The 134,941-nt window shown below is 39.3% G+C and overlaps 1 protein-coding gene and 1 long non-coding RNA gene across 4 annotated transcripts; both read left to right on the forward strand.

Moving 5' to 3' along the window:
- The first annotated feature begins 37,249 nt into the window (after window positions 1-37,249).
- LOC308343171 lies at window positions 37,250-42,153 on the forward strand. The gene is made up of 4 exons (XR_013966865.1): window positions 37,250-37,749; window positions 38,085-38,268; window positions 38,949-39,043; window positions 42,021-42,153. It is a non-coding gene; the product is annotated as an uncharacterized lncRNA (long non-coding RNA).
- A 15,043-nt stretch (window positions 42,154-57,196) lies between these two features.
- On the forward strand, window positions 57,197-112,731 carry IL6ST (interleukin 6 cytokine family signal transducer). 3 transcript variants are annotated; one of them, XM_080804168.1, is made up of 17 exons: window positions 57,197-57,408; window positions 76,132-76,215; window positions 81,826-81,904; window positions 86,281-86,586; window positions 87,476-87,596; window positions 93,842-94,008; window positions 94,543-94,697; window positions 96,411-96,570; window positions 98,462-98,544; window positions 99,185-99,395; window positions 100,112-100,294; window positions 101,948-102,049; window positions 102,225-102,371; window positions 102,684-102,824; window positions 106,011-106,107; window positions 108,408-108,489; window positions 109,192-112,731. In XM_080804168.1, exons 3-17 carry the CDS (start codon window positions 81,841-81,843, stop codon window positions 109,927-109,929), a joined length of 2,757 nt encoding a protein of 918 aa, XP_080660294.1. In that variant the 5' UTR covers window positions 57,197-57,408; window positions 76,132-76,215; window positions 81,826-81,840; the 3' UTR covers window positions 109,930-112,731. The 3 variants fall into 3 exon arrangements, 2 of the variants coding, with proteins under 2 accessions (XP_080660294.1, XP_080660295.1); XR_013966864.1 differs by lacking the exon at window positions 98,462-98,544 and having other exon boundaries at window positions 109,192-109,317; XM_080804169.1 differs by lacking the exons at window positions 57,197-57,408; window positions 76,132-76,215; window positions 81,826-81,904; ... (1 more) ...; window positions 87,476-87,596; window positions 98,462-98,544 and having other exon boundaries at window positions 93,848-94,008.
- The last annotated feature ends 22,210 nt before the right edge of the window (window positions 112,732-134,941 follow it).

Here is a 134,941-nt window from a genome sequence, read left to right on the forward strand (position 1 = left end):
TTATTTCTTGTTACTTAGTTGCTTTTGTAATAGAGTCTCAGAAAGCTGAAGCTGCCTCAGACCCCCAGTCCCCACTTCCCAGTGTAGCTTTATGAGGGAAGGGTCTGTCCACCCCACACAGCTGATGAGAAAAGACTTCAGATACCCCTGTATGCACGGGTGCCCCAGACCCCACCCCGGAGTGTGCATCAGGAGGGCCCTCACCTAAAAGCAGTTTTCAAGGTTCTGCTTTGCTTTGACATTCTCAGCAAACTGCTTTCCAAATCAACGACATAATAAAGTGGCGGTAGTGAGCCACCATTATTTGCCAAAATGGCCGGGCCTCCCACTGGATCTCGAGGAGGAAGCAGAGAAGCTTTTCCCATTTCCATGCTCTGCCCCTACTCTGGGGATGAGGTGTTTCTATACCAGGGGGAGGGGTCCTTGAGAGGCCATCTGCTCTGTCACCAGCACCAGGCCCTCCCCCAAGACACATGGGCTCCCTCAACTGTCACAAAAGAAGAAAGACTCAGACCTTTCCTTGGTAAAACCTCTAGTTAAAAAGATTTCATAAATTTCTGCAGTGACTATTTCAAAACCAAATAACGTTCTGATTTTGCCAGCCTCTGAAATGAAAGTAGAGAAAGAGACTGGAGGGTGGTGGGGCACAGAGGGGCAAGGAGGGGAGTACCACTGCCAAATGGGAAAACAGGAAACAGAATATAGAGGGAGAACCAAACAATAAAAAAGGTTTAACTGACCCCTAAATGAAGAATTTTGTATGAAAGTATAGTGCTGTCTCTTTTCTCTCGTTTATTACCTATCAACTATGTTTGGGAAGAATGAAATGGGACCTATTGCAGCACTAGAAATGTAGCTTTTGGAGAGCTGTCTCCTTGTTGAAACACACAGACAGACAGACAGACACACACACACTACACAAACAGAAATCTGATGAGCCAAAGTCAACAGATATTCATATCAGACTGGAGTAGACCATCCCCTCAGGATTTCCAGCTCACACCCACTGCTCTCATGACTACTTCTCCACTTCTCTCTTTGCCTAGAGAGGGGTCAACACTTTTAGGAATCCTCTCTGCGCCTGCAATTTTCATGTTTCTGTTTCTGACTGCCCTTGTCCCAAAACTTCCCACCAACTCCCTTCTCTCCCTGCTCCAAGCTGCCCACCTCTTCCTCTCCGTCTGAAATGAAAAAGAGATTCTGCTTTTCCTGGCTGATTTGCTGGAGTGGCTCAGCCAGGACAATTCCCTGTAGACATTACGGCAGGGAGGATGGCCAAAATCCCTCCTATTTCTTAGTCAAATCAATGGAAATGTCTTTTTTCTTGTACTTCTTTCCACACCTCCTACCTTCCACCTCCCCCCCCCCCCCAAACAGGAGCTGCGCTGTGAACCTTTTACTGCCTTGGGATAGACCATCTGCCTGGGACAAGTGGGTGGGGAGTGGTATGTTGGACTTTATATCACTTAGGAAACAGAGATGAATTTGAGATGCCATTGAGTTTATGGACGTTAGGAGGAGAGAGTTTTAATTTCATTCAAAAATGGTGGCCAGTGGGTGCTGCTACCCAAATGAAGCCTCCGAGCCCCAAGGTCAAAGACTTTCCTCAGCATATTTTATGGGCTCTGGGGCTTCATGTGGCTGTGCCGGCAGCTATAGGGAGAGCCGTGCAGGTTCCCTGCTTTACTGAAAGTGTCAGACCATCCGGGGGTGTGCCCACACTAAGGCTGGAGCGCCAGGAGAGCAGTGGTGGGCAAAATCACCCACTGGTCAGTCGCCCTTTTCCTGCTCTCATTTTTCCCTAGTGCACATAGAGTTGATTTTCAGAAGTTAAGTATGCTGATGACATAATTCCAGAGGTTTGAAGAGCTGGATTTTCATTAGTCCAGTTTCTTGTTCTACTTTGTAAAGTCTCACTGGGATTTCTACAACTGCTCACGTGGCACTAAAACTTTTTTTAAAAATAATAAACCAATTGCTTATTGCACACTTAATGTTCGCCAAGCATTTCCTAAATATCATGATCCAGCATTAAAAATAGAATCTTTGCACTCTGAGAGTGACAGCAAAGTTGGAAGAGAAGAATCTAGAATGCTGAATTGCCTGAGAACAAGAGAGAATGACTTGCAAGCTGATGCCATCTTGGTTTGTGACAGGAAGGGCTAAGGCTGTCCCCAGAGGAGTGAAGTCACTGCAGGCTGGGGGTCTGGGAGGACTTTGCGGTGCCAGTGTGTCTTAGCTGCGAGGCAAGGGCCTCAGATGAGGCTGTCCTGGTTGAGTGTTGCCTCTGGCACTTACTAGCTGTGGGGCTTTCGAAGTCTCAGTTTCACTTCTGTTAATGAGGACCATAATAGTACATACCTTGTACCTCGCAGAACGTTGTGAAGATTAAAGATCGAGTATACGAGAGCCTGGCCCACAGTAAGCACTCAGGAACTGCTAGTAGGATTATTCTGAGCAGGGGGCCCTGGAGGATAGGTGGGATTTGGACAAGCAGATGGGGGAGAAGGTAGAGCCCAGGCTTTGAGGCCATCTGGAGTGAGGATAATGGGAAGGAAGTGCAGCCGTGATAAAGCGGATGTGAGTTCTGATCCCAGTTCTCCTATTTTCTTGTGATCTGGGGCAAGTACACCCTGTGCCGTAGCTTCCTCATCTGTTAACAATAATAGTAGTTGCCTTGTAGTGTTGTATTGAGGACTAAATGTGGTAATGTATCCTAAATGCTCAGCACACTCTCTTGGAAGGCAAACAGTGGGGGCTCATGAGCTGACATGACTCTGGGCAGAATGTTTAGGGAAAAAGAATGGAAGACTTACTCTATGAACATCTCACTCTGTGTACTTCAGTTTCTTTTAAATGTTTTAGTGTGTGGAGATTATTAATTCACACACACAAAAAAGTCCCAAAAAGCATATGCAGAAAGAGATCAGTACAGAGCCTGGTATGGAATAAATACAAAATTGGAACCAGCGTTACGTGATGATTGCTGCGATATACTAACATGTTCCGCACGGAAGGAGACCACATTCTTTATCACCAGCAAAAAAGAGAGTGCAGAATAAGCTCAAGAGACAGACTCCATCAGAGCAGTATTATGCAAAACAAATGCTGAAATTACATTCAGTCTTCTGAAGGAAACAAACCGTGTTCAAGTACTTAAAGTAATTTTAGCATCTGTTTTATAACACTTAATTGACCCAATTATACTACCCCCTCCCGCCACCATCCACGAGCATTTAAACACCCCCAGGAGGTTTTCTACTTGCTTCCTCAGCTCTTTAACTATTAAGGAATATGCCTTAAAATAATAAATTTACATTTACTTTAAAAATTAACATATAGTTTATGTTTTTATGCACCTCAGATCCCTTTGACACTCTTCTGAGTTACTGAAAGTTCACTGTAGTCAAATGCTTCAGAGCCGTCAGTGTTCCTTCTCCATACTTTAGGCTTGAACTGACATTTACTTTCCTTTCCTGCCTTTTTTTCCTTCTGCATCATCTCCCATTCCTTTCCTACACGCTGTGATCCTGTGGGTCAGCTTGGTAGGGTCTCATTGGCAGCTCTACAGCCTTCTAAGCAAGGGCGTCAATTCTAAAAGGCTTCCCTGATTTCTCCAGAGACCCCTGGTTTAGAAGGTTGAATAATGAGCTCTGAGAAGCCCTGGCTTTGCTTTCCAGGCGTGGCTTAGAGCCTGGCCTCTCCTTGTGCACTGACGCTCACCCAGTTCCCCATCACACACCACCTTCCAGGGACCTGGAGGGAATCACTGATGTTCAGCCACTGCCAGTGGCTCAGTGACTCCGAGGCACTGTTGCAGGCACGTAAGGGAATCTTCATGTGTTAAACCATTAGTTGAGTTCTTAAAAATATGACCACTTTATTTATTTAAAAAAATTTTTTTAATTTTTAATTTTTTATTAACATATATTGTATTATTAGCCCCTGGGGTACAGGTCTGTGAATCGCCAGGTTTACACACTTCACAGCACTCACCATAGCACATACCCTCCCCAGTGTCCATAACCCCACCACCCTCTCCCTATCCCCCCCACAACCCTCAGTTTGTTTTGTGAGATTAAGAGTCTCTTATGGTTTGTCTCCCTCCTGATCCCATCTTGTTTCATTTTTTCCTTCCCTACCCCCCAGTCCCCCCACATTGCCTCTCAAATTCCTCATATCAGGGAGATCATGTGATAATTGTCTTTCTCTGATTGATTTATTTTGCTCAGCATAATACCCTCTAGTTCCATCACGTTGTTGCAAATGGCAAGATTTCATTTCTTTTGATGGCTGCATAGTATTCCATTGTATATATATACCACATCTTCTTTACCCATTCATCTGTTGATGGACATCTAGGTTCTTTCCATAGTTTGGCTATTGTGGACATTGCTGCTATAAACATTAGGGTGCACATGCCCCTTTGGATCACTACATTTTTATCTTTAGGATAAATACCCAGTAATCTGACCACTTTGTGTTTTGTGTTAATCATTAGAGGGCCTTGCTTCCCTTCAGTTAAACTCAACCTATGACTGTCCTCTCACCACGGGAAGTCTATTGTGTAGTGAATATGCTAACACAGCTTAAATTCCAGAGTAAAAGTACCAGAAGCAAAGAGAAAACAATCTCAGCAAAACCTGTGTCCTTGAGGTTTCATTTTTAAATTCTAATTTTTCTGAGTCATTGGCAATATTTTTCTAGAAGTAGATTTTACTTTTTTAGATTGGCGATTGTTTTCCCATCTGTCTTTCCCACTTTGAAATTCATCAGGAACAAAGCTGAAGTCAAAATTTTCACAGCTCTTTGGTGGCAGCTTGATTACCACTCTTCATCCAAGAAATACAAGTAAAATTGATTTGAATAGAGGACAAGATGTACAGAAAATACACTCAGAAACATCAGACTTTCCCAACTTCCTGCTGTTTGCCTCACAGAGGAGAACAGATCCCACATTCCTCCTCGTTGGCCCCAAACACTTCTCTGGAAATTCTCTTGCATGAGAGCCATATTTAGAACCTGACATGTGAATAAGGGCAAATGATCACTTTAAAAAGAGCAAGAAGACAAGGAGCTATTATTTCTTCCAGATGGATAGGGAGTCATTTTCAAAGAAATAAAGACATTGATTTCTCTGGGGTCTTGTCAATAATAGTTCAAAGTTTGCATTATCAGAGGAAGAGAGAAGCTTCCTCTTCTAGGAAAAGCTGGTAGACTTAGTGACGGGAACTCAGAAGGTTTCTTTATAAAGCCATGAATTAATGAAGGTTAAGCTGCAGGGCCCCTCACTTGCCCAGGCCCCTGTCAGTGCTGGGAGCTCATCACTGATGGGAAGGGGAGGGCAGGTTGTAATCAGGAAGATTTTCTTTGTAAGCATTTCTGATGAAATAGAAGGAAGGAAAGGACTCAAATCTCCATAGCACCAATAATTTGTTGTGACTTATTTTCTTTTTATGTATATTTATTTTATACAATTTTTATATTCATAGTTTTGTATTATTTTCCTTAAAGAGAGTGCCCCAAATTGTATAAGCTCCAGGACCCACAAAATCTGGTTTACTATTATATAAGAATGAATCATTTCTCACTATAATTTATTGCCTGGTTTCCTTAATTGGTGGCTTCTTTTTAATTTTAAAAACAGTTATTATAGTATATTCTTTCCTTCATTCAGCCAAACCGTGGAATGCGAACTTAGAGAAGAGTGTGTGTGCTTGTGTGTGTGTGTGTGTGTGTGTGTGTGTTTGTGTGTTGGAGTGGCAGGGAAGCAGTGATATGAGGGCTTCTGAAGACAGGACTTCATTTTTCTTCCAGAAGATGGACCCTTAGGTTTTTGGTTTTTTTTTTTTTTCTCACTGAAACATTGAAACGTCTTAAATTGGCAGTATGTTTCTGGCTTTCCAAAGTTATGAACACACACTGACATTTCAAAGAAACCACAGCCCACCCACCATTGCCCTGAGTAGAATTTGCTATAATGAAAGTTGCGATTAGATAGAGTTTATCATTGGATCTCCTGTAAAGATACAGTTGACCATGTTGTTCAGCATTTCACACTGTCCGGTTACAGGGGACTCTCTAAAGCATCTGTCTGGTCTAAGTACCAAGAATGATTTACTTATTTTAGGCCACTGGAGTGTTTATCTTATCAGCTACGTGAACTGTATAATCAGGGGCACTCACCATTTTGAGTTGGCTGCCAGTAAGCCCAGAGTTGGGTTTGCAGCTGAATCATGCCTAGTGCTTATGGTGTGCTTTTGTAGTCATGTTCCTGGCTCTGCTTTATGTTATAATTTTCCCCTTTATTTCTAATAATTATTCATGCTATGCAGCTGGATTTTATATCTCCTTTCTCAAGAGAATAGGGATATGAATTAATAAAACATTCTTTAAAAAGCATTCTGGGTATAGTTTTATTATAGGTGTATGGATTTGAAGCAAAAATTCTTTACTAATCAAACCAAAAACTAAAAGGATTTTGAAGGGAAAGTAATTGAGCTATGAAGCATCCTTCTTGTTAATTCCCACTTCCCCCCTTAGCATTCGTACTTCCACTGGCTCATCAAGAGTATTAGGTGTGCCTTTAGCATCATCCCAGTGTTATTTATTTAACATCAGGGGGCAGTAATGGTAGCACTTCTAACTCCTCCTTGCCATACTCAGAATTTATCCCTCCCCCCACCCCGTACCCCCATTCCTGAAAGGTCCCTGGTGCTCTGAGAGTAGTTATCAAGATCCATATGGTACTCAGGATAACAATCAAATGCACTCAGGGCAGATGGATGCAAAAGAAATTTCAGAGAAGGTTCTCAAAAGTCTGAAAAAGGCTTTGAGAACCTTCTGGCCCTAGGAAGACCATCACAGATAATTCAGACAGAAAAGAGGTCTGACTGTGGGAGTGGCAGGCCCAATGTCCCACAACCCTCTGCAAGACTCTAGCTATTATTGTGGGGACAATGGACCTCTTGTAAGAAGCAAGCAAAGAGTGATAAGCCCCGGGGGTTAACTCTGCTAGGGTTAACTCTGGCTGGGACAGTCTTCCTCTGGACTAGTCTGAGAAATTTAATAGCCTTCATCTTTTTTTTTTTTTTTTTTCCTTTTGGAGAGAGAGCGAGCAAGAGGGCACACATGTATAAGCAGGTGAGGAGGGACAGTGGGAGAGTCTTAAACAGGCTCCATGCCCAGTCCAGAGACTGACATGGGGCTCTATCTCACGACCCATGACCCTGAGATCATGACCTGTGTTAAAATCAAGAGTCAGACGGTTAACCAATTGAGTCACCCAGGCGCCCCCAGTAGTTTCCATCTTAAACTTCTAATCACTTAGGATTTCAGATTCAGGTCAGAGTGACAACTTAATCTAAGGCAGAGGCATTACCATTACTCCACATTTCTAGTTCTGATGCCCTTTGCCCCAGATGCCTCTCCCATGTCTGTATTCAGCTCCCAGACTGCCCTCCTATAGCATCCCCACCCCTCTGACTTCACTGTCCTAGAAGCCTTCTCATTGATAATACTGACCTCTTTCCTCTATTTCAATCAAAGATACCTTTCTCAGACTTTTCCTCCTATTCCTAAAAAGAGGGGGTGGGATGGCTCTGGGTAAATTTGAAATTCTATGTGAATCAGGATGATGTAAATGTTTTATTTCCACCCACAAGTTGAGATGACTACTACTGAGTTATGTCATCTAAGAAAGGAAAGTCAGCATTCAAAAGTACATTAAGACTCAGATGGAGAGCAATACTGAATGGCGTCTTAGTCAATTTGGGCTTCTATAACAAAGTCCCATAGACGTGGTAACTTACAAACAACAGAACTTCATTTCTCATAGTTCTGGAGGCTAGGAAGTCCAGATCAAGATGTTGGCAGATTTGGTGTCTGGTGAAAGCCCACAGACACCCAAACTGTGACTGTGACAGACATACTTGTTGCCTCCCAGTATTTATTCCCCTATATTTTCATAGTAAAGTCCCATTTGGTTCACATATTAGGTGACCATGTGCTTCGGAAACACAGGGCTTTTCCCTATTCCAAGGATGAATCCTGGTTAGTGTAGGCTGGTCATGGTATTCTCTTCTTATCAAGGCTAGCATAAGATTATGAAGCAACTGAGGAAGGGAGTCTGTCAGGGAACTTCTGCAAGAGTTTACATTACCATTACAGTGGCACATGTGGAAGGGACATGCCTCTTCCCCTCTTCCAACTTTAGGATGCAGTGAGCTATGGCAGCTGTGTTGAGAACATGAGGGGGTGTACCTGAGAATAAACTGAGGACGGCAGAACAGAAAAGTGGAAAGAACCTGGCTCCTTGATTACATTTTTGAGCCTTTGAACTAGTCAACTCTGGAGTCCCCTTGTTTCTCACATTTTAATGAAAGGTAATACAATTTTCCTATTATTTAAAGTACATTTGGTTCTCTTTTCTGTTTCTTAAATCAAAAGCATATTCGTTAGTATAATAACCAAAAATATAAGAACAAAAAAAAAAGGAAAAAAACCCCAACACTCAACTCACCCTAGTGAGAAGAGCTAAGAGTATGTGTGTTGGGAACAACTAAGATTCCCAGCAAGGCCACATAGCACCAACTTAACTTTTTATAAATATCATCCTTGACAATTTATCATTTTCCTATGATTCATTTGCTTATGGTTATACATGTTATTCAGTAGTTTCCCCAAGTTATTTTATTCTCGCTGCTTTTATTTAAAGGCAGGGACAGCTAGTTACACTCTAGAACAGGAGTCAATAAACTTTTTCTGTAAAGGGCTAGGTAGTAAATATTTTATGCTTTGTAGGCCATATGTCTGTGTCGCAATTTTTTCTTAATTTTGCCAGGATGGCTACAAGAGTAGACATAGACATTACGTGAGTGTGGCTATGTTCCAATCAGACATTTTTATGGAAGATGAAATTTGAATTTCATGTACTTTCACCTGTCATACAATATTATTCTTTTTATTATTTTCAGACATTTAAAAAATGTAAAAACTGCATAAATGACTACATGTAAAACTGGGGAGATCTGAACAATATCAATGGATTATATCAATGACAACTTCCTGGTTGGTTATATAATGTGTAGTTTTTAAGATGTCACCACTAGGGGAAACTGGCGCATACATGGGATTTCTCTGTATTCCTTTTTTTTTTTTTATCTTGGTAACATATTCATAACATAAAATGTATCATTTTAACCATTTTTAAGTTTATAATTTAGTGGCATTACAGTGTTGTACAATTCTCGCCACTACCCATCTCCAGAACATAATTATTCCAAAACAAAATAGCATGCACTTAAAAAAAATTCCTCATTCTTCCCTTCCCGCAGCTCATTTTTAGTTTTTATGAATTTGACTGTTCTTGATACCCTAGAATAAGTGAAACCATGCAGTATTTGTCCTTTAGTGTCTGGTTTATTTTGCTTAGCCTAATGTTTTCTAGGTTTACCTGTGTTCTAGCCTATATCAGAATTTCATTCCTTTTTAAAGACTTTATTTATTTGTTAGAGAGATCATGAGAAAGAGCATGGGTGGGGGGAGGGGCAGAGGCAGAGAATCCCAAGCAGAGCTCTTGCTGAGCACCAAGCTGGACACAGGGTTCAGGCTGGATCCCACGACCTTGAGATCATGACCTGAGCTGAAATAGAATCAGATGCCTAACCAACTAAGCCACCCAGGTGCCTTCTGAATCCTTTTTAAAGATGAATAATGTTCTGTGGTGTGTATATCCCACATTTTATTTATCTTTTTATCCATTGATGGACAATTGAGCTGTCTTTGCTATTGTGAATAATACTGCTGTCATCCTAAGTGTACTAATACACGGTCAAGTCCTTGCTTCTCATTCTTTTGGATATATAACTAAAAGTGCAATTGTTGGATCATATAATAACTCTATTTTAGTTTTTGGAAGAGCCCGCATAGTGTTTTCCATAGCAGCTACATTATTCTCCATTGCTATGGCCAGTGCATAAGAGTTCCAATTTCTCCACGTTCTTGCCAATACTTGCTGTTTTCTGAGTTATTTTCCCCTGATATTTCACAGCCATCCTAATGAGTGTAGGTGGTCTCTTGCTGTTTGTTTTTTTTTTTTTTCTTTTTTCTCGCTATACATTTGATTTGCATTTCTGATTACTGATGCTGGGCATCTTTTCAAGTACTTAGTAGCCATTTTTATATCTTCTTTGGAGAAATGTCCATTCAAGTCCTTGCCTTTTTTTTTTTTTCTTTTTTTTTAGGGGGAGAGAGTTGGGGAGGGCCAGAGGGAGAGAGAGAATCCCAAGCAGGCTCCACCCGCAGCATGGAGCCCAGTGAGGGGGAGGTGCTCAATCTCGAGACCCTGAAATCATAATCTGAGCTGAAATTAAAAGTCAAACGCTTAACTGACTGAGCCACCCAGACACCCCATTCCTCGCCCATTTTTTAATAGGATCGTTTGGGGATTTTTGTTGTTGAGTAGGAATATATATTTAGATATTAATCACTTACCAAGTACATACATGATTTGCAAATATTTTCCATTTCTGCGAGTTGCCTTTTCACACTTTTGACAGTCTTTTGATGCACAAAATTTTTAATTTTAATAAATCCAGTTTATCAACTTCTTTTCCATGTTCTTATAACTGTGTGACGGTTATCTCACATTTAAAAGTTGAGTCAGACAAAATGTGTAAATCATTCTTAACTCACAGATCGCACAAAAACAAGCAGCATTTGGCCCAAAAGCAGTTTGTGTGCCAATCCATGCTACACAGTAGACATTGGAGTCATTGCCGCTGTTTCTCTGAAGTCAGAAACACCATCCAACTAAGCCCTCATCCTGCTCCTAACCCCCTACTTTGGGAGCTTAAGAACTCAAAATACGTAAGCCACATGTATTGCTATGTATATAATACATGTATGCACATGGTTCCATTTTATTCCAAATATCAAGGGATTATCAAAAAAGTGGCTGCACTTTCACATTTAACTCTAAGAAGCCAACAAGGTTGGCTTTTTTTTTTCTTTTTGATAAAGGTTTTTAAATGCCTTTTGAAAGCTTTGCTCTTAATATATTTGTTCTATTCCTTGCCTTGAAATTTTTAGGATTTTTAGGATTTGAAAATTTTAGGGTTGACACCTTTGACAAGTCACTACCAGCTTTTTCCCTTCCTAGGATACCCCCCCTCCCCACCCCACATCCTTACCCAGACTACACCGTGGTCTCCTATGGCCTCCCCAGGCAGCATCTCCTATTGTGTAAAAGCTCTGATTGTTAGAAAGTCCTGGTATCACTGCATTCCAAGGAGAGTTTTGAATCCCTTTTTAAAATTCAGCAGAGTGGGATTCCTGGGTGGCTCAGTCAATTAAGTGTCTACCTTCGGCTCAGGTCATGATCTCAGGGTCCTGGGATCAAGCACCACATTGGGCTCCCAGCTCAACAGGGAGTCTGCTTCTCCCTCTCCCTCTTCTTGTATTGTTTCTCTCTCTTCCTCAAATGAATAAATAAAATAAAAATAAAGAACAAAATAAAATTGAGCACAGAGCCTTGTTTAAACGAGATTTTTATAATGGTAATGTTCTAGTCCTGAAATAAGGAGATGACTACATACTTCTCTTTATGTGCTAGAATTTATCTTAATGTTACATGAATTCTTTTTTATATATTGAGTATTTTTATAATAACAAAGCTTAAGAGGAGCAATTCATCATTCTTGTTTCTATTAGAAATACTGTTATATAAAAGGCCTCCACACAAACTGTCTCAGGGCTGTCTGGGGGTTAGAAGAGAATATCTCCAAGACTACAACCCAAACCCCAGCCCCTGGGGAGTTTTCCCTGGCAGTCCAGCAGGCTCCCCACCGTCATATGCACCCCCCACCCCAATCTCTTCTCCACAGGGCAGCCAAACTCATTTTTTTCTGAAAATCCTATCTGATTATGTCCCTCTCCTGCATAAAACATTTTAATAGTCTCTTAACAGTCTGAGTAAAGAGCAAGATGCCTACCACAGGCCACAAAGCCTGACACCAAGTAAGTCTCTCACCTTGTCTTGTTGTCTGCCCCTGCCCTCCATGTTCCGTGTCCTTAACTCCTCCCACGTGTCATGCTCTTGAAGGTGCCATTTTGTCTGCCCGAACACTGTTTCCACTGCACAAACTACTCCTTGCCAGGGGTATATGTTTTCTTTTCTCTTAGGTAAATACCTAGGAGTGAGATTGTTATGTTATATGCTAAGTGTATGTTTAACTTTATAAGAAACTGCCCAGTTGTTTTCCAAAGTAGTCATACCAGAAATGGACAGCAATATACGAAAGTTCCAGTTGTTTCAAGTCCTTGCTAGCACTTGTCATTGGTAGTCTCTGTTATATGCTATATTTTTAACAAAGCATAGAATGATACCTGATGATGAGGTTCTGTGAAAATGCATAGAGGATGAGTAACTCCTTTGAATTCATTTCAATGAGAGCACTTGGTCTCCCCCTCTAAGCCTTCATTGTAATAACCTTTTGCCAAGCTGCTGTGAAAACAAGGGGATTTAACATGCTTAACCACAGAGATTGTTTTTCAGACTGAATTGATGAAGTACAGCAGCTTCAAAGTCTTCACTTAACATTTCTATAAAGCCCTGACCACGACTTGTCTGTTGGAATCAACGTGGTGAGTGTGAAGGTCACATGTGTGGAAATGTCACAAAGGGTATAGTCACAAAGGGTGTGAAGACTTCCGGGAACGGAAATACTTTTGAAGGTTGGTTAACATATTTTCCAGATCATCTTCTGGTTTAACTCCTCAGAAGACTACCAGTGAATTCTTTTTTTTTTTTTTCCTTAGCACAAAATGTAAATGTTCGTAAACACTGTAAGATGCAGGTACCTTTGACAACTCTAGTTTGCGATGCTGAGTGTAAGTGTGGCTAATGTTATACCAATTAAAAGGCTGACATGCACATTGCTTGGGGTGTTTTATAGACAATTTGCTTTTTATGTCATCAGAATATTCCAGTGAGAATGTTTTTGACTCAGAGGTAATAGAAGCCTGGCTCTGGAGCTAGCCTTTGCTAAGGTAACATATTAATGAGTCATCAGAAGCTATAAATAGAATTCAGCATGAACTTCTGTCCACAAGTACACCACTGTTCCCACAAAAAGAGCTTTTACTAATGACAGGACATGGTCTGCTTGCCACTGTTGCTGCTGGGGGAGGGGGGGTGGACCTAGATAACCACAACCTTGTGGGAAATGTGCCTTGAGGTATGATTTGCCAAGATGTCATTATGTACTTTCTTGATCTCCCTTACAGGCAGTAAAGAAGCTCTTGTATTGTTTTCCTTAAGGATCATCACAGCATAGGCCAGCCAAGATTTTCAATCTCTCTCACATGGTAAGTCCCAGATGATAATTGCCTTAAGGCATTTATTTATCTTCCTTCTCTTTGTCTCTTCCCCCCACCCAGCATATAGTATAATAATCATATACAGAGCAATAACGTGTGCCTAGGAGGGCACCATAATTATTTATTGAATGCATAGATGGATGGGTAAGTGTGTTAGCTTTATGCCTCCATATAATACTCTGGAATTTTGACCTTTTGCATATACAAGTCAATAGTCAAGTCAGTTTCCTATGTAACACACATTATGTTCCCCCATTCAAAAATATACCTCCACGAGACTTCCTACCAAATTTTCTCACACTTCTGCCCTGCTCATTTCTTCAGGTAATAATGGGGATAGGATATAATACCACCTGCAAGTAGAGAGAGGGTGAACATGTTAAGATTCTGCCATTCACCACACCTTAAGTCCAATTTCACACCAGTTCTTAAGGGAAGATAGGATACCGGAAAAAGAAGATTGAGGAAAGAGGAGTGGTCAGAAATGATCAAGTACATAGTCTTGCTGAGGTAGACAGCCATGGAGCTCTCCACCCTGAGAGTCTAGAAAGGCACCAAGCTCTGGGGGAAGAATTCCAGGAAGGAAGTTAAAGTCTCCACCCCCCCCCCCCACCCCCAGTTGTCCCTCCTCCTCATGACTAAGTCTGTAGTAGCTGCTCCTGGGCCTACATCAGCCTGAGGAAGCAGGGGAGACAGGAAAGGCAAGGTGTATGTGGAGGGCTGTAAATCCCTTTTTGCTCATGGTCAGAGGCAGTCTAGATGGACAGGAAGTTTAGTCAGTGATCTCTTCCTTACTGGTTCTAGTCTGAACTGTAACCTCCTTGTGGTCCAATCCCCAATTCCCACACCTCTCCTTTCCCCTCCCCAACATCATACAAAATAACCTTCCTCCAGGCCTTCCTTCACCTCTACTTTATTTTAAGTACAGTCTTGTCTGCCTTTCTTGTCTTCATGTTTCAGCTCATGAAACCCAATGGGGAAAAGGCAATGATGGCCCGGCAAGTGGAGAAGACAAGTGTCAGAAATTCTGCAATATTGACACCAATTTATCTAAAGAGGCTTCCATTACAGGGAGAAAGGAAAGGTAGAGAAAATACTCCCCTGTCAGACTAGGGCAAGATCCCCTGGAGCTAGTAATAAAAAAGGTGAAGTATGTGTTTTTCAGATTCTAAGACTCAGTACTCCCACAGACGCACAGAGCTTGGAATGACACCTGCCTTTTTTTTTTTTTTTTAAGATCTTATTTATTTATTTGATAGAGATACAGTGAGAGAGGGAACACAAGCAGAGGGAGTGGGAGTGGGAGAAGCAGGCTTTCCACAGAGCAGGGAGCCTGATGCAGGGCTCAGTCCCTGGACCCTGGGATCATTACCTGAACCAAAGGCAGATGCTTAACAACTGAGCCACCCAGGTGCCCCTGACACCTGCCTTTCAGAAGGACTCCTTATAGCCCACTGGGGTGGTGGTTGAGGGAAACCCTGGGGTCTGAGCTCAACTCTGAGCTCCACTTCCCAACTACCTTCTTCTGTTGGCTTGTTCCTTCATTGACAAAGCAGCTGGGAACACCTGAATCCTGGAAGAGGTTCATGTAGGAGTATCCTCTGGTTTCAAATTGGCTAGAAATACAAGTGATACAGAAAAGACAAAAATAGAAAGCCTAAAGATATAAGGATGTCAAGGAGGGAAGCAGTCTAAAGCAGGATTTGAATAGGGAATGGAGGACAAGAGAGACCCAGAGAATCTTCTCTCTGTCTCTTCACTTCAGTGTTTACAGTGAAAGATAAATCCAGAACTAAGGTCACACATTTCATTCTCCTATGCTTTGGACATAGCACTGGCTGGTTGGTTTGGCTCATATCTGCAGGGCCAGCCATATGTTGGCAGAGTCAAGATTATGAACATAAGGTCATCTGTGGCACATCTTGTGCCAATGTAATGAGGTGTAATCTATTCAAATGTTGCAAAAAGCAGTTTTATCTCTACTGGTGAAAAGTAAAAACCCCAGAGGGGTAGGAATTGATACCCAGCCGATCCCAAGCATCCAAAATTATGCTGTAGAATGTCTTGACAGACTCTGGGGTTGGCATATCCTTGGTAGTCTTCCTTGAGAAGAATCTAGCCACACTGCTCTACTCCAGGAGAAGCTGACCTGGGCTTGATGTCGGTTCCTTAGAGCTCTGGTTAGACCATAACAGAATTGTGATGACCTAGAATTCTAGGTCCATTCAAACCAGGAACAGTCTCCAAGAGGGTGCCTAAACTACAGGTTTACCTTCTAACCACCAAGAATTATTAAGACTCCCCAAACTTTCTAAAGAAAATGCAGTTTGTTACAGATTCATGAGTTGAAGATGGGGCCCAAGTCTCAGTCTGTTATCCAGCCTCTAACAAGTAAGACATCTTGAGCATGAAATCAACCCAGATACAGCCTCCCAAGATCAAGACTTTCAAACTCAGAAACACGTGGGGAACATCCTTCTTAATTGAGGTAAAACTTACATAACATAACATTAACCATTAATTATTTTAAAGTATATAGTTCAGTGGCACTTTGTACATTCACAGTTTTGTATATCCATAATGTGTATCTCCTTCTAAGACATTTTCATCACCCTAAAGGGACACTCTGTAGCCAGTAAGAATTCATACCTGGGAAGTAATCAGAGAGGGAGACAAACCATGAGAGATTCTGGTGTCCAGGAAACACACCAAGGGTTGCAGAAGGTGGGGGAAAGTGAATGGGGTGGCAGGTATTAAGGAGGGCATGTGTTGTGATGAGCACTGGGGGTTATATACAGCTGATGAATAGTTGAACACTACATCAAAAACTAATGATGTACTATATGTGGGCTAACTGAACGTAATAAAAAAATAATAATTCATACCTGGGGAGCATTTTAAGAGTCTCATGCTTTACTGACTGAGCTAGCTGGGTGCTTCTGAGGAGCATTTTAAAAGTACATATCCCAGGACCCCACATCCAAGAGATTATAATTCAGTGAACATAGAAATATTTTCCACAATATTCCAGGTATCCCATTCCTAGATATTCTCGTCCCAGAAGAAACGAAAATGTATATTCTACCAGAGATCATATAAATTATTATAGCAGCTTTATTTACAGTCATTCAAACTTGGCAATAACGTAAATATCTCTCAGTTGGAGTTATAAAAACAAACTGTGATAAATCCCTGTAGTGGAAGGGTACTCAACAATTAAAAGGAATAAATTTTTGATACAAAAATAAGGATGAGGGCAGCCTGGGTAGCTCTGGCTGTTGATTTCGGCTCAGGTCATGTTCCCAGGGTCATGAAATCAAGCCCGGCGTTGGGCTCCAGGGAAGCATGGAGTCTGCTTAAGATTCTCTTTCTCCCTCTGCCCCTCCCCCTGCTTATGCGTGCACTCTCTCAAAAACAAACAAACAAACAAACAAAAAAACCAAACCGGAGGATGGATCTTTAGTGCATTATACAAAGTGAAGGAACCCACTGGCCAAACTATATTCCATTTATATGACATTCTGGAAAACGCAGATTAGTGGTTTTTTAGAGTCTAAGAATAGAGAGCAGGTGGTTTTGGCTAAAAAGAGACAGCACAGGGGAATTTGGGGAGGGGTAGTTAAACAGTTCTGTATCTTGACTGTGATGGTAATAACAAGTGTTTGTCCAAATGCATAGACCTTAACACCAAAAAGTGAATTTTACTGTATTTAAAGATTTTTATTCAGGGGCGCCTGGGTGGCTCAGTGGGTTAAAGCCTCTGCCTTCGGCTCAGGTCATGATCTTAGGGTCCTGGGATCCTAAGATCCAATCCCTGCATTGGGCTCTCTGCTCGGCGGGGAGCCTGCTTCCCCCTCTCTCTCTGCCTGCCTCTCTGCCTACTTGTGATCTCTCTCTCTCTCTCTCTGTCAAATAAATAAATAAATAAAATCTTTAAAAAAAATTAAAGGTTTTTATTCATTTATTTTGAGAGAGCATGCTTGTGAGCACACACAGGAGTAGGGGTGGGGGGCAGGGGCAGATAGACAGAAAATCCAAAGCAGTCTAATCTCTAGGGCAGAGCACAGAGCCCCATGTGGGGCTCAATCTCACTACCCTGAGATCAAGACCTGAGCTGAAACCAAGAGTTGGATGCTTAATCAAGTGAGCCACCAAGGCACGCCTTACTTTCTTTAATTTAAAAATAAATTAGAGGGGTGCCTATGTTGCTCAATCGGTTAAGCATCTGCCTTCAGCTCTGGTCATGATCTCAGGGTCATGGGATCCAGCCAGGTGTTGTGCTCCCTGCTCGATGGGGAGCCTGCTTCTCCCTCTGCCTGTGGCTTCCCTTGCTTGTACTCTCTCTCTGTCAAATAAATAAATTCTTTAAAAAAAAATAAATTGGGAAACATTTATGATGTGTAGCCTGTTTGGGAAATGAGTACATAGATAATGCTGGTCAACCTAGTTATTCTATAACCCAACCAAGTTGCACTTTGGACACCTGGGACCAGCCAACTTACCATTACTATTTCTCTGGTTCTCATCACAGTATTTGGACATATTGAGCAACTAGAAGTACAGGAGTATATTGCCATGCCCAAGAGTATGGAATGTATCTGAGTATTGACAAATCACAGGACATAGGCTATGTAGTGGTTTTGTTGCAGGGTTTGCCAAACTAAAATCCCCACACCAAATGTGGTTACTTTAGAACTTCCTTTAAAAATATGAGTTGTACTTTATCTCTTAGATAGTTGTAATCAGAGTAATATAGAAATCATTTCCAATAATGGAGATTAGAATGCAATCTATGAATTTTCCAAAAACATCGTGCTTAACAACTGAAACATTATACTTAACAAAACATCACATTTAACAATTTATTTTTAAAAGTAACCCAGAACAGAAACCAAAAACAAGTTTTTATATGATAAATCCCATGATCCTAACCAACTCCACTGTAGGCCATTTGGTTATTTTCCTAAAATTTGATGCCTGTTTCACATAAAGGAAAACAATGACAAGCACACCGTCACAGAGTCCTGGATCCCTTTATTTGTGAAAATATATGGAAAACAAATGAAAATCATGGGCTGATGTTTATGTAGGACACCAGCCCTGTTACTTGTGGGACTAGCCTGTGCTCAGTCTCACTTGAAAAAAAAAACACACACACACAAAACCCATATCCTGCTGTGGCTGATCATCTACTCAAACAAGGTGGCTAAAATACAAATAGAAACTCCCAGGTATAGGAAGAAAAGAAGCAAGAAGTAGGCAATGGTTAGATTTGAAGATAATGCTAATTGCAACTGGGAGACTAAAGGGGGAAAAACACCACAAAGCAAAACATGTAGTGAGGTAGATCCTATCTGGTGTTTCTATCCCCGTAGAGTATATTTTCTAATTTGCAAATCTCTTTGCCTGCCCTAATCTCAAACTATTTCTAACACTATTGCTTCCTCATCAGTTTGCAAACCCTAGCTACAGCTCTCTCAGGCATTCTGTTCACATTGCTTCTTTTTTTAGAGCTGCTTATGCCCGAGAGGGAGGAAATGGAGCTACAAGTGTTTCCTTTCCATTTAAAACTGGCACTTTCTTGTAGTGGGGGAGGTAGCTGAGGACTAGCAGCTTGCTCCCAGCAGCTTGAGATAACATAGAGTTTTCTTTCCTATAAGCCTCTCTTGAAGTCCTTGTGTTATAAATAATTTATAAATTTTATCACAACCTCCAGGAAGCAAGTTGGACCAATTTTCCTGATGCCAGATGGCTCAGCAGACTTTTCAGATGTTGCTACTCTGTTGTACATCCCAGCTTCAGTTGCTCCACACCCCAAAAGTACATCCAGCTAGAAAGCGCATGAAAAGGTCATTATTTCATGGGTTCCTCAGGCAAAACTTCCTCCATGAAAAAGTCTGACCCTTCCCCAGACGGAGAAGAGGGAGTGTTCCTTCGTTTTTGCCACTTAAGCACCTCTAAGTGGGGAGGAATAGGTACAGGTCTGGGCACCTCGCTATAGGTGGGTGTTCAATTATATATGATCCATATGTATATATGATACATAGATACATGATGCAAAATAAAAATAATGTTGGCGAGCCCCCACATTGGGCTCTCTGCTCAGCAGGAAGCCTGCTTCCCCCTCTCTCTCTGCCTGCCTCTCTGCCTACTTGTGATCTCTGTCTGTCAAATAAATAAAAAAAATATTAAAAAAAATAAAAATAAATAATATTGGGTAGTTGTACAAATCTGATGGTAAACTCCTCGGGAAAATTGCCATGTATGCTATTTAAGGCAGAATTCTTTTGGGTGTAAGTGACAGACATATGTGAACTAGGTCAGAGAGAGAAGGGCATCTATTGGCTCATATAACCAGGAAGGATGAGGAAAGGAGTGACTCAGAGGCCTGAAACCCCCAGTTCACTTTTCCTCTCTGCCTCTTGTTTCTGCTTTTCTCTTCAAGTGGAGGACAAGGCAGGATTTAGGGCCCCACAGTTCAGTTTCACCAGCAAAGAAGAAAGAAAGAATGTAACATGCATGTGTACACACACACACACACGTACACACACACTCCAATCATATTTGGAAGATTTAGACAGCATATTGGAGGAATGGGATACAAAGGAACTCTTCCCCCAAAAGAAGAGGGAGAGCACACATGGCTCTTGTGGGAATCGTTCTGAGCCAGAAATAGATTATTTTCTCTTGAGGCTCTGTATTCTCCAGAATACATAACGTCAGTTTGAGAAGCACAGACATATGTCATATGGTATCTCTGATGGCCTCAAATTTGAAGGCCCATAAAGATTTCTATGGTGAAACACTGTCTTTGTTCTCTGGTGGGACATTTTGATGGATGGCAAGAGTGTCAGGAATCTACAGGAGAAAAGAATTAAAACCCCTTTTTAGGAAAAAAAAATTAAACAGTGTTGGGTTGTGGGAAGAGAGAAAAGGATGAAAGGAGTAAAATGAGAGAGAAGTGTCAGCATGAACCTGGTCATCACATTAAAATATCCTCTGTAGTGAAAAGACCAAGGAATCCCTAAAATTAGGAGATGTAACATTAAAGTTGAAATTTTTTGTGTTTCTGTGGTATAGATGCTATGACAATGAAAGATTAGGTGTTCTACAAAATACCATTTTCTTCCTGGGCGCAAAACTAGACTACATTTCCCAGCCTCTTTTGCAGTTAGGTACAGTCATGTGACTAGTTCTAGCCAGTGGAATGTTGGCAGGAGTGATGCCGCCACCTCCAGGCCTGGCTTACACAACTACCACCCTATCTTCCACACTCTTCCCTCTCCTGCAGGCTGGCTGCAGAAGATCCAGTGGAGGGCTCCATGACCCCAGCAGATGTTAGAGCCACCAGATGAACGAGACCTCTGTCTGTGAAGGACTGTATGGATCAGACCCCTTGCCATCTCCATGGGACTATGATATGAGTAAGAGACTACCCTTTCGCTATTGTTAAGTTTTTGCAGTAGAGACTTGTTTGTTATAGCAGTTGACTTATCCTGACAAGTGCAGACTTCATCCCCTACCCTCTCAGATCTTCAAAATACATTCAAATGTCCTGTGAGAGTGGGAGTTCTGTGGCAATCATAAAGGAGGCTGAGTTTCACATGAGGGTTAGCATGGCATGGAACAGAAACCGCATTTACAGGAAGCAGTATATTCCATAATGGAAACCCATTGCAAAAGCAGGTGTTTGAGACCAGAGGTGACCGTGAGAGCATAGACTCCCTGTGAATTTGCAGAAGTGTTGGAATGGGCTTTTACTTCCGCAGAGCATGGAATGAGGGAGGCTTTAGGAAACTTACCAAGATCTGAAGGGAATAACATGTGGATTATGTTGTTATTTTTTTGTGGTACAGGGTACTAGGAGTGAAAAAAGTTTTTGATTCACATGTCAAGGATGGAAACTGGGTGGATGGATGGAAACTGGATGGATGCTTCTGACCACAAAATCCTGAAATAATACTTAAATCACTTGGATGCTTACAGAACCATTTTACCTAGTGAAATCCCTGATAGCTGAGTGGGGTCTGTTTAACTGGCTGTGAAACAGCACCCAGAATCTATACTTCCCTGGCTGTCCAGCCTAAATTAGAAACTCCCCATTTTTGTCTTCCGTGGCATGCTGTGGTTTTCCCTTAAGACATTAATTGGGTATTTATTATGGCATTAACTTTTTCTGTGTGTCTCCCCTGCTAGACTCTAAGCTGCATGAGGACAAGGACTGTGTCTCTTTCATCCCCCAATATATACCTGGTACCTGGCATAGAGCCTGGCAAACATTCATGAATATTTGTTGCAACAAAACTAAATCTATACCTGTGAGATCCTCAGATAAGCACCTGTTAGCCTCCAAGAATGCACCTTCTAACTTAGGTTTGACAGTCAGATATTTTTTAGCTAATTTGAAAATGTATTATTACCTTTATGTAAAGAAAAAATGGTATTTATCATAGATGAATATGATAAGATTTCTCATGTGAATTTTATAACAGTGATAGCTATGTAGGTTGTTATTATTATTATTGATAATATCTGCTTCTTCCTAGAAAATATGTGAATCCTTTTCCCATGGTTATAGCCTAGTCTGAGTTTCAAACTTAGAATGTCTCTTTCCCTTCAATCCTGGCAGCACATTGTTAAGTAAATAGCCTTCCTGGCTGAACCTCAGCTGACCTGCCTACTGGAACCTTTCTTATCAGAGTTCCAGGAATGATCACTTTTGTTTTTTAAGAATAAGATACTGAAAGAGCATAGTGATATCCTTTTTTTTTTTTTTCTGATGGCTTTGTATAAGTCTGGCAGTTCTTCCTCAAATAGTACAGCTTAAACTCATAATTGTGTTTTTCCTCATCATTTCCCACCTTCCCCCAGCCACTGGACTTCAAGGTCCAAACTCCTACCTTCATACCTTTTTAGCAGGTTTTAATCATTTTTGTGAAAATTTATGTTGAATATACACTTACCCCTTTTCCTTTGTTTGCTTATAAGCTTTTGGGGCAGATTTCAGCAAATACCTACCAATTTTCTTTATTCCTTCATTCTGACATTAAGTCCCCGGGGTAATTATTGTTTTTTTAGAATAGGAGAAAACAATGAAGAAGAGTATCTTAGTTTCTGACACAAAGAAGAAGATGCAGATCTGTGGCTGGAATGCTTAGGATTTAATTCCTAGGTGACACTTGATTAAAATGTTCAGCACAGTTAGCCCTCAGTAAGTAGTAGCTTCTTGTTAACTTGATGACTTTCCAGAGCCTAATAATGAGGAAGATTATAAAGTCACTTCTAAACTCAGAGGGAAAAAAATGCTGTAATCTATAATCCATATCATCGTGGGTATAAGTCAGAGAAATGGGACGTCTTACTCTGGATCTACAGTCTAATAAACTTAAGCAAGCTCAGAATAACTTACTGAGTTGGTGAAGTTCACAGTGAAGCTGAACAGAAGTGAACTTTCGATGACTTTAAACATTGGTAGAGTCTCCAAATGTCATTTACTGCCAGTAGTGGCACTGTGCAATCCTGGAGCCCCTAGCATCATGTGGCAATTTTAATTCATTAAAACTAACTGAAATTTAGGGTGCTTTGCTGGTAAGTCATAAGAGCATGAGACTCTTGATCTCAGGGTCATGAGTTTGAGCCCCACATTGGGTGTAGAAATAAATAAACTTAAAAAAAACTAAATGAAACTTAAAATACAATTCCTTACATTTTAAGAACTTGGTAGCCACGTGTGCTATTGGCTACCCTGTTGGATAGCACAGACCCAGAACATTCTCATCATCTCTGAAAGTTCTACCGGACAGTGATGCTCTCTAGGAACAAATAAGTCAGAAAATTGTGCTAATGCTTAAAGTACATAAACTTATATGTAGCCCACAGTATCAGTATTTTACAAATGTTTAATTAGTATGTACACTTTTTTTGTTTTGTTTAGTGTGCACACTTTTCAGTCCTTGAAGAAAAATGGGTTGAACTGTCCCTGTGCTAGCCACTGAATATTTAAAGCAGGCTTTGTGGTTGAAACACTATGGCTGGTTTCACTTGTTGGGGAATAAAGCACAGAAAGATGAAAATCAAAAGATTAACTGCAAGTGATAAAAAGAACTAGTGATAAAAAGAACTAGTAAGTGATAAAAAGAACTAGTCATCCTAGTTAGGGTTTTTGAGGCTGAGTAGGTATTTGGAGTTTGGGAGCTAGTTACTACCACATGAGCAACATCGCTAGCAAATATTTACCTCACAGTGAACAAACTGGAGCCATTAACCACCCTTTCTCGGTGTAATGTGTGTAGAAGTGAATGAGGCTGATAAGCAAATATTTGTTGAGCTCTTTTTGTGTGCCTAGCTATATGAAAATACTAAGAAATTTTTAAAACACTTGCGACTGTATGTCTTGCATGAATAGACTTTCATCCATATTTTAATAATTAGAAAAATTGTGTTCAGCCTATTCTGCTCACTAAGATTGAAAATAACAATAATAGCCCATAACGTTGTTCAGTACTCATTATATGCGCCTTGCTCGGTACTTGACACACATCCATTTGACCGTGGAGACAACCCTGTCAGGTATTTTTATCCTTTTATAAATAAGGCAACAGCATTCAGAGGCATTGTCTTGTCTTCTGAGATCACACAGCTGGTCAGAGGCAAGCTGGCACTTGAGTCCAGATGTGTTCAACTCCGGAACCTGGTCCTTTAGCTGTTCCTGCATGTTATCCTTCCTATCCTTAAGACAGTTTGCAGAAACTAGGTCTAAAGGCAGAAACGCTTCTAGCTAATTATCAGTTGATCAGAAAAGTAAACCAGCCCTTCCTTCCATGCAGTTTGCTCCTTGGGATTGCTTTATGTTACAGACTTACTGTCTCTTTGATCTTCTCAAAGGCTCATGTCCTTTGACCAAGCTGAGGATATGCTCCCATGTAGACTCTCTGCTTTGGTGCATATACAATATATGTAGGAATAATGAAAACAGTGTTGCCAGACTTAGAAAGAAAAAAAGATACCCAGTCACTTTTGGCTTTCAGATAAACAACAAATAGTTTTTTAGGATAAATAAATCTCATGCAGTATTTGTGTTTTATCCAGCAACCCTAACTAAAGATATATAGATAGATAGATAGATACGGATATAGATAAATATAGATAGATATAGATATAGACAGAGAGAGAGATTCTACACTAAAGGAATGAGTCACCCTATCATGTAATTTATAAGAAATTTTAACAGAAACATGCCAAATTAAAGATAGCCACAAATTCTTTGCTTTTCCTCCCATTGAGAAGACCACTTTATTCCCCTCCTTTTGAATCTAGGCTGGCCTCAGTGACTCCCTTGACAAATAGAATGTGGCAAACGTTACATTCTTTGATTTCTGAAGCTAGGTCACAAGAAGCCTTGCAGCTGCCACCTGGGTCCTTTTTTTTTTTTTTTTTAATTTAATTTAATTTTTTCACTGTTCCAAGATTCATTGTTTATGCACCATACCCAGTGCTTCATGCAATACTTGCCCTCCTTAGTACCCACCACAAAGCTCACTCATCCCCCTACCCACCTCCCCTCCAAAACCCTCAGTTTGTTTCTCAGAGTCCACAATCTCTTATGGTTCTTTCCCCCCTCCGATTTACCTCAATTCACTTTTTCTTTCCATCTCCTAATATCCTCCATGTTATTCCTTATGCTCCACAAGTAAGTGAAACCATATGATAATTGACTTTCTTTGCTTGACTTATTTCACTCAGCAGGATCTCCTCCAGTCCCATCCATGTTGATACAAAAGTTGGGTATTCATCCCTTCTGATGGCTGTGTAATATTCCATTGTATATATGGACCATATCTTCTTTATCCATTCGTCCATTGAAGGGCATCTTGGCTCTTTCCACAGTTTGGCTCTTGTGGCCATTGCTCCTATGAACATTGGGGTACATATGGCCCTTCTTTTCACTACATCTGTATCTTTGGGGTAAATACCCAGTAGTGCAATTGCAGGGTCATAGGGTACCTCTATTTTTAATTTTTTGAGGAATCTCCACACAGTTTTCCAAAATGGCTGCACCAACTTGCATTCCCATCAACAGTGTAAGAGGGTTCCCCTTTCTCCACATCCTCTCCACTTGTTGTTTCCTGTCATGTTGATTTTGGCCATTCTAACTGGTGTAAGGTGGTATCTCAATGTGGTTTTGATTTGAACTTCCCTGATGGCTAATGATGATGAACATTTTTTCATGTGTCTTAGCCTTTCTTATGTCTTCTTTGGAGAAGTGTCTGTCATGTCTTTTGCCCATTTTTTGACATGATTATCTGTTTTGTGTGTGTTGAGTTTGAGGAGTTCTTTATAGACCTTGGATATCAGCCCTTTGTCTAGAGTGTCATTTGTGAGTATCTTTTCCTATTCCATGGGTTGCCTCTTTGTTTCGTTGACTGTTTCCTTTGCTGTGCAGAAGCTTTTGATCTTGATGAAGTCCCAAAAGTTCATTTTTGCTTTTGTTTCCTTTGCCTTTGGAGACATATCTTGAAAGAAGTTGCTATGGCCAGTATCGAAGAGGTTACTGCCTATGTTCTCCTCTAGGATTTTGACAGATTCCTGCCTCACGTTGAGGTCTTTTATCTATTTCGAGTTTATCTTTCTGTATGTTGTGAGAGAATGGTCGAGTTTCTTCTTCTGTACGTAGCTGTCCAGTTTTCCCAGCACCATGTATTAAAAAGACTGTATTTTTTCCACTGGATATTTTGCCTGATTTCAAGCTTTATTACAAAGCTGTGGTCACCAAGACAGCATGGTACAGGCACAAAAACAGACACATAGACCAGTGGAACAGAGTAGAGAGCCCAGATATGGACCTTTGACTCTATGGTCAAATAATCACCTGGGTCCCTTTGAATGCTCTGTCTAGAAACCCTGAGCCACCGAGTAAGAAATCCAACCATCCTGCACCCTCCATGCTAGAGAGGACACATGTAGATTCCCTGGCTGGCAGTCCCTGCTGAGCCAAGACTTCTAGTCAACCCTGTCAAGACACCAGACACGTAAGCAAAGGCATCCTAGGCCCTCTAGACCAGCTTACCCAAGAGGTGAATAGCACCAAGTGCCTCAGTTGATACCACATAAAGTAGAAAAAGCAACTGGTCAAGTCCTGCCCAAATGCCTAGCCACAAGATCATGAACTATAGTAAAAGGGAATTGTTTTAAGCCACTAAATTTTGGGGTCCTTTGTGACATAGCAATAAGTAACCAGAACAGAAGAAAACAAAACTATTTTATCATTTAATATTTTAATAATTAAGTGTACATAATGCTATGAGTAGGGTGTTTTCTCACATTAATAAGTATGATCTCATTTAAATCAATGCCAAGACCATTCTTAATGGTAAAGCAAAAGAGATCTATCCATTACCATCAAAAATAAAAGAATGATTACTCCCCAAATTACCATGTAGGTTTTCTAGAGCTTTAGGTATATCTCAGTGAGAAGCAACACCAAAGTCATTTACTTGTTTGGGGTTCTGATACCTCTGGTGGCCCAGCCTGACATCCTCTCCACTCACCTTTTGCCCCAGCCACTGCTGAGCAGTCTGTTTGCAGGTGAAACCTGAGAGCACCTGCCTCAGCTGCTCCTCCCCACTTTAGCTCTTCTGCTCTGGACCTGGACCTTCTCACATACTCTGACACACAGCACAATGCCTGCAGCAGACTGCTTGGTCCCCAGGCTTGGTACTAAGGATATGAAGTCTTAGCCAGAAGACCTATGCTGTGGCACAGGGCCTGTGCTCAGAATGCCCCAGGCTTGGTGTAGGCTCATGTATCACTATCTTGAATTTCTTAATACTTTTCCAACAAGGATCTGTAATTTTATTTGATCCTGGGCCTCAAAATTATGTATCTGGTCCTGCACCGTACACCCATGGAAAGTGAGCCCTTGACTAGAGCTGCAAATCAGATCTGGTGGGTAGATACCCCTTTCTCTGTCCCTTGAATGGACAGTTCTGAGATTTATTCTGCATAGTTGCATAGAAGGTGTCCATCACCATGATCCCTGGTCTTGAATGGTCCCCTACAGTGGCCATATGAGAACAGTCATTAGCATCAGTGGCATTCCTCCTTCCCTGGGATCATTTCCCAAAATGCATGCAAGCCATGGGAGCAGACTCCATTTTCTAGGAAGAAATCACGCTGTTCACGTCCCTTCCATGCCACCATCCTAGATACCAGGGCTTCAAACAGAAGCACAAAATGTCCTTCCATCTTAGAGTTTACATTCCAGATGGCAAACACACAGCAGATAAGTAAAGGATAAACAAAATTAATGTAGATTGTTGTAAGTGCCATGAAGAGCACAAACAAGATGCTCCGGCTAGGGCAGGGTAGGGATTTACATATTGGATATGAGGCCTGAATAATGAGGAAGTGAACACATGCCAAGGACTGGAGCAAGAAAGTTAGGCAAAAGGAGTAGAAAGTCCAAAGGACTTGAAGCGAAATGCTCTTGGTGTGTTCTAAGGACAGAAAAAGGCAGAGTGGTGGGAGCCCAGAGAGCAAAGGAAAGAGAGGTGGTACAAGGTATTGGAGTTAGGAAGGGACCAAGCGCATGGGACCATGTTAAGGAGTGTATGTTTTATTCTAAGTGGTACAGGGAGCCACTGAAAGGTTTTAAATAAAGGAGTGCATTCTGATTTTGGTTTTTAAACTATTAGCCTGTGAGGAGAACAGATTGGCAGGGAGCCATTTAGAAGGCTATTGTAGGAATCAAAGTGGGAATTGCTGGTAGCTTCAAGGAAGGTGGGAGCAGGGAAGATGGAGGGGAGGGAGGAACTGCATTGGGGAAGATGCACTAAGGGCCATTGCACGTGATCCAGGATCCTACCTTTTGACCAAAGACCAGTAAGTTCTTACTGGAACAAGAAGCATTTTAGCAACTTCTCTCTCCACTGCAGAGGCTTTGGCAACTGCCTTGTCCTCAGGGAGGGAGGAGGGAGAGAAGGAGCAGGACTCAGGCAGAGGGAAAGGGAACAAGGAAGGTTGCAGATTACTGACCACAGTCCATCTGGAACCACTCAGGGCCAAAGAAACGGCTACCCAGAGGCCTTCTATGCTGTTCTCAGAAAAGCACCATCTCTCTCTGCGCTCCCCTCCCCTCCCCCACTCTGGTTGTTGTCAGAGTGGAGGGAACAGGGAAGGACAGATTGCTTTAGACATTGTGTCTTACACATATTTTCAGCAAGTGACAATATCCATAAAATAGAAATAGGAGATAAGTTTATTTGAAAAAAATTAAGATTATTTCCAGATGATCTGATTATGTACCCAACTAACTCAAACAGAAACCATAAACCTCTGCAATTCCTAAGAAACTTCTTCAGAGCTATCAAATACAAAGTATCCAGAAATCTGTCTATGCCCCATTTATCAGCAACAAGTTGGATCATATGGAGGGAGAAACAAGTCCATTTATAATACAAAAATATTAAAAGCTATAGAAATAATCCTAGCAAGAAACATATAGGCCTATGTGAAGATAATCACAAAAACAAAAACAGCAAACCTGTAAAATTTTAAAAATAAAATCGTAATCAATGAAGAAATATTCCATGTTCCTAAAACATAAATTAATTTATAGGTTTAATAAAAATTTAATTAAAAGGGTTTTTTATGTGTGGGAACTTGATAACATGATATTAAACTAAAAGAGTAAGCATTCAAAAACTTCTAAAAAAATTGAAAGAGAAGAGCTATCAGGTATTAAAACATAAAGCTAGAATAATTAAAACACTGTCATGTTGATGCAAAAAAATGGAATATTTAGTGAATCTCAAAACAGACCTTAGAACATGTAAAAACTCAGTTTATGAATGATAAATTATGTGTTACAAACCATTGTGGGAGGAGGGCTGGATTTCTTTTTTTTTTTTTTTTTAAAGATTTTATTTATTTATTTGTCAGAGAGAGAGAGAGGGAGAGAGAGTGAGCGAGCACAGGCAGAGGCAGAGGGAGAAGCAGGCTCCCCACCAAGCAAGGAGCCCGATGTGGGACTCGATCCCAGGACGCTGGGACCATGACCCGGGCCAAAGGCAGCTGCCCAACCAACTGAGCCACCCAGGCGTCCCGGAGGGCTGGATTTCTAAGCATAAAGCAATAGAAGAAATGTCCGAGAAAAATATCATATTTGACCACATGGAAGTTTAAGCATTTAGATCATGAAAAAAAATCATAGACAAACATTAAAAGGAACTTACAAACAGGGAATAATATTTGCAGTATACATGACATGCACGAGGTTAATATCCTTAATATACAAAGGACTCTAACAAATCTCTAACAAGAAAACACAAACAAGTAGGAATAGATAATTCACATACACACATACAAATTGGCCAATAAGCATAAAGAACTTTATCATCATCGGTAATCAAAGAATATAATTTCATGCAACAATGAAATAGTTTTTCACATATCAAATTGGAAGATAATTTTTTTTAAGATTTTTTAAAAATTTATTTGACAGAGAGGAAGATCACAAGTAGGCAGAGAGGCAGGCAGAGAGAGAGAGGGGGAAGCAGGCTCCCCGCTGAGCAGACAGCCTGATGTGGGGCTTAATCCCAGGACACTGAGATCATGACCTGAGCCAAAGGCAGAGGCTTAGGCCACTGAGCCACCCTGGTGCCCCAAAGTGGAAGATAATTTTATTTATGATAATAGACCAGCATTTATTGAGTACTTACTGTATGACAGGCACTCCTGTGTTTACTTGTAATATATAATTTAATTCTACAAAATAAGTACTACTGCTGTCCCCACTTACTAGAAGAAAAACCAAGTCACAGAGCAGCTAAGCAAGTTTTCTCAGTCCACACAGCTAGGAAGTGGTCCAGTTGGGGTTCAGTTCTAAATAGTTTGGTTTGGGAGCCTATATTCCAGTGAGAAACCATTAGGCAAAAATCACTCTTGAGTAGATGTGTGGAAGAGGCACTCTTGACACCACCAGTGGTGGAACGAACTGGCAACTCTTTGAAAAGCAATTTGACTCCAAATATCAAAAATCTTTAAAAGATTTGTGGTCTTTGGTCCAGTAACTCCACTTCCATGATTCAATTCTAGGAATATTAGAGATAGAAATAGAGAATCATGTTAAGAATATTTGTTATAGAATTCTTTTTTTTCCCCCAAACCTTTTACTATGGCATATTTATAAAACGGAAAAATTGGAAGCAAACCCAAGTGTCCAAGAGCAGAAAATCATTTAAATAAGTGGCATGGAGCCCTGGGTGTTATACGCAAACAACAAATTGTGGAACACTACATCAAAAACTAATGATGTACTGTATAGTGACTAACATAAGAAAAAATAATAAGTAAATAAATAAGTAAGTAAGTAAATGGTAGTATATCCATAAGATATGAATAAATAAGTGTGTGTGTGTATAATCTTTTAAAATTCCAAATGACATGGGAAAATGGAGTAAAATAGAATGCTAAATGAAAAAAGTAAGGTATAAAATATTGTATATATAGTATGGTCTAAGTATTTTAAATATAGGACAGACAGACTTGAGGAAACACATCAAGATGTTCACAGTGATTATCTCAGAGAGGTGAAATTACAGGTGAACTTGATTTTCTCTTTATACTTTTCTGCACCTTATAAATTTTCCACAAGGAAATCTGTAGAACTTTTTTTTATAACCAGGAAAAAGCCAGTGGACATTAAACAATGTTTTAACAGAATTATTTGGAAAATTATTTTGAGTACTTTTATTCCTTTCAGGAGATAGACTGAATACTGGTTGAGACCTCGTCTGGTCAAACCTAAGAGCATCAGCTGTTGCCCTTGATCATTTCTGTCAAAGGCAGAGCTGCAGAAGGAAAGGGACCACAACTCCACTTCTGGAAGTTAAAGTGAGAGGGCCTGGAACCACCTGGATTGCCCAAGCTTTGAACAAGGGATGCCCACACTTAGAGCCCTATTGAGACAAAACAAAATAGATTTATTTCCTAAGCGCAGCCAAGGTCCAAATAAGATAGATTCATACTCTGGCTGTTTTCTTTTTCACTCAAACTACAGAGGAATTGAAGCCAGAAGACATGAATTCAACTCTTCTTTCATCAGCTGTATGACTTTGGGCCAAGCATTTCATTAGGCTCTCTGAATCTTAAAATTGTCACTTCTCAAATAGGAATAATAAAAGTGCATGGCCAATCGACTCAAATGTTTTCCACTGTGGGGGAGTCATTTGAAATTGAAATTACCCAGATGAAGGGAGATTATAATATAATTAGACCTTTCTCTCTGCTTGGAAGGACTGTCGTTGTGGATTAGATGGTCTCTTGTCATAGGAAACACAGAAACTATAGAGAACTACAGGTGTGCCAGATACCAACACCATGTCCTTAGACTGATCTTCTGAAGTCCCACGACCCCTTCTCCCAATCCCTTGGGCCCTCAGGCATGTGAGAGAATGTGAGCACCATTACTGAGCTACAGCTTGGCCACTCTGCCCAGTTTCAAAGTGCTTCCTTCATGTGACCTGAATAGAGTTTTAATGCAAATAAACATTGTGTTTGAACCTCATAGGATTGTTTGCTGTTAGTCATATGTTTGTCTCATTGGGGTGAATAATAGTTTGTAAATATCCAAAGCCTCACCCTTGAAATGTTGTTATGCCCTTTTTCTTTAGTTAATAAGTGTGAAGAGAAACTATTTACAAGGCAGCTGTATATGTTTTTTAACCAAATGATTTTGCCCTGTCAAGCCCAGATGGAGCAGGATCTAGGCTGCAATGGGCAAGGATTCTTCAAGCATTCTCCAAAGTTGTCCTAGCAAATTCAGGAGGCCTCTGTCAGTTAATCCACAAATTGAGAAACTTAACCTAACAAATGAAGGGTATATGCCTAAGATTTTAGGGAGCCAAGGTCTCAGCAAAGAGTTATTTAAGTCTGTAGACCTCAGTTTCTCCAGCTGTAAAATGAAAGCTAGATGACCCTTAGGGTAATTTCTTTTCTTTTTTTTAAGATTTTATTTATTTATTTGCCAGAGGGAGTGAGAGAGAGAGAGTGAGCACAAGCAAGGGGAATGGGAGAGGGAAAAGCAGGCTCCCCACTGAGCAAGGAGCCTGATGTGGGACTCGGTCCCAGGACCCCGAGATCATGACCTGAGCCGAAGGCAGATGCTTAACTGACTGAGCCACCCAGGCACCCCCCTTTAGGGTAATTTCTAAAAACTATCAAGGTCCACTTAGTTTTTGGCCCAAATTCCCACACTGAATGTCTCTGTCTAGTCAAGTACAATAAAATTCAATTTCTCCACTTTTCCCTGAGCTCTTTCAGGGAAAGGTGACCATCCTTGGAGCTCAAGGGGATCCTTGCCCTAAGGATGTCTCTTTAAAGGGACTCTAGCTTTTGTCTGCTTGCCTTCCTCCACACAGGTCAAGGAGTCTGCAGGCCAGGGGGTGCACCCACCAGGAGCCCACTCCACGCTCCCTATATTAGTTTGGACTGTCATAACAAAATATCAAAGACTCAGGGGTGCTTAAATAACAGAAATTTAGTTTTCCACAGTTCTAGAGACGAGAAGTCTGAGATAAGTGGTGTCCCAGCATGGATGATTTCTGGTGAGAACTCTGTTTCTGTCTTACAGATGACTACCTTCTGTCTATGTCTTCACAGGGTCTTTCCTCTGTGCAGAGAGAGGGAGAAAACAAGCTCTGTTGTCTCATCTCAGAAGGACACTAATCCCCCAGGGCCCCAGCCCACTATCTTGTTCTACCTTACTTTCTTAGAGGCCCCACTTCTAAATAAGCCATAGTGGGAGTTAGAATTCAGTCTATGAATTTGGGAGTTGGAGGCGGGGGACACAAATACTCAGTCTGTAACACTTCCCCTCCTGAATGAGTTCCTGGTACCCAAGACAGTGGAATGTTCTGCCCAAAGAGCTCAGGCCACATTGCAGAATATCTACCTGAGACTTTCTTGAGCCAGGTGGCACACTGCCATCATCGGGATGGGTATGGAGTGGGGGTTCTGGGGTTGACCTTGGACACTGAGGTAGAAAGAAGTAGGAGAAGAGGGGAGGAGGCTGGAGGCCAGGGCCTGGGGGCCAGGGGCTGGACACTGGTGCTCTCTGTACCTCCAGGTTCTTGATTTTACTCGTTTTTATGATTTGGAGCTCTGAGAATTCTGGATTCCAACCTGAACTTCCAGGTTGTTGAGAAGGCATATTTCTCAAGATAGGAGGATAGAAAACTTTTAACAGTTTTTAGCTTGATAACTTTTAAGTATTTAAAATATGGTAGGTAGGCTGCATAGTTTTTTTCTCCCAGTGCCCTACAGATGTGAGGGGCAGAGCTGATGGCAGGTTGTCCCACTTCCTTCTGGACTCCTTTTACAACTCCAACTCTGATTAACTAGCCAGTGTTAATCAGGTAATGAAGTTAAGGAGAGTAATATTAATCTGATTCTACCTGAGATCAGGTTCTTACCTCACTACTTGTCCTGACAGGAATCCTATGTCATTACATCATACTATTAACTAATAGTTAATCCAGGCTTGCCATGTGCCAATTACCGTTCTAAGCATTTTACGTGTGTTAACTCATTTAATTCAGCAACCCGTAAAATAATATCATTACTATCTTCGTTTCATACAGAAGGATGTAGAAACACAGGGAGATTAATAAAGTTGTCTATGGATTTGAACCAGACAGTTTGGCCTTAAAATCCTGCTCTTAACCATTATGCTATAGCTTCCTCAAATAAGAGCTAATGTTTATTGAGTACTCCGTGTAGACCAAACCCTGTGCTATTGCTAATACTCTGAGGTCAGTACTGTCATTTCCCCGTTTTACAAGTGGAGAAAGTGTACTTTAGGAAGGTGAAGAAATCCTTCCAGGTATACACCCCTAACAAGCCATGTTGGTAGACTTGAACATGGGTAATCTGGTCCCAAGCACATGCTCTTAACTAGACCCATTCTGCTTATTTGATGACCTTTCCTTGAAGAACTCACAGGTAGTGAGGAAAGCCTGGACATATTACTGGGTCAAATGGTGACAGTTACCACAGAAGAAATTCATCTATGCTCAATGAAGAAATAGGCTGTTTTAAGTAATACAGCAATTTGAGGAAGTTAAATGGATTAAGATTGCAGGTCATGTTTCACATTGGGAAATATACTTGCATTTTTAGTTCCTGTGGCTTTGATATGAAATCTCAGAGTGAATCATTACCATCACATTCTGACTTTAATCATGTCTTCAGTCCTAGTAAGAGTGATTTATTTCTCAGGAATTTATGACCTATTTGAAACAGGTAGGCTCTGAAGCAACCTAACCTTTGGGTCTCTGATACAATGGCTTCTTCCACAAGAAAGAATTTTGAATCTGCATTTGAGTTTGTCAACCAGGAGGCTTTTCTTATGATACCACAGTTTTCCTATTTTGGGACATTGCTCACATCCTCATTGATGTGATTGAAAGCTGGAAATAAGATGATACGGAGAATGTTCCAAAATACATATCATCCCTCCTCGGTAGACTCATATCTAAAGATTCTCTCAAAACCACAAAGGTCATTGAGGGTCAAAACGGATGACAATACTTCACTCTTCTGCCCCAACTCTCATGACCACAGCAGTCTGGCATGACATCATTTATGTTATTGTTGTAATTGAGAACCCAGTGGATTCCCACAAGACTCCCATGAGACATCTTGGGTCAGGTGGCTTTGAGTGTTTTCCAGTCCCTTTGTCTAGTGTAGGGCCTTGTTTGTTGATCTTTATTGTCTTTGAAAACATTATTTGATTATGGGCAAGAGCCTGCCTAGAGTAGGTTAAAATATAAACTTATTGTCAATGCAAGAAGAGCGTTAGCTCAAGGTGAAAAGATGGCTGCCTGTATGATGTGATTTCCTGAGAAGGAGCCTATTTCACAAAACAAACAAAAGTACAACCTCTTCCCTCACACGCAGAGTCCTTCCTGGTTAACGTCTGACATTTCTATTGCCACACTTAACATCTTTAGCTAAACGGAGCCCTATCTATACTCAGGTTTATAACTTTCTTTATCAGAAAGGACAGGTATCTAAACAGTTATATTCAAGTTATAAGTTTAGAATGCTATAGGTTAAGTTAGGATTGCAAATTTTACTGTGCATCAGAATCACCTGGAGGGCTTTTTAAAACATCGATTCGTGGACTGTAACCTTGAGAGCATTTCTAGAGTTAGGCCTGAGAATTTGAATCTCTAATAAGTTCCTAGGTGATACTGATATGCTGCTGGTGTGTGAAACATTTTGAGAAAGACTGGACTGATGGCTCTCGTGCTTCCTTCTCCACATTAACACTCCTGGTGGAGGATGCTGGGGATGGGATGCTGTCACCTAGATCACCAGGACAGTGGTTCTGGCTGCATATTAAATGCACATGGAGATTATTTGACCGTAGAGTTGAGGGTCCATATCTGGGCTTTCTACTCTGTTCTGTCTTTGTGCCAGTACCATGCTGTCTTGGTGATCATAGCTTCGTAGTAAAGCTTGAAATCAGGCAACGTGATGCCCCTAGTTTTGTTTTTCTTTTTCAACATTTCCTTAGCAATCTGGGGTCTCTTCTGGTTCCATATAAATTTTAAGATTGTTTGTTCCAGCTCTTTGAAAAATGCTGGTGGAATTTTGTCAGGATGGCATTGAAAGTACAGATGGCTCTAGGCAATATAGACAGTTTAACAATGTCTATTCTTCCGATCCATGAGCATGGAATGCACTTCCATCTTTTTGTGTCTTCTTCGGTTTCTTTCATGACTGTTCTGTAGTTCTTTGAGTACAGATCCTTTACCTCTTTGGTTAGGTTTATTCCCAGGTATCTTATGGTCCTTGGTGCTATGGTAAATGGAATCGATTCTCTAATTTCCCTTTCTATTTTTTCATTGTTAATGTATAAGAAAGCAACGGATTTCTGTACATTGATTTTGTATCCTGCCACATTTCTGAATTGCTGTATGAGTTTTAGTAGTTTGGGGGTGGAATCTTTTGTAAAGTATCATGTCGTCTGTGAAGAGAGAGAGTTTGACTTCTTCTTTGCCAGTTTGAATATCTTATTTCTTTTTGTTGTCTGATTGCTGTTGCTAGGACTTCCAGTACTATGCTGAACAACAGTGGCGAGAGTGGACATCCTTGTCATGTTCCTAATCTCAAAGGAAAGACTGTCAGCTTTTCCCCATTGAGGATGATACTCGCTGTGGGTTTTTCATAGATTTTATGAAGTTGAGGAATAAAATATACAGTGGAAAAAAGACAGTCTTTTCAATAAATGGTGCTGGGAAAATTGGACAGCTATGTGTAAAAGAATGAAACTCGACCATTCTCTTACACCACATACAAAGATAAACTCGAAATGGATAAAAGACCTCAACGTGAGGCAGGAATCTGTCAAAATCCTAAAGGAGAACATAGGCAGTAATCTCTTCGACATTGGCCACAGCAACTTCTTTCAAGATATGTCTCCAAAGGCAAAGGAAACAAAAGCAAAAATGAACTTTTGGGACTTCATCAAGATCAAAAGCTTCTGCACAGCAAAGGAAACAGCCAACAAAACAAAGAGGCAACCCATGGAATGGGAGAAGATATTCACAAATGACACTCTAGACAAAGGGCTGATATCCAAGATCTATAAAGAACTCCTCAAACTCAACACACACAAAACAGATAATCATGTCAAAAAGTGGGCAAAAGATGTGAACAGACACTTCTCCAAAGAAGACATACAAATGGCTAACAGACACATGAAAAAATGTTCATCATCATTAGCCATTAGGAAGATTCAAATCAAAACCACATTGAGATACCACCTTACACCAGTTAGAATGGCCAAAATTAACAAGACAGTGAACAACGTGTTAGAGAGGATATGGAGAAAGGGGAACCCTCTTACACTGTTGGTGGGAATGCAAGTTGGTGCAGCCATTTTAGAAAACAGTGTGGAGATTCCTTAAGAAATTAAAAATAGAGTTACCCTGTGACCCTGCAATTGCAATTTACCCTGTAAATACTAGGTATTTATCCCAAAGATACAGATGTAGTGAAAAGAAGGGCCACCTGTACCCCAATGTTCATAGCAACAATGGCCAAAGTCGCCAAACTGTGGAAAGAATCAAGATGCCCTTCAACAGACGAATGGATAAAGAAGATATGGTCCAAATATACAATGTAGTATTATGCCTTTATCAGAAAGGATGAATACCCAACTTTTGTATCAACATGGATGGGACTGGAAGAGATTATTCTGAGTGAAATAAGTCAACCAGAGAGAGTCAATTATCATATGGTTTCACTTACTTATGGAGCATAAGGAATAACACGGAAGACATTGGGAGATGGAGAAGAGAAGTGAGTTGGGAGAAATTGGAGGGGGAGACAAACCATGAGAGACTGTGGACTCTGAGAAGCAAACTGAAGGTTTTGGAGGGAGGGTGGAGAGTGGGATGAGCCTGGTGGTGAGTGTTATGGAGGGCACATATTGCATGGAGCACTGGGTATGGTGCATAAACAATGAATTTTGGAACACTGAAAGAAAAAAATTAAAAAAAAAAAAAAAGCACATGGAGCTTTAAGGCAATACTTTAGTCAGGATTGTATCTCAGACCAAAGAACCCAGAAACCTGGAGGTGGGACGCAGGCCTGGGTAATTTTTTTTTTTTTTAAGATTTTTATTTATTTGACAGAGAGAGAGATCACAAGTAGACAGAGAGAGAGGAGGAGGAGGAAGCAGGCTCACTGCCAAGCAGAGAGCCCAATGTGTGACTCGATCCCAGGACCCTGAGATCATGACCTGAGCTGAAGGCAGAGACTTAACCTACTGAGCCACCCACATGCCCGACCTGGGTAATTTTTTTAAAAATTCCACAGGTAATTTTATTTGATTATTTTTTTAAAGATTTTATTTACTTATTACAGAGAGAGAGAGCACTAGCAGTGGGGAGGGACAGAGGCAGTGGGAGAGGGATAAGCAGATACCCTGCTGAGCGGAGAGCCCAGTGGGTCTCCTTCCTAGGACACTGAGGTCATGACCTGAGCCAAAGGCAGAAACTTAACCAACTGACCCACCCAGGTGCCCCTCTGTAGGTATTTTTAATGTGTAGCCAGGGTTAGGAATCTTTGCTCACATGAGATCCTTTGGTGAGGGCGGGTTTGCGGGGGGTTGAGTGTAGGAGGCAGAGATTCGTGTTTTAACACCCTTCCTGCACATATTTTTGGTACATTCCCATGTGGTAATACTCCTGCCCATTTTTTAACCAGGTTGAAAATCTCCAGATGAAAATGTCCCAAAGTTAAGGCCTGAACATGGCATTCCCAAAAGTGAAATGGTCAGGGTCACATATCTAGATTTCTTTTGTGATTATCATTTTCTCCTACCGCCCTCTACGCCCATAATTGTACAGGAAAAGGTCACATAGCAAGTTGCAAGTTGGGAGCTTCAGTAAGATAAAGGAGCTGAAATAAACATGGTTGATTCCTTCTGTGGCCTCTTCTCCTGCCCCCTTACCCATATCCCCTCCTTCTTCTGTACTTGCTGATACCTGGACCAGATGGAGAAACTCACTGGCAAAGACAGCCTCTAGCTCCCTGAGAACTTCTCATATCTGAGGCCTTTTGATGTCAAGGACATGAACCCCAGAAACAGGTGAGGTCTGAGTGGGTATGATAGTAAAGGCCCCCTTGGGTCCCAGGGAGGCCTGGAGACAAAGGTGTGTGACCTCTTATAGTAACTGGATCAGAGATCAGATGTTGCTAGACAATGATGCTAAAACCCAAGGTTTCCATTCCGGTATTAACACTCCCTAAGTGACTAAGGGTAAGCCATCTATCTTCCCAGAATTCCCCCATGTATATGGTTAGGAAACATGCTAATTTATCTACTAGAAAGATATTGTAAGATCAACCTACATGTTCTTACATAATCATAAAGCAAAAAAAGAAAAACGCTCATACCACAGCCATATTCTTTGGATTAGAAATACTGCCATTTTTAACTTCATGATGTTTCTAGATGTCTAATTCCACCTTTGTAAACACCCAGGAATTCTAGAGTTTATAATTCTGTAACAGTACTTGCAATACATGTACATATGATTCAAATTTCTGCATAACAAGCACTCCATAAATATTTGTTGTCTAAATGATGGGTGATTAATCAATTGATTAAATGAAGGCATTTTCAAAATCAGATGTACCACTAATAAATAAAATCACAAGCTGTTTTTCTAAATGAGTCACTCAATGAATACTTCCTTAGCTGAATTAATTACCACAGTCTACAACAACTCTACATTAGAGATATTAAATATGTAAAATACATAATAAATTTCCAAATTAATCAGTTTACTCATGCCTAGACTAAAATGGTCGCGGTCATACACCTAGAGTTGAGACAGCAGAAACTGAAAAAGCAACAGCTATGTTGGTGAGACCCAGTGATTCCTGCTATGTTGTGACCGGAAGAAGGTAGTCCCAACACCCCCTAACCTGCTCTACTTTTTCTTGTTGTTGTTTTTTTTTTTAATAGCATTTAATGCCTGCCAACATAGTATATAACTGATTTTATATTATATAAACCAACCAGTCCTTAGAGCTCACATTTGTATAGTGAAATATCAATTTTCTTTCATCTTCTACATTTTCCCATATGTTCTCATACTTGGTAATAAGAGCCTTCTGGATTACAGGGCCCAGAAAGAAGCTCATCTTAACAAAATGCAAATTTTAGGTGGCCTTAAATTTAACTGGCATACAATGGTTTCTGAAAAATCAGAACCAAAATTGTGTTACGTATGGCCCATGAAGACATGTGGAATCTAGCTCACAGAAAAAAATGTTTCAGTGTATTCTGCATTGGTCAGAATGAACTTAGAATATTCTATTCTGTTCTAGAAAACATTATTTTGATGAGACAGGCACAAGCTGGAGTGATCTCAAAATGGGCAGTCTAGACAGTGATCCAGAAATGTTCTCACTTAAAGAAAAATGGAACTCACAGTGAATTTTCATTTTAAAGACTGTGTTAGAATGTGCATGATAGTTGATAGCTTTGGTATAGAAAAGGCAAGTACATGTAGTCTTAGCCAGCTCAGGCTTCTGTAACAAAATACCATAGACTAGATGGCTTAATAGAAATTTATTTATCACAGTTATGGAAGGCAGAAGTCTAACATCAAGGTGCCAACCTATTCAGTTTCTGGGCAGTGTTCCCTCCCTGGCTTGCAGATGGCCCTCTGCTCACTGTGTGCTCACGTGGCCTTTTCTCAGCACTTGCAGAGGATAAAGACACCAGCCCTACTAAACTAGGACCCCACCCAAATAACCTCATTTAATTTTAATCACCTCCAAAAATCCCTTTGTCCAAATTCAGTTACATTGTGTGTTAGGGCTTGAACATACAAATTTGGGGAAGACACAGTTCAGTCCACAGTACAGTCTGTTGCCCTCTAAAGTAAACATTTTGGGAGGCATGTCGTAACTCACTATAAGAAAGCTTTTTAACTAAGGCTGTTCAACCTTGAAGCCAGTTGCCCACCCTCTGAAGCCGTGACCTTCCTATCACTGGAAGTCAGAATTCAGTTCAAAGAACCATTCTTGCAGTGATGTTGGGGAGGAGATTCCTGTAGTGAATGGACGTTTAGAACAGAAGACTGCTAGGGACTCTGCAATTCAAAAATTCTAATAGTTAAACTTTTAAATGTTGCTATTCTACTAGATTCACCCCAAGTTGTCCTTCTCTGGAAGGATTGAAACAATATGTGGTTATTTTGGCATAACAAGAAAAGTTCAGTAAAAGGCTTAAAACAACAAAATTCAAACAATTTTGGATTAAGTAAAGTTTCACAATTCTTGGTTTTGCAGAGAGCAACGATATGTCTATGATCCTCATCTGGATTGGGTGTGGGTTTATGATTTTGTGTGTGGTTCGGAGGAAGTGATTTAAATAAATTCTTAAACTGCATCCCAAACACTGAGAGTTACCAGTTTCTTAAGAAACTCAGATCATTAGTGGATTCCATGAATAAGCTTAGAGGTGTCTAATATGTAAGATCATTTCATACCTAGAATGGTAGCTTTTAGGCAGGAAAAGCCAAGAAAAGAAACTAGATTAAGAAAGAAAAATAAGAATATTCTTTCACTGCTTTTCTTCCAGAAATTACATGGCCTCTTACTATGACTGCCACATATAGTAAATTTTTAATAAAAACTCTCAGTTCCTGATGAGCCAAAAATACTTGGCAACCAACACTATTTATTAATTCTGAGCTCTGTTTTACTATGAGCTGCATTATGGTCAAAGTTTTAAAAATATGATATTTTACCTTAATATAAAATATATTTTGTATTTTCCTAAAAATTATGTCAATGAGCATAAGACAAATGAGTTAGTTGCTGTCAATGCCTTACTATTTAGTAAAATGAATTATACTCTTAAGAATGTTCAGCAAAACATTAAAAAAATATCCAAAAAAGGATATAAAAAGCTGTATTTATGATGAGGAGAGAATAGTTTCCATACAAATTAAGAGCAATGCTTCCAACACACATCAGTCCAGATCCAACAGCATAAAACATGGTTCATAGTGATGGTTTTTTTTTTTCTCTTTCTCTCTTTCTTTTAGGTCCTTGGACACGGGACAAAGATCTCCAAATTGGTACACATATTTTATTGATGAGTCCTAGTTCATTAGCCTGTGCTGACTTATAAAGAAGGATCTTTGACTTGAACTTGATCTCATAGCTTCCAGTAGTAAGGTAACCATGTAATTTTTATGTGAGAATGGCCAAGGCACTTTTGAAATGAAAGGGAACATAATTACAGTAGCTTAACAGGGGTAAAAAGAAAATGTGCAGGCAAACCAGAATATTTGCTAACCATATCATAGGACACATTACAGGATGATACCCCAACCTCCATTCCACCCCAAATGATACTCTAAGATAGTAGTCCTCAAAGTCTAGTCCCAGACCAGCAGCACTAGCATCACATGGCAACTTGTTAGGAATGTAACCCCAGACCTTTGGAATCAGAAACTCTGAAGTAGACAGGGCAGCAGTGTGTGGCTTTTAGGATTCCTCCCATTGATTCCAAGGAATGTTAAAGTCTGAGATCCACTGGTGTAAGCCAATCACAATATTCATTTCCTTCATCAGGGTTTAGAAACAGGAAGGTCTAAAGCTGGTTTGAGCCAATGAAATATAAAAAAAAGGCCAGCTGGAGGTTTCTGGAAAAGATAAATCAATCTATCTCTTGTTGAACAAGGAATATATTGCCTTACGGGTTGAAGACAAACGATCTGGGAACTTATAGAGGAGACATTTGAAAAGACACTGGCTCTGTTTGGCTGCTGGATCAAGTTATCCAGAAGTCTATCCAACCTCTGGGCTATGTGAAAGAATTCACTGGTTGAAGCCATTTCTGTTTCAACCAGGGGAAAGCATCCTTCCACACGAGCTCTCATTCCCGCTGGTCTTGAACTAGCCTTTGCAGGTTCTTCCCCTGCCTTTGCAGATTATCTTTTCCCACAATGCCATCCTTTCTTTCTTTTCTCCCATCTCTCCCTACCCCTTTTCTCATGTCAGACCCCACCCCTCCTTCAAAGTCCAGTTCACCGCCTCCCTCATAAAGGCTTTACCCCAACTTGTCTCTTCTTCAGAATTCAATTTCACTTGCTTTCCAAAACACTGATCTGTTTTCATCATATACTACCTCTTACTGCTTTGTCTCCTGTCAAAGCTCCTTATCATGGGCAAGGACATGGCCCCTGGCATTGGGTGTGACACTCTAGGATGCTCAGGAAATACTCAGTGTAGATGGTGATTCCTCTGGTCCATGGAGATGAGGGACTGGCACCAGTTTCTGCCTTTGTTAGCAGCTGCCATCCCCAGGTCACAGGTGTTCCTTGATTGTGACTACCACATCAGACCCTGCCTTGATTAAAACTCGATTCCTACCTTGGCCTAAAGCTAGCTTTAGACACCTTTATGACATCCATGAGTCAGAAACCCCAGGAACAAAAAGAGATAGGTTACCAGGTGAATGCTTGGCTACCCGCACAGAAGGGGACTTGAGGTCACGGAGGCAGGTCTATGCAGTGAGTAGAAAATGGAGTTGCTGGACCATCCTTAGCACTGTTCTTGGGATTTGCTCTCTTCAGAAACTGGACACCACCGCCCGAGTTGCATTGGTGGCAGGAAGCTAAGAGTGAGGACGGATGTGAGCTAGAGATTACTCTGGCTCCTAAGAAGGCAGCATAGTTTACCGTGTGAGAAGGTGGGTTTTAGAATCAGAGCACCTAGATTTGACTCTTTGTAGAGTCTGCTGTCTACATGTAATCTTGGGCAAGTTATTTGACATCTCTCTCTCTCAGTTTCCTCATCTGTAAAATGGGGATACTAATCATACATTTTCTGACACGAGAAATACACAGGATTGTGTGTCTAAAACACTTAGCCTCCCACCTGGTATACAGAAAGTGCTCAGTCCATAGTAGTTCTTAGTGAGCCAGGCTCTCCGTGGCTCAGTGCTGGCTTCCCTCCTCCCTGTGGGCTTGGGGGAGGAGGACCTGACACTTCCCTGTTCAGAGGCAGGGCCATGGGTGAAAGGTGAAGAGAGGAAACTGGAATCTTAAGGGCAGTTGGAGAGAGCAGGCTATGTGGCTTTCTGCAGCGCTGAAGCTCTGGTTTAGCATCTGAATCTAAAACTGACCCGTATTCTTCTCAGCACAACACTTTTCACCCCACCTTCCCCAGCGGCACTGGCACAGAGTCAAGAGCAAAGGGAGGAAGTGCTGGGGTTGATATTAACTCCTTGCATTACCCAGCACTTCCCAGCTTAGAAAGTTCTTTCCCATCTTTTCTCTCATTTGGCCCTCAGCCAGTCCTCATGCTGTAGCCAGGGATCTCGCTTCTTAGCCCCACTTTACCCATGAGGAATCAGAGTGATTGCATGACTTGCCAAAGGCGGCGCAGTCAGGAAGTTACAGAGCCCGGACTCAGAGATGTTCCGACTCCAATTTAGTCATCAGCCCACCCCCTGCATGGCCCATATGCCCTGCACATGCAGTCAGGTTTTCCAAAGAAAAGCATAATTCGTATGTTCTGCAGATAACATTATTTCGGCCAGATTGTCAAATAGCAAAAAGCTTCTCACATCTCTCTCCAGGATCCTTTGCATAATGTTCGAATATGTATCTGGTTCCCAAGAAAAAGAGAGGACAGGTCTGCTTTCAGTTAGTTAGTTATGCAGAAAGTATTTACTGTCATGCCTTAACCTGAAGGAGGAACCAAATCCTATTTTGCTTGAGTGTTTGCCCAGATCTCTATTTCTTATGTAAGAATTCATAATTCTTAAATAAATTCATAAATTCATGAATTTCTTATATTAATTCAAACCCAAGTGCCCATATTTGACTGTCATGATTCTTTTCTTTCCCTTCATATTTAAGGAAGGAACCTGAAGTGTTTATGAAAATTGCAAGAGGACAAAATCAGATGGAAAGGTTTAGAGATCTAGGGTCAAAACAGTGTGAATTCACTGCAACAGGGAAGGATTCTAAGCACTTGTTTGAAACAGAATCTTGGTGTGTGAATCACGTTAAGCAAGCAACTCTGGTTTGGGACAGCTGATTCTTGTGCAGCAGTCTTGTTCTCAGACTGGCTAGGAACTGAAAATGTGGCCACCAATGGAAGAACCAGTCTTAGTCTCTGAGCCATCCATACCCACTGCTGTAGGTGGCATAAAGAGCCTGGACTTCAGGAAATTACAGACCTAACTTAGAATCCTGCTTCTGAAATTTACCAGTTCTGTGGCCTTGAGTAACTTCCCTAGCTTTTCTGAGTTTTGATTTCTTTCTTTCTTTCTTTCTTTTTTTTTTAAGGACTCTATTTACTTGAGAGAGAGAAAGAGAGCAAATGAGAGCAAGAGCCCAAATGGAGGAGAGGACCAGGGGGAGAGGGAGAAGTAGATTCCCTGCTGAGCAGGGAACTGGACGTGGGGCTCAGTCCCAGGACCCCGGGATCATGACCTGAGCCAAAGGCAGATGCTTAACCAACTGAGCCACCCAGGTGCTCCTGAGCTTTGATTTCATCTGTAAAACCGGAGAATAGTACCAACCTTCCAGATTGGTGGGAGGTTTAAGTTAATCAGTTTAAGTAGAATACCTGGCACATAATGGCTGATTGATAAATGGTAGGGGTGATTTCTTAGTGTAAGCAGTTAATAAGAATTATACCATGGCAATGGTTTCTAAACCATATCCTTACAGATAATACAATTGAATGATATAAGAAAAATGACAAAAATCCATTGGTTATACTCAGCCTAAACAATAATCCCTCTCTGGCCTGATGCATTAGGCTCGGCCAGTTACTCAAGAACCTCACTTACTTGCAGACAGAAGATTCTGGGTCTTAATGTGACAAGATCACTTCAGGATTTAACATCAAATCTGGGCTGTTCCAAGTCATTCATTTCTGTCTCACATTTATTTGATGTGATCAGCTCTTGTCATCCCACTTCTGTCATTGACTATTTGTTTGAACCAAGGACTAATTGGAACTAATCAGCAAGTTCTAATTTTCTCAACTGCAAAGAAGTTTGGATATACAGTAAATTTTCTTTTTCTTTTTTTTTGTATTTTTTATTTTATTAATATATAATGTATTATTCGTTTCAGGGGTACAGGTCTGTGACTCACCAGTCTTACACAATTCACAGCACTTCCCATAGCACATACCCTCCCTAATGTCCATCACCCAGCCACCCTCTACAGTAAATTTACTGCAGTCTCTACCAGATCTTTTAAGCTGTGATTCTGAAATCTAAAGAGAGCCCTGCCTTGACTACTTGCCAAATAGGTGGCAAGAACTAGAAAGATGAAAAAAATCTCATCTTTACAAAGGGCACCTACTAAAAAAATTGCTGTGTGTATGTCTGTGTGTGTGTCTGTATCTCTATGTTTGTGTGTGTGTGTGTGTGTAAAGATCTGACATTTATGTTTTCATTGTTATTTTGAGACCTGAAACTGCAGACTCCTGCTTATCTATCATAGTTTATTTATCAGTATGTAGGCCATTCCGTGACTGAATTTAATAATAGTAATAATCATATAGCAATAATAACATATCTTCTCATTTATATTATTTTTCCACATAAAGCAACTTTTCATATATATCTTATTTAGATTTCATAATAACTTGCTGAAATAAATTGTATTCCCATATTACAGATAAGGAGGTGGTGGTTTAGATGAGACAAGTAACCCACCTTAAATTATAGAAGGAATAAATGGCAGAACCATGTGGTCTTCTATCTCCTCATCCCGGGATTCCTCCTCAACCCATCGTCTTAAACAACAAATCGTTACTGATTGTCCAGTGTGTACAAGGTGTCATGACTGCCTCTAGTTGCCTAACTGGTTGTTTCCACCAACGCCTGGCAGAACAGAAACCAGAACCAGCAGCCACCCATCCCATGATCAGTGCCGTACACCCTTGCACATAATGTGATGACTGGGAGCCTCACTTAGAGACTGACACAAAACGTGAAGTCATCGGAAGGCACAAAACAGTAATTAAGAATTCTCTCTATTGGCGTTATTCCCTTTCTTCTGGAATGTTAGCTTTACAAATGCTATCATAGATTTCCTTTAAGGCAGCTTTAATGATGTGATCCATTTCCTTATGTAAGGAAGGCTCAAGAATATTTGAACTCATTACTTGCCTTAAAGAAGAAAATATTTTGTTTGGCACAATGTCAACTGTTGACCCACAAGTTCAACCTGACTGTTCTACTTAGAAGAAGCACAAATGAGTTTAGATCTACAAATTCAGGATCTAAAATATTTTGGCCGAATGCTAAAGAAATTGGCCCCCTTACAAGTGAAAATTCCAATCAAAATGAAAAACAATTTGCATAGAGGCAACACTGTTCCTTTTTAGAGATGATTCCAGGGCCTGCTGAGGGTTTTTAAAGCTGTGCAAGGGCAGCTTTTTCTACCTGCAATCTGCCATACTTCTAATTAATTTTTCCCATCGTTCGGTCTTTTAACCCAAGGTAGCAAGTTCTTAGGTCATGAGGGAACATGTGTTGGTGTCTTAAGTTTTTCTGTAGGAGAATGTGGAGAAGGCCAAGTGGGCCACACGCTTCTGGCAAGTCTGAGCCTTCTGTCCCCTCTTCCTCTTCCTCACAAGCCAAACCCTAGAAGCCAAGCAAAGAGGGCTTGAGGCATGGCTGTAGGAGAAGCAAGAGTACTGAGGAGCAGTCTGGTATCTGACTCTTTCCAAGACCAGACCCAGGCTAATGTGAAGTTATCATACCCTCCAGCTATGTCTACTGCCACAATCTATATCTGTGGAATCTGTTGGAAGATTTCATTGAGCTAATAAAAGCATTATGAGTGTAGTCAGTAAAATGAGCTTTTAACAACGTGGGAAATTGCTTAGGCTGTAATGGTAAATGAAGAAACAATACAAAAGCGATATAGAAGTAAACAATATTCTTAGAAAATAAGATTTGAAGAGAAGACACCAAAACGTTAACATTTCTAAACTGTTAGTACTGTGGACTACTGCTGCATCCTGCCCAGGATACATTCTCCCTCCAGGAAATAATCCCCTATATTTGCTTTGGTGAACCAGCCTCCCCTCTTTCTCAGACAAGTGTCTTGGGTAAGCTGCAGAGGTGGGACCCAATGGACTAAAATTAATCATCTTATCTCATTCCCCCCACCATGGTTTGCACATGGACATGTAGCTGAATTCGAGTCAATGAGACATGAGGAGATGTTTGCTAGAATTTGGGGGAAAGGCAGACTTCACTCTTCTCTTATTAAAATGGTAAGTGATGCTGGGTTTCAAACTGTAGCAGTCATTCTGTCACCGCAGAGTGAAAGCATGGTAATAATGCTGGTGACCCCTGTGTAGAGCCCAAGGCTCCAGCCATACTGTCCAGTCTGAGGGAGGAGATGGAGAGAAGCCAGGTTTTTGGTGGCATCATTTGAGCCCATGGATCAAAGCTTGCCTGGAGCCTCTGGAGTCTCAGAAGTGGTATTGGGTTATTTTGTCACTTATAGTATAAGAAGCCCTAATTGATACTGATTGTTTTATTTTATTTTTTATTTTTTTGATACTGACAGTAATTTAAATTATAAAAGTGACTTTTCACTCTGCTTTTATAAATAGCTGTTCCTGTAGTGTTTAAGAGCACAGTCTCGGGATTCAAATCCCAGAGTCTTTAATAGCAACAATGAGACCTTGGGATAGTAGCTTTACCCACTCTGGGACTCAGTTTTCCTCTCTTTAAAAGGGGGCTGATATTTCAGCTGTGCAATTCAGTTGCACAGAATTGTGAGAATTGCTAATTAAGCTATAAAACACTTAGAAAATTGTCTAGCACGAGTTGAACACTAAGTGTTTGTTATCACTCTGATTTTCACACACAGTAATCCCCAATGGTTGGGCATGGTAGATAGAAAAGATTTTTCTTCCAAAGCTCTCTATCCCATTACATTTTGACAAGCTCAAAATATCAAACGTCATTAGAAGGTATTTGTGAAACATGTGGTGAGGTGACAGTGTGGCATAGTGAAAGAGCATGATTTTGAGAGCAGTAAAGACGAAGGTACCAGTCCCTGGAAATGAATTTCTAGCTGTGTGGCCTAGGGCAGCTGTTGAAATTCTCAGAGCTTTTGCTTCCCCATATATAAAATGGGAATGACAGCACCTTCCACACTGGTTTATTGCAAAGATTAATTGGGATATTAAGTGCCTATGATAGTGAGTTCCTGTCACACAGCTGGCACTCAAGGAAGGGCAATATTTTTTTTTTAAGATTTTATTTATTTATTTGACAGAGAGATCACAAGCAGGCGGAGAGGCAGGCAGGGAGAGAGAGGAGTAAGCAGGCTCCCTGCTGAGCAGAGAGCCCGATGCGGGGCTTGATCCCAGGACCCTGGGATCATGACCTGAGCCGAAGGCAGAGGCTTTAACCCAGTGAGCCACCCAGGCACCAAGGAAGGGCAATATTATGAGTAGTTCTTTAAGCACTGAAAGTTTGTCTCTGATCAGTTAGAGCAAACAGTGTAAATTATTCCTATCTGGAAAAAAAAATCACTTTCTCTTCTTCTTAAGATCAAAATCACAGTCAAATGATTTGGAATCATTTTCTATATATAAGGTTGGATCATTCAGTCCACTGGGAGCCAGAGACCCTAGAGGTTGAAATATAAACTGGGTTTCCCTTCTCCCACCTCCTGCCATTACCGGTAGACACATGAGACGAATTGTCCATTCTTTCATTTCTTGTTTGGTCTTCATACATGCAGAAAATGGCATGGCTGAATTCTAATAAAGCTATTTAATAAAATAGGATGCATACTGGATTTGGTCTGTAGACCCTCTGTCACACAGCTCCGCAGGCAGAACCAGAGCTGGACACACAAAGTTCAGTGCCAGGCAGCTTTTAAATTTTTTTTCCTTTATTTACCACAATCAAGAGTGTGGGCTGCCTTGAATGTGCCTGGAAATTTTCTGCATGACCTCTGAGGCTCAGTTCCCAAGTCAGTGAACCCTTGGGGAAATGCTTAGTTTTAAGCTCTGGCCCTGGGTACTTGAAAACAAGTTTTCATTGGGTTGATCTCTCCCCTCTTCTCATTCTCTACACAGCAAAAATCACATTAAGGACAGCAGACACTCTGTATTCTAATTTAGGGTTTCTTACCTATGGCTGTAATGGCAGATGTGAGAAGAGAGAGCATAGATTTGAGAGAGCTAAAAACTTCCTTCTGGTATTCAAATATTTTAGTAAAGTTCATTCCAGATTATGTTTTTTCTCTTTGCATTCCCCATCTACTAACTTTCCCCCATTGCTTCAGAAAAATGATCACAGCATTTGTAGGGAATAAAGGTGTCAAACTCTTGGCTTTCAAATTCCAAAGGCTTGGTCAGGTATAAGAAGGATTTGGGAAGAATGTTTGCTTACCAGTGTTCATTGCCCCTTCTGGTAACACCAGCCTCCCACCCATATCCACCTGCAGGCCAGATAAAGACTTCCCTAGTTGGGGAGAGCATAAGTAGATAAATGAGTGTAAGCAAGGGAAGCAGAGATAGTGAAGAAAAAAAGGACCCTCTATCGTGTCCTTTACCTTGAGGTTAGTTCTCAGGTGGGGGAAGATGATGGAGCCTCATGATGATGTTGGGGATCTGTTAACCTATGAAATCCTGGGAGGCAACAGCCTAGCAGTGTTTCTTAGCACACAGTGTTTTGACAGTAGTAAGTTAAAGATGGCCACATAGAGTGCCATTGAGTAGGGAAAGCTTAAGGTAGCCCCTCTGAATCTCCAGCAGCCCCAGAGAGGCACAGGTGAAGAGCTCAATTGCCCCTGGACCCTCAGGATGGGCACAGGATTTAGCTGACAAAGGGTGCAAGGGGTCTTATAACACTGAGTCATGAAAGTAGAAAGGGGCGTGGACTATGCACACCATGAGTCCAGGTGGGTCAAAGACAGAATCTACTGTGGTGGCCCTGATACCCAGGAACCAGAGTGGGTCTCATTGTTGGTCATCTCAACAAATGTCAGGCCTTGTCAAGACTGAGGACAGAAGCCCTTTCCTACTGCCCCAGAAGTTAGCTCACTCTGGAGAAAAGAAAGTAGAGGAGATCATCTGGAATCATTTGCATTCTTTTGCTGTGAGTTTCTCATGGCCCAGAGAAGGGAGAAGAAGTCAGATATATTTCTGGGGGTGGAGATAATTCCCAAGATGAATATTGAAAGATGGTAATCAAGTTGGGCAATGAAAGTAAAGAAGGCAATGATAGGGCAAGGGAACAGAGTAAAGCTGTCTTTTCTTGGCATAGAAGCAGGAAACAGTATATTGGAAACTGGCCCAGGAACCATTAGCAAATTGGTAATATAACAGCCTGGAGTTGGAGGTTATGATAAAGATAAGTTTGGAGAAGTAAGTAGAGGGCAGGTAATGGAGGACTTTTATGACACACAAAAGTGGCTTAGGTGATAGAAAGGCATTGAAAGAGATGTTCAGATTTTCAGCATTGTGCATGATGGGTTTGAGGGTTTCATTCTGGTTGTTTATTCCTCCCTGACAAAACTTAATGATTTAAAATAACATTACGTATTACAGTTTTGGAGGTCAGGAATTTGGGCAGGGCTCAGCTGGGCAATCCTTCTGCTCTGTGTGGCACTGATTGGCACCACAGTAGTATTCCTCTGGTGGTCGATCTGGTATGGATATTACAAGATGGCTTTATATTCATGCCTGGTAACCGGTTAGCTGGGCCCCGTTCCCTCACCATGTCATCTCAGCCTTCGCCATATGGCCTCACAAGGAAGTTGGGCTTCTTCATGGTGGCTCAGGACTTCCAGAGATCAAGATGAAAGCTTCTCTTAAAGGTCAGCCCCTGAACTGGCATAGAATCACTTTTTCTGTACTGTGTTGATCCGTGCCATACTCAAGCTTAGCTAAATCCACGAGGCAGGGAAATAGACTTCACCCCGTCCACAGAGAAGTATCAAAGAATTTCTGGCCTTTTTTAACCCACCACAGAGTGAGAGGATGTGAGACTGGGGTAGAGAGAAGTACAAGAGTTCTTAGAATCCCCAGTTCCTTAAGTATTCTTGTGTGAGCACTTCCAAATGTTCTCTTAACACCTTTCTTGTGGCGCTAGGACATGGCTGTAATTGCTGGCTTATTCACCTCTTTCTCTCATTAGGCTCTGAGATTCTCAAGACCAACACATGTTTCTTACTCAGATCCATATCTAAGTGCCTGGCACATAGTAGATGTTCAGTAATTGTTTATGGAATAAATGAACTGAATAAATTGGACCAGTTGGGGTCCTCTCAATTCCTGGGTTTTGGAACACCAAAGCAAGCTCCTATTCGATATAATCCCCTTCTCCAGATCCAGATCTTCTTATTGACTAAAGAAATGCTGGATTTGAATGTATAAAGATAGCATTCAGTATATGTACACATATGTAAATAGCTTTCAGCTTTTGCCGCCTGTGTTTTCTTTTGCGGCACAACAGATACTACAAATCTAGCATCTTAAAACAACACATTATTTTCAGTTTCTGTGGGACAAGAGTCTGAGCACAGCTTGACTGGTTCTCTGCTTTGGGTCAAACAAGTCTCCAGTTTGTTGGCTGAGGATGCTATCTTATCCGAGGCTTGATGTGGGCAGGATCTGCTTTTGTTTGCCAAATTCACTTCCTTGAGTTGTGAAGACTTCAGTTTCGTACTAGCTGTTGGCCAGAGGCCATCCTTCATTTCTTGCTACATATCTGACAGCTCACAGTATGGCAGCCTGCATCATCAAAGCCAGCAAGGAAGAAAGAGTCTCTTCCCAAGAGAAGTATTATAATTTCATACAACATAGAGGCCAGCACATGGCAATTTGATTTGTCAAAACTACAAAAGAGAGACACTAGTAAGATGGGCACAGTCATCTTACATAACATGGCCCTGTGCATCCCTTCTCTCATGGAGAAGAAATCACACAAAGAATACTGAGAAGCCAGAGGTCATAGAATTTATACTGAGTCTGTCTGTCATGCCCACTTAAAGCAAACTAAGGATTCTCATAATTTAAAACACGAGCTAGATTAGCTTTGTTCCCAGTTTCATTTGACTCTGACACTAAATTCCATTTATTATTTGTTGATCCTGGAAAATGATCAAACCTTAAAATTCTAAAGGAAAAACAGGAAGGACAATTTTCAAGAAATTCCAGCTATCTCAAGAAGTATATTTATTTAATTTTTGCCTTTTCAGTGGGTACTGCCAACTCCTCTTGAGGAGACAGACACATATTTGCCTAATCCAGTATTTAATATAATTAGTACCAAATCTCTATCCAAATTCTAGGCAAAATCCTGGGAATTCTTGGCCATACTAGTCCATAAAATAAAATATTTTTTAAAAAGTTCATGTTGATACTTTCTTATCTGGTTTATCTGGTTTTAGTATAAGTATCAGACTTGGAGCCAAGGAATCTATTTTGTAACTGAAAAGTATTCTTGCATATGAGGGTCAACAAAGGAAGAACCTTTGCTTCTCTAAAAGTTGTGTGAGAGTTAACAAAAGCAAAGTATGATGAAAATCCTCAGGATGACACTCTGAAGCTAGCCTGGGCTATTGCAAAGTTACAGTCCCAGTACCTGACTTCCTTATCCTGTGTATGTGTCTGGGAAAACTATTGCATCTCACTGCTGCTCACACTTCTGACTGGCCTTTCCTGCTCCCTGAAAGCCCAGGGCTATCTGACAGGGTTTCCCAGAGGTCTAGTGTAACAAGAAGCTAAAAGTGCTCCTCTTCAGTTTACATCTATGTTTAACCTTTATACAGAGTAGTATTTATTTCACTTCTAACTCTCTTGCTCTACTATAGTTGTCCATTACAATGAAATAAAATAAGCAAATACTGATAACATTAAGAAGTTTCTGCTTAAATTCTCAATTGTAAAATAATAGCCATAAAACTATTGTGTTAGAAATCAGAATATTGGTCACTAGCGGCTTTGCAATAACTAGAAGGAAGCAGGAGGGGCCTTTGGGAGGTGTTGGTCATGTTCTTTTTCTTGATCTAGATGCTCATTATATGGCTTTGTTTGGTTTGTGAAAAACCTCCAAGTTGTGTTCTTACAGTATGCACAGTGATTGTGTGAAATTTTTGAAGTGGGGTCACATTATTGTTTAGTTTTGTTGCTGTGAAGTGAGTTTGCCATGTTTTTGAGCTTGGAAATTTAGTTACAACTTGATTTAAGTTCATATTTCATCCCAAACTTATTAAGTAGATTACAGTGTGGCTGAAACGGCTTCATTTTGAAATTTATTTTGAATTACTTTTCATTCTGCTTGGTGAATTAGATGCTATTAGGTTATAAAGATTTTAACACATACAAAACACTGTCCCCAACTCAACATTGATTAAATATTTAATATTAAAAATTTTCTAAGGTATTTTATGCTAATAATGATAAATATAAAACTAGGGGACTGAAATTGGTAAAGAGTGGGACCAAGAATGCAGAGGTGGAAACTTTTAAAAGAATAAGGCAGTGGGAAAAGAAGAAAAAGGTATACGCTTGCCTCCTAAGTTGGAGAAAAGTGAAGATTGCTCACAAATGATGGTACTGGGTTTTTACAGGGAATACTGAAACAGAAAATCTAGAATGGATTTTGGGGTGGGACTGATAGTTCAAGGACAAGGAAAATAGTTCGGAAATAGCATTGATAAGGTAAACATGACTGAAGGTCAAGGGAATTGAAAATACTGGTGACTGCAGTTTAAAAAGTCGATAAAAGGGTTCCCACAATTTAAGGAGATAAGCAAAGGTAGGAAATAACTGATAAACTTTCCGAACAAAGATGGAGGTCACACTGAGGACAAACCATAGACTCAGTGGGAGAGAGCAAGTAAAAGAGATACAAGAGTAGGTAGCTGTGGGAAGAGAATCTCAAAAATTGAAAATGTTGCAGGTGGAGTAATTTCATCTGAGGACTGGATTCAAGGAGTGACTACATCTATGGGCTTCTGACAGAGATGAAGATGATTGGAAAAGAAAGATGAGAAATCGTGAGGTCAGGGTTCTGAGTCATTATCATGGATGCTGAAATCATTAGGCTGGGGCAGGACATGCAGATCCTTCCAAGGCTGACACAGAGTTTCAGAAACACAGGAGGGCACAGGCAAGGAAGTAAATGGCTGTCTTGGTCACTGCCAACTGTATGCAAATAGTGAGCAGGCAAAATTGGTCTTCAGCACAGATTACCTTTGTTATGTAGCATTTTTTTCCTGGCTCAGTTCACCTGCTCTGAGTAACCTTATTGTCCTCATATTGCTCTCTCACTGTACACTTCCCCACTCTCTGCTTTTGATATATGTGAAATCCAAAATGATCCTAAGGCATACATGGAAAGTTCTTGATTGATACGTCACTTTTTCTCACTGTTGCATCTTGACAGTTTTCTTATGACAATCCTTAACTGAAAAGTGGTCATTTCAATACCCTAAAGAGGTGCCTGCAAACTCATATAATTCCAGCCGAGGGGGGAAGGGCTCTTTCTGTTTTGAAAAATCTTTCTCCAATATTGATTCATCCTTTTAGCCCAGGACTTTAGCCATCCCCACAAAACGTGAGTTTCTTAGAAGTTAGGGCTGGGTTAGGCCAATACATAGATACCCACAGAAGGACTGACTCAGTCGTTTGCTCTCTTGACCAGCACACAAGGCAGACTAGTGTGCTGTGAGATATTGATTCCCTCCATCTTTATTCCCTGTACTGGTGAAATATCATCATTTTCATTATATGCTTTGATGCAAAAGGTTTGGGAAGCACTGACTTAACAGTCATCCACGAACAGCTGACATTTATTGAGCACCTACTATATACTGAGAGTCTCAAGTATTTTAACTCATTTAACCTTTGCAGCAATCCCATTAGGTTGAACCATTGTTCTCATTTTGCAGATAAAGAAACCGAGATGACCTGCTTACCATCACAGACATAGGAAGTGGCAGCACCAGGATGCAAACTCAGGTAATTTGCAACCAGAAAGTAAGTACACTTAACCGCTATACATTCCTCTAAATAAATGTTTGCTAGATCTAAATAAACAATTTAAATTTTATACGTTTGTTTTAAACATCCCTGTAAATGGCCAACCTAGAATACAATCCAGTCATACTGTAGGTTAGCTGTAGCATGACAGGGAGCACCAAGAGCCGAATACAGTGTAGCTTTGTCTGTCTTACAGCACATCCCCAGGTTTGCTTAGGACTCCTTTATCACTAGAGCCACTTTTCCATTTCTTTTCAAAAGTACTTCATCAACAACTAAGAGATCATAATTTGTCGTGTTTTCCTCTTTCTGAATCCTCAATATAATGAAAAACTTTGTAATTGTTTAATTTATGGGTATAATTTGTTGAAGTCCATTAAGCCATTATTGCCCTCCTACAGCCTGCCATTCTTCCACAGAAGGCCCTGGCCTCGGGTGTTTCTTTACACACACACAGAGTTATCTTACAAGTTTCTCATCTTGCTTTGGGGGGAAAAAACCCCACAGCGAGCCCGAAAGTCCATTTCTCAGGCAGGGGAGGTATGTAATGAAATTAGTCTTTGCTAGGTATTTTTATCACAGATTGGGAGGTACAAACCGCAAAGAAATAGTTTCTTGGCATGTCATACCACCACTGGGGTTCACTGGTCAATCGCAAACAAACTCATTTAATAACTTAAAAAATATATATTCTGGCAAGTTCATTTATGTATGCCTTGGACCGAAGCCGCCGCCACCAGGATCTGCAGGCATCTCGTGTGAAGTCAAGACCATCGAGTCCTTCACTTTCCCCGAGAAACTCCCACGCCTCCCCTGTTCCCGAGGGAGTCCTTCGGGGAAGGCCGCGAACCAAGGCCGCGGGACCTCAGCGAGAAGGGAGAGCGGCAGGCGTACAAAACACCCGGGTTCCAGTTCACGACCCCGTTATTCCACGGAAAAATGGAACATTCCGCTCCTTCCGCCTGCGGAGGAGAGGTGGGGGGAACCCTTCGATCCGGTCTAGGAAAAGCGACGCGGGCGCAGCCGCCGGAATCCCGGATGCCAAGAGCAGCGTTACGGGAATTGCAGCAGACTGGTGTCCCGCCCCTTCGCCGTCGGGTTACCGCCTGGCCAATATCCTAGCGCGCCGGGTCTCGCTGGAGCCAATCAGCATACAGTCGTAAACCCGGGGGCGGGGCGCGGCGAGGGCGCTGCGGGGCGGGGTCGGGGGCGCAACGCCCCGCTGGGGGAGGAGGGCCGCGTGCCGCGTCTGCGGGAAGGAACCGGGACCGAGCCGGAGCTGAAGCGAGGACTGGAGTGACCCGCGGGGAACGCCCGGGCGCAGCTGACCCGGGGGCCGCGACTGGGCGCCCGACGGGCCCGGCCCGGCCTGGGGCGGAGGGAGTCGTCGCTGTACAGACGCGGATGAGCGAGGCGCCGCGGCCTGAGGTGAGGAGATCCCGTGGCCGAGTGAAGGGCCGCGTAGCGGGAGGGTGAGGGCCGGGTCGGGGGTGTTGGGGCCTGGAGACCAGGCACTCGAGGGGGCCACCCTTCCCCGGAAGAGGGGCACCCCAATAATGTGCGCGTCCCAAACTTGTTAGTTCCATCCTGGAAATCCCCCACATTCCTTTTTCTTTTCCGTGTTCACACGCCTCTGAATTTGATTTCTACAAGTTTGTCACCTCTATTTCTCAACCATAAGCGCAGATGTTACTTCAGCACACGCGCGCGCGAGTACACACACCCACACACCCTTCTTTGGCCCACGGCCCCAAATCCCCACTTTTTGCCCTTTCCTATCTCCCCTTAATTTGCACTGGCCCCGCACTTGATTCTTCATTTTTTTCTACCTGGAAATCAGTATCTTTTCACCAAAGCCATCTTTTCATCGTGAAGTTAGTGTTTTAACATGGTTGAAAGTTCATTTTAATTAAAATATTTTAAACTAAATGCGTTTTTTCTATTTTTATCTCTTACCACTTTACATGTATCTCTTAAATGTATCCCGCGTAACGCTGTATTTGAGAAGCACCAAATCCATCTTTAAAAGTTCACCCTTCCCCCAGGCTTAAAGGTTATTCCAAGTGGCAAGGTTCTTCTGTTTTTCAGTAGATGAACAGCATTTTATTCATAACTCCAACTGAAAAAATATCACAGGTTAGAACTAAGACTTGCCATTTTGGTTTTTGGGGGATTTTTCCCTTCAGAAGAACACCCATTTTGGTTTAATTTGTGTAGTAGTGGCATTTTCAGCAGTTAACACTGCTAGGAAATAATTAGTGATTAGAATGCCAGGGTGACTTCTAAAAGATTGGAGTCTTTGGTTAAGTCAGTGCTGTAAACAAACCCTTTAGACTGTGTGACTGCCAGCTTCAAGTTGGAACAACTCTTAATTTGAAATTCCTGGCTCAGATCATCATCTGAGCTGTTTGCCATTATCTTAATTTCTTAGATTAATGATAATTTTCACTTGGAAGTATTTTTTTTAGCTGTAAATGGGATTATACATTTATGGAACCAACTTGATACTAAGTTGAATCATGTTTTCCAGCTGTTTCTTTTGAGGGGTTATTTTGAACACTTGTTTTTAATCACAAGTGGAAGAAGAAAATTAAAGGATGGAGAAAGTGAGAAAAAATAAGTTTTATAGTGGAATTTTTCCCTCTTCTCAAGTCTCTTTAATTGGCAATGCTATACATGTTTAAGTTTCTCAGGTAATTTGGAATATTATAAATACTGCCAGCTAAGGTAATATATTTTCTTATGTAATGAAAAACATGCGTGTTCTTTCACGTTTTATGAGTTGCAGTGATTTCAGTTTATTTAAAAATTTTTTCCAAGGGAATTTAATTTGTGCTTCAGTTAATGTTAGGTAAGTGTTGATTATTACATACACCTATGAAGTAAAAAGTTGCAATATTCTTTATAGAGAATGAAACTGAGGGCCCAGGTCCCTGTGATACCTAGATCTGTGTAATTCTAAATCCTGTAATCTCAGTTGGTCATTTTGTCATGCTGACGAAATTCTTGTAAAGGATAACACCAGTACAGTTTGGGAACTTGCGGACTTGATAACTGATCCTCAGAGAGGGTTTTTTTTTTCCCCTATAGAAAAGAGCTTTTCATTTTAACATACCAGGACTCCCTAGTCCTAATACATTTGCAGTCTGGCTCCTGGAGAAGTGTGGAATGTTCTCACAGTCTTCTCCATTTCTTTGATTGCAAAGATTGTATGATCAGAGTTGAAGTTTCTACTCTTTTCACACAACAAATACTAAGGACTTACTGCTGGCGACAGGAATTCACAAAGACATACAAGGTATTCCTAGGACGTTTATAGAGTTTACAGAAATGGGGCTGGCATATGTATGAAAAATTATGCGAGGCAGTTTTAATTAGAATGATACAGAAATGTAGAATGTAGAAATGTAGACTGATACAGAAACTGCTATAGATACTTAAGGAGTGATTATTTAAAGGTTGGAATAATCAAAGGATTGAGCAGAAGTCAAACTTAAAACCTTTGTGAGATTTGAATAGAGAAAAATGAAGGAAACTCAAGCCAAATTGAGGTCTGTGTAGAAGGTATGTTAATTAAAATAGCCAATAGCTATATAATACTTAATTTGTGCCAGTCATGGTTCTGAGCACTTTGTCCATATTCTCTCAGAAGGCAAATGCTATTATCTTCCTTTTCCAAAGAAAGAAGCCAAAACAAAGAGAGGTTAATTTGTCCAGTGCCACACAGTTAATAAGGGGTACATCTAGAATTCATGCATAGATAGCCTGGCTTCAGAATCTGAGCTCTTAACTGTGTTGCATGTGTTTTTTCTTCATACAGTGTACTTGAATGGTGGTGACTACAATAATATGGCAATTCCAGGAGGTCTTTCAAAACACTCTTAATTGTCCTCTGTGTGCTTCAAAGTATCTGTAGATTCTGAAAATATCAAGACATAGAAACAAATAATTCCAGTACAGTGTTAATCAGCCCTATTATGGAACTGTACACAAGTGTATTGGGAGCAAAGATGTTTGTGGGAACTGGGAAATTCCACAGGAGAGATGATGTTTCATCCGAGTTACACAGTTACAAAGCAGAGTCTGGGAAAAGATACTGTAGAGTCGGGATAGCATATGTAGAAGCACAAACTCTAAAATAACAAAACATGTTTACAGAAAGTCTAGTAGTTTATTGTGGCTTGAGCTTAGTCTGTAGGAGTGAGTTTAGTCTACAGGTGTAGGGAATGTTAAAAAGTAGACCAAAATGTGAAATGGCATTATGGGTTCAAGGCAAATAAAAACTTAAATATTTGCTTTGCATTTGGGAAACTGCATAAATAATTAAACTGGATTGTTTGCTATTCTCTTTAGATGTGGAGTGATGGGGTAGCTTGAGGAAACAATAGTTGAGTAGAGGGTTTTTTTAGAATAGACTTTATTGTTCACTGGTTTGTTTGAAGTGATCTCTACACCCAACATGAGGCTTGAACTCAAAACCCCAAGATCAAGGTCACTTGCTATATCAGATGAGCCAGCCAGGCCCTTCTAGAATAGATTTTATTTATTTTTTTCAAATTTTTGTTTTATTAACATGTAATGTATTACTTGTTTCAGGGGTACAGGTCTGTGAATCATCAGTCTTAGACGGTTCACAGCACTCGCTATAGCACATAACCCTCCTCAATGTCTTATCACCCAGTCACCCTATCCCTCCCCACCCAGCAGCCCTCAATTTGTTTCCTGAGATTGAGTCTCTTACGGTTTGTCTCCCTCCCAGGTCCCATCTTGTCTCATTTCTCTCACCCCCCCCCCCAAATTCCTCATATCATAGAGATCATATGATAATTGTTTTTCTGTGATTGACTTATTTTGTTTAGCATAATACTCTAGTTCCATCTGCATAGTTGTAAATGGCAAGATTATGTTTCTTTTTGATGGCTGCATAGTATTCCATTATATATACTTTTGCGTGCACGTGCGCGCGCGCACACACACACACACATATATGTAAAATAACCATTCATCTGTTGATGGACATCTAGGTTCTTTCCATAGTTTAGCTATTGTGGACATTGCTCTTACAAACGTTTGGGTGCATGTGCCCCTTCGGATCACTACATTTGTATCTTTAGGGTAAATACCCAGTAGTGCGATTGCTGGGTAGTAGGGTAGCTCTATTTTCAACTTTCTGAGGAACCTCCATACTGTGTTCCAGAGTGTCTGCACCAGCTTGCATTCCCACCAGCAATGTAGGAGGGTTCCCCTTTCTCTGTATCCTCGCCAACACCTGTCGTTTCCTGACTGATTAATTTTAGCCATTCTGACTGGTGTGACGTGATATCTCCATGTGCTTTTGATTTGTATTGCCTTGATGCCAGTGATGTTTAGCACTTTTTCATGTGTCTCTTGGCCATTTGGTTGTCTTCGCAGGAATGTCTGTTCTTGCCTTCTGCCCATTTCTTGATTGGATTATTTGTTCTTTGGGTGTTAGGTTCGATAAGTTCTTTATAGATATTGGATACTAGCCCTTTGTCTGATACATCATTTGCAAATACCTTTTCCCATTCTTCGGTTGTCTTGGTTTTGTTGACTGTTTGCTTTGCAAAAAGCTTTTTATCTTGATGAAGTCCCAATATTGCCCTTGCTTCCCTTGCCTTTGGCAATGTTTGTAGGAAGAAGTTGCCTGTGCTCTCCTCAAGGGTTTTGATAGATTCCTGTCTCATATTGACGTCTTTCATCCATTTTGAGTCTGTTTTTGTGTGTGGCGTAAGGAAATGGTAGTTTCATTCTTAGGCATGTGGATGTCCCAGTTTTCTCCCAAAATTGTTTGTTGCAGAGACTTTTTTCCATTGGACATAGAATAGATTTTAAGTACTGGAGAAGATAGGTTAGACAGGCACATGAAGCCAAATTTTTAAGTTCTAAAATAGCTAAATATTTGGCATTATTATTGACCCTTTAAAAGCTTTGAAAATGAGAGTGACAAGTTAGGTTGATCCACCTGTAATGTCAGACTGATTTGGAGGATGGAAAGAGACTGGAAGCAGTAAGGCCATTAAATAGTAAGGTGATCCATGTGCCGAAATGATGATTGTCATGGTAGAAGGTAGAAAAGAGGAGACAAATAGGAAAGACCATCAAAGATGATTAGATAAGCTAGAATAATGGATAGCTAAGAGGCAGTGATGGACCCCATTGATTTAGGTAGTTCAAAAAGGGTGATCTTAGGTGGGGAAAAAGATAATTTTTTTCTTCAAGTGAGTGCATTTATGTCTATATGTGTGAGCATGTGTGTTATTTGTGTATTGTTTTTAGACCCTTTTATTTGAGTCAGAGGCAGAATATCCAAGACAATGATACATAACTGGAATCAATGATCCCAGCCAGAATTTTTTTTAAAGATTTTATTTATTTATTTGACAGATCACAGGTAGGCAGAGAGGCAGGCAGAGAGAGAGAGAGAGGAGGAAGCAGGCTCCCTGCTGTGCAGAGAGCCTGATGCAGGGCTCAATCCCAGGACCCTGGGATCATGACCTGAGCCGAAGGCAGAGGATTTAACCCACTGAGCCATCCACGCGCCCCCCCCCACCCATAATTCTTGAAATTATTTTGTTTGAAATAGTAATAGTTGAAGTTCTGTATCTTCATATGTTAGTATTTTTAAAAAGCAGTAGATTCCAAATACTTGGGTACTTCCATAGCCAGGAGGTAAACCCTAGCAGAGAATTCAGTGAAGGAGACATAAAGTAAGATAGATGAAAGAATTCTACCACATGATACCATTATATAGAAACCAGGAGAAAAGAGAAATTCAAGAAACACACCTGGTCAACCATCTTCAGAAACACTCACGATATGTTACAATGTTTAGAGTCTTTCTCTCATTCTGTGTCTGTCTGGTATATCTTAATGAGATTTAATGAGAAATTAGTTAGCTAATTGATCATGAGTAAGAGCTGTGTGTGTTGAAATGTGGCTGTAGTATAGGTTATTATTCTAAAGCTGCATGTATACATATCCCAGAGCAGGAGCTTTACTTCTTTCAGCACAATAAATCTGTTGGCTCTATTAAAAATTTGGATGTTCTGCCTCCAAGTTTCCATGTTTCATTTACAAGGTTTCATTCTTTGCTCTGAAGTAGATTCGTTTCATCATTACTTCTGAAGAGTGCATTTCATATTGGTTGTCTCCACAGTCTGTTTTTGTTTGGATGTTCTATTGCTTGTATTCCTCACCTCCATTCCCTAACAGAAAGTAAACTCATCAGAGCTGTGTTTCAGATATCGCAGCTCTGGTTTGTACACTGGCCTGTGCTGGAATTTTGCCATTGATAATCTTCATCTGACATTTAGAGTCAAAGGTGACATATAGCTCATGTGTATGCTATGTTCTCTGTTTAGAAAGACCTTTACTTGCATTTCATTTCTGGGCCTTCCTGGGTCCTTTGTGAATTGGGCTGTTCTCTGTGCTTCTGTAGCATTCTGTGCATATTCTACCTCTCTAAACTTTAAACTTAAGAGCAAGACCTGTTTATTTGGTTCAACTGTATGAGTTATATTTCTTAAGCTGCAGTGAGAATGTAAATAGTCATCAAAATATTTTTTAACCTTTTCATATGTCTGAAACAAGTCAGTGATAATTTGTAGGGGGACTTGCCTAACTCTGAGGTCTCTATTTCTTCCAATAGTCAGAATCTAAAGATCCTTAATCTGGAGTGTACGGATGTGTAATGAAGTAGAACTCTTTATCTTTTTGCTTTTGGAGCCAGTTTTCCCAGTACTATTTTAAATGGTCCTTTATTCCCCCAGTGATAGGTGCTTTTTTTTTTTTTAATCAGATGATTAAATTCTGAAATATATATGGGTCTGTTTCTGGATTTTTTTTTGCTTTATACCATTGATCAAAATATTCAAACACAATGCCCCGTTTAATTATTACAATGTTGCATTATGCCTTAATAGATGATAGAGCAAGTTTTCTCTTCATTCTTCTCTTGAAAATTGGCTTTTGGTCATTATCTAATATTTTGTGTGACATTTTAAATTGGTTTGTGAACTTATATAATAAACGACTTCTTTGTAGTTTAGGTAAAAATTGTGTTGCATTAATACAGTAATTTGGGAAGAACCAGTGTCTGTACCATGTATATTTTGTTTTCCATTTCATGGTATTTGACTAATGAGCTTTTAGTAAGGGTTTATGGTTTTCTGTATTAGGTTATTACATAGCTCTGATTAGTTTTTTTTTTTCTTTATTACAGTTTTTGCTGCTGTTGTGACTAGGATTTTTTCTTTTAAATTCCTAATTGGTTATTCCTGGTATGTAGGAGAACTATGTTTTTCGATGATCTTTTGTTTAACTGTTAAACTCTAAATAGTTGTGGTAGTTTGTCATTTGATTCTCATTCTTTTCCTTAATAGATAATACCATCTGCAAGTTTTTCTTTTTCCATTTTTATATCATCATTTGTTCTGTTTTTGGTTAAGCCATGTAGAACAGTGTTGAGTAAGTGATGACTCCAAATATCTTGTTTGAATTCTGACTTCAATAGGACTGCTTCTAATTTTTATTTTTGATTATGTTGTTTTCTGTGGGTTTCTGATAAAAGATAGTGGCAACAGCAACAAGAGCTGCACTGATAACAGGTTACCATTTATTGAGTACATACTGTGAGTCAGGTAGATTATAAGTGCTTTATGTTTATTGACTGACTTAATCTTCACAAAAGCCCTGGGTAGTATGTGGGGTAGGAGGTAGTGGTATCCTCATTTTACAGATAAGGAGAATGAAAGGGAGGGATATTAAATAACTTAGCTAAGATGTTTTACAAAAAAAACAAAAGAGTTGGGATTTGAACATATTTGGGATTTGAACATAGGCTTGAATCCATCATCTTTGTTACAATTCATGAAGGTAAGGTTGGTCTCTTTCAGTCTTCATTTTTTGACACTTTGTTATTTTCAAATTTTAAGTGAATGGTTGTTGAACATTATCAGATAATTTTCAAGCATCTATTGGAATGATTGTATAGTTTTCTTCTCTTAATCTTAATACAGTGCGTAATATTGTTAATCTTTTGCTTAATGGACCATGCTTACATTTTTAGGTTTTTATTTTTTTTAAGATTTTAAAAAAATTACCGAGAGAGAACATGAGCAGGATGGGGGGAGAGGGAGAAGATGAGGGAGAAGCAGACTCTCCGTTGAGCAGAGAGCCTGACTCGGGGCTCCATCCCAGAATCCTGGGATTATGACTGAGCTCAAAGCAGGAGAGTAACATACTGAGCCACCCACGTGCCCCTATTTTTAGGCTTAGTACTATTGGTATTTATGGAGTTTTTCATTGTTGTTTTCATGTATGTTACGAAAATTAATTTGCAAATGCTTTGGTTAGGATTTTTCACACCAATATGCATAATAGTTTAACAATAGTTTTATAACGTAATCCCTGTTTGATTTGGTGTCCAAATGACTATGCAGCTTGCACTTAGGACCAAAAACGGGATAAAAGGAGGTAAGATTTACCCTCTTGTCTGATACAATCATAAAACAAAAAAAAAACCACATGAAACAGTGATAATCAAGACACTTGACACTGGATAATGAAAGGCAATGGTCTTGATAGATGGGAAACAAGTTAGATGAACCCTGTGATTGCCCTAGCCTACTACCTTGAGAAAGTTTCCAGTCCCTGGCACAAGTAGGGGGAATCCAGGGTAAGATCCATGGATTCTCTTTGACCTGTGGAGATGGCTAAGATTACCAAAGGAGCTAGAGTTCACAAAACAGAGTACTAGAGGGCTCTAGAAAGCTTCAGAGGTCCTGCTAAACTATTCATCTGAGTACTGACTAGTGCATGCATGTAAAGAAATAACTACAGACCAGGGAAAGAAACTCCTGGAGGGGATAAAGATAGCAGTGCTTGATGCTTCCATTGGATCAGGAAAGGTTCCTGTCCTCACCAGCCAGGTTCGGAACCATTTGACTCTTGACTCATGGGACGTTGGCTAGAGACACAGAAGGATCTTGGCTCAGTAGTAAATAAATTGGCCTGGAATAAGTGCTGCTCCAATTCCACCAAAGGTATCTTTCTTTCTTTCTTTTTTTTTTTTTAACTTTTTTGTTTAAATTCCTTTTAACATCCAATGTGAAATTTAATTTCAGGTGTACAAAATAGTGATTCGGTACTTTTATATACCCGGTGCTCTTCACAAGTGCACTCCTTAATCCCCATCACCTGTTTCATCCATCCTCCCCCCCCCCCCATACATCTCCCCTCTGGTAACCATCAGTTTGGTTTTTTATAGTTAATAGTCTGGAGGGTATTAGGGTGGCTCAGTCACTTAAGCGTCTGCCTTTGGCTCAGGTCATGATCTCAGGATCCTGGAATCAAGCCCTACGTTAGGCTCCCTGCTTAACAGAGCTTCTGCTCCCACTTCCTCTGCTGCCTCCCCCGCTGCTCACGCTTTCTCTCTCTCTCAAATTTTTTTTTTTTTAAGAGTCTGTTTCTTTGTTTTCCTTTCTTTTTTAACCTTGTTTTGTTTCTTAAATTCCATATATGAGTGAAATACATTGTCTTTCTGTGACTTATTTTACTTAGCATCATATTCTCCAGTTCCATCCACATCATTGAAAATGGCAAGATTTCATTCTTTTTGATGGCTGAGTAATAGTCCATTGTATATATGTATGTATGTAGGTTTATGTGTGTGTGTATGTATATATATACCCATACACACCCCCCCCCATCTTTATTGACTCATCAGTTCATGGACATCTGGGCTGTTTCCATGATTTGGCTATTGTAGGTACTGCTATTATAAACATCAGGGTGCATGTAACCCTTTGTATTAGTAATTTTGTATTGTTTGGGTAAATACCTACTTAAAAGGAAGACCTAAAAGAACCATATTGTGTCCAAGTACTTAACTGTGTCCTAGAATAAAGTTCAAAGGTACAGAAATAACAGGGACACCTTTGCTTGAGTGTCTGACTGGATTTTGGCTCAGGTCTTGATCTCAGAATCCTGAGATCAAGCCCCATGTCAGGCTCGTGAGGTGTCTGCTCCTCTCCCCACTGCCCTCATTCTTACATGCTCTCTCTTGCTCTCTCCAATGATAAATAAATCTTCAAAAAAAAAAAATTACAGAAATACAAAAAAAATCCACTACAGATCCAGTAGCAAAAAAGGTGAAAATCAGTGTCCACCATCCAATTAGAAATTATCAGGCATGTGTAAGAAGCATGAAAGTACAATATATAATAAGGAGAAAAATTAATTAAAAGTAATGCAGAGCTGACAAGGATGTTGAATTACCAAAGAAATTAAAAGTTACTTTTTATAACTGTGTCCTATACCTTCAAGAAGTTAGAGTTACAGAATACATGCAAAAGACCCAATTGAACTTCTAGAGATAATAAATATGTGTGAGATGAAAAATACACAAGTTAGGATTAATGTCAGATTAGACATTGCAGACGAAAAGATCAGTAAGCCTAAAGATACAGCAGTAGAAATTACCATAAAATAGAAAAAATGTACTGGACATCAGTGAGCAAGGGGAACTACTTCAAGCATCCTAATAATACATGTTAGTAGAATTCTCAAGGGTAGGAGCAGGAGGGTCAGAGATAAATTCAAAGAAACAGTGGCCTCAGTCTTCATAGATTTGATGAAAACTGTTTAAACCAGCAGATCCAAGAAGTTCAAGAAACTCTTAAGCACCAGAAACATGACAAAAACTTGACCAAGGTGCATTATAGTCAAGATTGCTCAAAATTGGTGATAAATAAGTTACAGAAAACTTACATGCATCCACAGGAGAAAAGAGACCTTTCATACAAAAGAAGAAAGATAAGGATGATAGTGGATTTCTCATGAGAAACAGTGCATGCAAGAACTTAATAGCTACATTTTTAAAACACAAAGAAAAATCTGTCAATTGAGGATCTATACCTAGTGAAAATACCTATGAAAAATAATAATGTAGTTATTTTTAGGTATGTAGAAACTTAATCCATCACCAGCAGACATGCACTACAAATAATAATCCTTCAGACAGAAGGAAAATATCAAATAGAAATGTAGACCTTAGACAAAGGATGAGAAGCTCTGGAAATGGTAGTGGATATAGGTATATACACAAGATATTTGTATTATTGAACTCTCTTTTAAAGTGATTATTTAAGGGGCGCCTGGGTGGCTCGGTGGGTAAAGCCTCTGCCTTCAGCTCAGGTCATGATCCCAGGTGCTGGGATCGAGTCCTGCATCAGGCTCACTGCTCAGTGGGGAGCCTGCTTCTCTGTCTCTCTCTGCCTGCCTCTGTGCCTACTTGTGAACTCTGTCAAATAAATTTAAAAAATCTTTAAAGTGATTATTTAAGCAAAAACGACAGTAGGGTTTACAACATGTATAAAGTACATCTGAAGTTTATAAAATATGTAAAAGAAAGTTGTATGCCAAAAATAGCATAAAGATCAAGAGGAGAGAAAGAAATGTATACTCGTATACTTCAATGTGCATGAGGTGCTGTAACATCACTTGTTATAAAGACGGGTAAGTTTAAGAAGGACACTATAAATCTTAATCACTAAGATAACAATAACTAATAGCTTAATAAGCCAAAAAGAAGACAAAATGGAAGTCCTAAGAAATGTCACTTAACACAGATGACAAAAATAGAAGAAAAGGGAGAAAAGAGATAAATAGGTAGAAAAGAAATACAAAGCTGTTAGCTTTACCTACCTATCAATAATAATAAATGTGGGTGGCCTAGATTACCAATGAAAGCAGAAATTGTCAGATTAGATAAACTATATGCTATCTACCAAAAAACAACAGCAACAAAAAACCCACAAAGCTTTAAATATGAGGAAAGAAACAGGTAAAATATAAAAGAATAGGGAAAGAGTATACCATAATAACACTAATGGAAGAGAAGATGAGATGTCTGTAATGATGTCAAAGTAGATTTCAGAGCGAAGAATATTACCATTGGTAAAAAACATCATTGCATTAATTTAAATTAAAAAAATCATTGCACAATGATACAAGAGTCACTTCATCAAGACCGTACATTTACATTCCTAATGTAGCTTCAAAATAGGGCAAAATCTGAAAGAACTGCAAGAAGAAATAAAGAAACAGTTCTATTTGGGATTATCAATACCCCCTTTTCAATAATTGATAGAGGAAATAGACAGAAAATGACTAATGATAACAGAAGATTTGAATAACACTATCAACCAGACTTGATTGACACTTATTTAACACTCCAGGAGCAACTGTGGGTTTTTTTTTTAATTTTTTAAATTTTTAATAAACATATAATATATTATTAGCCCCAGGGGTACAGGTCTGTGAATCGCCAGGTTTACACACTTCACAGCACTCACCATAGCACATACTCTCCCCAGTGTCCATAACCCCACCACCCTCTCCCTACCCCCCTCCCTCCGGCCCCCCTCAGTTTGTTTTGTGACATTGAGTCTCTTATGGTTTGTCTCACTCCCGATCCCATCTTGTTTCATCTATTCTTTCCCTCCCCCCCAAGCCCCCCACGTTGCATCTTCACTTCCTCATATCAGGGAGATCATATGATAGTTGTCTTTCTCTGATTGACTTATTTTGCTAAGCATAATACCCTCTAGTTCATCCATGTCGTCCCAAATGGCAAGATTTCATTTTTTTTTTCCTAAGATTTTATTTATTTATTTGACAGACAGAGATCACAAGCAGAGAGAGGAAGGGAAGCAGGCTCCCTGCTAAGCAGAGAGCCCTATGCGGGGCTTGATCCCAGGACCCTGGGATCATGACCTGAGCCAAAGGCAGACACTTAACCGACTGAGCCACCCAGGTGTCCCTTAGATTCAGAATTTTAAAACGAAAAATTAACAGGCACCCCAAGATTTCATTTCTTTTGATGGCTGCATAGTATTCCATTGCATATATATACCACCTCTTTTTGATCCATTCATCTGTTGATGGACGTCTAGGTTCTTCCCATAGTTTGGCTGTCGTGGGCATTGCTGCTATAAACATTGGGTGCACGTGCCCCTTCAGATCACTACGTTTGTATCTTAAGGGTAAATACCTAGTAGTGCAATTGCTGGGTGGTAAGGTAGCTCTATTTTCAACTTGTTGAGGAACCTCCATGCCATTTTCCAGAGTTGGTTGCACCAGCTTGCATTCCCACCAACAGTGTAGGAGGGTTACCCTTTCTCCGCATCCTCACCAGCATCTGTCATTTCCTGGCTTGTTAATTTTAGCCATTCTGACTGGTGTGAGGTGGTATCTCATTGTGGTTTTGATTTGTATTTCCCTGATGCGGAGTGATGTGGAGCACTTTTTCATGTGTCTGTTGGCCATCTGGATGTCGTCTTTGCAGAAATGTCTGTTCATGTCCTCTGCCCCATTTCTTGATTGGATCATTTGTTCTTTGGGTGTTGAGTTTGCTAAGCTCTTTATAGATTGTGGATACTAGCTCTTTATCTGATACGTCATTTGCAAATATCTTCTCCCATTCTGTCAGTTGTCTTTTGGTTTTGTTAAGGGTTTCCTTTGCTGTGCAAAAGCTTTTGATCTTGATGAAATCCCAATAGTTCATTTTTGCCCTTGCTTCCCTTGCCCTTGGCCGTGTTCCTAGGAAGAAGTTGCTGCCGCTGAGGTCAAAGAGGTTGCTGCCTGTGTTCTCCTCAAGGATTTTGATAGATTCCTTTCTCACATTGAGGTCCTTCATCCATTTTGAGTCTATTTTCATGTGCGGTGTAAGGAAATGGTCCAGTTTCATTTTTCTGCATGTGGCTGTCCAATTTTCCCAACACCATTTGTTGAAGAGGCTGTCTTTTATCCATTGGACATTCTTTCCTGCTTTGTCGAAGATTAGTTGACCATAGAGTTGAGGGTCTATTTCTGGGCTCTCTATTCTGTTCCATTGATCTGTGTGTCTGTTTTTGTGCCGGTACCATACTGTCTTGATGATGACAGCTTTGTAATAGAGCTTGAAGTCTGGAATTGTGATGCCACCAACTTTGGCTTTCTTTTTCAATATTCCTTTGGCTATCGAGGTCTTTCCTGGTTCCATATAAATTTTAGGATTATTCTATTTCTTTGAAAAAAATGGATGGGATTTTGATAAGGATTGCATTAAATGTGTAGATTGCTTTAGGTAGCATAGACACTTTCACAGTATTTGTTCTTCGAATCCATGAGCATGGAACATTTTTCCATTTCTTTGTGTCTTCCTCAATTTCTTTCATGAGTACTTGTTTTCTGAGTATGGGTTCTTTGCCTCTTGGGTTAGGTTTATTCCTAGGTATCTTATGGTTTTGGGTGCAATTGTAAATGGGATTTACTCTTTAGTTTCTCTTTCTTCTTATTGTTGGTGTAAAGAAATGCAACTGATTTCTGTGCATTGATTTTATATCCTGACATTTTACTGAATTCCTGTGCAAGTTCTAGCTGTTTTGGAGTGGAGTCTTCTGGGTTTTCCACATAAAGTATCATGTCATCTGCAGTAGTTTGACTTCTTCTCTGCCAATTTGGATGCCTTTAATTTCTTTTTGTTGTCTGATTGCTGAGGCTAGGACTTCTAGTACTATGTTGAACACCAGTGGTGATAACGGACATCCCTGCCGTGTTCCTGACCTTAGCGGAAAAGCTCTCAGTTTTTCTCCATTGAGAATGATATTTGCGGTGGGTTTTTCATAGATGGCTTTGCAACTGTGGTTTTTAACTACACACAGAACACTGATTTCAAGACTTAAAAGCAAATAGATCAGTAGAACAGAATAGAGCAGAAATTGGGTAGAGCTCCCAGGTGAAATTAGGGTGCCTCCTAGTTTTGTAAAGTATTGGTAGAACACAGCCACACCCATTTGTTTATGTTTTATCTATGGCTGCTTTTGTCTGCAACAGCAGATGGTGTAGTTCCAACAGAGACACTGTGGTCTGCAAAACCTAAAATATTTATTCTCTGGCCTTTTACATAAAAAGTTTGCCCAAGCGTAGAATAGAGTACATAAATAGACCCATATATACATGGACAACTGATTTTTTATGAAAGTGTAAAGGCAATTCACTTGAGAAAGGATAGTTTTTCTACAAATAGTTCAGAAACAATTGGCTATTCCTATGTAACAAAATGAACTTGAATACCTACCTTACACCATATATAAGAATTACCAAAATAGTTGATAGACCTGAATATCAAACCGAAAACTATAAAACTTCTGGCTAGAAAACATAGACCCTTGAGACTTGGCATTCAGCAAGGATTTCTTTGATACAGTACCAAAAGTAGTAGTAAATAAATTGGACTCGATAAAAATGAAAATTTCTGCTCTTTAAAAAAGCACAGTTAAAGAATGGGAAGATAAGCCACAGAGTGGGAGAAAATACTTAAAAAGGATTTTCTAATAAAGACCTTGCATCTAGAATTCTATTTTTTAAAACTTCTAAACATAATAATGAGAAAACAACACACCAATTTAAAAATGAGCAAGATATTTGAACAGACCAACATCACCAAAGAAGAACATGAATATACACCTACCATAGATACGACCTGGCTTGTCTACTAGGTATTGTCCCGAGAGAAGTGAAAGCTTATATCCATGCAGATTTGGGACTAGTTAGATTACACTATATTTATTCCACTAATATATTATGCACCTGCTTATAGCAAGAAAGTTTAGTTTATCCAACAAAGATACTGAGGTGCTCACTATGCTGGGTGTGATTCTTGATGCTAGGAATATAGAAGGGAACAAAGCAAACAAAATTTCTGCCTAATTTGCTAACATTCTATTTTAGGTACACAGATAATGTATTGACAGTGTATTAGTTTCTCAGGGCTGCTGTAACAGAGTGCCACAAACTGGGTGACTTAAAATAACAGGAGTTTATTTTAAGGTTCTGGAGGCCAGAAGTCCTTCTGAAATTCTGGATAGAATCTGTTCCTTGCCTCTTCATAGCTCATAGTGGTAGCCCTTAGTCTTGACATTTCTTATCTTACCCCTACATTACTCCAGTGCACGCCTGTGTTGTCACATGGCATTGTGCCTATGTTGTTTTTTTTTTATAACGACAACCAATCATACTGTATTAAGGGCCCACCGTACTCCTTTATGACATCTTAACTACATTAGCCAGGGCCCTATTTCCAAACGGTCACATTATGAGATACTGTGGATTAGGACATCAGTATATCTTTCGGGAAGAAAACACAGTTCAACCCATAACAGCCAATAAGATAAGTAAACTATTTTACTATGGTCTGCAGACCAAATCTAGGATGCATCCTATTTTATTAAATAGTTTTATTAGAATTCAGCCATGCCATCTGTTCACATACTGTCTCTAACAAAGTCGACTAGTTACAACAGAGACCTTAATTGCCACAAAACCTAAAATATTTATTACCTGGCCCTTTACAAGAAATGTTTGCCAAGTCATTTTAGAAATTGTGAAGTGCCATTGAGAAAAAATAGGAAGGGGAGATAAGCAGTACTGGGTGGTCAGGGAAGTCCTGTATGAGAAGGTTGAATGTGAGCAAATGCTATAAGGAATTCATCTTAATGTATTGACTTAGAAAGACGTCCAGATGGAGTAAGTGAAAAAAGCAAGTTATAGCACATTTTTGTGATCCCATTTTTGTAAAGTAAGAAAGTATATATTTATGCAGTATAATGTAATACATGAATAGAAAATTTTCAAAATTACCCACCAAATTGTTCACATTGGTTACCTTGGTGGGATTATAGGGGACTTCTACATGATGTATTTTCAACTTCAGTTCATTTGAAAATTTAAAAATTACTTCCTTTGCATTTTAATATCACTGTAAACTTAATTTTTTATATATTATTAAATTACATCAAAGGCTTAATATGTGTGAAACAGTAATGGAGGATTCAAAAGGAGTTGAACCTCCTTGCCTTTGTTTTTTTTTTTTGTTTTGTTTTTTATCTTTTTTTTTTAGTATTATGATAGTCACCATACATTATTAGTTTTTGATTAGTTCATTGATTCATTGTTTGTGTATGACACCCAGTGTTCATGCAATACGTGCCCCCCTTTAATACCCATCACTGGGCTAACCCATTCCCCTCCCCCCTTCCCCTCTAAAACCCTCAGCTTGTTTCCTGGAGTCCATTGTCTCTTCAGGTCTCCCCCTCTGATTCCCCCCTTCATTTTTCTCTTCCTTTTCCTAATATCCCCCATGCTATTCCTTATTTTTCAGAAATAAGTGAAACCCTATGATAATTGACTTCTCTGCTTGACTTATTTCACTTAGCATAATCTCCTCCAGTACCATCTATGCTGATGGAAAAGTTGGGTATTCATCCTTTCTGAAGGCCGAGTAATATTCCATTATATAACTGGACGATATCTTTATCCATTTGTCTGTTGAAAGGCATTTCAGCTCTTCCCACGGTTTGGCTGTTGTTGACATTGTTGCTGTGAACATTGGGGTGCATGTGGCCCTTCTTTTCACTACATCTGTATCTTTGTAGTAGTGCAATTGCTGGGTCATATGGTTGCTCTATTTTTAACTTTTCGAGGAACCTCCACACTGTTTTCGAAAGCAACTGTACCAATTTCCACCAACAGTGTAGGAGGGTTCCCCTTTCTCCACAATCTCTCCAGCGTTTGTTTCTTGCCTTCTTCATTTTGGCCATTCTAAGTGTTGTAAGGTGGTATCTCAGTGTGGTTTTGATTTGAATTTCCTTAATGGCTAATGATGATGAATGTTTGTTCATGTATCTGTTACCCCTTTGTATGTCTTATTTGGGGAAGTGTCTGTTTGTGTCTTCCGTCCATTTTTTGACTTGATTATCTGTTTTGTGTGTGTTTAGTTTGAGGAGTTTTTTATAGATCTTGGACATCAGCCCTTTGTCTAGAGTGGCATTTGTGAATATCTTCTCCCATTCCATAGGTTGCCTCTTTGTTTTGTTGACTGTTTCCTTTGCTCTGCAGAAGCTTTTGCTCTTGATGAAGTCACAAAAGTTCATTTTTGCCTTTGGAGACAAATGTGTGTCTGTTTTTTACGCCTGTACCATGCTGTCTTGATGATCACAGCTTTGTAATACAACCTGAAGCCAGGCATTATGATGCCTCCAGCTTTGGTTTTCTTTTCCAACATTTCCTTGGCAATTCGGGATCTTTCTGGTTCCATACAAATTTTAGGATTGTTTGTTCCAGAACTTTGAAAAATGCCGTTGGTATTTTGAGTGGGATGGTGTTGAAAGTATACATGGCTCTGGGCAGCATAGACATTTTAACTGTTTATTCTTCTGATCTATAAGCATGGAATGTTCTTCCATCTTTCTGTGTCTTCATCAGTTTCAGAACATAAGTGTTCTGTAGTTTCTTCCTTCACCTCTGGTTAGGTTCATTCCAAGGTATCTTATGGTTTTTGGTGCTATTGTAAATGGAATTGCTTCCCTCATTTCTCTTTCTGCAGGTACATTGTTAGTGTACAGGAGAGCAACTGATTTCTATGCGTTGATTTTGTATCCTGCCACATTACTGAATTGTTGTGTATGACTTCGAGTAATTTTAGGGGAAGAGTCTTTCCGGTTTTCATGTCATCTGTAAAGAAAGAGTTGGGCTTCTTTGCTGATTGGGATGCCTTTTATTTCTTTTTGTTCTCTGATCGCTGGGGCTAGGACTTCCGGTACTGTGTTGAAGTTATCCTTTACATTTCAAAGAGGAACCACCATTAATTATACTAGAATTTAACTTAGTACTGAAATTTAAGTTGAATTTATGCCTGTGTGTATAAAATAGTATGGCAGTTGAAAAGCAGTAGCCTTAACTGCTAGTGAAAGGTAAAAGGTATGATTCTCCTAAAGATTTGCTTTGATTCCTTTTGTCAAATTCAACAAAATGTCCCATTCATGTTTCTGTGACATTACATGAACATCAGGGAAGTTTGGAGTAGGCATGGAGGGGCTGATAATGTTTCTAAGTATTTTTCAAAACATCAGTGGGATGTTTAAATATTGTTATACAAGTGTTTATGGGATCATTTTATACTGAAGGTCAGAAGGTACCTAAATGAGATACTTTTCAGGAAGGCTTATAGCAGGCAAGGATTTAAGAAGAATGCAGGTAATAAATACTAGCAAAGTCAGCTTTCTGAACAAGGCTCTCCTCTCTTTATAGTGAGATCTAATGAAAAGAGCATGACTTTTGGAGGCAGAAGACTTAACAAGTCCCTGTTTCTTCACTTCCTAATTTTGTGATTTGGTAAGTAACTTAACCTGTCAGAATTTTTTTTTCTTTACTTTTTTTTTTTTTTTTTTTTTTTACCTGTCAGAATTCTTCTTTTGTGAAGTTTCAGGAATTAAATCCTTGCCATTCGAAACCTAGTGTATATATACAACACAATGAGTGGACCCTAAGGTAAACTACAGACTCAGTGGGGGTTAAAGTGTGTCAGTGTAGGTTCATCCTTGGTAAAATGTACTATCCTGGTGAGTGAGACTGCTAAATAGGAGAGGCTGTGCATGTGTGGGGGCAGAGGGTGTGTGGGAAAAATTCTCCATACCTTCCTCTCAATTTTGTTTTAAGCCTGAAGCTCTTTATTAAAATAAAGATTCCTGCCCTACCAACCTCCTTTTCTAGGATATTAGGATAATCAGGTGAAGTAATTTATATAAAAGCACTTGTGTAATGTAAAGTAGTATATAGTATACAAGTGTTACTATGACTTAATAATTAGTAATAATGGAATAGAGCAGAGTTGGATCATTTTTAAAATAATAATATAATGTAGGTATGACTGGCTCTCTTAAAATTATTCACGGTAACACTATAATGTGTATACATCCTACCATATTGGAATTTTCTTCATCCTGATCCCTGCCCACCTTATTTATTCAACAAACATTACTTTGCCTTCTTTTTGGCAATTGTAGTTCATCTACTATTCTATAATTACAAGAGCAATGTTACTATGGTAACTAAGTTTATATTGCCATTCTTCCCTCCAATGAAATCTGTACCTAAATGTATTACTCATGCCTTTTCTTTGTTTTTTTTTGTTTTTATTTTATTTATTTGACAGATCACAAGTAGGCAGAGAGGCAGACAGACAGAGAAGCATGCTCCCTGATGAGCAGAGAGCCCCCTGTGAGGCTCCATCCCAGGACCCACCCTGAGAGCATGACCTGAGCAGAAGGCAGAGGCTTAAGCCACTGAGCCACCCACGCGTCCCTACTCATGCTTTTTCATTTTGTCCTTGGGTCAAAGTAAAAAGAAAAAGACACTCAAAGATCACAATCCATAAGTAACAAAAAGAATTTATAAAGGCCAAAAGTATCAAATATTTATCAGTTATAACTCCAGTACATTTTCTCCCACTTAAGAAATCTGTGGGAATGAAAAGGAACAAGAATGATTGATTATAGGGATAATCTAGATCTGTTCTAATTTTTTAAAATCATTTGTAAACTTTATTCATTTAACAGTAATAGTGAATTAGTTCTGATGCGCACCTTTCAGCACATTACCGTGTTGAACCACCATAGTTGAGGAATTGCCACTCTAGAAGAACCACTCAGTGTGCTTGGAATAAGCCTTACCTATATCTGTGGTTAGCAGTTTCATAGAATCAGTCTATCTTTCTTTCCTTCTTTGACAGATCAGAAGTAGGAAGAGGGGGGGGGGAGCAGACTCTCTGCTGAGCATGGTTTCATAGAATCTTCTGAGATAAGATGCAAATTTCAAGAAAAATTGTATGCAATATGTGGTTGTAATATACGCATGGAAAATTCTGCCAGAGATGCAGGAGGATAATGCTAATAATGGAATTTTAAATTTAGTATGTACTGTCAACAAAATGAGAAGAACAGTACGCAGTGTACTGTCAATTCTGTCCATTTTAAAACAAGATAAGCCCCCAAATGAAGTTGACTGTATTGCGTTTAATATTCAGATAGTGCTACTGTGTTTCCATCTCTTAGGTTGGGACTATGAAACTAAGTTCCTGAATAGGTGTTTCTTCATCAAATCTCAATGACAGTCCTTTAAAAATTAGGAAACATTACTTAAAAAAAAAAAAAAAAGATTTTATTATTTGAGAGAGCACACAAGCACAGGTAGGGGCATAGGGAGACAGAGAAGTAGACTCCCCACTGAGCAGGGAGCCTGACTTGGGGCTCAATCCGAGGACCCTGAATCGTGACCTGAGCCAAGTCTAAGGCAGATGCCTAACTGACGGAGCCACTGAGAGGTGCCCCAGGAAACGTTACTTTCCAACTATTAAAATGTGAAACCTACCTTTGCCTGTTACATAACATGTTTCATGGACCTGCTTAGATAAATCTAATTGCTTTGCGGTAACTATAAATACCTTTATGGGACCTCTTGTGTCAGAGTTTTGTCATAAGAATATAGTGCATTCATAGAAAGATTGCCGGTTTCCAGGAACTATAGAGAACTATAGTTCACACTCTACAGTGTGAACAAGGTACTTCGTGTGGGTGATCAGGGTGTAATTGCATACTGCTCTCCCAACATGATCAGATAATTTTCTTCATTTTGTTTTGATGAGCAGTTGAATGATGTGTATTTTTCTAATATGGGACTATTGAAAGTTAGGAAGTAAGAAATAAAACCAGTGGAGGAAAATGGTTCCTGCAATTTCATTCTTTTATCATTTATCCTGTAACAGTTTAAATAGTTCATGAGCAGATTATTATAGAGTGACTTACGTGGTTAGGGAGTACATAAAGTCAAGTTAGTAATGAGATTTAGTAAAAGAACACTGTATCCCAAATGCAGTACTGTGAAGCCCTGTTAAGAAGTTCATGGTTTTATTTGGGAGAGAGAGTTTACACATCAAGTATTTTTTAATGCAAATTTCGTTTTTGACTAAGTACTGAAGTCACATGGTACAACATTGGAAAGGTACAGAGTATACTATAGTAGAGTGTCTCCTTCCTACTGTGGAATCTCCTCCAGTAGCAACCAGTCTTTGAATTAGTATCCTTCTTGAGGTATTTTATGCATATATAAGGAAATTAGTGTATTTTTTTTTGTTCCTCCCCACAAATAAATACACTGTTCTGTACCTTAACAGTATTTTATTTTATTTATTTATTTTTAGATGCCGTTACACATCTCTAAGTAGTAATGTAGAACTTATTTTTTTTGGAGCTACATATAGGCTGTATTTAGATATACCATAATTTAACTAGTCCTTGTGCATTAACCTTCTTTATTAAAAACAAAGCTATAGTGAATAATCTTATGTGTGTGTTGCTCTGCTCATTTCTATAGGATAAAATACTGGAAGTATTACTAGATTCAAACATACGTATTTAAGTTTTGATCGATAATGCAAAACTGGGCATATATCTTGTCTGGGTTCTTTTTTTGTTTATAATTGAGCTCTGATTTACAAAGAATTCAGTTTTAAATTCCTAGTTTTTTGGGAAGGTTATGCCATTTACACTGTAAGTGCAGCAAATGAGAATGCCTTTATGTCATGGTCTCAAAATACTGTGTTGATAATTTTTTAATTTTCATTGTATTTTTGCCAAAACTGGAAATGATACTGGGCTCGTTTTTGTTTTGTTCACTGTTTTTACTAAGTACAATTCACATGCAGTAAAGTCCACAGATCACAAGTTTATATAGCTCAGTAAATTTTTAATGACCATCTAGTTTATAGAACATGTCCAGCATCCCAGAAGTTCCCTTCTGCCCTCTTTCCCACCACCCAAAAAAGATAACAACTGTTCTCTATCACCACAGCTGACGTTTGCCTGATTTTGAACTTTTATATAAAGGGAATCAAGCATACTTTGTGTCTCATTCTCTTCTCTCTTAATAGGAAATTCAGTCATGTTGTTGTGAGTACCTGTAATTGTGATTGAGTTACTTGAATTTTTCTGTTCTACTGTTTGGTTGCTTCTACTTTTCAGTACTTAAACTTGGATGAACATTCTTGTATGTGTCTTTCAGAGGAGGGAAGCGCTCAACTTTTTTTTTTTACTATATACCTTGCCTGGGTAGATTTTGTTGGTTTTTTTTTTTTTTTTTAAAGATTTTATTTATTTATTTGACAGATCACAAGTAGGCAGAGAGGCAGGCAGAGAAGGGAGGAAGCAGGCTCCCTGCTGAGCAGAGAGCCAGATGCAGGGCTCGATCCCAGGACACCGGGATCATGACCTGAGCCGAAGGCAGCGGCTTTAACCCACTGAGCCACCCAGGCGCCCCTGTTGGTTTGTTTTTAATTGAGGTCTAATGTATAAAGAAAAAAATTCACCAATTTTTAGTGTACAGTTTTGTTGGGAAACAGTTCCCCATAGAGCTCTTAGAGGTTTGCTTACAGCCTTGGAAAATTGAGATAATGTCTCTCTCCAGAGTAAGAGGCAGGCATGCTTACTGCCATTTTAAAAGATCTGGGTTTCCTAAGCTCAGTCTTCTATCCTATAACATGACCCACTGTGTGTGTGGGTGTTACCAGTCGCTCTTGACAGTGCTCTTTTGGAATCGGGGCCCAGGCAATTGTCACAAGAAAATGCTGCTCCTGGTATGAGTAATAAGGCCCTTTGTCTCTGATGGCAGGAGTCTGTTGTCTCCTGCCAGTATTCATGGAACTAACAGGCTAACTTGTTAGCTTGCAAGTAAGGTAAAGTCTCAGTGCTTTTCACACTTCTTGACACAATTGAGTGAATTTTGACTAATACATAGAGTTTTATCACTACCACCATCAGGTCATAGAACATTCCTGTCACTCCAGAAAGTTCTTTAGTGCTTCTATACATTGATTCCCCTTTTCCACTTCAGCCCCAGCCAGCTCCCTAATCTGCTTTCTGTCACCCTGGTTGTGCCATTTGTCAACTACCCTGTATATGGAATTCAGCAGTGCATGGGCTGTTATCTGTGGCTTCCTTTATTTAGCATAATGCTTTTGAGATTCATTCATGCTACTGCATGTATCACTAATTCATTCCCTTTTATTACTGAGTGGTATTCTGTTGCATGGGTATACCATTTGTTTGGGTATTGGTTTATCCATTCTTAAGTTGCTTGACAGTTGGGTGGTTTTTAGTTTGGGACTGTTATGAATAAAGCTGCTATATGAACATTTGAGTATAAGTCTTCATGAGGACATGTATTATGTATTTTTAGTTCTCTTGGATACATTCTTAGTGAAATATGTATTATTACTATTATGTACATTTAACTTGGTAAAGAACTGCCAAATCATTTTCCAAAGTGTCTGTATCATCTTGCATTCCTTTCTGGGGTGGTTTTAATTTGTATCTCTCATTATGAGTGGGGTTGAAAGTACCATTTTTTATGTTTTAAATAATTTGTATTTTCTTTTCTATAAATTGCCTATTCAGCACACCTTGCTGGTTTTTCTACTAGGTGTTGGAATATTTTAGTGATGTGTAAGCATTCTTCATATAGCAGGGGATATTTTTTTTGGTCATGGTATTATGAATTACAAACTTTTTTTTCCATTTTGGCAAATACCTTTTGAGATTCCTTTTGATGGGTTTTGCTGTGTGTCTCTCTGAAGTACTATCTCACACAGTATTTACTAATAATTTACTGATAATATAAGTCTTCACATAATAAAGAAACAAGATTGCCCTTTTAATTGACATTAAAGTATAAATTGTGTTCCATCACTTTTTTATGTAGCCATAACTCTGGTGGGAATAAAGAAACATTCTGATAACTTAGATTTGTTTTCTGCATGCTCATAAAATTTTACTACCTTTTAGAAGAAGACACCTATCCAGTGAAAACAAGAGCTTTAGGAATTGTGTCTTTACTTACTTTGTGTAATAAGAGAAAAAATAATAAAAATAATACTATGTGTGTCTTTTACAGAAATACCTATGCAAGATGTTGACATTGCAAACTTGGATAGTGCACGCGTTGTTTATTTTCTTCACCACTGAATGTGTAGGTAAGGTTCATGAAATGCACTACCTCCCAACCTCATAAATTAGGTTTATGTATTTTTGTATAATTATATAATTAAGGTTATGCTTCATAATTATGTAATTATGTTAATGTTTTTATTCTTTCTAGGGTCATTATTGGGAGAATAATGCTGCATAACCTAAAAATGATTTTGAAATGTAAAAATATTCCTGATAAATTAGAGTTTGAGTTGAAACAGTCTCCCAGTAATCCTAAATGCTGTTTAAGTATACTAACGATAACTTTAAGGTGGAGGGGGGGTGGAATACATTGCTGGGTTTTTTGGGCATTTTTTTAATACATAGGAGAAAATCTATTAACCTTTAGCACTTCACTTTTTAATGGCCAAAGGTGTTACTGAACAGCACTGTGTTAGTGATAGGTCTGGAATCCACAGCCTCATCCTTGAACTGGTTGTTACTAGTTGACAAGAGATAAGTACAGAAATTAAGAGTAAATGTTTAGAATCTTTAAACAGTTTGATGTAGCCATGACATCCAAGCATGCCATCACTGGACTTAAAGATATGGTATAGAGCAAAAGTATTAAGTCTGTGAAAGATTGGGGGTAAAAAACCAAACTGATCTTTAACCACAGGTAGTTTGAGAAAACACTGCTATAAATCAGCCCCTTTCAAAATCCAGGAATGCAACTTCTTTTTGAACACTTAAAGTGACATAAGACTTACTGTGAAAATTACTGTTATTTAGAAAATATTTTCCTTATTCTTGAGCTCAAATTTTCCTTGTAACTTTTTCCCATTATCCCTAGTTCTGGAGTAGTTCCACTTTCTCTTCCCACTGTTCAGCTTTTAGAAAATACTGAAGGACTGCTTTCATGTGTCTCTAAGGCCTCTCTTGCCCAAACTAAACTTAACCAGTTGTCCTAGTTATTCTTCATAGGACTTGGCTTCTAACCCTGTACATGTTGATTACCCTCCTGATTCTTCTCTTGGTTGCCCATAGCACATTCCAAATACGAGACCATTACACCTCTCATACTTACCAGCTATAGGACTTAGGCCAGTTACTTGACCTGTGTCAGTTTCCTGATTTAAAAAATCACCATAATAATAAAAAAAAAATCACCATAGTAATTGTTCCTGACTCCTAGGGGTATTGTGAGAATTAAATGAGTTACTATACACAAGCCATCTGGACAGTGCTTGGCCCAGAGTAAACGTTAAGAAAAGGGTAGTAATTATGTAATTGTTACTGAGGTTTTAATGAAAACGCACTTAAGAAAAAAAGTAAGTTTAATGTACCAGAACTGGACGTGGTCTGAGTGGAGTGATTTTATTTTTACTTTGATCTGAGCATCATTCTTACTCAGCCAGCATAGTTTTTGGCCAGCTAAGATAAACTGTAGTTTCAGTTAAGTTACTTATTGGTCAGTGAAATTCTTAGGTTTTCACATGAATTACTTTTAAGCCATTTCTCTCTTACCCTATATTTAATCTCAGCCTGAATAAGAGAGATTTTGTTCTCTAGCAAATTTCATTATATTAGTTTTGGCCTCTTAGTCTAATCTTCTAAAATAATTTTAATTCTAATATTAACATCCAGTGTTAGTGATCTTTCATAGCCTAGTCCTTTGCTAATTCGGGGGGTGTATGTGTGTGTGTGTGTGTTCTGCCAGATTATTGAAAAAAATGTTCAGAATAACAGAAGTAATGTTATTGCTGCCTCACAAATTACTCTAAAACTTCATGGCTTTAAATGACAGTAATTATTACTTCTCACAGTTTGTGTGTGTCGGGAACAAAGTTGGGCACAGCTGGATTATTTCATCTTTGCTCTATGATGTCTGTGGTGGGGAGTCGCTTGGAATGTTCAAAGATTGGGGACTAGAATAATCTGAAGGCACTCTCATTTATATGTCTGGTATTGATTCTGGCTATAGGCTAAGGGCTTTGCTAGGCTTGTTGGTCAGAACACCACATGTGGTCTCCCCACGTGGCCTTGGCTTCCCTGCAACATGTGACTGAGTTCAAGGACAGATGTCCCAAGAGAAAAAGAATGCTGGTTGAAAGTTGTATTCTTCTAATGATCCTAGCTAGTCACATAGCACATTCCATTGGCTGGGGCAGACATAAGCTCCCATGCAGATTTGAGGGCAGGAGGGAATATTGACCCCATTTCTTTGCGGAAGGAGTATCAGTCACATTGTAAGAAAAACATGTGGGATGGGATAAATACATAGGTGTGACCATATTTGGAAAATACAGTCTGCTGCAAGGACTGAAAACAGGTACTTGGGCATACTCCATTGAAGACCTCTGTCTCACTGACTTCTTTTTTGTGGAAGTTTATATATATGAGTAATCAGTTAAGGATGTCTCTTTTGAACCTATGAAATTTCTGTGTGTGTAGATCAATAACAGCCAGATACCAGAAGTTCTGTGATGTTCAGCTGTTACCTGTTATGGTATATTCTAATCCATATTTCTTCATCTTGTCTACATGATCCAACTAAGTTTATCAAATGCCTTTTTAAAATTAAAACACTCTCTTTCTACAATTTAATCTCAAATAGCCTGTTAGCCCTGTTAAAATGGGATTAATTTGGCATAGGATGATTTTAATGAGTCTGTGTTTCACTTTGGAACATCTGCTCATTTCTAGTATCTCTCTCATTCTGTGTGATTAAAAATTAATACCGAGTCTGTAGTTACATCTTAGGCTTTTTAGTATTCTAAAATACATTTCATATTTACTGTACTTTATTACTTTAGCGAAAGTAAGTAAAACAGGAGTGATTTTACCAAGGAATAAAGTGAAGTCTAGGGAGTTGTTGGCAAAAGGATTCACTAGGGAAAGTTGCCTTCTGTTTCTGGGCAGTGAGGCTAGAGTCAAGCCAAGTAGTTAGGATTTTATCTTTGATGGTGTAGGCAGCCATTAAATAATTTAAAATACGGAAATAGTATGATCATTTTGAATAGTAACTCTGATAGCAGCATGTAAGATAAACTGGAAGGAGGTCAGACCATGGTATAATGGCCTGAGCTTCAGCAGGCAAAAGGGACTGGTAAGAAAGAGGTTGACAGACATATTAAGAAATAGAACCAGGGGCGCCTGGGTGGCTCAGTGGGTTGGAGCCTCTGCCTTCGGCTCAGGTCATGATCCCAGGGTCCTGGGATCGAGCCCCGCATCGGGCTCTCTGCTGAGCAGGGAGCTTGCTTTCCCCCTCTCTCTCTGCCTGCCTCTCTGCCTACTTGTGATCTCTGTCTGTCAAATAAATAAATAAAATCTTTAAAAAAAGAAAAAAAAATAGGACCAACCAGACTGAGTGCAATAGTATGAAGTTGGAAGAGGTATTGAAGGCGACTACAAGGCCTAGATGACTGGCTATAAATAGTCTGTTAGCAGAGGTAGAGAGATAAGAGTAAGTTTGAAAGGGACTGTGATACATAAAAGTTTTAGATGTGTTCGTCTTTTTTCTGTTTAAGATTTATTTGAGAGAGTGGGTAAGTAGGGGGAAGGGCAGAGGGAGAGAATCTCAAGCAGACTCCCCACTAAGTATAGAGCCTGACGTGGGGCTCGATCCTGCGACCCATGAGATGACAACCTGAGTCAAAACCAAGAGTCAGACGCTCTTACAAGTTGGGCTGCTCAGGTGCCCTTTAGATGTGTTAAAGTAATTAGGAAGGATTTCAGGTGGGATATGTCTTGCAAGTTACTGAGAACAGTAAGAAGTTAGAGCTGGAGATAGGGATTTAGCTGCCATCAGCATGGAGTTAGGTGATAGCTAAAGCATACACTTCTGGTATAGTTCTTTTTATGCAGGCTGATTTTGTTCTGTTTTTAATATGGGATTTTATCCCATTTATTGTTAAAACTAATTTATTTGGCCATCTTGTTCTATGTTCTTTATGTTCTTTGTTGTTCTGTTCTATATCCTTTGTTGTCTGAATTTTGATAAATGAACATTGTCTCCTACCTTCCCTGGCCCCATCCATACCCCTAACACCATTCGGGACTGGAGAGGAACAGAGCCTACCACTGCTTCTTTGCTGGAGGGTGTAATTTAGACAGACCCTGAGTCTGAATCAAAGAATGGGATTGGTGGTAGAGTAAGTGTGAATCATGCTGCAGGCAGTCTGTGTTTCCTAAAGCAAAGTCAGAATGTTACATAAAAAGGCTGAAGCTTACACAGGTCTCTTTTTCATCAGCCTTGTAATTTGTATATTTCTTTACAAATTGAGGCACTGAATTCTGGCCATATTATTTTTTCACTGTGTAATTCTTTTTTGCTGTCTTCAAGAGATATTTTAGTGAAGATTGAGGACTGCATTGATAAATAACATTTTATACCAGAATAATTCAGTCCATTTTTCTATTTTCCCTTGTTCCTTTTCAGGTGAACTTCTAGATCCATGTGGTTATATCAAACCGGAATCTCCAGTTGTACAGCTTGGTTCTAATTTCACTGCGGTTTGTGTGCTAAAAGAAAAATGTATGGATTATTTCCATGTAAATGCTAGTTACATTTTCTGGAAAACAAACCATCTGACTGTTCCTAAAGAACAATATACCACCATAAACAAAACAGCATCTAGTGTCACATTTACAGATATATCTTCATTGAATACTCAGCTGACTTGCAACATTCGTACATTTGGACAAATTGATCAGAATGTTTATGGAATCAGAATAATTTCAGGCTGTAAGTTTTGTTTTATTTTGTTTTTGTCTTATTTCAGACTTTGTTATGACTGTTGAATCACATTTGTAATGTCTCTTGGTCTTTATGAAATGCAGTTATTTGTTGGCTTTATTGACTTTTGGACATGCTTTTTTTTAAAAAAATAAGTTTTGAAGTGGAAGTCCATTTGCATTACTGCTGTACAAAAAGCTTGAAGAGTAACATATCCTGAAAGTCAAGTATCTCAGTTTCCTAGAAAAATGTTCGTACATGAGACCCACAAAAAACAGTTCTTGAATTGAAATTTGTCAGTGTATCCATAGTAATTTTCAGTACCCTTTAATGGGTGAGGAGATCACATACAAAGCAACTATCCGAAGGTGATGTAAATACTGGAGAACGTCCTTTTGTGTCAGAGTAAACTTAGTCTGCTCCAAGAGTAGCTTGTCAAATTTATGGATCCCCAAGACCATAATTTTGGTATTTGCTTTTCCTCAACAGAGTTTAAGAAAACAATAGGAGGAGAAATATAAGTAAATCATTTGTTTCCATTTAATTGCCTCTTACTAACATGCAGTAATACTTTATAAAATACACTTCATGGGGAAATCAGTTAATATTCTTAACTAGTTACAAATGAAAGTTGATTTTGTGTAGAAAATTAATTTGAAACATGCTAGTTAGTGACAGTTACAGAAAATTTGTATTAATCTAAAAAGTATGAGTTTAAATAGAAAAGATGAATTTTTTAGTCACTAGTCTTTCATTATGTCCATACATTTTGCTAATGTTTGGGGGTTTTTTTGTTTGTTTTTCATCTAATTTAGGTTGCAAATGTCTTGGGTAGTATATAAATTGCATGTTACTTGTGGGAGAAAGCTTTTGAAAATTGCTCATTTTTCCCTTTTAGTGCCTCCAGAAAAACCTAAAAATTTGAGTTGCATTGTGAATGAAGGAAAGAAAATGATGTGTCAGTGGGATCCTGGAAGGGAAACATACCTGGAAACGAACTTCACTTTAAAATCTGAATGGCAAGTTGTTTTTAAGTTTTTTGTACGTTGAACTTAATAATTTGTCATTGGTGCTAGAGTTTTTATTTCTTAAGGTGGAAATGCTAAATGCAAATTTTTGTCTAAGCTTTTATTTTAGAGCATCTGAAACAAAAAAGTGAAAAGAATAGTGTAATAAATTCCCATGTATTCATCATCCAGCTCATGACCAGTCTTCTGTATACCCCACCCCAAATTATCTTAAAGGAAATCTGAGACATCATATCATCTCATCCATAAATATTGTAGTTCATACTTCTGAAAGATAGGGATACTTTAAGACACGTAACTTTATACCATTATTATACCAAAATATAACTGAAGAAACTTCGATAGATTGTCCCATTTTCAGTTAGTTTCTTGTTTTCCTCAGATGTTTCATGAATATATGTGTATACATACTTTTATAATTTTTTTATTTGAGTATAGTTGACACACAATGTGAAAACAGTTTCAGCCATACAGTGTGGTGATTGAACTCTGTATCTTAGGCAGTGCTCACCACAAGCATAGCTTCTGTTATCATACGACACTTTTAAAATGGCATTGTATTCCCTATGCTGTGACACAAATATTTGTATATATTTTTACAAGTCATCAAATCACAATCTCTGTAATCTCCATGCATTACAAATTGGTTTTTTTTTTTTTAAACCACAGATTCTGCCTGGTTTTCTTTCTTTCTTCGCAATTCAGTTGTTAAAGTAACTGTTACACATTGTTTAACATAGTCCTCTATCCTTTTTTTTTTGCCCTAGAAATCTCTATTAAGTCTAGACACTTGATCAGATTCAGGTTTTTTGTTTATGTTTTGTTTTTCCAAAAGTAATTCGTAGGTGTGATATATACTTCTTAATTCTTTTTCTCCCCTTTTTCTTTTCTTTTCTTTTCTTTTCTTTTTTTTTTTTTTTTAGGTGAACATCACACCATATTTTACCTTAATTGAAAGTGGAGTAATAAGCAATTAGACAATTTATGTCTGCTGTTTTGTCAGTCATTTTTATCTTTCTCAGTTTTATTATGAAATCATTGATACACATTACTGAATAAGTTTAAGCCATATAGCATAGTGGTTTGATTTACCTAAATTGTGAAATAATTCCCACAATAGGTTTATCTAACAACTGTCTTTTTGTATAGATACAAAGAAAAAAAAGGAAAAAAATTTTCTCCTTGGGATAACTCAAAGGATTTACTCTCTTCGCATCTTTCCTATGTATCATACATAGTGTTGGTTGTAGTCATGTTGTATGTCACATCCCTAGTACTTAGTATCTTAGAATTAGAAGTTTGTACCTTTTGACCAGCTTTGTCCAGTTCCCCCTCTCCCCACCCTCTGCCTCTGGTAACCATAAGTTCTTTTTTGTGTGTGTTTGGTCATTTTGTTGGTTTGTTTTACGGTCCACAGATAAGTGAAATCATAAGTACTTGTCGTTCTCTTACTTCACTTAGCATAATCTCTTGTTGAAAATGTAGGATTTCTCCATTTTTATGGCTGTCTAATAGTCCATCATGTACGTGTATCGCACAGCTTCTTTATCCATTCATCCATTGATGGACACTTAGGATGTTCCCATGTCTTGGCTGTTGTAAATAATGTATTATGAACAAGTGGGTATAGATACTTTTTGAGGTAGTGTTTTTGATTCCTGGATCAAAAATGCCTCGATCATGTGGTAGTTTTATTTTTAGTTTTTTTAGGCTCTTCCATCTTTTTCATAATTGGCTTAAGCACTTTACAGTTTGACCAACAGTGCATAAGGGTTCCCTCTTCTCCACATGCAGACCAACATTTGTTATCTTTTAAATGATGGCCATTCTCCATAGGCATGAGGTGATATTACAGTTTTAAATAACATTCTTCACATGACAGGCGATGTTGAGTGTCTTTTCATGTACCTATTGCCTCTTCATATTACCTTCTTTAGAGAAATGCCTGTTCAGGTCTTCTACCGATTTTTTATTTTTATTTATTTATTTATTTATTTATTTATTTATTTATTAAGATTTTATTTATTCATTCGACAGAGCAAGAGAGATCACAAGCAGGCAGAGAGGCAGGCAGAGAGAGAGGAGGAAGTAGGCTCCCCGCTGCGCAGAGAGCCTGATGCAGGGCTAGATCCCAGGACCCTGAGATCATGACCTGAGCCGAAGGCAGAGGCTTAACCCACTGAGCCACCCAGGCGCCCCTCTACTGATTTTTTATTCTTTTGCTGTTGAGTTTTAGAGTTCTTTATATATTATAACTGTTAACCCCTTATCAGATCTATGGCTTCCAGGTATTTTTTCCTATTCTGTAGGTTGTCTTTTCACTTGGTTAATGGTTTCTATGCAGATTTCTATTTTTTATTATTATTTTTTAAAGATTCTACTTTTTTATTTGTCAGAATGAGCACACAAGCAGGCAGGGTGGCAGGCAGAGGCAGAGAAGTAGGCTCCCTGCTAAGCAAGGAGCCTGATGCAGGACTTGATCCCAGGATCCTGGGACCATGACCTGAGCCAAAGGCAGCGGCTTAACCGACTGAGCCACCCAGGCATCCCCAGATTTTTATCTAATTTTTTAAAAAATTTATTTGACAGAGCAAGAGAGCACATGTGGGAGCTGGGGGGGAGTAGCAAAGGGAGAAGGAGAAAGCAGGCTCTTCGCCTATTGGGGAGCCCAATATGAGGCTTGATCCCAGGTCTCTGGGATCACGACCTGAGCCAAAGGTTGATGCTTAACCGACTAAACTACCCAGGCACCCCGCATTTTTAGTTTAGCGTAGTTGTACTTGGGTGTCTCCTATTGTTGCTTGTGCTTTTGAGTGTCATACCCAAAAAATCAGTACAATGGCCCATGTCACAGAGCTTTATTCTTACATTTTCTTCTAGGAGTTTCAGGATTTAAAGTCAGAGATTTAAATCTTTATTCCATGTTGAACTCATTTTTGTGAATGATACAAGATAGGGGATAATTTCATTCTTTTGTAGGTAAATATCCAGTTATCCCAGCACTATTAGGAATTCCCCTGGGTCCCTTGTCAAATATTTGGCATAATTAATTGAATTGTGCTTGGGTTTATTTCCAGGCTTTTAGTTCTTTCCACTGGTCAGTCTATTTTTAATGCTAGTACTATACTGTTTTGATGACTAACTTCATAGTATAGACTGAAATCAGAAAGTGTGGTGTTTGCCAGCTTTATTCTTTTTTTCCCTCAGGATTTTTTTTTTTTTTTTGACTGTTCAGTCCTTTGTGTTTCCACATAAATTTTAGAGTGTTTTTCTGTACTTTTGTAAAAAATTGCCATTACAATCTTGATAAAGATTGCATTGAATCTGTAGATGGCTTTTGGTGGTATTAATGTTTTAACAATATTAATTCTTGGAATTTGTGGGCACAAGGTACCTTTCCATTTATTGTGTCTTTGACTTCTTTCATCAATGTCTTACGGTTTTCAGAATAGAGGTCTTTTACCTCCCTAGTTAAATGTATTCCTATTTTATTGTTTCTGACGCTTGATAGATTTGATTTCTTTTTTAGAAAATTCATTGTAAGTGTATAGAAGCACTACTGATTTTTGTATTTTAATTTTATATTGTGCAACGTTACTAAATGCACTCATTAGATCTAACATCTTTTGGTTGAGAGCTTTTGTTTTTCTGATACTAAGATGGAGAGGTGGTTTCAGGTACTGTTGTCAGCTTGATCCCATTCTTTATAAAGTTTCCTTTTTTCTTTTTTTTTTTTTTAAAGACAGGTTTTGTTTATTGGACTTGGCTTTGATATGACTGACACACACTGCATGCATAGTACAAATTGATCTTAAACAGTTCTTGACAGCAGTTTTCATCAAAAGCTGGAAGAACTCTGCAGTGAATGCTTATACAGATCCATCTTTAGATCCTATAATTAACATTTTACTGTGTTTGCTTTATCACATATGTGGTGTTTATGCATGCTTCTCTCCACCTATCCATCTTTTTTTTTTTTTTTTTTTTACTTATTTCAAAGTGACTTGCAGGCGTTAGTATATTTCACCCTTAAACACTCCAGCATTTACATTATTAAGTAGCTGTAATTAAATACTTAACAGGTACATTTTTGGTTTTTGGTAAAATTTATGTGCATCTTTAAATATAACTAGATACCTAAAGCGTATCAATCAGTGACCTTTGACTAGCATAGTTACATAACTTAGACCTTACCAAGGTACAAAACATTACTCATACCCCAGAAAGTTCACTTCTGCTCCTTCCCAGTCAGTCCTATCCACCACCCTATCTCACCCCGTCCCACAAAGCAACTACTGCAGTGATTTTCTTCACTGTAAATTTTTGTTTGTTCTGACTGTCATGTAGATGCAATCATACAGCATGTACTCTTCTGTGAAAGGTTATGACTCAGCAGAATAGTTTTGGGGATTTAACCATGTTGCTTCCCATTAGTTTTTCATTTAAAGGTTGGAGCCATCAGTGATCGTTCCTTGTACATGAGGTAAAAAATAGTGGTATTCTTTTTGTAAAAACCTGATAATACTTAAAACTTCTTTCATCAACTATTGGTTACCCTGAGGTACAGTTCATAGAGAGAAGCAAAATGGTATTAATGTTTTCCCTTTCTAACAGTTTTATAAAGCGTTAGTTCCCTAGCATCCTCCAAAGATGGTTTTTTTTTTCCCCCTTCATTACGAATTCATACTGAAACACATTTTATGTGTTTCAGTCCATTACTGTTATTTTTCTTGATACTTAACATTGCCCCATCTTTGGTTAGGAACCTACTCAGGTTGGCTTTTCCTTTTGACTTCACTCACTAGTCTTTGATAGCTGTTTTCGACAGCTTCCTTCCTTTTTGATATGACATGACTTTTCCAGATTCATCTTAGTATATATGTCCTTTCCCAGGCCTAGAATCAACCATTTCCTAAGTAGCCATGGTTCCATTTAATAGAAAATACTGTTTAGACTATAGTCTGGTGCTAGGGGAGCTTACTGCTGTGGGGTTGTTCTAGGGTTTTATAGCAGAAACAGCTAGGAAATGTTTTTAAGGTAAAATACATCATGCACTAATACTGATATTTCCAGTTTAAAAGCTGGACTACCTGCTTTTACTTAATTTCATCCATCTAACATCTACATCTTCTGTGCTGAAAACCTTAGTCTCTAGCAACACCAATATAATCGTTCTTTGCTTTATCTCATAGTAAGCAGCAGCTGCAAAATAGCAATGCCAATATCAGCATGAACAATATGAATACTAAAAAGAATTTTAATATTGTTTTTCTTCGCCTAAGGATATAGTTAAATGACGTTTTCAAGCTACTTAAAGGGGTGCCTGGGTGGCTCAGTCAGCTAAGCATCTGGCTTCGGCTCAGGTCATGCATGATCCCAGGGGCCTGGGATCACACTCTGAATCAGGCTCCCTGCTCAGCAAGGAGCCCACCTTTCCCTCTCCCACTACCCCTGATTCTGCTCGCTTGCTCTCAAGTAAATAAATAAAATCTTAAAAAAAAATACAAAAATTAAGACACTTAAAATAGTTTCTGTGTGTTAAAGCACGAACTCAATACAAGAGTTCATATGTTTTATTTTGCTTTTGATTTTTAGGAATTTTTTAATTGAGACATAATTGATCTACAATATCCTGTTTATTTCAGGTATACATCATAGTAATTCATAAAAGTTAACCTGTTTGATTGTGGTTTTGACTTAACCTCCTATTTAAAAAAAAATGTGTGTATATGTCTTTTTAATTGCTGCATAATTTAAAATTAAGTGAGTAAATAGTATCACTTGAACGTTTTTCATGATAAAAATCAGAAAGGGTTTGACTGGAAAGAGGCTAAGGGGATTTTCTGGGGTTGACAGAAATTCTTAACCCTGTCCTATCACCTCCTAGTATATTGTGCTTAGAATAATCATAACTGCTTGAAGGAGGACATTGCAGGTACAGTAAGGATTTTTTCAGGAATAGAAAAACAGTAGTAAGGTCACAGGAAATAGATGATTTTTAGAGATGGGTCATTGGGGATAGAGCATAGTATTCTAAATGTAATGTTCTTGGTGTAAAATTTTGAAAAAAAAAAATGTTTTAAGATGCGGATCAAACTCCATTTTAAAGGAAAGCCTGATAGTTCTTAAGAAATTTTATTTTAAGCTTAACAGTCTGGGCCTCATCAGGTAACCTTTTTCACAGTAATTTTTTTAAAACTGTTTTTAATGATCAGTTCTTCCATTTTTGTGTTTAGGGCAACAGAGAAGTTTGCTGATTGTAAAACAAAACGTGACACCCCCACTTCATGCACTGTTGATTATCCTCCTGTGTATTTTGTCAACACTGAAGTCTGGGTAGAAGCAGAGAATGCCCTTGGGAGAGTTACATCAGATCATATAAATTTTGATCCTGTAGATAAAGGTAGTTATAAGTCTGAATTTGAGAATTTATTGGGATATATACAGTGGCTTATTTAGTTTTTTAGATTCTAATTAATATAGAAAAAGCACTTACTTGTTTAATGATTTTTATAAATTTGCTTTAATAACAACATTAAAAATCTGGAAAAATCTTAATAATACAGCTATACTACAGTGGTTTTGACTTTGAATGTTACCTGCTAGTATTTATGCAATTATCAAACGTTTTACAACATAGCAATTATAGTACACGTTTTGTTTTTATTGTCTCTGTCTTTACATATATCATAAATATTTGTCTTTTGATAACTGAACCTGAAAAGATTAATAGGCATATAATAACTTGACAGAACTACAATTTCTTTAGAAACCTTTTCTCTTCATTATAATAGTATGACATTGCATTGTTTTCAAAAGTAATAGTTCATTTGGTAAGAATAAATATGAAATAAAAAAAAAAGTAGTATGTTTGAGTTTGTATAAGAAGTTGTAAAAATGAACCATGATAAATATTCGGATTTATTTTATTCTTCAGTGAAGCCCAATCCGCCACATAATTTATCCGTAAGCAACTCAGAGGAACTGTCCAGTATCTTAAAGTTGACATGGATCAACTCAAGTATCCAGGATTTTATAAGACTGAAATACAACATTCAATATAGGACCAGAGATGCCTCAGTTTGGAGCCAGGTAAATTGCAAGTTACTGTTTATGCAAATAGTCTTGCAACCCTCTAACCTAAAAGTCTGAATATCCTAAGGTTGTGGTTACATGAAATATTTTGCTTGATAATCAACTCTCCTTGATCTGTGTTTCATGCAAGGGCAAACAGGAAGACATTCAGATGGAAAATACAGTTCTGCTTAGTACAGTAGCTTTGAAGTATGGAAGTGATACCAGGTGGTAAGGAATAGTATTTTTGATGGGAGGTGAAAGGAACACAAAAAATGAGCAAATTAAGTCGGGGAGTATATAAAGAGATTATTTGGCTAAGGTAGAGCAGGGGTTGGCAAACTAAATCTGCAAGCCAATTTCAGCCAGCCATCTGTCTTTATAAATAAAGTTTCGCTGGAACACAGCCACACTTTTCTTTTTAAATACTGTCTTTGGCTATTCTGTGCTGCAGCGGACAAGTTGAGCAGTTGGAACAGAGACTGTCTGGCCCACAGCCTAAAATATTTACTATCTAGTGCTTTTTAGAAAGCATGTCAACTTCTTAGTAGAGGAAGGAGTTGTTGGGGAACTTACAAGACTGAAATTAACAGAAGAGTATACCCAAAGATGATGCTGTCACCAAAAGAAGTACTTGGAACTTTTTGACAATCACCATAGCTTGTGCTCCCCATAATATTCTTTGTTACAACTTCATTTGTCACTAACACTGCTTTTCCTTTCTCTTGTTGCAATAATGAGCTCATAAGGATTTGAGCTCATGATCTTAATACTTATGCTCTCCATTCCACTTACTGAAGGACTGGTCAAAATAAAATTAGAAAAAGCAACAAATGAAAATGGATTAATGCTTCATGTTATACAGAGAGGATACATACCTGAACTTCAAAATATTTTTTGATGTCACAGAATCTTAATTCATTAATAATAACAAAAAAATGATACCTGCTTTGTATTCACTACTGAAATATCATAGTAATGAAATACCATAGTAATAGAATTAGTTACTTATCTATATTCTCTCTTTCTGAAAACAAGTTTTGTTTTTCTTGATTGGGCTGGATATCTGCCTTTTTCCTATCCAGAGTTGCACTCTGCTCTTCCCTACTCTGCTTACTCTTGTCTTAGAATGCTGACCTGTATGGATTTCATCTGTGGGTTCACATTCTCTCTGGTTTCTTCGTGAATATGGTTAAAGGAAGCAGGGGATCTGGCAAGAGAGAAAAGTGAGATCAGCATATTTATTTTCCCTGCTTCCTCCTGCAGCTGCCCATTCTCTCAGCCTAAGGCCACTGCTCTACTAAAGTTAATCCCGTCTGACCCTCTTCTCCCAGTTGCTGTTGCCAGCCCTTTTGGCCTGGGGTAATAACAGCTCCAAGCCCCTGAATAATGACCACTATTTAAGGTTTCCCTATACTCTGCCCATACTTCCTTTTAAAACCCTTCTTGAATTCTAATTGGAGGATACTATCTCTAGCTGAAACCCTAAGTGTTATAGGCCCCATGGAAGAAAAATAAATAAATGAAGGATTATTAATAGATGTTTCCATACTTTCCAAATCTACTAACTTCACTAACTTAGCTTTTTGATTTGCATTTATATCTCTCCTGAGCTTGAGTTTAATTTATTAGTCTAGTTTCATTAAATGAATTGCCAAAATGTTAGGGCATTTAGGACAGTTACAATAAATACATGGATTTTTTTTATTAGTTGATCTGCTTTGATTTCAGATTCCTCCTGAAGATACAGCATCCACTCGATCCTCCTTCACTGTCCAGGACCTTAAACCTTTTACAGAATATGTGTTCAGGATTCGTTGTATGAAGGAAGATGGTAAAGGCTTCTGGAGTGACTGGAGTGAAGAAGCAAGTGGTATCACATATGAAGATAGTGAGTAATTAAGATACATGAGGAAATAAAGGTTTTGGAATTAGGACTATGAATTGTATCTGGTTTTAGTAATGTAGACCACCTCCTTATTTTATGACCATTTTATTCAAACTTGTATTTTACACTTCTGTTCTAACATCCAAGTTGTAAAATGTACATGATTGTATTAATCTATTTGATTCCTCATAAAGAAGATATCAGGGAATGACCATGAGAAAACCACTGAACTAACAGTTAAGTCCAGAACATTTTATAAAGGACAGTAGTTCAGAGATATCCCCAAAAGAGAACCATATCCTGACTCATTAAAGTCATACTAACAAAATACACCATAGTCCCTCACTGTCAGAAATACACGTGTACTATGACTTGTTTGTTTCTACCAGCACTTAATAAACCCCTGGAAAATAACCTGGAGTTCTGGTTTATTTTCATTTTCCTTTCCCCACCCCCATGATCAAATGGGGCATATAATACAGAATCCAAAAGTCATAAAAGGGTATATAGGATCCAAGGTAAGATTTCCTGCCCACAGCAGTTAAAATCAGTAATTTCTTTTGTAGCAGTCAAGAACTAGTCCTGTGGCATACAGATTTTTCTTTTTGAACAGTTTTATTCCATAGTTTCACCCTTCAGGTGTCAGTGGCAACAGCTCTGGCTTTAAAACCTCCTGTACCACCACTGTCCCTTCACTTCCAGCTTCACTAGAGGTTAGATAGTGAAGTGAGAGTATCAAAGGCAGAAAAGTAAACTGCCTTTTCCACTAAGATTTTCTCTTGTTCGCATAAGTGACATGAAAGAAAGTAGTTCTGCTATTGCTGATTTGAGGGTCTTCAACTGGATTTCTTTGTCTTGGCTGGGAATTCTTAAACTGGGATCCATGGGGCCTTGAAAGCTGGTGGGTCAGTTGCAGAGGGGAGGTGAGGGGAGGGTGGTTCCTGAACTCAGGCGTGGGCAAAATACTATGGCTAGTGCCTATGTGTGTGTTTTTTTTTGGGGGGGGGGGGAGGGGATGGTGGAAAATCATGAACCATTAGATTAAGCAATTCTTCAATTTAATGAGTGATTCCTCTAGGTTCTTTTTATGTTAGGAAGTCTGTTTGGACTATAACATTTTCATTATAGTTTTCTTGGTCTTTATTTTGTATACTCGTGTGTGTATCTGTACTGGCAACTTTGTCCCTAGCCCTGTCCCCAGCCTTGTGTCCTTTTCTCTGTTTTGTCCTCCATAATTACCTCTATAGTAAATCACATCATTGCTTAGATTTATTCAGATCCTTTCTTATTCTACTGAACCATAGCTTATAATTGCACTTAAAAAATTTCTGAAAAATCGGTTGATTCTATAGGAATTTTTAAAACCTAATTTATTAGCATTTCATACTTGGTTTTATAAAGTGGATTTTCATTTCTCACGGTGATTATGACAGCAACACTGCGAATTCATTTTTATTGTATCTTGTCAACAGTCCTAACATAAAGTAATAAACTTAGCCCACATTTATTCCATTTATGTTGTTTTATATTCATATATACATACATACATATACATACACACATTTAGGAATTTTAAGTATATATTTAAACATAATTTTTCAGTTTGAGTTTCAGCAGTAGGAAATGGTGATCTATCTTTGGTTATACCTTAGGATATGTTTGTAGTTTTACAATTTCAAGATTAGAAAAATAATCCAGTATAATCTAAATTACCAAGTGATCTATTACCCTGACTAAAGGAAGACCCAGGCATAGCATACTAGAGTGGGGAAAATGATAGTTTAAACAGTGACTAAAGAGCAAGAATATTAAGAACAAAGTAAGAGAATAATTTCCAAGATGATATTTTACTGTTAAAAACTTCTATTTTAAAAAGTTCATGTCATTTTTTTAGGACCATCCAAGGCACCAAGTTTCTGGTATAAGATAGAGCCATCCCATACTCATGGCTATAGATCTGTACAACTCATATGGAAGGTAAAAAAAAAAAAAAAAAAAAAATTGCATGTTTATCTTTTGTCACTTACATAATATGGCATTATGAGTGTAGTTTTTTAACTTAAATTTTTATTCATCTCAGTATCAGGAAAACATTTGACAAATAGAAACACAAATCTTTTGTATATATTACATAAACTGCAGGTTATATCTGTTAAATACTTAACGCATTTGTGAAAAGTTCTATGAGAAGGATTTTGTCTGTCATTGAACTTTCCTGAGTGCCTCATAGAAAATAATTTTTAAAGGTTTTGAGTAATGAAATGTATTGCCAATAATAATCGTTGTCAACTCTGTAAGGCTGCAAGCGTATCCATACTAAAAAAAAAAAAAAAAAAAAAATCAGAAATACAATACAATTTACAGCCAGATAGCCACAGTGCAGGTACTATACAGAACTAAAAGCTAATGAAATGGTGCTACTTTTCTTCCTAGTCAGAGTTACGGGTTTAGTCTTAACTTACTATGTAGTAGTTTTACTTAAGGTAGTGAATTGTAAATGAGGTTGCAGGTACCTTTTTTTCAGTTAAACATTTAGAGGTTTTACATAACAGCAGAATTTGTGAACACAGAGAAAACTGATTAACTTTTATTAAATTCTTAAAATATTTTATTACAGACATTGCCTCCTTTTGAAGCCAATGGAAAAATTCTGGATTATGAAGTGACTCTCACAAGATGGAAATCACGTTTACAGAATTACACAGTTAATGAAACAAAATGGACAGTAAACATCACAAATGATCGTTACATAGCAACTCTCACAGCGAGAAATCTGGTTGGCAAATCAGATGCAGCTGTTTTAACTATCCCTGCTTATGACTTTAAAGGTTTGTGTCTGTGAGATGGCGTTGACTTATGGATGGGAAAAGGTGGTTCTTAACGTAGAAGATACTCTGAGGCATAGTACATAGTTAACTTACTCTTTTTTTTTTTAATTTAATTTATTTGACAGAGATGACAAGTAGGCAGAGAGGCAGGCAGAGAGAGGAGGAAGCAGGCTCCCCGCTGAGCAGAGAGCCTGACGTGGGACTCAATCCCAGGACCCTGGGATCATGACCTGAGCTGAAGGCAGAGGTTTTAATCCACTGAGCCACCCAGGCGCCCCCATAGTTAACTTACTCTAAGTGAACAGCCAAGTAATTTGTTTTATTCTTAGGTGGCTCACTTAAACTTTGAAGTAAACTACTTAATTCATTTCAGTCTTTTCTGATTACTTACTGTTTTTTTTTTTAAATACTATTTTAAGACTCTGGGAACCATATATGAATATGACTTAAATATATTGTTCATAGTTTTCAAAGAAGGAAAAAGCCATTTACATATAGAAAACATTTGAAGGATTTTGAGAAAGGAAGCATTTTAGTTTCAAAATAAATTGTCTATATGTAAATTATAATGTGCCTTTATTCATGGAAATACATATTAATATTATATGCTACAAAAACTGATAGAAAGGCTACATGGTTATGTAGATGTAAAATATCAAAATTTCAGATTTTTAATGCTCACTTACCATATCGGTTATTCAACCTTTGTTTTAAAGCTACTCGCCCTGTAAGAGATCTTAAAGCGTTTCCCAAAGATAATATGCTTTGGGTGGAATGGACTGCTCCGAATGAATCTGTAAACAAATACATCCTTGAGTGGTGTGTATTATCAGATAAATCGCCCTGTATCCCAGACTGGCAGCAGGAAGATGGATTAGTACACCGCACCTATTTAAGAGGTATACCTGGTTAGAAAAAATTTAAGTTGATATCCTAATGTCTTACTCTTCAGACAGATTTTTCTTCTACATATTTTTTTGTGCATTACAGATGCTGTGGTCCCCTGAAAAGTTAACATCTAGTTTGCCATATGTGTGACACTCACCAAGTCACATAACCTCGTTCAGTTGCAGGGTCTTTTTATGGACAAAGTGGGGTTAATAGTATTTCTCTTTATAGTTAAGTGTTGCGATCATCAAAGGAACACTTAAACTGTAAAGAGAAATATTATATGACCTCTGCTTGTAATTAGTTGCATTCTTCCTGTACCTGATTTAACTCCCTCATCCTGCAATGAGAAAATATTTTTTCCGTAGCATCTGCATGACTTACACTCTTAAAGCTGTTGAATAGGGGAAGTGGAATTAGAACTCCGATTACCTTATGTCTTTCAACTGGAAGTTGTAATGGACAGAGAGTAATGATGTTGTAGAGCTCCAGAATGGTGGATTACCCTGCTTTTGAAGGTACAACTTATGTGTGGCTTTGAAGTGATAAAACAGCTTTAAAGAGAAAACATTCAGCTTGTATGTGCGCCCCTCCCCCAAGTACGGAAGGATAACCATTAGAATTCAGCTATGAATAATATGATTAATTAGAGAAATGCTGTAAACAAGGACATACCTGTCATAAGGTTTGTGAGTTTGATTTATAAAACAGGTTATTTGGCCTTCTTATTTAATAAACAATTTTAATTAATTTGGTTTCTTCTCAGCCTCATCAAAAGCAAGGTAGAGCTAGAGGGAATACCTACATTGGTAATAACTGGACAATAGAAATGTTTTTAAGATAGCATAGCATAATCTCCAGAGACTGCAGGTTGCATAGGGAGCCCTAATAGTTCATAGCTCTGATAACATCACTGTATTACAGCAGAACATAACACTTACTCATCATCTTGATAATACTGAGTCATCAAGAAAAAGTAAAATTACTCTGTTTAAGAAAGCAGCGGAGCATATATAACTTTTTAACTTTATAAGTAATAGTTAAGGAAATAAAAGTTCTTACTGAATGTGTAAACTTCAGTAAAATAAATACTTTATTTTCTGATGTGGACAGGTAAAATTCTGTAAAAAAGAATTTAAAAATTTTTTACTATTGTGTATCGGGAATAGATTACTTTGTTAATTTGAAGAGATCATAAAGGATTTATAAATAATAACTTCAAATTTTTTTTTTAACTTTTGGGGGGAAATAGTACTAATTCTTTTTTTCCCAGTGACCTGACAAACCAGGGCCATTTCCCTCGCTCTTACCAGTGGGTCTTCAGGTAGTTCTCAAAGAATTAGTTAAAATATACAAACATTGTCAAACTATAAGACCAGGGATAATTTGAAATCAATGTTTTATTGTAAGTCTGGATAATAACACAATACTTACTTTAACTGACACTATATTTTTTATTTTCATGATACTGGCAATAAAAGTAAGCTTTTATTTAACTTTTACTCTGTTAAGCTTGAATCCAGTACACAAAAAACCATGCTTATTTTAAAAGCTGCAGTTCTAAAAGTTTAATAACCATGAAATTATAATGTAAAAATAACTAATGGAGTTAACACTTTCTATTATGGGGAAAAAAATGCTTCCTCTTCCTCTTCTTTCTTTAGGGAACCTAGCAGAGAGCAAATGTTACTTGATAACAGTTACTCCAGTATTTGCTGATGGACCAGGAAGCCCCAAATCTATAAAAGCATACCTTAAACAAGCTCGTAAGTCCAAACTCATTTTCTTTGAAATATGTTGTTTGCTATTAACAAAGACATTCTATCTTTTTAAAATAAGTGTATGTCTTACAGTGTTCAAATAAAATAACTAAATTCTAGTGAATACTAGTAATAATACTGAATTATAATGATTTTCAGTTATCAAATACTTCTATTCTAGCACCTTCCAAAGGACCTACAGTTCGGACAAAAAAAGTGGGGAAAAATGAAGCTGTCTTAGAGTGGGACCAACTTCCTGTTGATGTTCAGAATGGATTTATCCGAAATTACACTATATTTTATAGAACCATCATTGGAAATGAAACTGGTAATAAAACTATCAGTTATTAAAAATTACTGGTTTTTTCCTTAAGCTTTTAAATATTAAGTCTCACTTTCTTAATTATACATCTTAGAGTATATTATCATCAGAAAAGAGGCACCTGAGAATTTGTCTTACGGTTGCTTTCGTGGTCCTGTTAAAGAAATACGGTGTTGTGCTTATCGGAGAAGAGTATGTCAGAGATACGAAAGTTATTTTCTGAAAAATATTTTTTGTGTTTTAATACTTTTTCAATGTCAAAAGCTAAATCAGAAACATTGATCAGTTGAATAAACCACACTTACTGATTTCTTCTAGCTGTGAATGTGGATTCTTCTCACACAGAATATACATTGTCCTCTTTGACCAGTGACACGTTGTACATGGTACGAATGGCAGCATACACAGATGAAGGTGGAAAGGATGGCCCAGAATTCACTTTTACTACACCAAAGTTTGGTAAGTAATGTTGGCTCTTTTCTTCTTTTTCTTTTTAAAGTTTAATCAGACTAAAAGCAGACTTAGATTCATAGAAAAGCATTTTTCATAAATTACGGTTTTTGTATTTATCTGACTTTGGTGGTTTCTTTAAACTATCAAAACTCATGTCTGTTACTTCATTAACTGCTTCTCACTGATTTCATCTATATACTCTCTAAAAGCTGAAAGAATTTTTGTATCTTTCTAAGTGGGTTCATATTTTCACTGGCAAAAATCGAGTGTGGTCTTCTCCTTCTCTTAATCATTTTTATAGGCAGATTGCTGGAAAGATGGCTCCACCCTTCCTGACTCTACTTCCCTTCTCCAGCTCAGTCTTTGACTTCTTGAAACCAGGCCTCCAGCCACCACTCCACTGAAATCTCCCTCACATCCCTCAGGGAAGTCTTCTTAGTTACGATCTCCCTGGCATGCTTTTTCGTCTTTTTTCTGTACTTCTCAGCATTTGAGTCTATTGGCTTCTCCATCCTTGAAACTGCCTCTTGGTCCTTCTATGGAATAGTGCCCTCCTGAGTATTCTTCCGCTCTGGTACTTCCCTTCTTGGCCTCCTTTCCACTCTTCTTTTTAAAAACGGTTTGTATTTTCCAGAGCTCTATTCTCAGCCCCATTTTATTATCTGCCTATTCACACTCCCTGTGACTTCAGCCATCCTCTCTCTCCTTCACAAATAACATTTCTCTTTCCCTGACAAAACCATCCAGGTTTTTGCCAAAGCCAGAAATTTAGATAAGGATGTAGTAAATTTTTTCCTATCTTTTTTGCTTACATAAGCCAAGTATAAAGTCCTGTTGATCATGCCTTCTAAATTACTGCTTTTGCATGCCCTTTGATAATCTCTTTCCTTGACCCTGAGCTTCTCAGGATTTTCTCCATCTTTTTCTGTCTTTTCCTAATGTGAGCTTTTCCTATGTGAGCTTCTCACCTTTTGGCTGTTCTTTAGCCTCCCTAATGCAGACTGAAGCTGCATTCATTCTTTTTCCTACTACATTTTGAATCAGTATAGAAATTACTTATTTTATTATAATTGTATTTACAATGTCCACCCCCAAGTACCACCACAGTGATTGATAAATAGAAACTTCATATTCCTGATTGATTGCTGAATGAGAAAATGAATGCATAACTACATAAAATAGATAATAAAAGATCCTGAGCTTTGCTGTGATATCCAGTAATGAACATCGTTTCTGGAATAAGATTTGTGGTGACATGTTAATAAAATATATGTAACAAGTAATAATTGAAATTGATCTTTAAAAAAAAAAAAAATACCAACTTTTAAAATACTATCCTGGTTGTGAAAGTAACATTCTGTAGAGCAGAAGAAAAATCACTCCTAATCTCTCATCTAGAATAATCTTCTAACATATTTGTATATCCTTCTAGTATTATCTGTGCATACATTTTTTCCCCAAAAATTAGAGCATAGGATTTACTTTATCACCTGCTTTTTTCACTGATCTATTTTGTGGAACTATTGTGGGTTCTTATAACATGTGCCTTGCTCCCAAAGGACCTTACAGTGTATTTGAAGAAATGCAGCATAAGCAAAGTAATTGAATGGAAAGGCATTTGGGCCATGCAGGCAGTAAATAGAGGAGGAAGTTAAAGGTAATTAGTCGGGGCGACTTTCATCATCAAACATTTTATAAAGGAGACAGTACTTGATCCTCAAGGTTAGGATGTGAACAACTAGGAAGAAGAGTGCATCTTAGGACAGAATGTGCAAAGGCCCAAGACATAAAAACATAGTAAGTTTAGCAAGAGTACAGAAGAGGTTCTGCCTGAATTTGATTTGGTATAGATATGAGTATATGAAACCTGAGCATACAAGTAACTAGTATTTGCCAGTCTACGGTTTTTTTCCTGAGCATTGATCTGACTTACTGATTTACGTTAGGCTTTGTAGAAGATAAAGTTACTTACAAAGGGATATGTGTGGTGCAAAGATTAGACTAAGTCAATAGTATGTGACTGCAGTATTATTTTTTATAAAGTCTTCCCATGAAAGACTAATTAGGTGGAGACTGGAGGATTTAACCAGAAACAACTGTAAGGTAAATCATTAAAAAGTAACTCCTATATAAACTATACAATTAGCGATTCATTTGATTAAGCCCTCTTTTAAATGCAGATTAGGGATCATCTGCTATTTAGAAATCTTATGCTTACTGATTTTTAGGTTGTAACTATTCCTACTACTGCCACTCCTTGCACTTAAGATTCTTAAAAATTCTGGGCACCGGATGACTCGGTTAAGCATCTGCCCTTGGCTCTGATCATGATCCCAGAGCCCTGTCACGTCCGGCCTGCTCTAGCTTAGGAAGGAATCTGCTTCTCTCTCCCTCTGCCTTTCCCCACTGCTCATGCTCTCTGTCTGAAATAAATAAACAAGATCTTTAAGAAAAAAAAAACACAATTCCTTAGCCATTTATCAGATATGCCTTTTGTTTTGTTTTTTAATTATTTATCTATTTGAGAGAGCACACAACCGGGGAGGAGGGCAGGGGCGCAGAGAGAGGGAGAGAGTATTTCCAGCAGACTCCTTGCTGAGTGCAGAGCCTGACTTAGGGCTCAATCCCAGTGCCCTGAGATCATGACCTGAGCCAAAAATCTAGAGTTGGACACTTAACCAACCAAACCATCCAGGTGCCCTGATGCCATCTTTTTGAAAATAGTAAATAGCTACTAAAAATTTTGCCTGAACCTTTTATTTTTATTCCTTATAGAGGAGCACATCTGTAGTTCAGTTATTAAGATTGTTTTACAACTTCTCTACTTCTCCCCAGTACTCACAGATCTCAAAGATAAGCTTTTGTAAAGATTCTGCTGAGGGCAGATCATAAATGTAATAAATGGTTAGGTTTGGGAGCTGTAACTTAACTGGGTAGATTATCTGTCCAGTAAAATAAACTTAGTCATTTTATTCCCCTAGCCAACATATAGTTGATGCTTACCCTGTGGCCAGGTTACTGTGTAAGGTATAAAGGGCTAGAAAAGCGGGGGAGAAACCAACCTTTAAGTTAAAAACGCTGCAAAAACTGGATGGTATTTCATCTGTTAACAATCCTCTGGCTGGGAAGTTGCATTATTTGTGTCAACATAGGCATTGACCATTATTTTCTACCTTACCCCTTTGTTTTTAGCTCAAGGAGAAATTGAAGCCATAGTTGTGCCTGTTTGCTTAGTGTTCCTATTGACAACCCTTTTGGGAGTACTGTTCTGCTTTAATAAGCGAGACCTGTAAGTACCCCTGTTTTTATTTTTACAGTTTTTCTGCTGGATTTATGCTCTCTTCTCTCTCTCAATCTCTGGCCCCAAGTAATACTGATTTGCTTTCTTTCTGTGACTGTAGTTCTGCCTTTTCTAGGATTCCATATAAATAGAATCAAATAATACATAATCTTTTTATATTACGTCTTGCATTTCACCTGTTCTTGAGACTTAGTGTTGGATATACTCCTTTTTCCTATTTATTGAATAATATTCTATAGTATAGGTTTATCAGAATTTGTTCAAACATCTGTTACAGAAATTCAGGCTGTTTCTTTGAATTGGGGCTATTGCGAATAATGCTGCCATGAACATTCACCTGCAGATCTTTGCGTGGGCATGTTAACCATTTATCTTTTGTAAATACCTAGTAGTGGGATTGCTGGGTCAGGTGGTGAGTGCATATTTAATTAGGTTCATGAGAAACTGTCAAACTATTTTTCAAAGTGGATATATCATCTTGTATTCTCACCAGCTCTGTGAGCCCTTCCGGTTGTTCCCTATTATCAATACTTGGTGCTGTCACAGTTTTTAATTATAGCTGTTTCATTGTGATCTTAATTTCCATTTCCCTAGTAAGTAGTAATGGGTCTTTTCATGTGCCATTGCTATATATTCTTTGGTGTGGTAAATCTTCTGAAATCTTCTGCCAGTTTTTACATTGGGTTGTTTGCCTGAATACTGAACTGTTAGAGTTCTTTACATACTCTGATTACAGAATTATTTTGAAATGTGTTTTGGAAAGTCTGGTCTTGTGGCTTTGCCTTTTCATTTTCTTCACTGTGAGTTTAGAAAAAGTTTGATTTTGATGAGTTTTATGTCCTACATAGGAAATCTTTGCCTAAGTCAGTGTCATGAATGTGTTCTCCTTTGTTTTCCTCTAGAACTTTAATCATTATAGCCAAAGGTCTATGATCTATTTTTGTGCATGGTATGAGGTCAGGGTCAGGGTTCATTTTCTTGCCCCCCATAGATTCAAGCCTTACTTACTGAAATGTACTTACTTACTTCTTGCCCCATTGTATTGCCTGGATATCTTTGCCAAAGTCAGTTATCCATGTACGTCTAGATTTATTTATGGACTCTGTTCTGTTCCACTGATCTATATGTCAATTATCCTAGTGCCATACTATCTTGTTACTGCTCTGTGGTAAGTTTTGAGAGCAGTTAGTGGAATTCTTCTAATAGTTCATTTTTCAGAATTATTTTGGCTAGAGTATTTGATAAACTGATACTAATACTGATATGAAAAGGGAATTTCCTTAGTCGGGGGGGAAAAAACCCCATTACATGTTGACTGAGATTTTACTGAATCTGTAAGTCAATTTAGAAAAAACTATAATCTGAACAGGAGTTTAAGTCTGCATAAATCACATGTCTTTCAGGGATATGTTAATCTCTCTTTAGGTTTTAATTTTCTTTTGCAGTGTGTTATTTCCAGTGGGATAGGCCTTACACATCCTACATTAAATTCATTACTAAATATCTTTTATACAGTTGTAAATGGCATTTTCAGAAATTTTTGTCTTCTAATAGTTCATTGCTAGAAATAGAAATGCAATTTTTTAAAGAATTTATTGTCCTTGTATACTCAGACCTGGATACATTTCATCTACTCTAGTACCTTTTTGGATTTCTTAGTATTTTTGCTGCTCACCAGTGAAGACAGTTATTGTGATGTTTTGTTTTCAGTTATTTTTCTTGTTACACTGGTTAAGTAAAACTTCGCATTATCACTGGTTTTAAGGGAGAAAGCGTTCAGTCTTTTAGGATTGCATATGATTTGTCAGTGCTTTTTTTGTCATCTGTTGATCATACGATTTTTGTTTAGGTTCTTTATTGCTCTTTATATTACACCCACATTTTATAGTTGTTTCCACAGGAGAGTCTGTCAGTCAGGACCTTATTACTCATCTTTATTTTTATATTTGAACTTCTTCTCAAGGTGACTCACTTCCTGTATACTTAAATACACGTAGGGATCTCTCACTTAGGGTTAGGAACTGTATTAAGGTAAATAAATACTCTGGTGAAAAATCAAGTTTTTTCTGGTAGCTAGGTAAAAATTTATTATGTGGTTTTAGTTGGAAATTGAACATTTGCTTTTGTTGTTGGGAAAGGGGTATACTGTAAGGCTTTGTGACTTGCCACAACTTTTGTTTTTTTAAATTGAATACTTAACAGTTTTTTATTATAGCTAGATTAAGCTCATGTTTAGCATATGTTTAAAACATATGGTTTTACAAACAGCACATTTCTTTTCTCTCCAGAATTAAAAGGCATATCTGGCCTAATGTTCCAGATCCTTCAAAGAGTCATATTGCCCAGTGGTCACCTCATACACCTCCTAGGGTAAGATACAGTGTCTCTGACTTGTTTTATACATGGGCATATTAGGGTACATTTCTAGAGTTAAACCAAATGATGAGCCCAAATTGAGAAATAAACGGTAATAAAGTATTACACATAAACATATTCTAATACTCCTTACTTCTATTAACCTGAAAAGTACTTGATGGAACTTTGAAAATAGAAAAGTTGATGTGTATATACTGCTCTGTGGTGACTGTTGTAAGGCAGGCATTAATTTAACAGTATACCAGTTTAATACTGCTGAAAAGATTTCTAGAAACCTAAATTCTTCTAACCACCTTAAAGCTGAAATATCTTAATTTTACTACCTTCTAATAATCGTTGAATTTTATGTTAAGATCTAGAATACATTTTACGAGATTTAAGTCATTTGAGTTTTTCTATCCTGGTAATCCTAGGCTCCATAGTCTAGTAATGAAAGTAGTCTTTGTACACCAACTTGATTAGGAATTCTGGTGAAATACATTGATTGATGCTTCTCAGAATTATTCCCACAGTACCTGCAGTTCAGCTAGTTGACAGGACCTAGTGACCCAGATTATGTCTGTACCATGGGAATTAACTGAGAAGTTTCAGAGATGCATTTCTCTGTAGTTGTAACTAGAATTTACCATATATGTTTCAGGGTTTGAGTAAACGTATATCAGAGTTACTAATACATTTTCTTTCTTTCTTTCTTAGCATAATTTTAATTCAAAAGATCAAATGTATTCAGATGGCAATTTCACTGATGTAAGTGTTGTGGAAATAGAGGCAGCAAATGACAAAAAGCCTTTTCCAGAAGATCTGAAATCATTGGACCTGTTCAAGAAGGAAAAAATTAGTACTGAAGGACACAGCAGTGGTATTGGAGGGTCTTCATGCATGTCCTCCTCTAGGCCAAGCATTTCTAGCAGCGATGAAAATGAGTCTGCACAAAACACTTCAGGCACTGTCCAGTATTCCACAGTGGTGCACAGTGGCTACAGACACCAGGTTCCATCGGTCCAAGTCTTCTCAAGATCTGAGTCCACCCAGCCTTTGTTAGATTCTGAGGAGCGGCCTGAAGATCTACAGCTGATAGATAACACAGAGAGCAGTGGTGGCAGTTTTCCCAGGCAACAGTATTTCAAACAAAACTGCAGTCAGTCTGACACCAGCCCAGACACTTCACATTTTGAAAGGTCAAAGCAAGTTTCATCAGTCAATGAAGAAGATTTTGTGAGACTCAAACAGCAGATGTCAGATATTTCACAGCCCTTTGAAGCTGGGCAAATGAAAATGTTTCAAGAAATTTCTGTAGCAGATGCTTTTGGCCCACATACTGATGGACTGGTAGAGAGTTTTGAAACAGTGGGGATGGAGGCTGCAATTGATGAAGGAATGCCTAAAAGTTACCTACCACAGACTGTCCGACGAGGTGGCTACATGCCTCAGTAAAGACTAGTCCTCTTACAACTTCAGCAGTACCTGTAAACTAAAGCTGATTTTATCTGTTATTTCAGGTAAAAATAATCTTCACTCACTGAAGATGATCATTTGCCCTTGAGGACAACAACAAACTGTCCTCCCCCCTGGGCAGTTTCCCTTCCAGAGTATCTGGGATTCTTCTTCAAGCACTACATAAACTGACTTCATCTTCTGAATAGCTGAATGATACTGTGCTGTTTCAGGATGTTTGCACTGAAGAAAAACAGAAAGCTTGTCTCAAATTTGCAAAGTAAAACTTTGTTTTGGTAGCTAGGAAACGGGTTATTTAAATAATAAACAGTGATACACTTAGTACAGCTATACTGATTTTAGTGAGAATAGGCACCAAATAAAGTGGCTGAGATAGAGTTAAGATAAAAAAAATCAGAAGAGTGAGATCTAGACTCTATTCCAATGACAGTGTAGAGAGAGCTGCAGGTGGCATAATTATATGAACCTGGCTTTTTTTGTCTGACCAAAACCAACCAAAATAGTGGGTCTAATTAGTAGACATTCTCTTCCATTGTAATGATGTTGCCTATTATGAGACAAATGGAGTTCAAGTCTGAATATTTTTGAATATTAGTATCATCATTAAGCAGTCTGACAGATTTTCAAGATCTGCTTTTTATCGTCATTCATAAATTCAACAAAGTGCCCAGGTAAGAGCTATGAATGAATGCCAAACTATGTTAGCCATTTCAAAAATTCTTTGCCATTTATTAAGACTTTAATTGTTTTTTTAAAGACCTTAATTATTTAACATTCTTCTATATATATATATATACACACAAACATTACCCTTTTTGTTAATACTATAGAACTTGGTGGATGAAGCGCTTTATACAGCGTTAAATGAAAACACATTTTAAGGTGAAGACACATACTTGTTTTTATTTTTAAGTACGCCAAGATTCGAAGGTGTTTTTTTTTTCTTCAGTGTTTGAAGCAAACTAAGAGGACATGGGCACTACTTATCAAATAAAGCATCATCCAAAAATGTACATGTTGATGTTAGTAAATGTCAGAGCATACCCAGTTATAAAGGCACTTAATGAAGGGATAGTATTTTTTTTTTTTAAGATTTTATTTATTCAACAGAGAAAGAGATCACAACTAGGCAGAGAGGGAGGGGGAAGCAGGCTCCCCGCTGAGCAGAGAGCCCAATGTGGGGCTCAATCCCAGGACTCCGGGATCATGACCTGAGCCGAAGGCAGAGGCTTAACCTACTGAGCCACCCAGGCACCCCTGAAGATCCCTTCAGGGATAGTATTTTAGTACCTGCCAGTTCTGCGATAGATGGGACTGACTTCCTTCCACATTGTGATTTAGATTTTAAACCTACTCTCCTGAAAGTTCTGTTCTTCCCAGAGAAAGGTAAGTTAGGGCTCCAGATTTTAGCACTTAACCCCACTTTCACATTTTTGCCATACCCTGCCCACCACATTTGACAAGGAGGCAGGGCTAAAGACAGGAACAAGAAGTTACGAAGAAATTTTCATAAATCATTAGTGGTAGGCTAGTGGTGTGAAGTACATTTTCAGAAGGTATGTTTTGGTTTTCTGTAAGTCACCAAAACCAGGCTGGCTTAAAATACTTAGACGTTATTCAAGAATAAAAGGCTTAAGAAGGAAAGTTGCTATACATTGACAATTGAAATCTAATTCTACTCATTATGCTCTCAGAATACTGTTCATAGTAGACCTACTGTTTATTAGACGTTATCTTTGTATTCTTGCCAGCTGTGTTTCAGAGCACTTTCACACACACGGTCTTTTTGAGACGGGGGAGAAAAGACATGAGATTGGCAGAATGACAGGATGAGAAGTACATGAGGAAGACCAGGCACAGAGAGGCCAAATAGGGACTGAGGGACCCCAAAGTCACACTAACAGGATAATGGTACCACCACCATTTAGATCTGGTCAAAGCCTGATCCCATCTAGGACTACATTTATCTTGCTAAGAATCTGTCAAATTTATATCAGTTTTATATTTCATTCCCTCCAAGTAAATAGTCCTGTTATTTGTAAAATGGTCACCTCTACCAGTTTTAAAAAGAATTCTGGGGTGATGTTTGTATTTGGGGGCACAGGGGCAATTAAAAATGTAAGCTTATAATCTAAGGGAGTAAGAATGAAGTCCTTGCAGAAAGAACACTGACTGTATAAGCAAATCTGTTGAAACCTGCATAGAATGTGGTGCCCTGAGTGCCCCCCACCCCTGCCAGATGGAAGAGCATTTTAGACATTTAGTTTAACAAATAAACCTTGAGGAAATAGCCCTAGATTTGATGACAAATATGTGATGTACATCTTTGCCCAACAAGAGAAATGCATTCATGAAACCTGTTTAAAGTACAAAATTACTTTCCTAAGTCAGGTCTTAGGATAATTGTGGGTTTTTTTCCTTTAGATAATTTGTTTTGTTTGGAGACACGTAAGTTGTATTTTACTTAGGCAGAGAGAAACAAATCTAGTTTATATGAAAACTAGTCTATATATAAGTTAATGGGTGTGATTCCCACTAAATCTTGAGTATCCAGAAATTTCCATTAAAGTAATGCTGGCAAAGTCTCTCTATGGACAAAACTAGGCACTGCTTCTGATGCTCTTGGTCTCACAAAGGAGTAAATTAAACAAGCAAGTGTGCCACAGGTGTTGTCATTGCAGTTTGACTGTTAACTGGTGTGTTAGGTCCCATACCCTCATCCCTTACAAAGGCATAATGGTGAGCAACTATGGGAAAACTCCCAAACTTAAAACGCATTAAAATCCTAACAAAAAAAATAAACTTGGATCAGTCAGAACTCAGGAACATACCCAATATGTAAGTAGAAAGAAGCAAGGGAAAAAGCAAAACCTTTCACACGGTCTGTGTTCACATCAGTTCTCTACCTAGCTGTTGAATTAATTTTAACCTTACACATTAACTTGCCTAATCTTTATAGCTCACTGTGAAGTTCAAGGTTCATGAAATAGAAATGTAAGACATTTATTTATGAAAGCTCATCCTTTAAGAAAATTTAAATAGTTTCATAAGTAGAAATCAAAATTTTTAAAATGTATTATATCTACAGAGCTAACTAGTTAAAATCAGGAGAAATAATGTAGAAGTAGGATAATTATACAGTTCTCTAAAATTTGTTAACTGGCATGTATCAACCAAGTATGAATCAGGTAGGAGAGCTCTTCCTCCATTCTGTTACATTCTACGTCATTGTCCTATGTTCAGAACTATATGTATGTTATTTTGTTGAAATGGGTAATATGTCAATGTAATAAGCTATATAAAATTTTTTAAATTGTTAAAATTGCTGGGATAGCTTTCTGTTGCAGGTCATGCTCAGTTCTGTTGCCTTAAGATTGCTTTTAAAAATTCACTGCAATTTGCTATAGAGAACAGGATGCCATCAAACGGCAAGGTGTTTAATGTAAAATTGGTCATTGTTGGGGTGCCTTGCTGGCTTAGGTGGAAGAGCATGCGACTCTTGATGTCAGAGTCACGGGCTCAAGCCCCGTGTTGGGTGGAGATAGTACTAAAAAAAAAAATTTAATAAAATTGCTCACTCATGGATTTCAAAGATGATGTAAACTAGCAACTTACAGCCTAATTCTTTCTAATGGTCTTCTGCCAGCAGAAAAAATACTCCTTTTCAGAATACTTACAAACAATTCAGATATAAGTCAGAACAAGCTTTCCAGAGCCAAATGTACTATCTCTTCGATTAATCTTTTTCTGTGTGCTACTAGCATGCATTAGTGTGATATTCTAGTATACATTGCATTAAAAAGAAAATGGGAACTTGGTGTGAGCTCTACTGTTTTTTTCTTCCTAAATTTTTAAGAGCTTTTTGTAGTCAGCAGCTCCTTCAAGTGGATTAGTTTAACTTCATTACCCATGCTTTACCATTGATCATGATGAAAATGCATTGAAGACCCCTTAAAGACAAGCTTTGTCTGAACGGTAACTACATGTTTCAAATACTGTAACATGAATGCCAAAACATGATGTCAAATGGACATTTTAAAGGCAGATATCTGAATATTCTGTAGTCTAAATAATGTTTATTGAATATACTCTGAAAGTGTGCAATTTGCTAGTACTACAATACAGTGATTTAGCATTAGGTGTGTATCCTCTGTGTATCTTTTAAGTGCAATCCTTCAAAGTTCACGTGCTGTTTTACCCCCACCTCGTCTACTTCACGTAGAAGGCTTGCGTAGAGAGGGTATTGTATTTTTACCTCTGTAGTGAATTGCATGTGCTAGTTGTTACCATGGCTATTGGTCTTTATGTTGACAACTCTAAATGTTACTGTAAACGTTCTTATGTATCAGCTCTAATCTTTCAAGTAAATTTAAGAAATAAATTCTTGTTTAAATTTTTTTCTGTGTGTGATCACTATTGTGATGTCATTATATGTAATGTTTGAGGTAACAGTATTTGTCACTACTGCTGTTGGGTCTTAGTGTAACCTAGATGCTTTCAGAGTTCAGTGGCTTTTTAAAGGTCCATTTAGCATAATGGAACGGTTTCAGAAGAAAAATATATTATCTTGGTCTTAATAACACAGAATGGACTGAGAGATTATAAATCAGAAAACTGGCTAATGAATTTTCTAAGATGAGTTCTGGAATCCCAGCACCATACCACCCGCCAGTTGATTTTTTTCTTCTTACCCCTGTTGGGGCTGCCAAGGCACCAGCCAAGTACAGAGGTACTGCACCATCTAGTGGGTGCTCTGTAGCCACAATGCTCGAGTCCCCTTAGACATGGAGCCAACTGAGCATCCATCCATCCGCTGCTACTCCGAGATTACTTAGTAGTCTATGAAACTAAGTACACAATTCCACTTCCTGAACTATTAGATTACATTGGGAATTTATCTAAAATAACGCACTGAGTCAAATCCACAAACCAAGTTAGCTTTATCCCTTCACATAACGTACTACAGGTTACAAAAATAATCTGGCTTTGGGCTCACTGGTCTTTGTTTAAAATTCTTCATTTGGCTCTGACAGACTCAGCTTGACTTCTTTGTGGTACCTCTGGTCTTTCCCTGATTGATAGTCTCCCAATACATCCTGCTTCCAGAAAGATCATACGGAGTTCCCTCAAGAGCATTGTTTCCCTAGCCCAGGGGCAGAGAAACAGTTTTAACTTTTGGTTTAAGCTTTTTTTCTCTGTAAAATTACATAAAATATCGCAGTTTCAAAATACAAAACAGTACAACAAACTGTATGTGTGTACGTGCATGCACATGAACTTATTTAAGTACACATTTAAGTTCCATGCTTTGGCATGTTCCCTTGAGTAAGCAGAAGAGCAGGAGGAGAGCAGAACCCAAGCAGACAAAAGAGTGCAGGGAAGCGGAGGGAAGCACAGCCCACCAAATCCAGGTCAGCAGTTCATGGCCCTATTGATGCCTGGTTTCTCAACAGCTTAAAATAGTTCTATTTAAAGGCAGAGAAAATCTGCCTTTAAATGCAACGTTCATTTATTTTTATAGTTATTTTCTCCCAATGGCTACAGATTAAAACCAGATGAGACAGCATAGCTTAGTTCCAGAAATCTTTGTGGTCATCCAAAACTTCAATCCTTTACTTAGATTCTTTGTCATTATGGTTATATCCCTTAACATAATAGAAAAATCTAACTAGACCTGTGTCATTCTTGAACTTTTCCAAGCAAGACTTATCTCCTACTTGAATAGTGTTTATTGATTCCTTGATGCATTTGTCTGAGTCCTTACTAGGATAACATAGTGAGGTACAAAGGGGAATCCTCAAGCACGAAAATAAGAGTGGGGTAAAGAACCCCACTTCAGATGAAGTGTATCATTCCAAGGGCCTTATCATCCAGGGGCATGTCGAAACAATCCTTCAGAGACGGAGTAGCCAGACTAGCCCAGTGATCACTAGCTTAACCCCCATAGCATTCGTTCAGATACTAAGTGAGACCCACCTTTGGACTCAGTCCAGACCCCCTTTGACAGAAGAGTCTTAATGAACATCTCCATATGCTACAACCATTAAGTGCGCATCTCCATCTCATCCCTGTAGGAAACTTTCCCGTGCAGTTTTGGCTACATCTGTGAGAAGCCTGTGGTCTAGTGACAGCTTTTACATGAATTACTATAAATTTGTCTGTGGTTGGTTCTGTAAGCTTCCAAGAAGGGGATCATGCCTTTAAATGAATGGCCTAAAAGAATACTTAAGTAAAAAGGTGCTCAAAGGCACTGAGATTCTGACAACAGAAAACCTAACTGCATGAGGACTCAAAAGACCAGAAAGGCAGCCATTCTTCACTTTCGGACAAAGTCAGTGTGGATTTGGCCCCTTGTTCAATCAAGACTTACAAACACCTGGACTTCAGCCAGCATCAGAGCCTAGCTAAGGACCCCTGAGAACGTAAAAGCTCCACGTTGAGAATTTTGACTGGGAAGTACTGGCTGCTCATGTTTGCTGGGCTGCGTGTTTGCCGTACTCCCAAGATAGTTCTCATTATTTACTGGGGGTCACAGGCTGGTGCAGGTGTATAACGGTGACCACACATATGTACCACCTATGAAATACTCATGTGGGTCCATAAATCCTTAAAAACTAAGACGTAAGCATCAGAACTACTGACAGACTCAGGTTTAACAACTTGTTCGGAGTCATATGGTAGACAAATAGCTCAGTGGGGGTTCCAACTCTAACTTGACCCCAAAGCCCATATCCTTTGCTGTGTATACCATCTGTCCCCAGCGGCGTTTAGTGAAAACCATGAAAACCATGGCCAGCATGCACAGTAACTTGTTCCTGTCTCATAGACCTTGCCAACTCTTTGGAGTTTCTCACCCCTTCCTCACCACTGCCTCCCCATCACCAGCTACTGCCCCCAAGCTTCTCTGTCCCCAGCAGTGAACTCAGAGCAGTGTTTCTTCATCAGGATCCCCTTAGGCCCTCATCTGAGTCAGCTCAGAAGACTGCCTCCCACCTCAGCTCATGCATTTGCTCTAAGCACATACAGCAACACCTAAAAGGGAGGTAGATGTACTGGAATTTAAATGAAAAGAAAAAAAAGAAACAGGAAGAAAGGGAGGAGGAAGGAAAGGTAAATATATCCCTCTTTCCTCAGCAGAATGCATTTTAACACAACTCCTACAGTCTCATCTGGCTCAAGAGAACTCCATAGTGGAATCGGGCCCACCTCAGCTCTCGACCAAAGAGTCTGGGGGCAGGACACCTCTCCTGAGTGCTCAGATCACAGACATCCCATTCCAGGCTGTTCTGCCACAGAATGCCCACATCTGCTGCCATGTGCACCAATCTATCCCGGCTTGTCAACCTCTGGGGTCTCCCTCCAGAGTGGCTTCCAGCTGCTCCCACCCATCTCCTGCTGATCCACTAGGAGGCAGCACTAGCAGCATGAAACGCCCGCTGCTGTCTACCTTCTCTGACCCCATGGCCAACATTTGCATTTCTGGATGCATCATTTTCCTGGTCCTGCAGTGCCTCTCCTTCCAGAGATACACTCACTGGTTGCTGGAACATACTATCTTCTCTTACCTCCCAGCCTATGCACATGACTTTTTCTTCTAAGATACTCTCCTAGTCCTCGTCCCAGTCCCTTGTTTAGCTAGAAAATCCTGACTTATTAATGAAAGAGAAACTCCAATGATCATCCTGGGAGAGACCTTTTATTCTTCTTCTCTTTCTCCCCAGACTTAAGGGTGGTCTGTGTCTCAAGACCAAACTGCTGGCCAGTGTTTGACTCCCTCTGACCTAGAAGCCACACGTCCTAGAGGAAGGTTCATGCTTTTAGCCCTACACACCAAGGGCTTAAAAGTTTTAAAGCAACACAGACACTCAGTAAACCAAAAAGCAAAAATTCAAAAAAAAAAAAAAAAATTACAGCCAGGATGGGTCCTTACAGATCACCTTGTTTCACAAGGACCATGAGAAGACAGACCAGTGACCGTTCCCACATCACAGGAGGGGAAAACTCCATTTGGGAGGGGTTATAGCAAAAAGACAACAGTCCTGTCCTCTAAAGCTATTCTAGAGAGAGATGAAGTTAACATGATTAGCCTCAGCCTTAAAAAAGAATGCATCAGGAGCACCTGGGTAGCTCAGTGGGTTAAAGCCTCTGCCTTCAGCTCAGGTCATGATCCTAGCATCCTGGGATCGAGCCCCGCGGGCTCCCTGCTCAGCGGGGAGCCTGCTTCCTCCCCTCTGTCTCTGCCTGCCTCTCTGCCTACTTGTGATCTCTGTCTGTCAAATAAATAAATAAAATCTTAAAAAAAAAAAAAAAAAGAATGCATCAGAAAAGACATGTTAAGTGCAGAGTAGGGAAACCAGGTTCTTGGTTATCTCGGGGCTTGAATATAAGGCAGCCACACATACAGAGTCATCTCCCAATTTTCTGGTGAGAAGATCTAAAGATTTTGAACATGAATGTATACATTTTATAAATGTTGATTAAACAGCTGCATCGTTAAACAGCACCCATCGCTGATATTTTAAATCAGACAATATCCAAAACACGAATATAAAATATTGATTTTTCACTCATACGTATGAAATAATTCTATCCAAATCTTTGCATGCTCGTGGCCAACAGCATTTTTCCTTATCATCACTAGTTCCTCTTTTAAATCATCCGCATGGTTTTCCAGGGCTTATCCCTGTCACTGCCATGCAGTCGTCGGAGACACAGCTGCTACTGCAGTCTCCCAAGTCCTGAGTATCCACTTGCATAATACGAAGTTTCTCCAACTACCTCAGAAGTGCCTGTATAACTGCTTATCCATTTTGCTTTTTAAAAGGGCTGTTAAAAAACTTGTTTAAAATGAAATCATGTCTATTTCACAGTGAGCTCAAGCCATGGGCGTCAGGATTAAATCTTTGGGTTTTTGCCTTTGGCTCCTTTTATGGCGATTCTTCTGGACATCTCCACTACAGCTCCCAAACTAAGCTTTGAGATCATTTTCATGAATGGGTCTTTCCCAAACACTCCCATATTAAAAGTAGTTGAGAAAGAGCGTGTTATGAGAGAAACTTTGCAAGGAATTTATTATTAAGACACTCCTCCTTTTCTGGGAAATGATTGTAGGGAAAATACTCATTTGATATTCAGGCAAAAATCTGTTCATCAGGAAAACTTTCCTGGAAGAAAAAAAAAAAACTTTCTATAAAACTTTGAAGTGATAGACATGGACGGGTCAGAGGAGAGAGACCAGTATGTGCACACTGTTCTCAAGTTAATGCTGCCTCACTTCTCTGGGTCAGATTCAACTATAATTCTTTTTGTAATATAAGATTTAAATTTCAAAACCGTAATATGAGATCAAAATTTCAAAGGAATTTTGTTGACCTTTCTAAAACACCCAGATATTACCTGCCCTACCTCCAGCTCACAGCCAAGAGTGTGATTTTCTCAAGCAAGCAAGGACCCTCGGGGTCCTGACACCATTACTCTCAGGCCAGCCACCATCAGACCCATCTGCAATCCACAGTCATATGCCGGTGGGGGGGGGGGGGGTGGATTATCCAGCACCTTTTCTAGTCCCAGGACAGAAATAGGAAGGTCTTCTAATCATAGATCTCTGACCTCAATTGAGGAAGGCTTAAGAGAATATCCAATTGCAACCTTTTTACTGAATTCGAGTCAACATTTGAAGGGGATTCTCTCTTCTCCAAAAGAAACATGGAAAGCAAACCAGCCGCATTTCAAAGCAACAAGGCTCTGCAAATACTTCTGCAGGTTAGAGTCTCCCCTGATCCCATGATAATCCAAGGGTCAGGATTTAATGACGTTGGACCGCTTCCCCAGGGCCTCCCATAGCACAAATGGGGTAGTCAGAAATAAAGTGAGAAAAAAAAATAATAAAATAAAATAAAATAAAACAAAATAAAAAAGAAAAGAAATAAAGTGAGCAGGACAGACAGGAGCTTGGGGACAGGCTGTGGCCTGCGGCCATCCTTACACTCAGGATACATGAGTAAGGGAGGTAGTGGGGGTATGTGCGTGGCTCTGGGGGTAAGCTGGGGCCGCCCTTGTTCCTGTCCTGCTTAGAGATGGTAGAGCTCTGGGCTTTCTGTCATCACACGAGACAGAGAGTATTCCAGACTCTCCAAATGGGCAAGTGGGGTAACCATGAGAAGGTTATTCTAGCACCTGACTGAGGAATGGACAAGAGAGGGTATACTGGGGGTGGGGGGTGGGGGGCAGTGGAGATAAACGGTTACAAAAAGTTTCGTTGAAGCTGATGAAGACTAACGTAGGCTTAGTCCTGGAAGAAAACAGGAAGGCTAAGACAGCTCACCAGACATCCCAGAAGTGCACTACCCATCAGGAAAGAGGTAAAGGAAGTATATGTGGGTACATGAGCCAATGAGGTGAGGGACAGGTTAAAGGCTTTTTGATGCTGTGGATAATGTGTCCAAGGAGAGATACCCTGCAGATAATGAATGAAGCTTAAGGATCTAGATTTGTGACACCAGGCCCTATCTCCCCTCTTCAGTACTGGCAGGTTTCTGTCTTGGGGAGGCAATTTTATTGATTTCTGGGGCTCATGTTTATGCCAGGTCTCTGGCTGTGCCCACTAGCTGGTGAGGGTGAAGCCAACAGGAAGGAAGGGTATCCTGGGTATGACTAGATAAGGAATCTCACAAGGGCTTCTCCACGTAACCACTAATGGCAAAGAGTTGAGAAAGAGTTCATTTCCTTTTTTAACACAATTGTAGTCTATATCCCTGCCCAATCAGTATCTGCCTTTACCCAACCTTCCTATGTTCCAGCATCAACTGCCTAGCCTTTGAGAACACTGTGCTGACACTACAGGCCTCACCTGAGGGTCTATTTGTGGAAAGCATCAAAAAAGACGGTAGTGATGGGGATAGGAAACTGGAACTCCTGCCCCAGCTTCTCCCCTGGTTTTCAGTGACAGCCAGGTTCACACCCCATCCAAACTTAGCCATCACCAACTACACACACCCCCCCACAGAAATGAACCAACAATGCAAATTTACCCAGCATGGACTTTGGAGGCACAATAACTTGGGACCACTTTGCTGATCCTCATTTACCTTATCTATAATAACAACAAGAAGCATACAGCAACCAACTCGATAACCTCTAAGACACGGATAAATTCCTAGGAACACAAAACTACCAAGACTGAATCATGTATAGAAAAATCTTACCGCACTGATTATTAATAAGAAGACTGTATCAATGACCTAAAACCTCCTAAAACAGAGAAGTTCAGGACCAAATGACTTCCCTAGTAAGTTCTGCCAGTCATTCAAAGAAGACATACCAGTCCTTCTGAAACTCTTTCATAAAAAAATTGAAGAGGGGTGCCTGGGTGGCTCAGAGGGTTAAAGCCTCTGCCTTCGGCTCAGGTCATGATCCCAGAGTCCTGGGATCGAGCCCCGCATCGGGCTCTCTGCTCCGTGGAGAGCCTGCTTTCTCCTCTCTCTCCACCTGCCTCTCTGCCTTGTGATCTCTCTCTGTCAAATAAATGAATAAAATCTTTAAAAAAAAAAAAAAAGTTACTTCCAAGTAAATTAAAAAAAAAAAAAATTGAAGAAGGAGCACTTCCAAACTTACTTCACTAAGGCCAGTATTACCCTGAAACCAAAACCAGATGATAACACTACAAGAAAATTAGAGGTCAATATCCCTGATGAACATAGATGCAAAAATCCTTAAGTCTATAGCTGTACCACCCTGAACATGCCCAATCTTGTCTGATCTTGGAAGCTGAGCAGGGTCAGGACCGGTTAGTACTTGGATAGAAGTGCTGAATCACTATATTGTACACCTAAAACTAACATTACACTGTATTTTAGGAAATTAGAATTTAAGTAAAAAATTTTTTAAAGTTCTTAATAAAATATTACCAAACCTAATTCAACAATACATTAAAAAATCATACACCATGATTGAGTGGGATTTATTACAGAGATGCCAAAAAGGATCAACATTTTGACAAAAGTCAATATCTACTTCTGGTAAGAAACTCTCAACCAAGTGGGAACAGAGGATACACTTCTCAATATAATTAAGACCATATATGACAAGCCCCCAGCTAATATACTCAACAGTAAAAATCTGAAGGCTTTTTTCTTCAGGAATAAGACAAGGATGTCTACTCTTGCCATTTGTATTCAATGAAGCATTGGTAGTCCTAGCCAGAGCAAGTATGCAAGAAAAAGAAATAAATGGCATCTAAATCACATAGGAATAAGAACTGTCACTATTTGCAGATGACATAGTCCTCTATATAGAAAACACAACTCCGAACAAATTTAGTAAATTTAGTAAATTTAGCTGAAGGATATGAAAATCAGTATAAAAAAGTTCCTACAAACTAGTAACAAACTAGAAGAGAAACTAAGAAAACAATACCATTTAGAATTGTCATAAATAAATTTAACCCAAGATGTGAAAGACCTGTGTTCTGAAAACTCTAAGACACTGATGAAAGATAATGAAGACACAAATAAATGGAAAGATATTCTATGCTCATGGGTTGGAAGAATATTGCTTACAAGTCCATACTAAGAGGGGTCCAACATGGCAATGTAACAAGACCCTGACCTCCAATGGACTCCCCAAATCTACCTACATTTAGAACAACTATTCCTGAAGAACTCATGGCTGACTGAAAAGCTTCTGCACAACAAAGGATAGAGGGACCACAAAGAGAATAGCAGGAGACATGGAGACCTAATAACAACAGGAACCTCAACCCCAGTGCTATAGATTCCAATAGAGAGTGATATCACTGAGGGGCCCACATACAGATTCACTTGAACAGGGGCAAAGCAACAAGAAAAAACAATACAGAAAATAAAACAAAATAAAAACACCTGTTTAATGCTACGGGACTGTAAGTGAAGGAAACCTGCACTAACCCTAGAGCACACCCTAAATGGTGAGAGTCTGCTGCAACTTTCCTCAGGGTTGGTGGTGCTGGTGAGTGCTACTGTTTGCATTCCCCCTCCACCCCTTGCTGGCTTGCTGCCTCAGTGAGCCTCTGTCACCTTGCCCACACCAGCCCTGGTGATCACCTCAAGGCAATTCTCCCACTCATGCCACTTGAGCTACAGCCATCCTATCAAGGCTGCCATGGTGCAGCATACACTGGGAAATCTTTATCTTCTGCCCACTACAACTCCATCCATTCTGCCAGGCGTCCTCTGTGAAAAGGATGCTGGCCAGTGTCTTCCCTGGTTCCAGCCATCCTGCCACAGTGGCCCAGGCACGGAGCGCCCTAGGATCTGCCAAGCCACATCCACTTCAGTTCCAGCCATCCCAAAATGACCCCTCTTGTGAGGAATGCCCTAGCACATGCTTGCTGAAGCTCCAGTCATCCCAGCAGGATGGCCCCAGCATGGAAAGGCCCAGGACCCTGGCCTGCACCCGCCCAGATCCAACCAACCAGCCAAAGCTGTCAGGCATATGCAGTCTACACAAGGGAATTCCTACACAAGCCCACTCCTTCAAGACAGAGGTACAGTTTCACCTATTCCATAGGAACAAATAAAGTAAAATAGAATAAAAAAGGCAGAGGAATAGGTCACACACACACACACACACAAAGCCCACAAAACTTCCATAAGAAGAACTAAACAAAATGGAGATAAACAATCTACCTGATAAAGAGTTCAAAGTATGGTCATAGTGATGCTTACTCAACGTGAGAGAAGAGTAACTGAACTCAGTGAGAACTTCAAAAAAGAGACAGAAAATATAAAAGACAACCAGTTAGTGTTAAAGAATACAGTTACTGAAATAAAAATTACACCAAAGGGAATCAAAAGCAGATTAGAAGATGCAGAAGAGATCAGCTATGTAAAAGGGAGTAGTGGAAAGCATCCAAGCTGAATGGTAAAAAGAAAAAGAATTTCTAAAAATGATAGGGTAAGCAAACTCTGGGACAATAACAAACATGTGAATGTTCACATTATAGGGGTGCCAGAAGGAGAAGAGAAAGATTAAGGGGCAAAAAAAATTATTTGGAAAACTAATAGTTGAAAATTTCTCTAACCTAGGGAAGGAAACAGATATCCAAATCCAAGTAACACTGAGAGCCCCCAAAAATATGAACCCAAGGAGAGCCACACCAAGACACATAGTAATTAAAATGGCACAAATTGAAGAAAGAGAATCTTAAAATCAGCAAGAGAAAAGCAACTGGTTATGTACACGGAAGCCTCATAAGGCTATCAGCTGATTTTTCAGCAGAAATTTTGCAGGCCAGAAGAAGTAGCAGGATACATTCAAATGTGAAGAAGAAAATCCAATTATCAAAAATGCTCTAACTGGCAAAACAGTCATTCAAAACTGAAGGAGAGATAGTTTCCCAGACAAACAAAAGTTAAAGGAGTTCATCACCATTAAACAAGCCTTATATTCTATGCAAATTATGTGGAGGGGAAGGATTACAAATGTATTACTTTTATAATGCGTTCAAATTTAAGTGACTATTAACTTAATATAGATATCTATGTATTTAGGACATAATATATGAACATTGTAACCACACACCAAACCTATTACAGATACATGAAATAAAAATAAAGCCAAGCATAACACTAGAGAAAGTTATTAATCACAAAGAAAGAGATTAAGAGGGAAAAACTATGAAAACAATTAAGAAAATGGCCGTAAGTACATAATAATTAAGTAAACATACTTCAAATGTAAATGTTGTAAATACTCCAGTCAAAAGACACAGGGAGATGTAATGGATTAAAAAAAAAAAAACAAGACCCATCTATATGCTGCCTACAAGAAACTCACTTTATACCTAAAGACAAATACAGACTAGAATGAAAGAAAGGATAAAGATATTTTACTCAAAATGGAAATGAAAAAAAAAAAAAAAAAGCTGGGGTACCAAGAGTTTTATTAGATAAAATCTACTTTTTTTTTTTTTAAGATTCTATTTCCTTTTTTGTCAGAGAGAGAAAGAACACAGGCAAGGGAAGTGGCAGGCAGAAAAAGAAGCAAGTTCCCCACTGAGCAAGGAGCCCAATGCAGGACTTGAACCCAGGACCCTGGGATCATGACCTGAGCCAAAAGCGGATGCTTAACCAAATGAGCCACCTAGGCATCTGCAAAACTCTCTTTTATACAGACTGTAGAGGAGGAGTTAAGATGGCAGAACATCAGGTAGTCCCTAAGCATCAGGTGTCTTGTCCCTTGAGCACCGTAGATAAATACCAAATCATTCTGAACACCCAAAAAATTGTTCTGAAGACTGAGAGAACAAACTGCATAACTAGAGTTAGAAACAATAGCCACATCATCAAAGGCAGAAACTGTGGAGAGTTGACCTAGGGGAGAAAAGAGCTGTGGGTGCTGTGGAGGGGAGGGAGCGTTGATCAGAGATAGAGAAAGTGTGAAAGTGTGTACAGGAGATTGCACTAGGGAAGCTCTACCCCAAAACTACTGCCTGGGAAAAAGAGAGGAACTGACTACCGCAAGTTTTTACAAGCAGTGGAGAGCAAAGTCTGAAGCTCTGCCATCACCAAGGTGATGCCTGGTGGGTTTAGTGGCGTTCCAGTGGGGAAGATGGGTAGAAACCCAGGAGTGGGCAGCCAGGTAAGAGGATCCACTGGATCACACAGGCATAAAGATTTCCCCTTCCTGGAGTGCATTTGGGTGCACTGGAATGGCCTCCCTGGGGACAGAACAACTGGTGGTGCCAATGTGTCAACCTGTTCCACAGCACAGGAATTTAGGCACCTTGGTGCTGGCTTTTTGCTGTGCTTTACCATAAATTATGAACCACTACGTGGTCATGTGACCATCTTCTGAGATGCTCCCACCACAGCGTAGCAAGACCCTCCCACATAGGATCAGTGCTTATCCATGCTATACAGATCCCCCAAATTTGGGAATTTTGAAAACCAGCTTCATTCAACACAGAACTGTGCTGCCTAGCCAGGCACATAGCTTAGACACAAACAGGACAAAAGCAGGGATCTAAAGGAAGCTGGAGACACAAGAGAGGTGACTGTTTGCTCTTCTGTGAGGGTTTCCTGAAGAGTGGTAGGTGTGAATTCCCTACTCCAAGAAGGAGAGAGCAGACCAAGGCCATTTCCCCCCACTTACCAGCACTGACCAACTTCAGTGAGCAACAAAGTGCCACCCAGTGGAGTCTGGAGGCACTTACACCAAGCCTGGCCACCCTGAGCCCTGCAGGACCATCTTTACTAGGTCAAGTCGGCCTGAGAATCAGCACAGCAGGACCCTCCCCCAGAAGATCAGCACAAACTCCTTACTCGCACCACTTATTGATCATAGAGTGCTGCAAAGCTTCACCTCTAGGGGAAATAGGACCTAGCATTTTTTTTTTTTCCCCTTTTGGATCTAGCTTCTTCTAACAAGCAGACTGAAACACATCTAATTCAAAATTGCCACATGGCAGACAAGGTCCAAACACATCCCCCACCCCACCCACAGCAGGCAAGGAGCAACTCTGCAAAGGGCTGACTTGAGGGAAGGAGCAGTCAAAACACAGCAGCAGAGTGCACACCCTGAAACACCTCCGGAAGCACCAGGCCCCAGACAGTATTGGACCTCTTCCTAATAGAGCCATTACTCTCAGGAGCAGAACTATAACAGGCTTTCCTAACACACACACACAGTGACCTAGACAAAATAACAAGATGGAGGAATTGACCCCAAAAGAGAAAAAAGAGTAAGTAATAGCCAGGGATTTTATCAATACACATATAAGTAAAATGCCATTTTACTTAATTTACAGAATTTGAAATGACAATAATAAAGAAACTAGCTACACTTGAGAAAAGCATAGAAGACTCTAGAGAATCCTTACTGCAGAGATGAAAGAACTCAAAACTAGTCAGGCTGAGATAAAAAATGCTATAGATGGGATGCAAAGCCAACTGGATGCAATAACAAGGATGATGGATGAAACAGAAGAACAAGTCAGTGATATAGAAAGTAAAATTATGGAAAATAATAAAGCTGAAAAAAAGAGGGCAAGTAAAACTTTGGATCATGAATGTATACTGAAGAAACTCAGCGATTCCTTAAAAAGTAGTAACATTCATATCATAGGAGTCCCAGAAAAAGAAGAGAAAAAGGAGCAGAAGACTTATGTGAGTAAATTACAGCTGCAAACTCCCTAATCTGGGAAAGAAAACAGACACCGAAATCCAAGAAGCACAGAGAACTCCCATTAAATTTAACTAAAGCAGGCCATCACCAATATACATTATCATCAAAAATCACAAAATTAGCAGAGACAAGGAATGAATCCTTCCTGCAAAGGAAGACACATAAGGACTGCAGCATAACTGTTCACAGAAACTTGGCAAGCCAGAAGAAAGTGGTATGATAAAGTCAACGTGCTAAATGGGGAAAATACTCAGCCAACAATACTTTGTCCACCAAAGCTGTCATTCAGAATAAAAAGAGATAAAGAGTTTCTAAAACAAGCAATAAATTGTTTGTTACCACTAAGCCAGCCCTGTGAGAAATATTAAAGGGGACTCTTTGAGTGGGGAAAGAAAAGACCAAAAGCAAAAAAGACCACAAAGGAACAGAGAACATTCCCAGAAATACCAACTTTACAAGTAACACAAAGGCACTAAAATCTTATCAATGATCACTCTGAATGTAAATGGACTAAATGCTCCAATCCAAAGACATAGGGTATCATAATAGGTTAAAACACAAGACCCATCTATATGTTGCCTACAAGAGACTGATTTTAGACCCAAAGACACCTGCATATTGAAAGTGAGGTAATGGAGAACCATCTATCATGCAAATGGATGTAAAAAGAAAGGCAGAATAGCCATACTTGTATCAGACAAGCTAGATTTTAAACCAAACACTGTAGCAAGAGATGAAAATGGTAATTATATCATAATTAAGGGATCTATCAATCAAAATCTAACAATTAAAAGTATGTCCCCAACTTTGGGTCACCCAAAGATATAAATCGCTTAATAACCAACATAAAAAAACTCACTGATAATAATACAATAATAGCAGGGGAATTTAATACCCCACTTACAGCAATGGACAGATCATCTAAGTAGAAAATCAACAAAGAAACAATGGCTTTGAAGGACACACTGGACCAGATGGACTTAATAGATAAGTGCAAAACATGTCATCCTAAAGCAACAGAATACACATTTTTTTTGTTTTGTTTTTGAGGGCACATGGAACATTCTCCAGAATTGATCAAATACTGGGACTAAAATCAGGTCTTGACAAGTACAAAAAGATTAAGATCACACCAGGAATACTCTCAGACCACAATTCTATGAGACTTGAAATCAACCACAAGTAAAAATTTGAGAAGACCACAAATACACAGAAGTTAAAAAACATCCTACTAAAGAATGAATGGGTTAACCAGGAAATTAAAGAAGAAATAAAAATACATGGAAGCAAACGAAAATGAAAACATAACAATGAGGTACTCTGAAAACTAGAACACTGATGAAAGAAACTGAAGGTGACACAAAAAAATGGAAAGACATTCCATGCTCATGGATTGCAAGAACTCTGTTAAAAAATATCTATAGTACCTAAAGCAATCTATACATTTAACTCAATCCCTATCAAAAGACCAACGGCATCTTTCACAGAATTAAAACTAACAATCCTAAAATTTATATGCAACCACAAAAGACCCTGAATAGACAAAGAAATCTTGGAAAAAGAAAAGCAAAGCTAGAGGCATCACAATTCCAGACTTCGAACTGTATTACAAAGCTGTCACAATCAAAACAATATGCCAGCAGCATAAAAACAGACACATAGATCAATAGAAGAAAATAGAAAACTCAGAAATAAACCCACAATTCTATGGTCAATTTTTCTTCAAGAAAGCAACTTTCAGAAGAATGAAACCAGACCACTTTCTTACACCATACAAAAATAAATTCAAAATGGATTAAAGACCCAAATGTGAGAGCTGAAACCATAAAAATCTTAGAAGATGGGTGCCTAGGTTGCACATATGGTTGGGCGTCCAACTCTCGGTTTTACCTTAGGTTATGATCTTGGGGTCCTGAGATCAAACCTCACATCGGGCTTTGGGGCCAGCATGGGGGGATTCTCTTTCCCTCTCTCTGTCCCTTCTACTCATGTTCTCTTTCTCATCCACATGCTCTTGCTCTCTCTCAAATAAATAAATCTTTAAAAAAAAATCCTAGAAGATAGCAAAGGCAGTAATTTCTCTGATATTAGCCATAGCAACTATTTTCTAGATAGGTCCCCTAAGGCAAGAGAAACAAAAGCAAAAATAAACTAGTGGGACTCTGTCAAAGTAAAAAGCTTCTGTACAATGAAGGAGAAAATCAATAACGCTAAAAGGCAACCTATGGAATGGGAGAAAATATTTGCAAATTGCATATCCAATAAAGGGTTAGTACCCAAAATATATAAAGAACTGACACAACTCAACACCCCAAAACCAAATAATCCAATTAAAAAATAAGCAGAACACACGAAAAGATATTTCTCCAAAGAAGGTATTATAGAATTGGGCCTTGCAATTGGCCTCTCCCTCAGCAGGGAGTCTGCTTAAAGATTCTTTCCCTCTGCTCCTCTCTGAAATAAATAAATAAATACTTAAAATGGTGATATAATAAAATGTTCATACTACTCAAAGCAGTCAGATTCTATACGACCCCTATCAAAATTCCAATGGCGGGCGCCTGGGTGGCTCAGTGGGTTGAACCTCTGCTTCGGCTCAGGTCATGATCCCAGGGTCCTGGGATCGAGCCCCGCATCGGGCTCTCGGCTCGGCAGGGAGCCTGCTTCCTCCTCTCTCTCTGCCTGCCTCTCTGCCTACTTGTGATCTCTGTCTGTCAAATAAATAAATAAAATCTTTAAAAAAAATTCCAATGGCATTTTTCAAAAATAGGACAATTTTCACATGGTTAAAGAACCGCAAAAGACCTCAAAATAGCCAAAACCATCTAGATAAAGAAAGCTGATTTCCTGATTTCAAACTGTATATAAAGCTACAGTAATCCAAACAGTATGATATTGTCATAAAAACAGACACACCCATTTATGGAACATAAAAGAGAGCCCAGAAATAAACATATGCATTCAAGGTCAATTAATTTATAACAACAAAGCCAAGAATATACAGTAGGGAGAGGACAGTCCGTTCAATGGTTTTGGAAACACTGGACAGCAGCATGCAGAAGAATGAATCTGCCTACTGTCTTACACAACACACAAAAATTAACTCCAAGTAGATTAAAGACTTGAACATAAGACCAGAAACCATACAACTCCTGAACTGAATTCATTTAAGCTCCCAGTCTACTCCGCACCACACCCAAACTTTTTTTTCTTTTAAATATCTCATTTATTTATTCAACAGAGAGAGAGTGCAAGAGAGCACAAACAAGGGGAGGGACTGAGGGAGAAGCAGGCTTCCCACTGAGCAGGGAGCCAGACCAGGGGCTCCATCCCAGGACCCTGAGACCATGACCTGAGCCAAAGACAGACACTTAAGTGACTCAGCCACCCAAGAATCCCAGAAATTCTAAGAATCTTAATCACAAGGAGTGGCAGTAGTAGGAACGTTAAAAATGAAACTGATGGGGCAACTGGGTGGCTCAGGTCCTGATTCCTGGAGTCCTGGGTTCAAGCTCCCTGCTCAATGAGGTGTCTGCTTCTCCTTCTCCCTGCTTCTGCTTGCTCTCTCTCAAATAAGTAAATAAAAACTTTTTTAAAAAAATTAAAAAATAAAATGAAAATGATTGTTGAACTCACCTCATGGAGTTATTAAGAGGCTTAAATGAAGTAGGATCCATAAATTTTAGCATGGCAACTGGTCCATAGTAAGTGCTCAAGAAATAGCAGTGTTGGTAACATAATAAATAAGGTAGGAAGAAAGATATAAAACCTGGATTTCTAAGTTTCCTTTTCCTTCCTAATATCCCTCAGAGAGACTGAACATGAAAGAACACACAATGAATGGGAGTATTAACTTATCAAGAGGTGAGACCAAGTCCCACCACTGTTGTTCCAAACATAATGTTAAAGGAGTTGAACAGAGAAGGAAAAGCAAGTACTCACTTCCCGCACAAGGACAAACCTCCTGGCATGCCTTAAAGTCACAGCTAGAAGCACCTGGGGGCAGTGGCAAGGCCTTGGGTTGGAGAGGCCAGCAGCAATGTCGGTGCCCCTTAGGTCCACCAAGCAAGAAAAGAACAGTGAAAAGACCACTTCGTGCAGGGAGAGAAATGCTTGATAGCAGGTAGGGTGTGCAAACAGGAAGGGAGGGCAGTGGGGACACTGCTGCTCTAATTCCGGAAGAGGCAGGAAAGGCTCCAACAGTGATCAGTGCGTCAGAAGGACAAAGTGGAAGGGATGGAGAAGAAAGGGTATTGACAAGGTAGGATCATCAGTGTGTGATCAAGTGGGGAACGGAAAGGGGCCACTCCAGCTTTACCACGGGTACAGGAAAGGAAGGTGAAAGGGCAAGAGAAGGAGTTGGGGACCTCCCCAATACACATTGGATTCAAAAAGGCCCATGCAGCATGCGCGAAGAGTCTAGAACAGCAGAGAGCCGGACTACAGGCAAAGGCTGGAGAATCCTAAGCAAAGGTGGGACAGTGTTTTCAATATTCGTACCAAGAACACATCAGGAATCATCTTCCAAGATTTGAAGACTACCAAAGGAGAGGAAAATCACTAACGCCCGTTGAGGCAAGGCCCACAAGCCTGCGGCAAGGAACCCATCTGGCCTGAGTTTCCGAACCTCAAAATCTCCAGAGTTCTTTGCCTCCTCTTCTTCCCCTTAGCCCCAGATTATACCCTGAACTCCATTTTCCCCACCCTAGCCACCCCCCCAACCACAAGTGACCACTTACCCCTCCACCTACCACAGGAGGACCTCCTCGCCCTCGTCTGTGTCTCCGTTTGATCGCCGACACAGCCCCACTTTCTCGGTCAGCTTTGTCTACTTCCCCCCTCACCTCAACTCCGCCAAGGCCTGTCTCACCCGGTCACACTCATGGGCACGTGATGTGCTTCCCCGGATAAACCTCGTTGCCTGCCTCTCCCCCAGGCCGCTTGGAAGGGGCAGACCAGCGCTATGACTGACCAGCTCTCATCACTGCAAGGCTGATTTCTTAGCCTTGCTTTACTGAGACGACCCTGCCTCACATTCAATAAAACTATAACCGTTCTAAGAAACAAGACCATTACCAGCAATAACCATCTGCGTTATTCACTGGGCACGCGCTCTGTGCCACGCCCTGCATTAAGCTCCCATCATCCCTTCGCAGGATCTCCCCGGAACTGTTCGCAGGGTTACTACTATTCCCCCTTCAGTTTACAGATAAAGGAATGGAGGTCGGGAGGCTCACACCAGGCCGCAGATGAGCCGGCAGCAAAGCGGGGGTTCAAAGCAATTCAACGCAAACGCTTGTGCCGCAAACGCTGTCTTAACAGGAGGGGGCTGCTCTTACAGGGCTGCCTCGGGTATAGTAACACAATCTCTGACAGACACACACAGAATACCTGCTGCGTGTTAAAAACACACACGCTGGGAGGCATCCGGGTGGCATCCGGGTGGCTTGGGCGGTGAAGAATCCAACTCACGATTTCGGCTCAGGTCAATATCCCAGGGTCTTTAGATGGAGCCCCCCCACCCCCCCCCCCCCCGTCGGACTCCCTGCTGGGAGTGGAGCCTGCTTAGGATGGTCTCTCTCGCCCTCTGCCCCTCCCCCACCCTCTCGCCAGCACGTACAGGCTCACTCTCTTTAAAAACAAAACACCTGCTCTGCCTCTTTTTTTATGTTCAATTAGCCATCATTAGTTTTTGATGTGGTGTTCAATGATTCCTTAGTTAGGTATTACACCCAGTGCTCATCACAACACGTGCCCTCTTTACCACCCATTACCCTGTTACCCCCTCCCCCACCCTCCTCCTCCTCCTCTCTGAAACTCCCAGTTTGTATTCCGGGGTCCATAGTCTCTCATGGTTTTTCTCCCTCTCTGATTTACCCCCCTCCAGATTTCCCTCCCTTTCCCTATGGTCCTCTGTATCTTTGGGGTAAACACCTCGTAGTGTAATTGCTGAGTAATAGGGTAGCTCTATTCTTAACATCTTGAGGAACCTCCATACTGTTTTCTGGAGTGTCTGTACCAGCTTACATTCCCATCAACACTATAGGAGGGTTCCCCTTTCTCCACATCCTCGCCAACATTTGTTGTTACCTGTTTTGTTAATTTTTGCCGTTCTAGTTGGCATAAGGTGGTATCTCATTGTGGTTTTGATTTGTGTTTCAAATCAAATTGATTTGGAGCCTTTTTTCATATATCTGTTAGCCATGTGTATATCTTCTTTAGAGAAGTGTCTGTTCATGTTTTCTGCATCTTTAGTTGCTCAGTCTGGTCACCTTACCAGGATACCTCCCAACCTCCCAGCATCCAACCTCTGAGAGTTCTGTTTTCTGTCGCCTGCCCCTGACACTCCTATTGGGTGGCTGGCCTTCTCCCCCTCTGTGCAGAGTCAGAAGTGCCTAAAAGTTACACATCCAGTGGGGAAGTCCTTGGCAGTGACTGAGGGGTTTAGGAATGAGAACACCCAGGCCCCTTGCCTTAGCTGGTGACACACTCTGGAGTCCCAGTCACTTACCTCCAGCATCCACCTCGCAGAGGACCAGGCTAGGACTGGCCTCCAGAGGAGTTTAAGATCCTGCTTGATCTTGTTTCTTCCCCTTCCCTATAAGCCTTCCTTCACTCCTTTACTAGTTTCTCCTGGAAATGGTCCCCTCATAAATTAGTTGCAGCTGAATTTATGTCTTAGGGTTTGCTTCTGGGGAATTAACCTAAAATACCATCCCAACGCGTAATCTGCGCAGATGCAGTCTTCAATACTCTAACGACATGGGCGTGGCCTTTATTTGGTGTGATGGTGAGCAGGTGTGAACGAAGGCCCCAGGTGATTGTTGAAGGTAGACTCACACAAAGGCTCAGACTCACTCAGCAGCCCCCAGTTTACCAAACTCAAAAAGGGCCCATCAGCATTACTTGTTTATGCGTTCCATTTAATAGGCAGGCTGCAGTTAGAAATGTGAATGGAAGAGAAGCTACATTGGAATCCCATCAGCACTACAGGTACAGTCCTTCTTCCCCACCCACAGCTGACTCCTGACCCCAAGGCCTTCCACTGGGAATCACCGTGCCTCGGAGTAAACAGTGTTGCCCTATTTTGTTGCAGGTTCCCTTTTCAAGATGTCTGCCTCCACAGCAGTTCCTAATTGGATGCTAGTTGGGTATTTTCAGTTGGAACACTCTCACAGAGATATTCTATTCTCCAGCACTAGAGGAGCTCTATCCAAGGCCAAGGAGATTTTCAGGATCCGCAAAAACATACGCACCCTTAGAAAAACAATTACTGGCCAAAACCAAGAAAAGAGCATTGTTAATTGGAAATGAAGGATATTTAAGTAAGTAGTTAAAAAACAAAATAACTTCATTATTTTAGAAGTTATAAAAATGTTATGTTGCTAAAAAATTTGCTAAAAAATTTGCAAATTCGTTTAGAATAGATAGATTTGCTCAAGTTGTAAGAATCCCTATAGACACAGGATGATTGCTAAGAAATGTAACCATAAAATGGGGTGCCTGGGTGGCTCAGTGGGTTAAAGCCTCTGCCTTAGGCCCAGGTCATGATCTCAGGGTCCTGGGATCGAGCCCCGTATCGGGCTCTCTGCTCGGCAGGGAGCCTGCTTCCCCCTCTTTCTGCCTGTCTCTCTGCCTACTTGTGATCTCTCTCTCTCTCAAATAAATAAATTTTTTTAAAAATTTTAAAAAAAGAAATGTAATCATAAAATCAAGTTATATATAATTTCAAAAAGGAAACAAAAACCCTTACAAAATTTTTATGGAAAAAATATTATAATTGATTTGAAAGGTGGATACTTCAATATATCTGACAGTATGTGGGCTC

The sequence above is a fragment of the Martes martes genome (assembly GCF_963455335.1).
Source record: "Martes martes genome assembly, chromosome: 5".
Taxonomy (NCBI): Eukaryota; Metazoa; Chordata; class Mammalia; order Carnivora; family Mustelidae; genus Martes; species Martes martes.

What these genes read in the sequence shown, in the direction of transcription:
- IL6ST (XM_080804168.1), top strand. Translation starts at nt 81,841, where the DNA reads ATGTTGACATTGCAAACTTGGATAGTGCACGCGTTGTTTATTTTCTTC. An exon ending in TTTTGATCCTGTAGATAAAG is followed by an intron (nt 94,009 to 94,542) that starts GTAGTTATAAGT and finishes TTTATTCTTCAG; the next exon opens with TGAAGCCCAATCCGCCACAT. An exon ending in ATGCCTCAGTTTGGAGCCAG is followed by an intron (nt 94,698 to 96,410) that starts GTAAATTGCAAG and finishes CTTTGATTTCAG; the next exon opens with ATTCCTCCTGAAGATACAGC.